Below are 128,341 nucleotides of genomic sequence, written 5' to 3'. Positions count from 1 at the left end.
AAAGTGCATTCAGAAAAGATTACAATAATTCAAGAGGGTTTCAGGATGCTGAGAGTGGTATGAAGATGAGGCTGGAAAGGTCAGCAGAGTCAAACTACAAGGGGTCCATTAATTAGCTTTGAGGAGTCCATTACCCCCTGAAAATGTATACAATCATGGCTGTCTATGAAAGTGAACTTTTCACAGGAGAGGTTTGATAGCTTTAGGCAAATTTTCAAAGGTGCTGACTGACCCTGGGTCAGGAAGTGGGGAAGTAAGTTTTTCTTGCCACGGCCACTGCCCAACCCATGGACCACAGGTAATCCCCAAGGGACTGCAATATCAGTCAGGATGCATTGTACACTTGGATGTGGGTACAAGGCTTGCCCCTGCCAAATCACCTCCAAATGTGCAGCCATGCTGCCACCACGGGGCAAGGATGGCTGGATCCTGACCTTCCCAGCATTTGCACCTAGGTTCCCTCTAAGGGCAGAAGGAAGGGGTAGCTGGACAGCCGGCAGGCCAGGAGTCAGGGAGCTGGCAACTGAGACCATGTCCCAGGGAGGCAGCAGAAAACAGAACCACAGTGAACCAAGACTCTAAGCCCTCAGTGCATGCTCCATTGTCCCGCCAGTCTTCACTTACTGTTGTGGGCTGAGCTGCGTCCCCCAAATTCTTATGTTGAACTTCTAACCCCTAGGACCTCACAATGTGACTCTATTTAGAGACAGGGCCTTTAAAGAGGTAATTAAGTTTAAATGAGGTCATAGGGGTGAGTCCTAATCCAATGACTTATAAGAAGAGATCAGAACGCAGACACCAGGGGCTCTCGTGCACAGAGGGAAAGCCATGTGAGGAGGCAGTAAGAAGATGGTCATCTGCACGCCAAGGAGAGATCCCTGGACCAGATCCTTCTTTTACGGCCCTCAGAGGAAACCAACACTGCTGGGACCTTGATCTTGGAGTACCAGTCTCCAGAACTGTGAGAAAATAAATTTCTGCTGTTTAAGCCACCTACTCCTTGGTATTTTGTTACGGCAGCACTAGTAAACTAATAGATTTACACAACACAAATTCAAAATTCAAAAATAACATTTTAAAGAATTTCAATATGGTGACCACAGAGCATTCAATCTCAAATGAGGGCCCTCCTAAGCATGGAATCTTGTGCCACTGCACTGGTCACATGCCCATGAAGCCAGGTCTTGAGAATATGGGAATGGTGATCTGAAAACAACTTGGAATCCATCAGCGCGGAGATGTGGTTGAAGCTGAGGAAATGGGTAAGAACATGAAGTGAAAAGAGAATAGAACGGAAGGGAAGGGAAGGGAAGGGAAGGGAAAGGAAGGGAAGGGAAGGGAAAGGAAGAGAAGAGAAGGGAAGGGCAGGGAAGGAAAAGAAAGAAAAGGGAAGGGAAGAGGGCTGATATTAGAAGCTTAGAAAATGAACATAGAAGGAAGACACTAGAGAAATAGAAGGCGAACAAGAGAAGGTAGAACGTGATGGCGAAATGGGCAATAATGTCTAAGGGCCAAGGTCATGCTTAAGAACCAAAGCCCCTTGGCCTTTGCATGGAGGTCATGTAGTGGCAACTGATGCCAGATTGCTGCTGGTTAATGAGTAAGGCTCTTATAGGCTATTCGTCGAAGGAGACTGGGGAGGGGGCATGGAGAGGGACTGCTGACATTTGTGCAAGACGATGAAGGCCCAGGGGACCAGGAGACTGAAATCTACCCCATACTCTATTGCCAAGGCCGTATTAGCCTACAGGAAGGGCCAATGGCAGGTCTTCTAACAAAGGCACCGAATGTCCTAGCCTTGAATAATAGAACTGTTGTTGGTATATTTATTATCTGAGTCCCCTCACTAGCTCCATGAGAGCAGCAAGTGTTCTGTCTTATCCATTACCAGCTGTAGTACCTGGCACATAGTAGGCATAGTAACATATGTTGAATAAATGATTGGGCTGCAGAATTAAGGGAAATGTTGTGTTTGTTTTGTTTTGTTTTTATTCATTTGTTTGTTTCAGATGAGAGAGAGTTAAACGTGTTTATAGGTTGAGAGCAAGGACACAGAAGGAAGAGAGAAGTTGAAGACAGAGTTGAGAGAGGAAATAATTGATGAAATAAGATACTAGCAAATACATAGGAAAATAAATCCAGATAAATGCTGGAGGCAAAAATAAATTATCTGAATGATCCTTTGGGAAACTCAGTCATTTATTCATTCTATGGTGAGTACCTTGCTTTATTCTGGACCCCACCCAGGATGGGGAACTTTGGGGAAGGGGAGCATGGTTACATTAAAAAACGTAAGAGAGATGACCTTTCAGTTGTACAAGGTGGCACCATCTAGTTAAGAAATTTCTCATGGAAAAATTTAAGCAACAGTGAAACACAGCAAGGGTGTTACCAAGTGTGTGAGTAATAAAGAAAGATTTGGAAACAGAATCAACTGGGAAAAAACCTAGAAATATTAGAAAAATCTAATGCAGGGATGGAGAGGAGATAGGTTAAGGAAGTAGAGGGTAAATCAGGGACTGCTAGTTCTGGCATGGCTTGCAGGCAGTGGGCTAGTTGGCAGCTTTCAGGATCTGGAAGGCAGGGGCTCAGTGCTGGCCCAAGAACTGGAACAGCTCTATTTATTTTCCAGTTGACTAGGACCCATGCCAATGGGCCCAGCAGAAAACAATAAAATATAGGTCTATCTCAGAGAAGGACATATCCCTAATAGCTAATGTGTCTGGGTGAGGAAAACTTGGCACTGTTTCAGTGAGTCCAAAAATGAGGCAAGGACCAACTGAAGACAATGATGAGAAAGAAAAATTGACATTGTCTTCACATGTTAAAATATATAATATGACACTGTTGCCTCTCTAATGTGATTGTTTTCTTCAAAGAATATGGTAATCTATCATCCATCCAAATGTAAGGCAATCCCTCTCTCTCTCTCTCTCTTTCTCTCTCTCTCTCTCTCTCTCTCACAGCACCATGCAAATTTATCCAAAGGAGCAGCCTAACTTGATACAATGAATCAATTGCTCAGTTAAGTTTCAGAAAACAAATAGGAGGTGAGTGTTCAGAAATCTGCTCTTCTAAGATGTGAGAGGAACAGGCTGCCGGCCATGTTCTAATTGGGAATCTCTCCCAAGTCATCAACGATAGAAGCTCTCCATCTATTTTCTTCAGTGATTTCAGGGTTGTCATCCTTTTCTATCTTACTCTTTGCATAAGTTGGATATCATTGCCTTGTCTTGGCTTTATACCATTGCTCTTTTCAAATTAGCACAGTTACTCCTGAATAAATGGAGACTGCTTTCCCTTGCCAACTGCTCCCGTTTGTTCCATGGAGCAAGCCCACACCAGGGAATGCCATATTTGTCCACACACAGCACGCTCCTCGTGGTATCCATTCCATTCCCTCCCTTCCAATGCTCGAGCGTTTGCTTAGAGCTTCCCTCTTGCAGTTAATTCTATTGTTCCTCTGGCAGAACTGCACAGACTTCCGCCCACAGAATATGGCACCTGGCAGACAAAACATCAAATGTATTTTAGTTCATGTTTGGCATTCAGTCAGGAAGATGGAGATGCCAGTCACTCTAAAATGTCAATGAGATTTCATTTTACACCACGAGAGAGAGAGAGAGAGAGAGAAAGAGAGACGCACAGTGTACCAGGGAGAAACCAGTCTCATGGTGGTAACTTGTAGCCTGGAGTGCTAATACACAAATATTTCTTTTCCTCAAAATCAAATTGTGCATTTGGGAGTGAATTTCTGGTGGCTTCTTATTTACTATCACACAATCATGGGGAAGCTTCAGTGTGTTGGCTCTGGGCTCAATGACTCTGACAGCAAATGGAAAAGAGAGACTGGCTTGTCCTGGCTCCTCACATCCTGTTACTCCTTAAATTGTATCACAGCCACTATAAAGCATGCAGAAATTATGCCAGAATTGAAAAACATATTGACTCCAGCTCTGACGTTGGAGGTTACAGCCACATGGGTGTCCCGTGCATATTCCAGCCTCTCTCCGTCTGCATACCTACCTACCAGTGAGGACAAGATGAGGTCTTGCACCCCTGCGTCATTTTCCCATGGCGTCTACCTTCCTTCTACTTTTTTCTTCTGGTCCCTTTGCCTCAGAGGAGTTTTGTGCTCATCATCTTTACATGAAAGATTTAATTCTCTGGTTTCAGTTTACAACCAAGCTAGTGAACACAAGCTGACCCAGATGCAGTCCCCAAAATGCCACTGTTTACACAGGAGCCCACCACCACCTGCCTTTACTGAATTCCTGCAGCCTCCTCAGCACGGCTCGTCCAAACCTGTCCAGTATATTCCATGTGCTCCTTGTTTCTTCCTCATCTCCCAGGAGCATCAGGCAGTCAGGCCACTGGTGAACTTACCTGGGGAAGGCTGCCTCTACCTACCAGTCATAGCCCTGTCTCCTTTGGCCCCCTTTCCCTCCCGCCTTCCTGGACAACTCACATTTACACACACACACACACACACACACACACACCCCATGCACACTTTCAGTGCATTGCAATCTTACAGTTATCTCAGAGTAGAAGCCAACAATCCTCAGAGCACATGCTCCATGTCATGCCAAGGATTTTGTAGACATCACATTTAACCCTCACAGCAATCCTATGAATAGCTGTTGTAATTATTTCCCCCATTTTACAGATGAGGAAACGAATGCTTAACAAGGGTAGGAATATACCCCTATGTGCCGAAGGCACTTAGAATACTTCTGCCTTTCTTCAAATTCTCACTAATACTATAACTAATATTTCCGACTCCATCCAGAGGCATGTCTTTATTTTGTAGGAACTTGAGTCAATGTGAAGATGAAGAATGAGGAGGAAGAGAAGGAGTAGGAGGAGGAAAAGGAAAACTGTATATGTGTGTGTGTCTGTGTGTGTTTATCTGGGTATGTGTGTTTGTGTATAAAAGCACAGAAAGAAATGTTGAAATAAATTTTTATTATTTAAATTTTTAGTATTTTAAAAGTAGCATCAGCACTTTATAGAAAGCTGAAAAGAAGAAAAGAAAATGATCTATAACTTCACTGCCATAAAACTACCAATGATAGCATTTTGCATTTACTTTTAGACTATTGTAAAACACAGCTGTTTACAACTATATTTACCTACTTATCATATGGTACCTATAAATTTGTATGTTTTTTCCACTTAATCCCATTACATTATAGGCATTTTCTATTTTATTATATAATCTTTATAAGCATCCACTGTTAATATTTGCAATATTTCATTGAGTAGGTGCCACAATTTATTCAACTATCTCATTGTTGATAGACAGGTAGATGCCAGGTTTTTTTCTACTATAAGTTTTGCTGCAATGATATTTGCATTTATTTTATATAATGGTAGATGTGAAAAAATACACAGTGGTTATTCTCTTTGCTCTTGAATATTCATTTTACATTTGCAGACATTTTTCCGATGTTTACCAATAGCTGGTGCAAGCAATGTCCACCTTCGCAAGAGTCTGCAAAAATAATAGCAGTCATACACTAGTAAAAGTTTTTGTTTAAAAATTCTAAATTTCTACTTATCTTACTAACAAAAAATGTAGTTATTAAGTGCCCTAAGTTTATAAATGAGAAATCATTCAATTTAGCCTGGACACAAGAAATCTGAGGGCAGGGAGAGGTGATAACTGTCTTTAAATATTTGAAGGTGGAGAAGCTGGGGGAGAATTGTTCTGTGGCCTCAGGTGGGGGCAGGTTTCAGCTGAACAAGGGGCACTTCTGCCAAGTGGCCTGGAGCGAGCTCCCTCAGTGACTGATGTGGAACAGGCTGGACAATTTCCTAGTAAGGACCAAGTCAGGGAAGTCAAGCCACCCTGCAAGGCTGGACGGGGTGCTCGGAATGAACACTTCCAGCCTGAGAGGTGGCGACTCTGAAAGTTATATATAAAATGAGTATTATTTTCTTTTGTAAAAAAGAAAAGACTCAATTACCAAAGTTTTGAATTGTTTAAAGTGAAAAAGCAAGTCTTTTTTTATGATGGTGTGCATTCCTTTAATAAATATGTATTGCACATACATTATGATTCAGTCATTGTTTTAGATGGAAGGGATGCAAAAGTGAGCAAAACAGACCAAAATCCATGCCTTCAGGGAACTTACAAATACCTGACAGCTTTCAAAATGTTTTTGCATGTCTTTTCTTATTTGACCTCATGGTGATGGCATGAGGTGAACAGGGGAGGAATTCTCTCTGCTATGCATGAGGAAGTCAAGGCTGAGAGAGATCCAATGGCTTACCCAGGAGCACACACTGAGCTGTGGGAGGAGAATGAAACCCCAGCCACACTCACTGCTGCCCCAGTGCTCTGTGTACTGCCATGTTGCCTGACCTGTGCCCCTGCATGCCGGGAGGACCCTGTACACCTACAGTCCCACTTCAGACTTTGCGAGTGAGCAACATGTCCTGAGTTCCCTAAAAGTTACTGTGTTTTTAATATAGCAAAGAGATTAAACCTCCGAAGCAAAGCTCTTTATAAACCTAATATATTTTAATTTTTAAGTTATGAGGTTCTCAAAGGCTGATGTATTTGTTAACTTTTAAAATATGCCTGGCACATAGCACAAGCTTTATCAGTGTGTGTTAATGGAGAACCACAACTCACAAAAATCAAATGCTATTCTTATGCTGTGTTTTTAAAATGTGCTGTTCTTGTGAAATTACAGTACCTAGGAAATGAAAATTTATAAAATTTCCTATGACTTCAAAGAAACTAGAAGAGAAAGATAAGGGTCTATGTATCAGTAACTGAAGTACTTGGTGAAATGTGTATAGGACCAATACTTTGACAAAACAGGGGTCTGACTTAATCTTCATTTTAAACCATTATTTTGAGAGTTACATGATTTTCTTTCAGTGCATCTCAGTATGTTCTGTTTAATTACATTCTGGCCTTTAGCTTTTCAGTACTTTACCTAAGTTCTTTGATATTATCACTGTATCATGTTTACCCAGAAATAGAGTCTTCTTGTGACATCATAGGCATTCTCTGCATTTTGAAATTAACATGTCTTTCCATGGCAGATTTCTAGCAGGTCTGTATTTAGAGGGAGAAATTAATGAAAAGATGGCAGCATGCTCCCTCTCCAAGTTCTCATTAATTGAGGACAAAGTCATATTAGTCCTAAAGTAGAATTATATATATATATTATATATAAGTATATACATAATATATAATTATACACACATATACATATGCATACATACATATACATATAATATAAATGTCATATATATGTTTATAAATATATGTAATACATTTATATATTATATGTAATCCTCATATATGATAGAATATTGGAAGTGGAAGGAAAAGAACAGCAGATGAAAATAATTTAAAACTCACATCTATATAGATAGACATGAAAACTGCAAAAATTCAATCCTGAAGAGAGCTCCAAACTCATGGGTGTCTGTGCCCTGGCAAAACAATTAGCCACCCTTGTTCATTTGTGAAAGAAAAAAAAAATGAAAACCAGTTAATGAAACAAAATTGTTTGGTGGGATCCAAGTGATTAAGGAGAAGCTATGTAATAGGTGATGAGAACACAGGGTCAGAGTTAAAGAGACCTAGGCTCAAATCTTGATTCTGCCACTAACTTCTTCTGTGCCTCAGCCTCCAGGATTTTTGCAATTAGAAGGAGCTCAGTTATGTGAAGAGCTTTGGATGGGGTCTGTCGCATAGTAAATACTCATCATAGGGCAGCAGCTGTCGTTCTTGGTTATGCGTGATGTTAACAGCGACCACATGGCCACAGTGTCGGCCTTATGGAGAAAAGATGAGATTTTGAGTCTGGACTTTTGAATTTGAGCCCCAAAGTTAATAATGTTGTACTCCAGGCATATCAATCAATCTGTTTATGTTCCTTTTGGTGACAAATCATCAGTCATCCAATCCTCATAAGTAACAACTAATTTTGTTTCCATTCCAGAGTCACGTAAAGAGTGTAATCAAGGATGAGCTACTTCAAACGAACATCACTGCAAGATCTGAATGGATTTTACCTCAAAGAGGCTGTCCACGAAACTGGAACATCTCCCAGAGAGACGATGCAGCTGCCTTCTGTGGTTCATGTTGTAGTTTTGCTCTGTGCCTGAGAACATTTTCTAGAGCTGGGTTGCTTCCTTTTTTCAAGAAATGGTGACAGCTTGGGGAAGTCAAGCAAAACATAATGGGGGCAGTGGATCACCCGGCAGAAGTATTCCCCGCTCAAACAGAAAAAAAGTTTTTCACTATCTGCTGTTTTGGGAGGTCTCATAACATGGCTCTTTCTTCTGAGAAGAGCAGACTCTGTGATACTTGCTTTCAACGTAGATTCCCTAGACTGTGCTCTCACAGGCTTTCCAAGTGAGCAGTGATTATTTTATTACTAGAGGACAAGATTACTAGCAATGTAGACACACATATAGAATCCACGCTCTCTATTGTTAGGTGGGCAGGGAGAATGCATTGCAGGAAATAAAGAAGGTGACTTGGTCTAATCTCCTTGTAAAGATACTAATGACAGGTCTCCTGCTAAGTAAAGTAATTGAATTGCTAGTGGGAGAGTCCTTCTCTGAGGGAAGGTTTAGCCATGTGTACAAATTTGCCTAGGATTGCTTCTGATAAACAAAACTGGGATTCATGAATTTATGGGGCTGGGAGCTCTGAAAAGTCATGTAAGTTATGGAACCAGCTGATTATAAAATGGAGCAGTTTTCAAGACTAAAATGACCCTCTTCTATGTAAGTGATTTAACCAGCACTCATCGCTTAGGGACCTCACATATTCACCTGGGCCGGAAATGATTCCCTGCTTTGAGAAAGGGCCTGGGGATCTGAGTTGACAGTCCTACACCAGTCCCTGCTTACTCTATGCCTCTTGATGACTTGTCTCCTTGAAATTATTACCCTGTTTCCCCGAAAATAAGACCTAGCCAGACAATCAGCTCTAATGCATCTTTTGGAGCAAAAATTAATATAAGACCCGGTATATTATATTATATTATATTATATTATATTATATTATATTATAGACCCGGTCTTATATCATAGTAAAATAAGACACAGTGTCATATTAATTTTTGCTCCATAAGATGCATTAGAGCTGATTGTCCAGCTAGGTCTTATTTTCGGGGAAACATGGTAGTAAAGCTTGAGCCTGGGTAAGATCTCTGATTTGGCAGTCCCGTCCTTGTGATCCATCAAGATTCTGGTAAATGAAGAGGAAAGGGTTCGTTCAAGTTTTCAGTAGCAGGCATCAGGCTATGGGCTAAACTTCACGCCTTATTGGGAGGATCATAAACTGAAGACCTGGTACCCATTTTGGAATTGTCTTTGAGATCTGCCATATGTAAGGACCTGGGACTTGGTCCTTGAAGAAGAGATAGTCTAGATGAGTATTCATATGATAAAAGAATGGAATTTAGAAGCCCAAATATAGATGTCATTCCCATCCCACAGATTTCTTTCAAATTCAAAATAAAGGGCTTTCGTTATAAACTGTTCTTTGACTCTGAATTCAGCTAAGCCCATAATGTCAGAGCGGGGCTGGTGATACCAAACATTGCCAGATCTTGCCAGATGGATGGAATGTTTGAATAAAAGTAGTCAATCAAACAAGACAATCGTGTCAAGCAGGAATGCAGATGTTTTCCAGACAGCATGCCAGTCAGTGTTCCTAGGCACAGATCCTGCCTCCAACTCTGCCTCTTACCAACCGCACCACTTGAGTCTATATATTACACCTTTGTCCCCAGACTTCCCAATCATTTTAATTTTCTACCCACTTCCTCTTACTTTTATTTTCATCCCTCTGGACTCAGCTGTGGTAAGATACCTGCCTAATAAGAAAAAAGCCAAAGTTCACAGGCACTTCTTTCTCATGATGGAGGGAGGATTAGTTTCCTTTAGTTCCCTTGAAAGCAATCTGCTGTACAACTCAGATGAATCAGTAAGCAGCATGTCACCTGATTAAATTCAGAATATGAATGTGCATGTGGTTTCTTTATTCACAGGGGACAGTCACCAGTAGAGTAGGGATAAAAAAATGAGCTGTCAGTTTCCTCCAGGACCAGAGGTGAAATAATTTAACTCAAAAATCAGACAAACTAAGCAAGGTATGTATTTAGAGGGCAATTAAATTATTTGAAAACCAGTTCCTCCCTCCAGCTTCTGACAAAAACTTAGGGCTTGCAGTGTCTATTAGAGAGCAGAATTTCTGCCAATTATTTTAATGGATGTTCCCCCAGATTTGGGAAGCAGAATGAAAACCGAGTCATCAAAGAGCAATCAACTGTGACTTCATCTCTCTGGGCAGGAGAGGTTTAACTCTACACCAGATGCAAGGTTTAAATCAATAACTCATTCTCTTTAAGTCTTATACAGACATCATGGGTTTCTGCATCCTCTAAAGAATACATGCAATATAGAATATTTGCAACAGAATCAGAGAACAGAGGCTAACATACATGGCAACATCCTTATCTGCCTTTCTCCAAAGGCAATTGTTTATATTTAACATATGTTTATATATCATTTACTATAGGCCATGCATTGTGATAAGTACTTTATGAAAACTAACTCATTTCATCCCCACAACAACCAAATAAATTTGGTAGGCATTATTATTGTCCTCATTACCATTTTACAGTTGAGGAAACTGAGGCAGCACTGAGAGTTTAAATAACTTGGTCACACAGCCTGCCTAATTCAAATCTAGTCTGCTCCAGAATCTATACTCTTACCCACTCTGCTATGCTGCCTTACTAAATATTATAATTAAAATATTTAAAGCATTTAATTTATACTTTATCTTAAAATCTTCCTTTCCTTTCTACAAAGATATAAGCATGGAAAGCTCAGCATGTGGGTTGGGGAACCTCCAACAGCAAGTGGGCAGAGATCACTCACAAAATGATGGACAAAGTGGGCAACTGCTCTTTTGATTCAACCACCTTGCCAAAGCCTGGAAAACTCCCTCCTGTCCAAGTTCTGCCTCTATCAATTGGGCCTGAGTGGAAGGTCCCACCTGTTTCCTGTTCTCTGCCCAGACTTCCAAATTAGCAAAATTATTGTTGTCTACTGTGGATGCCAAATGATCACTTTCATTCATTCATTCATTCCATAAACTCCTTCCGTGTGTACTTGGCATGAAGAATAATTGACAGCATCTTCCAGGTGAGTGAAAATATGAGACTGCTACTAAAAATATTGTAAAAATAGGACTGGGAAACCCTGAAGTTAATGCAAGTTAAATCAGCATCTATCAGACAGACCAAAGGACATCAATTCATCCCACTTTTATTGCACACTATGATAGTGTGAATCAAAACAAACACTATTAACTGCCTTTACGCTCCTGGCTGTGTACTAGGTTCTGGGGATATATTAACGAACCTGATAAACTCCCAGAGAGACGATGCAGCTGCCTTCTGTGTTCATGTTGTAGTTTTGCTCTGTGCCTGAGAACATTTCCTAGAGCTGGGTTGCTTCCTTCTTTCAAGAAATGGTGACAGCTTGGGGAACTCAAGCAAAACATAATGGGGGCAGTGGATCACCCGGCAGAAGTATTCCCAGCTCAAATAGAAAAAAATTCCCTGCTTCATAAAACATACTGGCTTTGGAGAATTCATCCATTCAAAAAACAATCACAAGTGCAAGTATAAATTATTTAAAAATTCTAAATTATGTTTCTAGGTTTGACTTTGTCAAATGCTGAGATTCCCCGACCTGGCAGTTACATTCTCAGGAGCATTGTATCCAGTCAGACAATTCCTGATTTTAGAACTTTTCGGGTGTACGTGATATTGGGCACTAAGTAATTGAATTGTAATTCCCGAAGCTAGTACAGGCCGTGTGTTATGGTGGTGAGCACGGGATGCTCGCTGGGGAGGGATTCTTCCTGCCAAACGTCCTAGAGAGACAAAACGTCAGCCACCGCCAGAGCATATAGGAGGGGAGCAAACCCTTTCTTAGAAGTCAACTGACAAAGATTCAGCCCACAAATTCTGTAACTGGAGCATATTAGAACAAATTTTAAGACAAAGACTTAGAAATAAAGGCCCTCGAGCAAAAGGCAGAAATTAATCCTGTACAGATGGTAAGGACACACGCATGGATCCAGATTGTTCTGCCACCAAGAACGCTTCCTTTGTTATGTTATCATTCTCTTAAAAATGAGAAGTGGCAATTGGTGGTAGGATCCACTTTGCAGTCTTTGCACATTGTTACTTAAGTATAATGAACCTACATCATCTTCTTAGAAAGAATGGGCTATCGTTTCGTTCTGTAATCTTCATAAATTTCTATATACGTTCCTGGAAAAGGTGGGTCTGTTCTAACCAGAATGAACCAAACTAGGTAGGCAAAAATCCCAAGAGATATTTACAACTTTTTTTTTTTTTTTAAACCAGAGCTGTGTTCTCTGTTCTTAGCTTCATTCAGCTGCAAGAAGCAAGTGTTTTGGAGAGGGACAATCTCATCAAACAAACATCTTTCAGTTTACTCTGAGCAAAATGATCAATGCTATAGCCTTAAGCACTACAGATGGTTAACATTTCATTTTCATACTTTCTAGGCAAAGCCCCAACGCCTTTTGGAAAATTTCATATTTTCCAAATAGATAGCTATTGAAATGTATCTAAGTATGACAGCAAATGATAAAGGTGCCAACCAGTGTAATAGGGCACATCTAACTGAAGGATCTCTCCTGTGGAGGGAAGCTCAATGCCCTAAGTAGTGTGGACAGAAGCCCTTGCCACAGCTACAGGCTGATGACTGCACAAGTCTGTTCAAGGAAATCTTTAGGGGCCTCTGTGCTCAGTGACCCTGGCAGGCTTTCAGAATTTGGTTAAACGCATTCCAGGGCAGTGTGAGCCATTAGATATGCTTCCCTAGGACAATAGTAGGAGTTGGAAAGGGAGATAGGAAGAGAGATCTGAGCAGAGCTCTGCAGACACCACAGAGCACTTGCCAGAGCTGTGTGCCAAGAACAAGGTTCTGAGATGCTGCCTCAGGCAAATAAAGTAAGGCTGGCCAAATCCAGCACTGAAGGGCAATGAAGCATACAAAAAGCAAAAAACCCCAGGCTTCAGACTGATGGAGCTGGCAGATTTACTTTCTAAATAGGCCAACTTTCCCCCACCCCCAGCAAAAATTAGTTGCCCATTACAATATCTGGTTAAATTATTGGTGTTGTACGACTGGCCTGGGAATTCAGACTTACACATAGGCAATGTGTCGGTAAATGTGATGTGTTAAGGGACCACAGGATCTGAAAGAAAAAGCAATTATGGGCTCAGACATTGTTTTTATGTCATGTCCATTTGAGAAGTGAGACCTGAAGAAGAGATATTTAAAACAAACAAACAAACAAACACAAACAAACAAAAAACCTCTCCATTTTAATGGACACATAAGGGCTTCAATTTATAGGGTATAAGCAAGAAATACAGGTAAGAAAAAGATGCTCAATCAATACTTGCTTTCCAACCCCAATGGACATACAGATAAGGATTTGGGAGGCAAAGTCTAAAACCTTGCAGTTGATTACATAGCCTTTGACTAGTTTAAGGTTTGGGATTCAGAAGACCACTTGGTTTATAGACCTCGAACTAAAGAGTGTCCGTAGTTCTCCCAATATCACCCAATATAATGGTTCCATCAAATTTTCCTTCAGCTGTAACACTGGTACTTTTACATCCTATCAGAAAAGTACATGAATGAGCCTACTCTAGTTGTTGCTAGCTTGACTAGTCCTAAGCAGCCAGCACATCACCCTAGGGCCTCACGTGTTTCTTTAGAACTGAATCGGAGTCCCCTAGAACAAAGAAAAAGGGGAAAATTCAATCATGATTTTTGATGCTGTGATTCAAAGTGCTAGTACCTCCTTTGAGAGAGCTACAATGACAGCAGAAAGGAGAGATTCACAAGGTTATGAAGGTTATAGATATCTATTGAAATGTATCTAAGTATGACAGTAAATGATAAAGGTGCCAACAAGGGAAGCCATTTTATAGCAATTACAAAAGCCTGTGAAAACATGTGCCAGGTGGGAACTAGATAGTCAGGGGGCTCACTTCATAAATTTTATAAATGTTTAACCACTGCACTGTACACCTGAAACTAATATAAAATAATATTGACTCTCAACTATAATTGGGGGGATAAAAGCTCTTCATTGGGCAATTTCTGGCTCCTATCATTGCTCAGGATGAACTTGCTTGTCCTAAGCCACATACCTCACAATGCCACACACCTTGCAATGCCCAGGTAACACGAATTATTTCCTTCCAGCCAATTAGTTATTGTGTAGAACCCAATTAACAGCAAGTGACGCTAAAGTTTGGAATATTCAAAGTCCACTGCCTCATTTCCTGGTGCCCAGAAATACAAGTTCCCAGCAATGTGGCTCTGAATAAATAAAGGAAAAGAATAATTGCAATAGAAGTTTTACTTTTTCACTTTCATCCTTTTGCCAAAGTTTAAGGACTTTATCATGAAAATCACAGCAAATGAAGAAAAGTCTGCTCGTAGTTTCAAATGGTTAAAAAATCAATTTCATTTTTTGTTTCAAAAGAGTAAAATGATATCAAAGCTTTTTTGTGTGTGTTTGTGTTCTCTTTCTAAGTCCAAGACCAGGAAAACATCAATTTAGTAAAGAAAATCAGGATAAAAGTAGGAAAAAAGGGTATTTAAAATAACCCAGAAGCTGTCTTTAGTTTTGTTTGGCTTTTTAGAAAATTATCTTCCCAATGACCTCTTTCATTTGGGGAAAGAAAGCCTATTAGTAGGGATAGTATAAATTTTACCAAGGGAGTTAGTTATAAGCTTCCTTCTCTAAGCAAACCCAAAATCTGACCCAGAATGTCTTGCCAGAGTCACCAGCTAAATGTGACTCCCACATTATTAGTTCCTGCCTCTATGGGTGAGTCTTCACTTGCATTTTTATTTTAGTCTTTTCTAGCTGAAGTTGAAAGTATCACTGATGGCATGGCGTGGCTCTAAGAAATGAAGATATGAATGGTGAGACTGTGGGAAACAGGAAGAGATTATTTATGATCATATTTGTCCATATTTATGTCTATCTATGGGACTCCATAATTTTGGTCAGTGTGTTAGTTTCCTAGGACTTCCATAACTAAGTTCCATGAACTTGATGTCTTAAAACAACAGAAATTTATTTCTCACAGTTCTGGAAGCTAGAAGTTCAAAAATCAAGGTACAGGCAAGTTTGGTTCCTTCTGGAGGGCCCTTAGAAAGAGTCTCTTCTGTGCCTTTGTCTTAGCCTCTGGTAGTTGCCAGTATTCTTGGCATTCCTTGGCTTGTATACCCATCATTCTATCTGCCTTTGTCATCACAAGGTATTCCTTCCTGCATATCTGTGTCTGTGTTTTCTTCTAATATTGCCAATCATATTGAATAAGGAGCCCACCCTATTCCAGTGTGACTTCAGCTTAACTTATATCTTAATTACACCTACAAAGATCCTATTTCCAAATAAGGTCACACTCACATGTACCAGGGGTTAGGACTTGGATACATCTTTTTCTGGGACACACTGAAACTCACAAGAGTCAGAATTTTTTTGATTTTAATAAGCGTGCTTAAAGGGCATGAAACCATTTTGTGCAAACCATTTTGTGAATCCATTCACTCTAAAAATGTAAACCTGAGGCTTAACCTATGAAATTTGGATGTCAGCAAGTTATGTGTTATACAGAAGGTCAAAACTAACAAGTGACTTTTAAAAGAGACCCATCAGGTCAATGCCGTTTGGCCTCATTAAAATAATCCATTTTAGTTGCTACATTAGGGAAGTCTGTAGTAATAGCTTATTTGAAGTTGACTTCTAGCATCCAGACTTATATATGACAAGAGACCAAAATTTAAGGTGTTGGAGTTTATGTGACTCACATATTGGATGCCTAAGTAGGGGACACAAAACTGGATACCCACTTTGGAAGTTTCCTACATGACCCACTATACTCGGACTGCTTGCAATGGAATTCCAGGACAAGTTTGCTTGGGAAGTAGGTTTTCTGATTTCAGAATGGTAATAGGAGAATTGCCTTAGTAGTAGCTCCACTGAAATTGGCTCTATTTAATGTTGTTCCCATCCTGGTCACAAAACTTTACCTTTGACATTCAAGTTAAGACAACCCAACCTCTAAACAAACCAGTCAGGCACCTTCGAGAAAAAGGCAGAGTAGTAAAAAAATCATTATGCTGCTGTGACTGACTCCTCAAATGTTACCTGATGGAATTAAATGCATGAAGCCCTTGATTTGGGAGCATTATAAAAGCCATGAAATCAGCAACTACATAATAATTATTTTCACTTCCACAACCTTCCCCAACATTTTACAATGAAAAATTTGAAGCATACAGCAAAGTTGAAAGCATTTTACAGTGAACATCACCTAGAGTCTACCAATATTTCACTACACTTGCTTTCTCATATATCTATTTGTTTAACCCTCTAGCCACTTATCAATCTATCATATTTTCATACATTTCAAAGTAAATTACAGACAACAGTACATATCCTCCTAAATACTTCAGTATGCATATCATTAACTGGAGATTTCTTTTTAAGCTGTGGAATAGGCCACATAAACTATGAGATATTTATAGAGAAATGAATAACACCTACAATGAGGACATTTCACTTCACGGTAAGTGTCCAGGTAGCATGTACCTTTTCATGAGTATTTCAGTGACTATCTAAAATGCAAGACAATCATGGTTATAAAGTTCATATTAAGATACTTTATTAACAAAATATAAAAAAATGTATTCAGTCATCTTATTCACAAATAATTACACTACATCCCTCCCTGGGCATATATATAAGAACTTCAGGTGGTATTGCTTCAAAATTTAGGCCTTACAAGTTCCCAACTATCTTATAACTACATTAATGTCCTGGTAAGTTCTCTCCAAAGACCACAATCAGTACATCTCTACTAGGACATCTCTCACACTGCTTTTCTATATACCAATCCTCTTTCAAATACAAGTTTAAACTCTAGGTCTCAACAATAAAAATTCCATAAAGCATAACCTTATACTTTATTAATGTTTGTCAAACACAATCTTTCCATTAAAATAAAAGCACTCTTGCCTCATCTATTTTCCTGGGCTGCTGTGCATTTCCTGGATAACATAGCCCTATTCTGACAGAAAAAGGTTCAAGTAAAACAGAATTTAATTGTTTAAGTGGAGAAAGATAACAAGGAAAGGAAGCCATTCATAAACTTAAAAATTGAATGAAGCAATTAACTCTCTATAAGAAGACTAGAAAACAGAAACGCACAAACTCAGGGAAGAGATGGTAAAGCACTGGGATGAGACGAAACATGAACTGGAAACCAGGAGAGAATTGGAAAGGAAAAATCAGAAATAAGTCAAAATTGGAGGGAGCATAAAACAAATAAAATATAGACTGTAAAGTAATCAAAACAAAAAAGAAATTTATGTATTTAAAAGTTATAAAGATTTAGGGAGAAAATGACAATGAAACAGTCAAAGGAAACCCAATACATAGTTGGAATTACCAAATAAGGAAAGAAAAAAATACTTCAATAGTATGGGGATTAGAGGGACAGAAACAAACTGGTAAACATTAATACACCCCACTCACAGAGAAATTGTATATGTTATATGTCCGTCAGTATAAAAGTGATTTAACTACCACAGATTGAAATGGGAAAATGGAAAAAACCTGGGAGGAAGAGTAAGTAAAATGACCTATAATATATCTGAGTGAAAGATATCATTTAGGGCTATAAAATGAAGTAATATAAATATAAGCATATATACAAAACAATGCAATAGTTAGACATTTCACCCCTCACAAAGTGATAACCCCCTTCCCCGAATCTATTGCCCCTCTGACATCGTATACAGCTGTTACATTTCCATCGACGCTATTCCCTGAAACTAATTAAAATAAATAAATAAATAAATAAATATGAGCATATATAAACGGCAGACATTTAAATTTAAAAAATATGTTGTTGACCAAAGTTAGGAGATGAGGGGGCGGAAGTTGGGAGAAGAATATGAAAATAGTTTTTTTATAATTTGTACATGTTAGGGAAAAATAAATACTGTTTCTAAAGAAATAAACAGCTAAGGGTATTATACAGCTATTATTACACAAGTAACCACGAAACAAAACACTAAGCTTCCTAAGTACAGTTGAATCATCCACAATGTAATAAAAAAATTAAAAAAAAAACAGATTACAGAGTGAAATACTTTTTTAAAACTATAAAGACTGTTATAGACTGTTATAAAACTATAAAGACTGCAATATAAATAAAAGAATTAAGACCAAATGTCTTTCAGATTAATAAACACTAATAAACTTATCTATTGAAAGAAAATGAATTGCAGACTAGATCAAAAAGTAACACACAATTTCAAGCTGTGTATAAAACTCGCTTTAAACAAAGTGATTCAGAAAAATTGAAAATAAAATTGTGGGGAAAGTTATACTAAGCAACTATAAACTAAAAGAAAGCAGGGGACTGGACTCTGTAATATCAGAATAGATGAAATACCAGAAAAAGGACATTAAATGAGACAGTTATAAAGAATTTTATTATTCCCAAACTTGCAGTTAATGATGACTATATGACAACTATAAATATTTACTTAGGCACAAAATAACAGCATAAATTTAGAAATTGTAGGAAATATCAGAAAGGTTGACAAAACCATGTTTTTAGTAGGAGACTTTAATTCATCTCTCAAATGAAAAATTGGCAAAAAAATAAGTAAATATACAGAAGACCTAAGTAAAATTAGTGAAAGATAAATTAATAAATACACAATACCCAGAAAATAGAGAATACATCTTCTTTTCAAGCATAATAATACAATCACCAAAATTGACCAGACAAGGCCAAAAAGGAAATCCCAATAAACTTTTATGATAATTAGCTTTGCCATTCAAGAAAATGAATGTCTTTCCATTTGTCTAAGTCTTGTTTTTCCTTCAGGAGTGTTTTATCATTTACTTCACATAAGTTTTTGCCTAATTATTGCTACATTTATTTCTCAATATTTTATCTTATTTGTCACTGCTGTTAATAGGCTTTTTCATTCCATTATATTGTTATACTGACTACATACGTATATAGAGAAAATTATATATGTATTTATATATATAACATTCCTGAATATTAGTTTTATACTATGCTCCTTTACTGAACTATAGAAAGTTTTTCAGCTGGTTTTTGTTGTTGTACACCAGGAAATTTCAGTCAACTTCACAGCATCCCAATAGTCCAGAGGAAGGTAGCTAGAAAGGGGACTTGGAGGTCCATGCGAAGATTCATAAGTAGCACTGAAACCCACTTATTTGCCTTCATTCATGGAAGAGAACATGGCTTCTGCCTTCTTTTCACCTTCTAAAATCTTACAGGCATGTATTTTATTCATACAATGTAAATTGCATCCAGAGGGAGAAAGAGAGTCTAGTAAATGTAATTTCCAGCTTCCAACCCCCATGATATAGGAGAGGGTAAAACAGGGAGTAGAAAAAAAATATCCAGCATGAATATAAAATACATAAAATATTCATAATAGATACAGAAAAATGGCCAAATGATATAAACAGTTCACAGAAAAATAGGCAAAGGTATGAATAAATAGTTCATACAAAAGAATGCTTATTTAATGCCTCATAAATATATGGAAGAATGTTCATGCCACTTAAGAGAAATGTAAATTGAAAGTACCCCTAGATATCAGTTTTCATTGTTTTACTGGAAACATCATAAAGTTGGCAACACACTGTATTGGTGAGTGTGTGAGAAAACAGGAACTCTTAACATATTATAGAGGGAGAGTGTAATTTGGCATTATCTATCAAAAATTATAATTGCATATATAATTTCATTTTACATAGAAATTCCACTTCTAAGAATTTATCATCCATATATAATATATATACACATGAAATTCTAATAGCAAGCATATGCACAAAATCTAAGTGTCCATCAATAGGGGGTTGGTTAAACAAATTATGGTATAGTCATACAATGGATTTTTATGCATCTTAAAAAAGAAGGAAGAAAAACTTTGTGAACAGTTTGGAAATATTTTCAAGACATTATAGGTGATTAAAAAAACAAGGTGCAGAATTTTATGAAGAGAACTCTAACATTTGTTTTAAAAAAGAGGGAACATCACACATATCGCATCATATTTTGTACACTAAAAACCATGGAAAGGCAAATAGGAAACTAACAATAGTGGTTATTTTGGAGAGGGGACAGTAAGAAATGGGCAGATGGAGGACAGGCTGGGAGAGATACTAGATATTGCCTAGTCAAAAATAAATAAATGATTTTTTTAAATGAAGAAGATTGGCAGAGGAAAATAACTTGGCAGAAGTTCAGGGGAATACTACAAAGGCAGTATTAAAAGGCTTGAAAATAAGGAGCGAGTCTGTGTTATTCAGCTTACCAAAGAGAAAGCTGAGCAGTGATGGAATAGAACTAAAGAAAAGATGGCTACCAGCCATTTGCTGTCTTCCCTGAAAACAGGAGACAGCGGGGTTAAAACATGAACAGTTTAGATTGAGTATCCAAATTAGACTATGAATACAGGACTAAGTTATCCAAAGACTGTATAAACTTACCTTCTCTGAAGCCAACCACTCCTTGAAATACAGAATTCTCAGTTCACTGGCTTCAATACCCTGCACTGGCTTTTGGTCCAATTGCTTTAGAATAGTGAGAAGCCCTTCATGATCTGCACTAGCCTATCTTCTAACATAGGGCTGTTGTGAGGTGCTTTCTGCTTCCCTCCTCCCACATAATACATTCTCACACTCTCACATCCAGAGTGGTTATAACTTCCTGTTTTTAAAATTTACTGTGCATTTTCATGCCTCCATGCCTTTGCTGACACTGGTCTCACATTTGGGAATATCCTTCTAAGTATCTTCCTAACAAGTTTCTACTCACTCGTGAGCCCTGCAAGTAACACCTTTTGTGAATGATTTTTGGAGCCCTCCTTAATTTTGGAAAAATTTGTTGTCCCTGTTATATCTTCCCATGCCAAATACCCATGTCTCTGTTTTATTGTTCAGTAGGCTATGTGATGATTAGTGGAATAGAGGTTTGGTGTCCCATGAAGACTGGCAGATGTCAGATGTTCTCTTTGAATCCTTTGAAACCAATGTGGTGACCCATAGCTAGCACAGTACCTGGTCTCAGATTATGCTGACTGCATGGAGAGTGAGGTATAAAAAACATAATTTGGAATGATAAAATCCAGGCACTCATTCTGCACTTATATATTTCAAACACTTTGAGAAAGCAGAATTATTACGAGTCTGGTCTACTATCTTTACAAAACCAGGGACAGAATTCAAGGCAATCCTTGGGGCGTGCTAAAAAAACCCTGCATACTAAGGAGTATATTGCATTTCAAAAGATGCATGATGGGCTTGCCATGGATACACTTACACAATGGAGAATATAAACGTGCAAAAGCATGCTCTGAAAGCAAAGCCCCGTCTATTGGATATCCCACTTGAAGACAATAACTGGATGTGTATGTTCTGAAAACTCTTGGATTTAAAACTTCAAAAAGCTACTATTTTATTTTAGCATTTTATTTCCTTAAAGAGAAAAAGATGAAGAAGTCCACAAATGGTTCTGCTTTGAGCTCACCAACACTAACCTCCACATCTCCAATCATAAAATAAACAGAAATAGGACCTCTTTATGGAGACTTGGTTTTGGAAAGGGGTTTCTTACATGTCAGAGAAATAAATTTCATTTATGTTTCACCAAAAGTTTCCAATCATGAAATTCAATCTCAGGTTCATATTTTACATCCAAAGGCTTATTCAAACACGTGAGTCCCTATGCAATCATTTCATTTTTCACAATTGAATAAACTATCCGTAATTTATTCAAATCATCATATCATTTATCAGGAAGTTGAATCCACCATAAATATGTATGCCTTTTTTCAGCCCAATTTCATATTAAATTTACAGAGAAGTAGAATCAAACTCCCTTGAAGTTTGAGCTGGGCTGCACTTCAATTCAATCACTACTGTTGGACTTTGAGCAAGTACCCATCCTTGCTAAACCTTTGTTTCCTAACCTATAAAAGAGGAGTAATAACAACAACATGCCCTAGAGAGTGTTGAATTATAAATAACAAAAAAATTGGTAGCATATAGTGCCTGGAATACACAGGTTCCCAATAAGTTGTGTTTTTGTGTTTTTTTATTTTTCAGCAAGTTTCCATCTGCCAATCAATATTTTCTCTGCCTTATTACAGTTTCCTCAGTGTGGAGCACACTTGCCCATCTCTACTTTACCCTAATCAGGCAAATTCATCCTTATATACCTGTGAACTCCCCTGAGAAAACTTCTTGACTCCCTCCCACTTCTCCAGGCCAGGCTAGTCACCTTGAATGTTCTGCTTACCTCTATCATTGCCCTTATTACACTGGAATATAGTATTTATTTACTCGTCTACTTCCCCTACTTCAGTGTAAGCTTTTTGAGAAGAGAGATTGTGTCTTGACTATGTTGTTTCATCTTTATTTCTAGCACCATGTCTACACCTAGAAGGGAAATAAAAATAAGGGCTCTCAAAATGCTTTAATTCAGGCATCTAAAATTAAAAGAAACTATAGGTGTTAATAGTATTTTGATTAAGAATTCAAGAATTCAGAGGGAAATTTCGTATTATGCCAAAAATTTAAAATAGTCCAAGTCCTGAATTAGTAATTTCCCTTCTCAAAAAATGAAATGATGTTACTTTTCAGTTAATCTAAAGAACCTCAGATTCTGGAGCTATAGTTTTCTTTGGCTGCCATATAAGTAAAATAAATTGGCAGCTCTGCCAGAGGTGAATTCAAGCATAACATGAACAATGTCCAGAATATATGTCCAAAATATCCAAAGTCCATAACAGTGTCTTAACAAATCTATAGATGAATAAAGAGTGAATGAGAAACCTTCTGTTTTTGGTAAAGTTAAAGAAAATTTGGGAGAAAAGTTAAGAAGTTTCAATGATGAGTATTTGCAAGTTGATTGTATGTATTTAATTCTCTGATGAACTATGGTTGAGAGTAGAGTAATCCTGGTTCCAGAATGGGACTGGAAACATGCAAGAACCCTCAATATTTCCCCATTCCAATCCCTATTCACACACAAATGCTTCATCAATTAAGATTGATTTAATTAGGAACATTTTTCAAAATGGAAAACAACACTCACTGCGGGATGGGTAGAGCAGTAAGTGCAGCAATCATTTGATTTCTGTCATCAAGCACTCAGAATTAGAACCACGCCTTGCTAACCAATGTTAGAGGCAACCTTACAGTAGAAGATAAGGAAACAAATCTGCATCTGAAAGGCTCAGGCTCTTCATACTTTTGGTGCAGAGCAGTATATCCGGATCTTGTTATTATAGGAATCTGGACCAGCACTCTTACTTCAATAGCCAAGAAACATGGTTTTCAAACCAAACACATGCAGAAACCTCAAATAACTCATATGGTTTTTAACACAAACAAATAAACAGAGAAATAAAGTTTTGTTTTATTTATAAGTACCCCCCTATTGAAAGAGAATCTGCCAAGTGAAGGATTTTGTTTGTGGAGCATAAAAAAAGCTACCCAGGTGACATCTGGCTTCCTTAAATGATAGTTTTAAGAGATGGGTATGAGAAGGCCCGGATGGAGGAGTTTGCACCAGACCCCGTCGATATGCCTAAGAATGGAGATGTAGAGGAAGGAAGGACTGGAGGAAGGCAGGTGAGAGATGAAAAGAGGGGAGACTATGGCAGGCTACAACAAAAGACAAAAGGAAAAAATGTCCACAATGGGAGCAAATGACAGGCTCTGAGCTCTGTGATATAAACCAGCTTCCCCAGCAAGCCTTCACTGAAATGTCTATTTCTCATCCATGCTTGAGGGAGAGGCTTTTTACTTGGAGAATGAGGAGACTTTCTGAGTTCTGCTTCCAGACAGCCATGGAGTGAGGACCAAAGCTGCCCAGCCACATCTGTTTCACTCAATTGTTTTAATCTTTTGGTTTGGTTTAAACCCCAAAGTGGATCAACTAATTTCATCATGGACAGAGCTGAGAGAAAAGGATAAACTAACCCCAGCCAACAGAGGCTGTACATCCTGTAGGGATTTGCTCCTGGTAACTGGCCAAAAACCGTGATGTTTCTTGGAGTCAGTAATGGATAAACTGGCATTATGCTAAGTGAAACAAGCCAGGCAGTGAAAGACAAATACTGTATAGTTTCACTTATATGTGGAATGTGAAATAAAAAAACAAACAAAACAAAAAGACTCATAGAAACAGAGACCAAAGAGATGGTTACCTGAAGGGATGAGGTAAGAAATGGGTAAAAAGGAGAAGGGGAATACAGTCAAGACCGTGTTTCTCTGAAAATAAGACCTAACCGGAAAATAAGCCCTAGCATGATTTCTCAGGATGACATCCCCTGAACGTAAGCCCTAATGCGTCTTTTGGAGCAAAAATTAATGTAAGACCGGTCTTATTTTCGGGGAAACATGGTAATATTGTGTAAGTTTACATGGTGACAGATGATTACTAGAATTAGAGGGGTGATCACATTGTAAGGTATAAAAATGTCTAATCACTATATTGTACACCTGAAACTAATATAACCAATGTAAGATTGTATACAAACTATATTTAAATTAAAAAAATATTTAAACTCATTGAAATCAAGTTGAATAGGTCATACTGTCACAGTCTTAACTGGAACAGCTATACTGACAGAGCTGTAAATATTTCCCTTTAAAATCACAGCAGTCCAATCAATATAGGGTGTCTCTGCAGTAAATTCCTCCCTCCTGGCTGATAAAATCAGTTGCTATGGTAACAGCTAAAGCAGCAAGTGGCAAAAATCGTTTTTCATCCCCAGCATGATGCTTTTCCCTTTCACAAAATAACACCAACACTCAGACAGGCAAAATAACAGAAAAGACCTAAAATTGTGGACACTCTAGAATTCACAGATACAATCTCACTTGCTCCACTAATCCAGCTCCCTACACCTCTCCATTACTTTATCCTTACCAAAAATATTTTTTTGATTCATCCCACCCCTTACAACAAATCTCCCTTCTCTTTGGGCTGATTTGCTAGTGACAGTGTCATTCAATAGTTCTTCACTGGCAGCCAGGGCAGCCCCAGCAACACCCCAGAACCCCCACCCCCCGTCATCCACACTCCATTTACAAACACATCCAGCTGGATCCTTACCTGTGAAAGTAAATGCATCACCTTCCCTTCCAAAGTGATCCACTTCCCCACATTTTTCATTTCATCTCAAGGTGGGGCCACTTTCCTCAGTCCCAGATTCATAATTCTGGTGTCACTTTTTCCTTCTCTCTCTTTTCTGTTCTCCAGGTTTCACCAGCTAGAAGTTATTCGGATACTTCTTTGTCGTGTTGCTTGACTTCAGCCCTTCCTCTGCCTTCCCTAGCAACTTTGAAAATGCAGAAACTTCAGGACATACACTTCATTAGCAAACCTCTCTCCTGGCATCACAGACATTCTACTCTCATTTTCCTTCTAACCTATTTCCTCACCCTCTTGTTTTAAGGTAGAAGTTCAAAACCATTTTTCTTTTCTCAGCCTTGAAAAACGGAGAACACCTTGTAAGGCAAGACCCGCCCTGCTTGAGGAAATCATCTGAATTAGAATAGGCTGCTTTAGGGTAGAAGCTCATCCTGACGGGCCTGAAAGTGGTGAAACTGTCTTGCAGGAGGTGAGGAAGTTTGTTGCTTCAGCAGAAGAGGAAGGCTGCAGAAGCCATCAAGATAGCAGAAAGCTTTGCACCCCGGGGTCCCCAGAACTTTGGTGAAATAGATGAAGTCACAAATGTCTGGTAAATGCAGATTTTGGTTTTGTTTTGTGGGTTTTCCTGTGTGTAAGTGGCAACTGATAAAAGTGCTGTGCTTATCACCCAGATTGGCATGGTAGGATTTAGGCAGCCAGGGAGCTGGGGGAGAAATTATGACTAAATGAGTAGTCAGAAATTCTCAAAACCTTAGAAGGGCTCTGGATTCTCATTTGCCCGGTGTTTCAGTGTTAGATGTATATTTACATAAATATGTGAAGAACAGGAAGCCCTAGCTGTGTCTATCTTATATTTTACTAAATTTATATAATTTTATAACCTGCCTTTAATTCTTTCTGGCCCAAGGGATAGCATAAGGATAAATAAATAAGTAAATAAATAAATAAAATTTAAAGAATATGAAAAAAGGACACCATACATTGTGATCATAATCTTTTAAAAACTATTTATATGGAAAAAATTAAGGAAAGATACCAAAATCTGAATTGATTATGTTTGATAGTGGACTTATCCCTTTTTGAAAGATTCTGTAACATAGTTATGTTGTTTTAGTTTTACATTTTTGAATAAGTAATTATGAAGGCCGCATAATAATGTGAGGAACTGTTCATGATAGAATGTTGAGTTTAAAAATCAGAATAAAGGTAGAACTTTGGTATGTCTGCAATAATGTAAAATAAAAATATAATACGTGAAAACAAGTGGTGGAAGGGATATTAAAAAGTGTCGCAGTTTGATTTTTCTGGGAAGCAGAGTCTGAGACTGAGTTGGATTCAAGATGTTCCTCAGAGAGCCCTGTGGAAAGGAGGAAGCAGAAACAAGGTGGGCAGAAGTCCAGCTGAATTGGCTCGTTAGAGTTTTCCCCCAGTGGGCCAGAATACCTGCCCTACCTACTCCTACCCAACTCGATTGAGTTGGATGTGGGCCCTTCCAGGGAGAGGTGACCTTGCCGAGGCAGTTCTCTGCCTGCAGGGGCCTCCTTCCGAAGGCTTTCTGCTGACAACACTCCTAGTAGCTGAACCAACAATTCTTTCCTTGAAGGGGAAGCTAAGCCACACATGTCCATATCTGGAACAAAAATAAACACTTGTGTAGGATGGTAGGATACAATGTCATTTGAAAACATTTTTTTTTTTGGGTAAAAACCATTTTTAATTTTATACATCAAATTTTTATTTCTCTAAAGTGGGGGTTTTAATAGTCCCCCTCTCACAGCATTGTTGTGAGAATTAAACAACAATTGTAAAGCACAATGCCTGGCACCAGGTGCTCAATATTAAGGTTCTTTATTTTTTTAACGTTTCCTAATATACACCGTGCTAAGAAGCTAGTCCCCTTCTTTTCATTCGTAACCACCTTTTGTTGCATCTGTCCTCTTATCTTTCTGCTTTCTGGCATTGAAAATGTAAAGCTTGTGATGCTCGATTCACACCAACCATCTCATAAGCATTCGATGACAAGCAAGAGGACAACAGGGCAATACTTTAAGGATGGCGAAGCAATAGAATGAAGAGTCTGGTTCTTAATGTCATTGTTGAAATGCCAAACAATCCTGAGACCATTTCTGGCCTTCTCATTAAGTAAACAATAACTATCCTCATGATTTAAGCTACTCTCAGTTGGACTTTGTTATGTGCAGCTAAAAACATTTCTAACTAATATTTAGAGACATAAATAAATGGAAGATTGGAAGAAAAGAAACACACAAAGCTTATCAGCTGACTTGAGTTCTGAAAGTTGGGAGAGTTGTGCGAATATGGGAACTTCATAAATATAACTTAATGATGAGATCACTTTTGACTGTGGCTATTTCAAATTGATCTATAGTTTAATTTTCTGAATACTTCTCCCTGCTCTTGATACAAAATAAATTAATCCCTCCTTTGCCTCTAAGCTATATGGAGCAGGTATGTGGCAGGGAAGATACTAATGAGATTTTCCATTTATTGGTGTATTCCAGTGTGGCCACTAAAAAAACAAACAAAAACCCATTCAGTATGCTGAGATTCCTAGCATTTTTGTAAGAAGACTTGCATCCTAACTATTTCCAATATTACCTATAATTCTAAATGTAAGCTATTTATAGTATTTATTCTTCAGCAGGTATGAGCCCTGTGGAGCTGTGGACACCTTACTCTTTATTCTTGGGGGAGCCATGTCAACATGACTTGTCCCAGTGACTGGCTGTGGACCACGAGGGAAGAAATTCAGGGATAAAGAGTTAAAAATCACTTGCCAGAATTCTCTCAGCAAATGAAGAATGGAGATAGGAATAGACTCTAATCCTTCCCAAATTTTTACTCTTCATCCTAAGTTCCTAAATGATGCTGCTTATCACAGGTAAATTTCAAGCTTTTATACTGTCATATACAAGAAGAGACAGCTACAGAAATAAAAGCTCCCTGATTACTATTTTAGACGAGTTTCAAGAACTGTAGAGTTTTGAATCGGAACATTATGCAAAATGACACTGAGTGCCTTGGTTGACTCTTAAGAATAGAGAGCACTCAGGTTCTAAAGGATGAAATGATGCAGCCCCAGTGTACTGCCCACACACACTAATACACATTTGAAGATTTGTTATTTAGCAAGATGCTCTCCCAAGTTGGTGACACATTTTTAGTTATACGCTAATTCTGTATTTGTTCTTTTGTTCTTCCTGCTGGAGTTGTGCTTCTCTTCCAGGTCTCAACACTTTCCAGCTCAAACATCTTGGCACATCTCTCCAGACCTGTCTTTTGGCTGCTTACATGACTGTACATGTTGACCCGTCAAATGTCATGCACCGAAGTCCACACATGTCATGTCCATGTAGCCTGACTCTAAGGTTCTGTCTGCTGCTTTATGTTAGTACGTTAGGTAAATGCAGAACCATGAGAAGGGGCTGGTAAATCCAGCACTGCAAAGCCTCATTATGATCTGAGGGCTTCTATGCGTAGGTAGGTCAGCTCTCACCTCTCTTGTTCATGCTTCCCTTGAGCCCTCTGCCCCTTAGAGGTGCCTGAGAGGTGCCCAGCCTCACACCCTTACCTACAGGGTACCTACAGGCACTAAATCAGATGAGGTGATCAGAGTAGATAAAAAGGCCTACTTAAGCACAACCTGAACAGGCACACAGTAGATTGTGAGTTACTTTTTAACCCCAAGCCAAAGAACTTAGCATAGAAGGGGCCACTTTTAATCTGGTCTGAGAAAGAATAATAGTTGGCAGAGAGATAAAGTGATTGCCTCTAATTCATAGATTCCGTGGATTGGTAGCAGAAGCAAGGCTACAGGACACTTCCCCCCCAGACCACAGACTGTTCTTAGAGTTCTCTTTTTAATCTAAATGGGGTATGACAACACTGGGCAGTGTTTTCCAAAGTGTGGGCTGAGAGCCCTTTTCCCCAGAACCAGAGGGTGGGGCGCTTATTTAAAATGTAATTTCATGGACTCTATCCCAGAGCTCAATCTGAATATCTGGGGTGTGGTAGGGCTGCTGCTAGTGTGCACTTTAACCAGATCCCCAAATTTGAGACCCACGGGTGTGGGAGATATGGATTTTATTAACTTTACCTGTGTTTCCCAAATGTGCCTGGAACCCTGAAACTCTTGTTAAACAGGCTCCCAGGTCCCTCCTCTGGAGAAGCAAGTTCAATAAATCTGAGGCATGGCCCTGGAATCGGTGACACCTTCACTGTGTCCCAGGTGATTGTTGTGATGATGCTGCTTATCAGAGGTTTGGGGAAATGTGACAGGAAGTAATTGCTTAATGCACATCCCCGTTAGATTCTCTAATAATAAAGCTTATGGTTATTGAGTCCTTACCACTGAACACTCTGCTGAATGAATCTTATGAGATGGGTGGTATTCTGATCCCTTTATGGAGGAGACAATGAGACTTAGCAAAAGGAACTTGGGGTCTTACAGCTAATGAGTACTGGAGACAGAATTTCAAATCAAGTCTTAGCAGTCCAAGATCCCTGCTCTTTCTCATCGGATTAGCCTGTCTTTCTTTATGGACCAGACAACCATCGGAACTGAGTGAGTTTTCTACTCTATGATACCTGAGAAATTCTCCTCTACGTGGTTTTGCAATTTTTTGAGCCAGGACTTAATACTCAATGGCATACCATCTTTTTCTCCTTATTTTGCAGAGTTTTTCTGAACAAAGCCTTATTTTTAAGTTTTCATTTTAAAACTTGGTTTTCTCATGTTCATGTTATACACAAATTCACTTCTTAATTAGAGCACCTGAAGTTTCTACACTGTTAACTTCTTCTCCAACGACACTGTTGACTTCGCCTCGACGTCACGGCGCAAAATTCAGAATTATTACTGCCAAGAGGCTAGAATGGATGTTCCAAAATTTCCCTCTGAGCAGCTGCAATAAAGATGCTTTGGTCTTAGGAGACCTTGATTTTTATTTTTTTTTAACTCTTGTCTTATTGATCACACATAAATTTTGAGTCACGCTCATCTCTTGCACTCATGAACTAATTTTGAAGTGTGTTGAAGAAAGTTCATAAAAGTAAACTTTAGAAAACTACTTCCTGTGTATGCATATTACCTGGGGCTGTAGTACATCAAAGAAAGCTTCTGCCAGGGTTAGAGAAGGACAGGGGAAGGTCTCTGGGAGGTGGGGTTAAGGGGCGGGAGAAGGAGATGAAGTTGATCTTATCCAAATTATTGGACATTGTATGTCATTTTTTTCTTACTGAAATTCAAAGGTGGGAAAAGGAACTTGATGGTGGACACGCTAAGTCAAAATTGGCAACTCTAAATTGACAATAGAGAGTGACAACTGAATTGGTACTCTCTATATTATTTGAAAAATTTCTGTTGCATAAGACCCAAACGGCAAAGCTTTTTTTTATTAGCAAAGCTTTTGTCATTTATTTCATTTATAGTTTTGCACCGTCTCTTTGGAGAATCAGAGAATTCTCTGTTATTTCAGTTTTTATGTTTTTCAGCATCGTCAGACATGGATGGTACAAATGTGGGTTGAGAAAGAAATCTAATCTTTTCATGCCAATAACTCTTCTTTAAATATAAGATAAATATAATGTTTTTATTTTACAATAAAATTATTGAACTCTAAAATAATGTCTTAAATAAAAATTTAAATATGTTTTCAATAAAATTTTTAAAGTATTACAAAATTGCATCATGTGATCTTGTTTATACAAAATTACATATGTGTATGTATCTAATTACAGAAAATACATGCTAGAATGGTCACTGACATGTAAACGGTGCTCATCTCTGAGTGGTGGGATTTTAGCCATTTTTCTCATTTCTTTATACTTTGGGGTGTTACCTAAACTTTTACCATGCATTATTTATAGCATTTAAAAGCTATTTTCCTTATTTATTGTGGGGAGGGAACCCCATTTCCAGTGGTCATTGAGCAAATGCCTTGGATGCTGTTTTGTGATGTGCTGTAGAAAGGACAAGCGGGACTAGTCAGATGCTTTGATAAGTATTCCTGGAAGTAATTTGGGAGCGAGAACTTGTCCACACTAATCAGAGCGCACAGAGGTGGATTGGAATACCCAAACATGACTATTTTAATTGAATTTACTAAATAACTGTTCAAGTCCACTGGAATATCACCTCATTCTCTTCCAAATCATAGAGCTGATTTGAGAAAACCAATTATAGAGTCATAGAAGGCCAGACATGGAAAGGAATTTAGAGAATATCTGGCCCAACCCTGCATGTTACGGATGAGAACATCAGGCTCCAGGAGGAGGAATCAGGTTTCCCAGGTCTTGGAGAAACCTCAGTGTGTGTGCGGTGAGGACCAGCAGACTTGGGGGGCCTGGCATTAAGTCCTCATGAGAGCTCTGATTTGTCAGCCCCAGAGAGAGAGTGCCCAATCTCTTACTCTCCATCCCGCCCTGATCGACATCCCCAAACTTTCTGTAAGCTTCTTTTCACAGCTTCCAAGACCTCTGCTTATCCTGGTTTAATTGCACTTTACAAACTTCCTGTTTCTTTCAGAGAAGCCCCCTCATTCTTACACACATATGACACGATATCTAAGTCTTAGGGCAGAGTGAGAAGCAGTGTAGGCGTTGATGCTTATTGGCTTATTAGCTAATTAGCAACTGCAGACCAATCTTATTCCCATCTTCCAGGGGTCAGTCTCTGCTGAACCCTTTTAACGCATTTGCTGTAAGAATCATTGGACTGGGGGTGGGGATGGGGCAGAGAGTGACCTGGGACAGTAAGCAATGGATTGGGAGGAAGTAAGGGAGATACTCAAAAACCTATTGAAGGTACATTCATCGCCCTAAAAAAAGTTGCTTAAATCTACAAACATAAAGCCCGTTTTTACTGTGGAATGTGGAGGCTTAGCCATCTCGAAATACTTTTGGAAGCAGTTGAAGTATGTAATAGTGTTCTTCAGAGAAACAGAACCAATCGGAGATACATAGATAGGTGGTGGGTAGATAGATCTATACATAGATGCATAGATGAATATGAATATATATGTAGAATAGTTATTTACTGTCAAAGTGAATACTGTGTATCACTTACCATTCCCAGGAAAGGACTCCAAACACTTCTGCCTGCTGCATCATGGTATTGGAGTAACCAAGGAAAACACAATGCAATCAAGCACTGGATGGAACAAGTCTTTACTCACACAGAGAAGAGACAGAGCAGGTTTCGCTCCAATAATATGTATCGGTCCCTCATGGTGAGAGGATCCTCCCCACCACAACTGATGCAGGGCAACTGGCCTCCACGAACCTGTTTCCTGCCTCAATAGAAGGACCCGGCCCACTCACCTGTGGAATCTGAAATGCTGAAAGCAGGGTGTTTGCCTGAGGGCCACTGACACACAAGCGTAAGCAGAACGAGGCACACTCACTGAGCCTGAAACAGGGAAAATTTCCCACACGAGGTGCTACACCAGGCACGGGCTGTGTGGCCTCTTTATCTCTTGGTGAGGAAGGTTAATGCACAAGACTCCTTCTTAAGTGGCCAAGTTGGGGTAGAAAGATGGTGCGATGAGACTGCCTGTGCCCACATTTGTTTTAAGCAACTGGCTCACACGGCTGTGAGGACGGGCAAGTCCAGAATTTGTGGGGCGGGCGGCAGGCTGGAAATGCAGGAAGGTTTCTGGGTTGCAGTCTTGAGGCAGAAGGCCTTCTTTTTTGGGAAACCTCTTTACTCTTAAGGCCTTCAGCTCACTGAAGGAGGCCCACCACGTTATGGAGGGCAATCTGCTTTACTAAAAGTCTACAGATTGGAAATATTAATCACATCTTAAACACAACTTCCCGGCAACATGTAGACGAATGTTTGACCAAACAACTGGACACCATAGCTTAGCAAAGTTGACACATAAAATTAACCAACCTCAATTATCAACGATCTGAATGCATTGATTACTTGCCTTACGTCTTAAATCATTGGATCTTCTCTGGAACAGAATCACTGAGCATGAATTATCCTCTCCTCATGCTATTTTCCTATTGGAAAACATTCCAAGGCTCTCCACTGCCATTACAGTTATAATACAAACTCCCTATCCTGACACATAAGACCCTCCGTGACCTGGCCACAGACCTCATCTGCCATCATTCCCCTCACACAGGCAGCCAGACTGCACAGCTGGGCCTGCCAGGCTCTTTTGTGTGTTTGCTCTCAGCCTGTCCCCAGCCCTGTCCATCAAAATCTTACTGCCTGACAAAGGTCCGCTGAAATACTAAATCCATCAAAAATCTTCAATGTTCATAATCTAAATTATTTCCCTCTTCTGTGTCCCCCCCCCAAAAAAAAATAAGTATCTTAAAAACATTTTTTAAAACATTCCGCCTTATCCAGACACATTTTCAATTCATTAATTCTTTTCTAAATACAAGTGCTACCTCTGCGTCCTCCCAGGGCAGGTACTCACGTATCTAATCAATTTCAGAGCTAGAGAAATAGCAAAGTAGAACAATTTTCTCAAGGCCCCTGAGAAGCATGAGAATAAACTTTACTTCAAGGTACAAGACGCAAAGTCCTGCTGGAACTAACTCCTCCTCCCTATTTCTGTATTCTGCCGTCAGATGTCACTTCATCCCCACCTGTACATCCCAGCTACCTCGACTCTACCTTGGATAAAGGAATATAAGTACCGCAAGTTCAGTTTCTCAGCTCAGCCTGCGCTCCTCTGACCACTCACTGGTTTTACCCGTTCTCTGGACTCGCACTGTGCTTCCCGCCACTGAGGACTGAGGCGCCACTGGTATGACAGACTTGAAAGGACTGGACTTCCTGTCCTACCGCCAGCCTCTCAGCTGAGGTGAAGAGAGGTTTATGAGTGTTACCCACAGTTTGGGATAAGGAAAGAAGCATAGGCTCAGAAGTCAAAAAATCTGACTCTTAAAAAAAAAAAAAAAAAAAAAAATCTGACTCTTACATTCACCTGTGGAGGAATTTGGCTAGGTATGCAACTTCCTCTACCATCATTTCCTCATCTTCCAGCAAAGTAAGGATTATTAACATAATGTAGCTCATAGGGTTTGGTGAGGAATAAAGGAGGGAGATGCAGCTTTCAAAGTGCTTTGCAACATTTGTCACAGCTCTGGGTTATTCCTGTATTGGGTTGCCACAGGTTGCTCTTGGCAGCCTCTCTGTACCAGAAACACTTTGGATCAGGGACTTAGTCACAATTTATGAACCTTTCATCTAGGGCCAGATTAAAGTCTTTATATAAACTGATTTAAATGTAAGAAATTCTAATACAATGTTCTTATATTTCTTATGGCAATAGCTTTGAAGTTATTTCTAAAATAGAACATTCTCTCAACAGAGTGTTTAGGTCCCCTGCTTTGTTGACCCTAAGCACCTGGTGGGGTCAGCCTGCTGGCAAACCAGTGTGGCTTGCATTCTATTTTTATGTCCTAAGACCTGGCTGTTACAGACCACATCAGCTTAGACCCCAATCCCCAACCACCCTGGTCTGGCTCAGCCTATACTCTCTTCTAGAAATGACAAGGTAGGATACGTCAGCAAATGGAACGGTCCATTCCAGATAAAGAGATCTTATGTCCAAATCAATCATTTGAAAGCACATGCAGGTGACAAACCAGTCAGGTGAGATGGGAGCGGATGGCTCATTCTCGGAGTGACCCTGGTTGAGTCAGTGGCACTGTTCTCCCTTTGGTTGAGAGCTGAAAGTTGGTACACATCCTCTGTGCTAGAGGGCACCGCCAGCCATTGCAGTTAAGAAAGATATGCTTTCACCACTCACCCCTCCTACCCTCTCCTGTCTCCTTTTTCATGACTAGAGTTTTTCAGAGGATGGGTCCACTGGCTCCTTTGTGGGTCTGACCTCACCGCCTTTCTACAGCCCACCAATCCCTTCACCCCCTGGCCGTAACTCCTCTCACCCATCCATGCCCATTTTGAAAGTGATTCCATCAACTTGGTAACCTGAACCTCAATTCTTCCTCCAGGAATCCCATTACGATTCCTGAAGGCTGAGTGAGGGAGTCTGTCTCTACCTCTCATCCCACAGCAACTTTTACATATTTCTAATGTACCATGTATTTTAATGCACCATAATTGTTGGTCTAATTATGTGGACATATGAAACTAGGAGTTTCTTGACTTAAAACTAAATCCCATTATTCTGAGGGATGGAAGAATCAGCCTAAAGTGGGCTCAGAGGACATCACATTTTCTGAGTTACCAAATTGCTGAATGACAACAGACACATATATGAACAAACTCTTCCTAATGCTTCCATAGCACTTGGGTGCTTGCAGATGCTGGAGGCAGGGACAATCCTGCCATTTGTGTGGGCCTTGGCTTCGCGTGGGTAGGGGCTAACAGCTAGGCCAATACGAGATACTAAAAGCTCAGCCCCTGGACAGTGACTTAGAAATAAGTCATACAGATACTCGTTGCTTTCTAATTTTCTTTTCCCTTGCGTGCCATGCTGTAATCTAGTATTTATGAGATCTGCAATGAATCACAGCCCATAAAGAAAATAGAAGATCCTTTCCTTTTTGCCTCTAAGATTGTGTAGCAATTTGTCAACCAAAACATTACTATTCTTGGAAAACGTTCCCCTAGAACATACCTTCTAGGGCTTTCCAAACAGCCCATAAGAAGGATTTCAAAACTTTTCCTTTAAAGAAAAACTTGAGTCTAGCACTTCTTAGAGGAAATGCCTGTCTCAATATTTCTAGGCTTAATTTCATATCAAGAATAGTACATTTTCTTCTTCCTCCTCTCAAGTTCCGCCCCTTAGTCCCAGGAAGAAAAAGAGGCATAGCAAAGCATCCACAGTTAGTAGATAATAAAGGTCAGAGCAAAAGTAACGAGATTGAAAACAAAAATACATTCCAGAGGATGGACAAACCAGAAATTCATTCTTTAAAAACACTAATAAAATAACTAAAGCTTTGATAATATTGATGAGAAAGAACTTGCAAATATAGGAATGAAAAAAAAAGGCCTTAATGTAGTTAATACGGATATAGAAGCAATACTAAAAATAAGAAAATATTTTGAACAAACATTTTCCAGTAAATTAGAAAAGTTAGATGAAACAAACCCTATTTTGGGTAAATATGTTAATAAAACTGACTCAAAGGAAAAAAACTCACAGAATCCTTGCTATGGTTTAGGTATTATGGTTTAGGGATTGTGTCCCCATCCCCTCATCCCAAATTCATACAGTATATTGATATCCTAACTCCCAAACATGATGGCATTAGTAGGTAGGGCCTTTGGGAGTTGCTTGAGCCATGAGAATGGAGTCCACATGAGTGGGGCCAGTGCTTTCATAACAAAAGGCCCCAGAGAGATCTCTAGCCTCTTCTACCACTTGAGGACACTGCAAAAAGGTACTAGTTTGAACCAAGATGAAGACCTCACCAGAATGTCACCGTGCTGGTGCCTTGATCTTGGACTTCCAGCCTCCATAACTGTAGGAAATTAATTTCTGTTGTTCATAAACTATGCAGTCTGTGATATTTTGTTATCGCAGTCCAAATGGGCTAAGACAACCCCAAATAGACTTTAAAATACTAAAGACAATCAATCAGGAACATTAAAAAAAAATCTGTCCATGGAATCAAGGTAAGGGTGATGAAGTAGTTTTACAAATGAGATCTACCAACTGCTGAAAAAACAGATTCCTGCCATGTAGAAATTTTACCTTAAAATAGAAAAAAATGAAGAATTGCCTATTCCAAAACACATGCTACATGACTGGTATAACTTTGATTAAAACTAGGTTAGAATGATTTAAAAAATGAAAATAACACACTAATCTCACTTATGAACATTGACAAAAGCCTCCTAAATAAAATATTAGCAAAAAATTAGCAAAAAAAATTCAATGGTTAAAAAAGAATAATAATTTTGACCCAAGTGGGTTTATCCCAAGAATATGAGTTAGTAATCTATTATATACATATATATATATGTATATGTAATCTATTATATATGTATTTAATATTACATATGTATTATTTTATCTATTATCACATTAGCTGATTAAAAGAGAAAAACAATAAGGTCATCTAATAGATGCAGAAAAAATATTTTTAAAAATTTGATGATTTGAAAAACAAAGCACATTTCTTTGCAAACTTGAATAGAACAAAATTTCTCACCATAATAAAGTTTTAGCAGAACAGTAAAATCATACTTAATGCAGAAAGTAGAATTTAAAAAGGACATTCGATAAAAACAACACTATTAAAATTTAAAAACAAAACGATTTGCAAACTATGGGAAAAAAAGAACTTCCCAAACCTGATAAAATTTGTAAAACAAAAGCAAATATCATCTTTAATGGCGAAACATTAGAAGCATTCCTTTAAAATTAAGAATAAGGTAAAGACTTTTCGCTATTACTCTTTTGGGAGTGGTGTGGGGGTGAGGGTCAACTTCCATTATAGGAAGAAAGAAAAGGGAAATTATAGGTATAAGACTTGTAAAGGAAGAAACAAAACCATCATTGTTCACAGACAGTATTCTTATCTAAATAAAAAATTCAATAGAAAAATAGATTAATTTTTGAAATTAGTAATTGAGGTCAGAATGTATACTAGACATAAGATAATAAATATGCAAAAATCATTTGCATTCCAAAATACCAAATATATACATATATATGTATGTATAATTTTAAACCATATCACATATAATCACAATAAAATATAAAGTACTAGAGATACATGTAATGAAAATGTCCATATTTTTATGAAGGAAATTTTAAAACTTTATTGAAAGACATTAAAGAAGTTCTATGTAAGTGGAGATACAGTATGTCCTCATTTAACATCTTTGACAGTTTCTGTGACTTTAAGCAAAAAGATGTACAGTAAAACACAACTAATTTTACCATAAGCTAATTGATATACAAAGAGTTAAGTTCCTACAGCATCTCATTAACATTATAATGAAATGACATTGAACCAAACAGTATTATTTGAGGACCTGCTGTGTATACTATGTTCAAAGATCAGAAGAATAAATATTGTAAGGATATTAATTCCTCCCAAATAGCTATAAAGTTAATATAATTCAGTCACAAACCTTACAGTATTGTTCATGGAATTTGACAACTTTGTCTTAAAGTTTATATCAAAGAGCCAAGAACAGATATGACAATTTTGAAGAACTTTAGGGTATGTAGCAACTATGCAGACTTTCCTAAAGCTGGAAGAATGAAGCAGTGTGGAACAGGGGCAGGGCCAGACACAGAGACCTATGAAGTGGATGGAGAACTCAAGTGTCAATGCATTCATATAGGAAAATCTGTCACATGGCAGAAGTGGCTTTGCAAACTAGAAAGGACAAAGTAATCCAAAATGTTTTTCACATTTTGTTTTACCAACTACCCACAGTCAGAAATGTATTTTATATTGCAACTCAAACCACACAGTCATGTGTACATGGGTAAATATGTACAAATAACTAAAACCAAAGATTTAAGGACTATAGCTACAATTACTGTGTGAGATGCATTCTGGCATTTTCTACTCAGCTCCATTTTGTAAAAAAGTGAAATCCACAAAATTGTTGCGACCCACAAAATTCATTTCATAACTACTACAGAGTTGTGACCTTAAATCTGAAAAACTACAGTGTACAGTAAGGTTCTTGGTAAACAGTTCTGTGCCGTGGTATGCTAGTATGTTAAACAGCTGGTTCCTTGGGGTCGGAGAGGAAGTTTATTTGCAGCATTTTCCCACTTCTGTGGAATAAATATTCCCCCTGCCCCCCTACGGCTGATAAAAGCTAGCAATATGTATAACTACCAGCTAACAAAATTCCTGATAATTTAACAATGGACTTTCATGAGCTGGTATGAGGCAGATCCATAATACCACTGATTCTAGATTACTGGTACCCACATGAAAGAAAGAAAAGATTGAACCTTTACAACACATCATATGTGAAAATTAATTTCAGGTGAACTAAATACCTGACATGTGAAAAACAAAGTTAGATGTGACTGTGAAAAGCAAAAGTTAAAAGAGTTAAAAAACAAAACAACAGTAGCATATCTTTTAGACTCCCGGGTAGGAAAAGGTTCTTAAGTAACAGGAAAAAACACAAGTCACAAAGGGAAAGCTTGATACATGGGATTACATTTAAAATACACATCACTTAAAAAATGTAAAGGCAAGGCACAGGCTAGGATAAAAACATTAGCAAATCATATGTATTCAGAATTTTTAAAGAATTCCTACAACTCAATAAGGAAAAGATAACCCAATAGAAAAACAAACAAAAATATACGCAGTTAATTTACAGAGAAGATAAAATTACAGAGGAGAGAAGATAAAAAATTGCAAAAGAAGAAAGGAAGAGAGGGAGGAAGAAAAAGAAAATAAGCTAAATCACATTTGTGTTAGATTACCTAGGGTTTGGACTGAAAAGCAATTATTGACACCTATTCAGCACAAGAAATTTAATACAGAGGCTTTGGAAACCCAAAAGGTAAGGCAACCAAGAGATATCCAGGAACCCCTCGGCTGGAAAGGAAAGAGAAAAGATGCTGTTTTCAGAATTCAGGGTGTGGGACCATCCAAAGGGCAATGAATAAAGAAGGGGCCATCCAGCAGAGCTGCAGCCATGACGGGCTGGACAGTGGGAGCTGGGACTGTGGAGGAGATAGAGCACTGCTGAGACCCCTGCCTGTTGTGGGAACTTGGGCAAGTGAATCAGACCAACTGGAGACTCCAACCAGAAACAAAGTGGATTGGGAGAAAGACCCTGGCTTCTCCCCTTCAATTTCCTACCAGGGCTTCCCATTAGCTAAACGTAAATGGACACCAGTGGTCAAGAGACCCGGAAACTATTCTTTCAGAGATGGGCTCACTCCAGGATAGAAGAGGGGAAAGATCCGAGAGCAAACAGGTAAATGCCCAACTTATCAGGAGAACGCAAATTAAAGTTACATTGAGAGCCTTTCCTATCCATTAGAACTGAGCTATTTCTAAAGTTAAACAACAAAAAAGCATTTTAAGGATGTGGATTGATAAGAACTTGAATATACTGGTAGTAAGCAGGTAAATTGACACAATCATTTTTGAAAATAGTTTTTTTGTTTGTTTGTTTTGTTTTTATCTCTAGTAAGATTAAAGGTGCACACATCTGTGACCTATAATTTCTACTCCTAGGTATAAATTCCAGAGAAAATTCTCACACATATGCACAAGGTGACATATACAAGAATATTAACTATTCAGGGATGGTAAAAAATTGGAAACCATTTAAATATCCATCACTAAGAAAACTGATTTTTTAAAAATGTATACATTCATACAACAATGAAATACTATATCACAGTTAAAATAAATGAACTAGTACTACATGTATCAACATGGATTGTAATACCCCCCAGACCGTGCCATGAAGAGCAGAAGGCCATATGCAATATTATACAGTTTAAAAACATTAAAGACAATTCTGTATTTTGCAAGGGGATATTGTTTAGGACTACGTATATAAATAAAGTGTAAAGATAAACATGGGAATGATAAACAGAGAATTCAGGGTAACGGTAAGCCTGGCAGTGGTGCAGAGGAAAATGGAATCATGAAAACATCCCCAGAAGTCTTCAGCAGCATTTAAATGCTTTGTTTCTCAAGGTAGGGAATACCTGCTTGTTCATTACATTATTCTCTCTATCTTTTTGTATGTCTGAAATATTTGACTTTTATTAAAAGGATAAGGAAGCCCTGACATCAAATTAATTTATTACTCAACTAGAAATATTAATTCTAATGTTTCTCAAAACTCTGAAATGTGTTGGTAAGAACCCGTAACACACAGCTGGTACAAGAGAGAGCAATGGTCCATAAATTGTCCATTAATTATTCTGTATGTTTCTGAACTTGCAAAGAACATGTCAGCTTTCCCTGTAAAGCTCAGCTTGTTTCATCAAATATATACAAAGCCAGAACATTTTGAGATAGTATGAGTAGCTAACATTTACTAAGCACCTACTCTGCACCAGGCACCCGTTATCCCCACTGTACATACCAGAAAACCAGGCATTAAGAGAGTAAATCCATTTCCCACAGCCACCCAGCTAATCAGGGACAGAGCAGAGTCCAGAGCCTTCCCTCTTCTCTCTTCTGCCCCTCCCAGAGCAGCCATTATTTTTCTGCCTCACTTCTGAATAATTTTTTTAACAAGTTGTTCAGACTGAGTCCGAGGTGTTTACAGATTTGTGCTTCAGACGCTGCAAGCCCAAAGAACACAGCAGGCAGCTGCGTGGGAGACATAGTGTTATCGAGGCTTACAGACCAGGGAGAGTCTCTGGTGGCGGCCAGCCAGAGGGTAGTGATCCGCCTGCAGGCAGAGAAAAAGCAAGGTTAGATAGGCACAGCAAAACAAAGAGCATTCCACGGGAGAAATCATCTGGCAGGCCCTGCAGGCCACTCTCAGGTACACAGCGTCCCAAGAAGCCAGGAGACCTTCACTGCAGCCAGCTGATCTGCCTGTGGGCCAGGTCCCTACACAAGTGTAAATAAAATAAGGGTGCTTCTGACAGTTTATACACCTGACCATAATGTGGAGCTTTCTAATTTCACAGACTAGAAAACAAAAATCAGTAGGGGCTCCCTTGGGAGAAGAGAAGCCTCCCAACAGAAAGTCTGGTCCTGAGGTCCTGCAACAGCTCCTGCCAGGTGTGTGACCTTGGGCAAGTGAATCAGACCAGCGAATGCTAGTCCCGGCTCCAACACTTTCTGACGCGGTATTTAAGTTTCTTGAAGACTTCATCCCCAAAGAGCATTGAATACCTACCTCATCGAGTTTGTCTGAGGGAATTAAATGAAGACATGCACAGTGGGCGGCCCATGCCCTCTCTGAGACTGCTACCCACTGGGCGCGTGGAAATTGGCCACAGTGGAAGCTGGTTGTAAAACATTTAGCAGTCACCACTTCGGGGTTGTTGGTAGTTGCTTTGTCAGTTGAAAATCACTGTACAAATATTAGCTGTTATCACTTAGGATTTCATGGCCAAGAGAAAAGGAGGAACCGTACAGGTGAAAACATCTCCCGCAAGAATGTTGTTCTCCATCTCACACACTTCGTACAGGACACACATATAAGGCCTTCCTCTGCAGCCCACGCTAGCGGGGTGGGCTCCAGGCAACCAGCAGTTCTCCCAGAGTGGGTCCAGCGCCATGGGGCAGAGCTCCAGTTCTCTGTCACTGAGTGAGCAGGTGGGATCTTCACACATTACGTTTGACTCTGTGTTGTGCTCCTCCTAAAACTCCACGGAGTACGGGGAACCCCACCTTTGGTTTCCTTTGCCACATCCTGACTGGATGAGGGAGTGTGTCCCCCCTCTAATGGTTGATTGTGCAAAATTCCCACCTCACTGAAGGTTTACAATAATACATTCAAGATTTAAAAATGTAAGTGTCTATATTAAAAAGCACCACACTTCACATATGAAAGGTAACAATGAAAATCTACATGTTGGATAACGTTTCTGTGATTTCTTTTTCTAAACAGCACAAGAATGTGCGTATTCTGGGCCTTGCCTTGTAACAATTCCTCTATAAATAAAATATTAACTTGCTCAGAAAGTGAGAAATCCTCAGCATAACAAACACCTGAAATGTATTTCACCAAAAATGTCAGCAGCTTTTTCCCTCAGACATGCTCAAAGAGCAATTACAGAGCACACATAACTGCTTTTCTCAGCGTGTTCTAAATGAGAGGAAATAGAATTGTAATGAGGTCTACGCAGGCTGTCTCAGCAAACACTACAATGAAAACACTCCCCTCGCTATTCTAATCGCCACGGGCGGAAATGGCTAATTAGAAAATCCTAAGTCAGAGCATAAACTCTTTGACTTGGAGAAAGAAAGTTGCCAGCTCATTTTTCAGATTTACCTCCAAGTCTCCAGTTGTTACAAAGCCGCAGACAGTATGTGCTACAGATGTAACTGGTGTGTTCCTCCGATTTGCCTTCATAGCTACAGAGTTACGACTGTCACTATTTATGTGTTTTCCATTGACGCAGAATGGAAGGGGTCTTCTCTTCATGCTCCTGCTTCTCATTAGCTGCCTCCCTCTCAGGCCTGTCCCCGCTAGACTGTCCTCTCCACTCGGCCACCAGAGCGCTATTCCTAGGACTCCAGTCACTTTACAGTCGCCTCCTATCCTATTATTTCACATTTTTATTTTGGTCAAATTTAAATTGATTTTTGTCTCCAAGCTTACCCGTGCTCTACACACTGTTAGCTGTGAAAGCACACATATGATTAGCTGTCACACAATGTAGGAAAATATTCACAAAAACTTACCTAATAAAAGACTTGCAGATGAAATATATAAAGGATGCTTACAACTCAGTAACAAGAAGAAAAACAATCCAATTTAGAAATAGTAGAAGATTTAAATAGACACCCTACAAAAGACAATATACGACTGGACAGTAAGACCATGATATGTTCAACATCACTAGACATCAGATAAATGCACATTAAAACCCCAGATACTACCACACACTAAAATTTAAAAGATTAGTAATTCAAAGTTGTAGAGATATGAAATAACAAAGTCTCATACAATGCTGGCAGGACTGTAACGTGGTACAACCCGTTTTTTTAAAAATAACCCAGCATTTCCTTAAAGGTTTGAAACAGTATATTCGAAAGCATCATTATCTATACGAACTAGTATACATCTCTACATTAGACCTAGAAATACACACAAAATAAAATAGAATTGAAAATAAAGTTAAATATACTTACCATAGGATGCAGCAATTTCACCTCTAGTTATTCATTCAAGGGAAATGAAAAAATATGCTCCTGGAAGGCATGGGCATGAATGTTCCGGGGATGGGGACAGTAGCAAGCTTCTACCAGTGACACCCATTCTAAGAGCTGAGCACTTGGTAGGGGGTGGGTACAGCAGCCAAAGGGCCTCCCTGCTTGCTTCTCCTGGTGTGGAAGCTCTGCCTCCTTCTAGGGCCCAGTACTGGGGTGTTGCACCCAAGGGGGGGCCCTCCATCCGATGAGTGGGGATCAGGCAGCAGGAAGAGTACTTTGACCAGGAAAGAAAATGTTTTTGCATGTAGATAGATCACTCTGGCATTCTGTTTTGAGGTCTAGCAACCCGGCAACCCTGGGTGAGGATAATTCACAATAAAACCAAAGCAGAAAGATACTGAAAGAGTGGGACAGGTTGAGGTTTTTTAACCTCTTGGGAGATTATCCCAGATGGCCTGGATGGGCCCAATCTAATCACGTAAGCCCTTAAAGGGCAGTGAACTTTCTCCAGCTGGCGCAAGAAAGATGTAGTAGAAGGGAAGCTTACAAAATTTGAAGCAGGAGAGGGACTGATTGGATGTACCGATGCTGGAGGGGGCTACGTACGTAGATAGCATGTGAAGGAACACGGGCTGCTTTTACAAGCAAAGACTGATCTCCAGCAGACAGCCAGCAAGGAAATGGGAAACTCAGTCCTACAGCCACAAGGAACTGAATTCTGCCAACACCTGAATGAGCATGGAAGCAGTCTTCCCTGGAGCCTCCAGAGAAACGCCCGGCCCAGCTGACAACCTGATTTCAGCCTTGCAAGGCCTTCAGCAAGGGACCCAGCTGAGCCCAGTTGGGCTCAGTCTTCTAAGCCACATAGATAATAAGGTGCCGTGTTAAGCCACTAAGTTTGTGGTGATTTGTCCTGGCAGCAATAGAAAGCTAATACATTAACACTTTTTTTTTTTTTCAAGCAAGCAAGCAGAATTCTTAAGCAGAAGTGACTTTGAATATAATTCCCTTTCCTCATTGCAATTATGTGATGTAGGAGTTTTTTATTTCGTTGTTCAAGCATAACAGTTACAATCTATACTCCCATCGGTGCCCCCCTATACACGGCTGCATTCAGTGGGAGACTGTGACTCTCTGTAGGGGATTTTCTCTCCAATGCATGCTAGAACACACTGGAACGGAGGGAGAATGGATTTCCGTGAGATCAAGACTGCAATAGGAAGACCAATTATCAGGCAATGCACTAATGCAGTTGAGGGATGCTAAGGCAGGGTTATCTGGATGGAGGAAATCAGATTGGAGAGACACTGATACCTGAGGATTCTAGAAAGGCTGGCTAGGTGGGAGGTGGTACCAACAAATTAAAGAGAGAATTCAAGAGAAGGAGACATGATCCTCCTTGGGGAGAGACGATCACGGTGACAGGTTAGTTTGGAACATGTTGACTTTGAGGGGCTTGTGAAACACCCAGGTGATATCCAGAAGGCAAGTGGATATTAGAAACTGAAATTCAGCTGCTTCTCAATTAGAGACCCAATTTGGGAATTAACAAATATATTGATAAAATCATGTGAGTGGATGAGATAATACAGAAGATGCTTATGGCTTTTGGGTGTTTTTTTTGCTTTAAAATACAATAAGAAGAGGGATGAATAAGAGATACATGTAGAGAGTAGCAGAGAGATTTTGTTTGCTTGAGGTAATTAGAAAAGAACTGGAGAGAGAAGGGTTAGAAAAAATGAGAAAGCTGTTGGCGAACATAGAATTGATATACGAAGTCAGACAATTCAGTTGGCAAACTTGGTGCAACGATGTTGCTAACCTTTTTTGATGTCAGAGGGATTATTTATTATGAATTTGTACCAACTGGACAAACAGTTAATCAAGTTTACTATTTGGAAATGCTGAAAAGGCTGCATGAAAAAGTTAGACTACCTGAACTTGTCGCCAACAATTCATGGCTCTTACATCACGACAATGCACCAGCTCACACGGCACTGTCAGTGAAGGAGTTTTTAGCCAGTAAACAAATAACTATTGGAACATACTTCCTACTCACCAGATCTGGCCTCCAATGACTTCTTTCTTTACCTGAAGATAAAGGCAATATTGAAAGCAAGACATTTTGATGACATTCAGGACATCAAGGGACATACGACGACAGCTCTGATGGCCATTCTAGAAAAAGTTCCAAAATTGCTTTGAAGGGTGGACTAGGCACTGGTGTCAGTGCATAACTTCCCAAGGGGAGTATTTCTAAGGTGACTGTAGTGATATCCAGCAATGAGGTATGTAGCACTTTTTCTAGGATGAGTTCGCGAACTTAATTGTCAGACCTTGTATTACTAATAAACTACAAGAAAAAAAGTGTCCAGAAAGTATACAACCCCTTTTAGAGGAGAAAAAAGAGGTGGTAGGGAGGTGTGAAGGTAGAGAATGTTCCTGTTAGCCACCAAATAGCCCTGCCAGCCCAGGATGGCTGCATCCTGCCTGCTTGAATGATGACGTGGGTAGAACTGGCTACAGAAGAGGGAGGCACAGGAAAAGAGAATGTTCAAGCAGCCACTTATACATAGGGAGCTTCCTAAGCTGGGTGTTTGTAATGTGAGGACTGTTAATACTGTGTTCCTTGTGGGTGCTGTAGGGACCTGGCCCACAGGCAGATGAGCTGGCAGCAGTTAAGGTCTCCTGGCTTCTTGGGAGGGACGCTGTGTACACATGAGCAGGGCCTGCCAGAGGGTTTCTCCCGTGGAATGCTCTTTGTTTTGCTGTGCCTATATAACCTTGCTTCTTTGCCTGCAGGTGAACCACTACCCCTGGGACCAGCCGCCACCAGAGACTCTCCCTGGTCTGTAAGTCTCAATAAACGTACGTCTCCCACTCAGATGCCTGGTACATTCTTTGGGCTGCGGCTGCTCAGGCACAAATCTGGGAACACCTCGGACTCAGTCCGAACGGATGCATCATTCATTCAGCGAAGATTTAGCTATTACAGAATCATTTACAGGGAAACTGGAGAGTCTTCCCACCCCCACTTTTTCTGTGAAAACACTGCTGATGTCTTGAATAAGACCAAAAAAAAGAGAAATCTATTAGCTTATGCAATAGTGATCTATGCATGTAACACAGTTTCCTTATGAAAAGCTCACAGAGACTTTTCTTGATACCCTTTGCTGAATCCCAACCTGGGAAAGCATTTGAAGGTTGCACACAGCAGCGGGGAGAGTAAGTGTCCCCAACACCAGAGCTTAGGAGGGCTCCCTGCTGAACTGCCAGCTGTGGGGAAAGCAGCCAGCCAGTGAAAGTAACCATTTAGGACAGAGTGTTCTTCATTTTCCCAGCTGGTCTAGATGGGTCAAAAATAATTAAAATTTAACCCATTCCAAAGCACCAAATGATTATTTTAGGCCATGGGACCAGATGCTACACTTTCATTATCTTTCCCAATGCCTCTGGTTTTGGCTAAGAATAAAAGCAAACAAACAGACAAAAAAAAATTGTTGTCAAGGTTCTCTTAACACACCTTATCCACACTGCACGTATGAAGCATCTTCAGTATCTTTTATTGTTGCGTTTTTAAATTTTCCTTAGACACAAACCCAATACTGTTACATTCAAACACATTTAGGACATGGATTTAAAAGTACTTAAGTATTCTTTTATGCTACTCTGTATCAATGCCACACACACACACACACACACACACACACACACACACACACATTTGGATCACCTAGTAAGTTGTAACATTCTGTGTTTTAATAGTAATAACAAGGACATACATGATCATTTCCTGAGTTAACAGTGCAATGTAAAATTTAATCTGTATTGCTAAAACATTTTATAGCATAGAAACGTGACCAAAATGATCATTTATTTTATAATGTCATAAAACACAACAGCTCATCGTAGAACAGTGATACAGATTACATGGTAAGGAACTTTGTGATTCTTAACAAACAATCCTGGATGCATCTGTTGCCATGACTAAATTTCCAGGTCAAATATCAGTAGTAAAATAAGTTATGGTATAAAATAAAGTCAACAAGTTATCTATACTGAAGGAACATTTGATTTTATTTAAGAAACTGAAGCCTGGATTCTAGTTTACCTTTTAGTATATACAAAAATGTTGTCTTAAAAAACCCTAAGCAATCACAAATTTAGATAAAACAGTTGAATAAAGGACAATGACAGCTCTTCATTATGCTGTGAAACTATGGATCTCATCTTTGGAAAAGTTAAGATCATGCAGCAACCTGAAAAATAAATACAAAGCACATGTCTCCAAAGGAAAATTTTTTAAAATAAAAAAGTAAGATCAAAGTCTACCATCATAAACATAGTACTTTTTCATTTTTCCCATTTACCATGTACTTAGAAAAACCCCACAATTATTACTTCTAAAAAATTAACAATTCCTTAATATCGTCAAATATCTAGTCAGTGTTCAAATTTTTAATCGTCTCCTGAATGCCATAATTTTTTAAAGTTAGTTTGTATCAAGATCAAATTAAAGTCTACTCATTGTGATTGCCTGCTAAGTCTCTTAGGTATCTTTCAATGTAAGATTTCTCTCCACTTCTTTGTACAGAAATTTATTTGACAAAATCAGAATTTATGTGCTAAGTCTTCCACAGTCCTCATTTTGCTGCATCCCTGTGGTTTACTGTAATAATATGTTTATATCCTCTTATTGCTCATAATTTAATAATTGGACCTACAAGCTGGATCAGATACAGGTTAAATTCTCTTTGACAAGACTATGTCAGAGGTAGTGTTTTTCTATCAGGAGGCACGTAATACCCGGCTGCCTCTCTTTTTGGATCCTAACAACCATGATGATATACCTATAGATCCATTAATTCATTAGGGACTGAAACTGGTGATATTCTACTTCTATCATTCTTTCTTCATTTATCGGCCGAGGAACTCTATAAAGGAAAACTTCTGCTTATTTATTGCGTGGTTACCCTGTAACATAGCTCATGTAGAAAAGGCAGAACAAATACTTGATTTTTTTCCTCCCTTTATACTCCAGTTTTCAAAGTAAGGAGTTGATTCCCATAGCATTCTATCTTTACTCTCTCCACTGAACAGAAAAAAGCAGAAATACTGCTTAAGGGTAATTCAACTTGGAAAACACTATTGATGGAGACTGAAATCTTAGAAATGGCTCTGTTTAAAATGCTCCTGAATATAAACATTTATTTAGCTTTTACTATATGCAGTCACTGTGCTAAGTACTTCACATGGATAAGTTTTATCACTGATTTCCTTTCAGAGGTGAAGAAAGGTTAAGTAACTGGCCCTTGGACACCCGGCTAATGATTGTAAGATGCTTCTAAGTGGTAGAGCTGGGATTCACACTCAGCCTGGCAGCTTTCAGAGCACACACACGTTCAGGGGAAAGGAGAGTGTGGTGCAGCAGTTATGGGGGACCACCGGTAGAGCAGGCAAGCCTCCCCATGTCTGCACACTTCTCACCACACCTCCTGACTCGCCCTGTGGCTTCGTGTTAGCCACACAGTCCAGTTTTTTGAACACCTGCTCGTCCTCCCCCTGCCTGTACTATCCTGCTACACCTCCTCTGACTGGCAGTGCTTTGCTCATCATTCAACGCACAGGTCTTTCTGACCGTGTAGCTCCCCCACTCCAATATACACAACTCTAGGTACAAGTCACTCGTCTGTCCCTGAATTTCCATCACACCTTGTTTTTATTTCTAGTAAGAGTATTTATGATATTCTGAGTGATATTTAGTTATGTCTGTGCATTTGTTTCCATCACCAGACAGTGTGGGCCTTGAAAGCAGTGACTGTTTCATTAATCTCTGTAATAAACAAAGTGGGTATTTAATGAATGAAAGAACCTTTACTGGCCAATTAATTGTAAGCTTTTATCTATATTAAAAAAAAGGTTTGTGAGTTATCGCATCATACAAATTTGACAGATTTTCACCAAATATGGAGAATATGTTTAGAAAGATAATACTTATAACCTATGTAGCAGACGTGAGATTAACTTTGAAGGGCACGAGGCGTGGGTAATCCCAAAGAGTCATCTTTTAGGACAGCACAAACTATGATATAATAAGAGACTCATGTCACTGCCAAGTATGAGAGACATACCACATCCATGAAGAGGGTGAGCACAAGGAAACCAAATAAATAAGAGTCCCACACTGAAATTCACAGGGCTATGAATTGAAGCACTGATCCGAATCAAGCGACATCTCACCAGGCAACTCTATGCAGCATGGTTAAGGGTGAGTAACAGCAGGGGTCTGTGGATGAGGACTGATAATACTCTTGAGCAATTCTGGGCAAGCCAGCCAGTATAGCAGAGAAAGATTAGCTCTGCGGTAATGCTGAGAAAATAAAGCTGAAGAGATTACAGTCAATTTTACCAATGTAAAAAGACTAGATTCTTGGCTACTTTCCATTCAGTTATGCACGTATTAAGGCTCCAGCACGTAAGAAAGTGAGCTAAATGCATGGAACCAAAATGAAGAGCCCTTAAGAAGCCTATAATCCACAGGAGAACACAATCCACTTCTATCAGGAGGCTGTACAAGGGATTCCCCTCCTCAGCCAGCGGAAATTGGACTAAGTGGCCTTAAAGTCAGTCTCTTGATGACGAGTCTATGATTCCCATCATTTAATGATTCCCATTATTTTACTGCAATCTACAAAGCGAGCATTAAGATACCTCCAAGACAGCAGTGTCAATACAGTAGAAGAATATAGCCCTTAGTCTTTTTGTTCTGAAAAATTATTTTACTTCAAACCAATTTGTTAAGTCTTCACTATAATTTTAAAAGTTTTGTTTGAGCTTTAAAAAAGTAAAAGTTAAATAGTAATTAATTTTTTTTTTTTTAAGTTGAGAGAGCTTAAACAGAAGAACATTCCCCTGAAGGTAATAAAATCCAGAAGTACACTTAAATTTAATTAAAATACCTTTTATATATAACACAGAGAGAAACACTTTTTAACTTCTATTTTTGTGGTCAATCTTTTTCATAATTAATATTAAAAATATGCCTAACCACTGCGCTGTCCACCTGAAACTAATACAAAATACTGAATGTCAACTATAATTAAAAAATATAACAAGACAAATGAGAAATAAAAACTCATAGACACAGACAATAGTTTTGTGGTTAACAGAGGGTAAGGGGGTAGGGGGTGGGAGATGAGGGTAAGGGGGATCAAATATATGGTGATGGAAGGAGAACTGACTCTGGGTGGTGAACACACAATGGGATTTATAGATGATGTAATACAGAATTGTACACCTGAAGTCTATGTAATTTTACTAACAACTGTCACCCCAATAAATTAAAAAATATATATATGTGTATTCACATGTATATCCTCACAGGATGTAAAGTACAGCAAAGGGAATATAGTCAATGGTATTGTAATAACTATGTACAGTGTTAGAGGGGTAGTGGACTTGTTGGGTTTATCACTTTGTGAGGGGTGTAAATGTCTAATTATTATGTTGTTTTGTACACCTGAAACTAAAAAAAAAAAAACACAAAAATTAAAGAAAATTAAAAATAAAATAGCAAGAGAGAAAATTATATAGAAAATATTAGGTTTAGTCATATACTAAACAAGGAAACACAGGGCATTTAAGGCAGACTCATTTCAAAATCACCTGGAAACCCAATGGTGACTATATTTAACGAAGTATTTTAAAGTGTCATTTTAGAGTCCAATCATATCAAGGTATATTTCAAATAACATGGCCACTGCTTTGATTTTTCATTTGCTAGAGTTCAACTCTTAGTCTTGGCTTATTATGTTCTAGTCTTTCCTTTTTGTCTTGCTACCTGGCTTTCGACGACTGTATTACTTACTAACTTTCACCCAGTTGTACAGAATGAAGAAAGATGGAAAGCTACAACGAGACAAACACTGCTTATCAATTACTATATATTATAAAGCTCTGGTAGAAGAGGTTGACTCTAGTATGCCAAATAAGATGGCGGCACCAATCTTGGGAACGTCTCCACACTGCCTGTGATTAGCAGAGATACTGAGAGCTGGCTGCAGCTTACTTTTGTGTTCACATCTAACTGCATAATCTTAGCCTTCAATCCTTCACCTGCATGAAGATTAAACACTTTGTCATTTTCTTAGGCTGTAACAGACTACTTAAGTGCAGGTTTGCACGAATAGGAAGAACTGAGAACTAAGTCAGCTGCTTATTACGGAAGGAAGAGCTTCATTTCTCTACCTTGAGGATTCTTTTTCTTACCGCATTGCTCCTCACCTTATTCCTTGCTCTGTAAATGGCGTTGGTCCACAAATGCAGATGAGGACTTTGGATTTGTCTGAACTTCTTTTCAAAAATTCAGAAAGAAGAGCTGGTGAAATGTGTCCCTGTTTGCCATTCCATCCAGACGTAGGTGCTGAGAGAACAAATTCAACCTCACATCTAGAGAAAAGAAACATTTTTTTGAAAATCTATTACCTTAATATATTATTAACATGTTTCAAGTTCACTGAAACTTCTTTTTTCCCCTTTGAAACCAATACATAAAAATGGATACATTTGCTAGAAAAGCACTGGAATAGCTATAGGCAAAGATTCGAAGAAAACATACAAGGTAAATCCATATTTACTAAGGATTAGCTGTTGCTCCAGATGAGAAGAGTAATCTGGCATTTTTTATTGAACTCATTAGGAGAGCTCCAAGAGATCTCAGAGAACTCCACGTCTGTTGATAACCTGCTCACATATAAGTCACAGTAAACAGCAATTACCAGAGACATGCATTTTAATCTGACTCAAACTTCTTGTGAGTTCTAGACCCTTATAGCCAACACCTGTTGGACTTCTTACTGTTGCTGTCTCAAACGCCTCAAGCTCACCTCACAACCGCCCTACCCCACACCTGATGTTCTCTTTGTGAATGGTATCACAGTCCACTTGGTGGCACAAGCCCCACACCTGGGATTTATCCTGGGGACCTCTCTGTCCCTCACTCCTCATACCCACTCCCTCGCCAAGTCCCAGCTCCTAACGATGTGCCTGCTTCTCTCAGTCTTCACTGCCACCGCACTGCGCATTCTCCCTCTCGTTTCGGTATCGCCTGATCACACCCCACTCCTCAGTTCTCCACGAAGCACCATTTCCACAGGGAAGCACTAAGGCCCCACCATTCTGGGGTCCTTTGTTATATGTGATGTAGAAATGGTTTCCTTTTTCTTTTCTTCACAGACCTTACTTCGGGTTGTAAATATGTGGTCACCAAGATGGTTAATCTTATGAATATCGACCTTCCCCACTAGACCATAACCTCCAGGAGAGCAGGGACCATGATTGCTGTGGCTACCACTCTGTCCCTAGTGGCCAACACACAGGAGGCACTCAAACATTATGGAAAGAAACATGAAAGAAAGAGAAAGGGTACAGAATTAAAACGAGAAAGAAAAACATCAAACCAAGTTTCACAATGCAACTACAGAGCATTCCTTCCCACAGTTGTATAATCTGTTAAGTGAATGGCTGGTGAAGAGCCACAGCAAATGTTCAAAATTCTATGTTGTACCTGCTCCCTTTGCTCCATTTTAGCAAAAACACAATTACTTCTTATCATTTTCAATAGCATCAGATCAAATGAATTTCTACATTTTCCAGTGAGTAAATGACATATTTCCTCAAGAGTAGAAGAAATTATACATTAATTTCAATCTTAAGAAAACGTTGAAAGGAACAGTTTCTCTTGGGAGGGGGCCTGGGGAGCCCAATGACAAACAGAAACAGGATGTGGCTGGTGCAGCTGCCCTCACTTCCCTGCCATCCCTGCAGTGCTGTAGTGGGGTCAGGTTTCTAAGAGCCTGGCACGAGCACACAGACCACGTAAGAGAACCAGGCGGGGCTAGAGAAGTAGCCCCAGCTCTCTTTGACACCCCAGCCTCTAGGTCTTATTTGTCCATTTGTGGAACAAGGTGGGAAAACTATGTCATATCTTATAACTCTAATATTCTGATTTTACATTAAAAAACCCTATAGAATTATGTTTTACTTCTGACCTTCAAGTATCCATTTAGTTTTAGCAACAATACTAACCCACCCTATACAAAATAGCCTCCCCAAATACTTTCTTTCACTAACTTATTTTTCCTTTCCTGCACTTAAAATTAAGCTAGTTTTAGGTAAATCCAGAATGTAGTATTTGTTTACTGCTCCATGAGGGTGGGATCCTTGTCTGACTTGTTCAATGTCGTGTCCAGGCCCAGCTTAAGGTAAATGTATATAAAAAAAAACTTGTTGAATAAATAAAGTAATTTATTTACAAAGATGCCATACTGACTAAAAAATACAAATTATAAATAGAAGTAAATAAAAGGAAAAAGCCATATGCCGGCATCTATGAAATTACATATAAAAGTGTATGAATTCCTAAGTGCATTTTTCTAGGAAGAAGGTCCATAGCTTTCATCAGATTATCAAAGGGGGCCCAAAAGGAGCTGCAGAACCACTATCTTAAGAAATTTCTAATTATACATAGACAATTGGATAAAAGATAGCAATTGCCTTGTTAAATTAAAAATAACAGTCTCCTCTGGCTCTGTTTCCAACAAGTCTGTTACTGGAATAAAACTGCTGAGGTATGTAAATCAACATTGGCATCCCTGGCATCTGAAAAAATGTATAATTTTCCTTAACTGAGATGCTTTAAAAAAAAAAAAGCCTCATCAGTGGCATACCTTCTGCAGGTAATCTACAAAAGAGTGATGAGTAACTGAGATCTCTATATAAATGGTGTAAACTTCTCATGCATTTTGTATTTATTCACATAACGGTCCTTTGGCTTTAACTTTTGCATGCTCAACAGAAAAAGTTGAGAGGGGCATGAATGCAATTTTTAAAGATATTTCAAAGAGGCTGCTATCCTGCTTATCTCCGTCTTCACAGGACTAGCAAAGAGCTTAACTGGAGCAGGAGCAATCCCGAGTTAAGACTCAAGAACACCTTAACGACGGATTTCTTATACCACATCAAGACACAGATGGTTACTGTGGAATCAGCCACCTCTTCTGCAGGTTTCTGAATGAAGGCCAACTTCCTGTGTGAAACAATTAGAGCCTTGAAGCAGGAGAGGGCACATGGGTCAATGTCCTGAAATGCCTTTTTGCCCAGTAATTTCAAAAGTGCCAGAAAGGACTTGGACTCTTGAAAAGGTTACCTGAAAATAAATTTACATAATCTATAAAGTGCAAAGCAACATTAAAAAAGAGAGAGAGAGAGAGACAGAGAGAGAGAGAGAGAGAATATACCTGCTTCTGATGAATACCTACGCGGTCTACATGTCAATGGAAGAAAATACGCTTGTCAAAAAATATTTTGAAGTGGATTGATAATGATCTGAGAAGAAAAATCTTGAAATATAAATATATTCATCCAGTCTAAATCGTATGCAGAGCCTGCAGTCATCCAACTATCTGTTCCCTCCTTCTCCAGCCCATCAGCTTCCAAAACCAACCTCCTTCATATTTCCTACACGTGTGCCCCACCCTCCCATTTTCACTGCCACAACTCCAAACGAGGCCCTTGTATCTCCTGTCTACAATACAGCAGTATCTAATAGTCTTAGTCATAATCTATCCGACACACCATTTCCATATTAGTTCTTCTAAAAACCCAGGTCGAAGCTTACAATTTCTTTGCTTAGGCTTCAGTGGTTTGTCACTGCCCACAGAAGAGTATTTGAGTATTTGGGGTCCCAGCTTTTCCTAGTTTCTCTAGTTTCTCAAGAAGAAAAATACTAGAAATAGCAGAAAAACTTGCAACTTGCTCATGGGAAAAATAGCTCACAGAATAAACAGCTAGGTGTTAAAATTAAGTAAAATATGCACATTATGGAAACATTTCTCAAAATGAATCTGATGAATCACTAGTGTTCCTCCAGATGTTAGTGGTATTCCATCAAAAAAGGCTAACTATCTTTAAGTTTGGGACTCCTGGGTTAAAAAAAGGTAAGTAGATTTTTTTACAATTTCTCAAAGCCTTGACTAAGTTAGGTTCAGAGTAAATCTTCAAGAAGGTAATACAGTGCACTACTGGAATTTTGGGTTGGATATTTCTTTGTGTTGGGGGGCTGTCCTGTGCATTATAGGCTGTTAGCAGCACTCCTGACCTCTACCAGTTAGGTATCTCTCGAACCCCCTCCACCAGTTGTTATGATACAAAATGTCTCCAGGCATAAACATCCCCTGGGGTATGGCCGGGGAGAGACAAAAATCACCCTAGGTTGAGAAGCCCTGATTTAAAGTATTCTATACACAGAATACGTACAATACACTAAGTAGAAAATATAGTTATAAAAAGTATAGTCAGTATGACTATTTTATTTAAAAAATGCAAAACAAAAAGGTATGTGTGTATAAGTGTGTCAGTATATGTGCGTGTGTGTGTGTGTGAGAGAGAGAGAGAGAGAGAGACAGAGAGAATGGAAAGATAAAGACTATAAATGTTAATAATTGTTCTCTGGATGTCAGGATTATGGGTGATTTTTTCCTTTTTTCCCTATATAAATAGGTATTAATTTTATAAACAGAGGGAGAAAATCAGCAAATCAACAAATTCTACTATTATACAAAAGTATATGCTAGTAGCTTTACTAATATAAGGTTATTGTCTCCAAAAAATGCTTTAAAAGGGAAGGAAAATACTTGTTACATTTATGTACTACAAATGCTATCTGGTATTCAACCGCATTGTCACCCTGTCCCGTCCCTTGAAACGAGTTCTGCAAAGCCCAAGACCTCAGAGACAGTGCATTCTACCGCGGGGCGGGGGGTGGGGGGGGCAATATGGAAGACTGCATCAACTAGGCCTCATCGCACTGCTCAGCAGTTAGAAAGATGAGTGAAATTTAATTTGGATTCCAGTTTGCACAGTAATGAGCTACATTTGCTACTGCACATATTTGCTTTCTGTTTTCTCTCACTTTTTTTTTTTTTTTTAAGAAAAATTAATGTGTGAGATTTTGCTCTATTTGGAATGTTGTGAATTGAGCTCCAATACTGGAGTTAACAGTCAAGTGTAATAACATATTTGGACAAAGTTCAGGTAAGTTAACTTTTTTCATTTCAAATTTTATACTTAATGACATGAAAACTGATTGAAATAGAAAAATCCTAAATGAATACTTCCAGTATACCTATTTTTTGCAATTCTATTAAGTTGAGCAATATGGGAACATGAAGGCACATATTTTCCCTGGATTGCATGAGAAAATAAGCCAGCACAGTATCTTGTGCACTGCTGTACCCTGTGTACTGGCACACAGTAGATGCTCACACGTATTTCATGAATGAATGAATGTTACAAATATGCTCACTCTGGGTTAGGTACCTCGTATGCCATCTCACTGCCCCCCATACCCAAGTAATTCTATGACGCAGGTATTGATGTCCCTGTTCTACAGATGGAAAGACTGAGGCCCAGTCAGGTCAAGTAACTTGCCCAAGGTCACAAGGTTAGTAAGTTTCCATTATACGATATTTCTAAGAATTACATTCGCTAATGATATTATCTAGATAATCTTTGAGGACAAACACAGCACACTTGCTGAAAAAGAAAATATTAGATCATACACCAGCCTTATTATCCATCTTTCCTATCCCTCCCTCCTTGTTCCACAAAGGATTGATCGGAAGGCTAAGACCTAATCCTGCAGACAGTAGAGTATTTCACTTGTTTTAACTACAAAATGCAAGAAAAATTTTTTTTAATTTAAATCCAATAATAATTTAACCAAGGAGATGTGTTCAGGTGTAATATTATGTCATAAGAAACTTTATTACTAAAACCAGAAATGACATAGGAGAGTCAAGATGTAGGAAAGGGTGATTTAATATATATTAAAAAATCTTTAAATAGTAACTAAAATACAGATGTGACTAATTAAAATTACTTTATATTAAATCCGAACTTTTACTTTCCTTTTATGTACGGGACTCAACAGTTCTGGTTTTGAATGAACACTACTATAAAACCCATCAATAAGCCTTAAAGGCAAGGTTTCTCCTCTATCTGCACAAAGCCTCAGAATATGGTAAAATTCCTGATAAATGTTCCAAAGCCATCTACACAAGTATGGCTTTTTCATTTTCCAGTGACAGCCTGACCACGAGTCTCCAGGGAGCGTAAATGATACAGTGCTAGATCTCAAGCAAGTACCTCAAGCAAGGAGAACTGTATCTCCAGAAAGAGGAAGGAGGTTAGGGAGTAGAGAGACAGCGAGAGCACACAGGAGCACAAAGGTGAGAGAAGGAGAAGGAGTAGAAGGGGAGGAGGATAAAGGCAGGCCGGAAGTTGGAACACTATTACTTCTCTCAGCAAGCTGGAGAGTGTCACTCACCTGGTGAGTGCTGTTAGAGCCAGTCATCCAGAAGTGGGAAAAAAAGGGGCCTTTCCTCATCCTCAATATTGCAGCCTACGCAATTCCACCAACCCAAATTATGTAGGCCAGAACAGAACAGAACAAAACACACAGTGGACTTTGTTAAAAGACACTTTATGTTCAGAGGCTGTCAACACATTCCTTTTTACCAATTACTTCTTAACTCCTATTAATAGACTGAAAGTACAATGTTCAGTAAAATACTGGTAAATGGACTTTTATAAGGGAACTATCTTAAAGAATATTAAAAAATAATTCCAGAAATACTTAAAAAAAAAAAATCCTAGCTAAAAATTAGCCTACCTATGTCTGTTTAAATTCTTTTAAATGTTTGTTTAGGAAAACAGAAACTCTAACACTTAATACTTATAGATACGAAACACACGCATGTAGAGGTGCTCTATAACTACAAGTCAAATATTTGAGGTAGGGCTTCAGTATCCAAATCACTTACACTATTTTCTCTAATCCTCACAATAGCCTCATGATGTAAGTAGGAAAGATGTCACTGTCTTATTTTGAAGATGAAGACACAGGCCCACAGAGTTAAATAATTTTTGGATAAAGTTTCAAGCTAGTAGATAGAATGAAAACTAGAATTTAGGTCTTTAGGCTTTTCAATAAGTGCCACTTCCAATGTTTCAGTTTGAAAATAAGTGTAAAAGGCACTTGAAAACCTAGGGATTTGTACTTATTTAAATCATGCTCTAAGTTGCCATACAACTATCTAAACATGGTAAATATTCTTAGGCTTGCATTTTAAGTATGTAAGAAGGGAAAACACTTCAAGGATACATAAGTTCAGGCCAACCTTAACTTGTGCAAGTCATTTACTAAAAGGGAAGGAAGAAGGGGATGGGAGACAACAGTAAGGAAAAAACTAGAAAATACCACAGAATTACCTTGTTAAGAATATTCAGAAAATATTCAGAAGAACCTGGAGCCCCTAGAGAAATAGCTGAGTTTCTGAGATCTTTAACTTTCGGAAGGCCTAGAACTATCTATACCATACTATCATCAACATAAGTATTTGCTTCAGATACTATGTGTGACTTATGGAGTCCTGAAATTATTTAGAAATAGCTTTCGATGGTTACCAAATGTATGTCAGCTTATCCACCTCACTCTTCTGAAAACTTTGTTTAGAATTTCCTACTGCTTTGAAATCTCTTTAGGGGAGATGAGGCATACGTGCCCAGGCACGCTATCTTATTGTAATCGCCTGTGCTGGGGCTCGTTTTTCAATGAAACAAATTTTCACTTTGCTCTCCTAGCTGCCTCAAGCTACCACTGAGTTCAGTCTGATTCAAACTTTTTCTATTGCCTCTACCAGCATTTCCCAAAGTGTGTACTGAGGACCACTAGTGATACACCTATTAGAAAGTGTTCATGTAAACAAACAGAAACAAAGATAGTCTTGCTAAACAGTGCATGGGAACCCCCCTCCTGGAAAGTCACAAAGGACATTAGCATATTAAATGCGGTAGGAAATCCTGCAGTAAAGAAAAATGTTTAGTTTTGCTTAATCCATGTTACCAAATTTATTTGATCTGTCTCCACTATAACAAGAAAATCCTGAATCACCATATTGGCTACACTGGATCATTTTTAATGAAACTCTACTTAGTACAATTAACATAAATGTAAAACCCAGTATATATTGATACATATATGATGTCACATTGATATTATCAAACAGTATTTCTTTAGAGAAGGGGTACTGACATTATTTACATTTGCATAATGATTTATTAGTTTATTTTTTCTTTGAAGAAGCTTCCTAGTCAATTAAAAACTCCAACCAAAGGAGATAAAGCCAAGAATGACTACACATGTATGAATATTTAAACACAGAGCTAACACCAGTTTAATACCTTTTATCTTTAAATGCTAAGTTCTCCAATTGGCTTCTCCAAATTATATCATCCTCTGTTTTATTGAAGAACATCAGCTTCACTTTCCTTAAAAGAAAAAAACAACAACTCAAAAATAACTATTTCGATTACATTTAAAATATGCATGAATGGAAAGTCTAAAAGAAAACTAGCATGAATGTTTTTTAGTGCCAATTAGGTAACCAAAAGTATCAAAGCAAAAAGAATCAAGTTAATAAAACAGCTAGGACTTGAGGAAGCAGAGTAAGAAATGAATGAGGGAATGAGAACATGTTTATTAAGGTCCACTGAGTAATTAAATTTAGAATACCTTATACTAATCTGCCTCACAAAGAATAGTAATTAAGATAAAATTACATACCTGAGACTGGGTATATTAGTCAAAGCATAATTCAGTATTTTAACCATTGGTGTGAAGCCTGTTCCAGCTGCCAATAAAAAGAGATCTTCTAATTCTTGGAACTGGGATATTTTAAAATTGCCCTCAGGACTGCTTACGGAAACAAAATCTCCTAAACAATGAAATATAAACTAAATCAGAAAAAAAAAAATCAGGGGAACTGAGAAGGCTAAACCTAGCTGAATTTAGAATACTGATGAGTAACAGAATGAATGCTTAACTTTTAGACTACATCTCAGTCTTTAAGGTATGGAAGGAGTTTTAGGCCCCCAAGTATGTCTGGATTATATCACTATAATCCAATTAATAATGAGGTTTTATTACACTCATTTCCCAACATTATTTTCCCAAACCATCTTGAGTCTCTAATTTACCTAGTACTGCCAAGTATTTAAGTTCAAATTACCAGTAAAGGATTGACTGCTAAATTAAAATATAAGCACCTCAAAAGCAGAGTCCATGTCTACCTGTCTTGCACAGTACACAGTAGAGAACAGACATTCACTACTTACAAATTGATTCTTAACCACAGTAATAAGACTAGTAAGAGAAAAAACTGAAATAGAAATGTACTCTAAAATCTTGTTAGTAAATGGGCCAACTTCGCCTCCATCAGATCTGTGAAAAGACTTGTAGATTAAAACAAAAGCTGTTCTGAATTCAATTACTATAGAAACAAAGCAAGATCAGAAACTGTACTTGGAGCATGCTACCTCCCAATATAAAATCAAAACAGTTGAGAAAAACATTTCCTGCTATGAAGTTGATATAACCCCTATGTACCACGCATATACGAGAATTTACCTTTAGGGCATTTCAGAAATTTTCAATGTAAAAAAAAATGAAGCTGTTTATATTTTAAAAACAATTTTAAGTACTTTTTTTTAAATGCTTGGATGTTCATAATTTTTCCTTTCTTATCCATAAAAGGATAGTAAGAATCTTGTAGTAATTGATGAATTAAGTGTTAGACAGGAACAGAAGCCCCTCGTGATAGTTTGAACAGGACCATTAAAATAAGACTATCCTCAGGAAAAAGTCAGATGACTATTTACTAAAGAAGCATCACAGAATGATGTTACCGTGCTAATTTTTGTTCATAGTCTAGCTCTTCCAATGTCATAAAATTGATAAGACTCAGACAAGGTACTTGATGCTAATCAAATTCTCAAGAGATTAAAATATACATGCCAGAATGGTCACTGATTTATAGCCATCTAGTCACCTGACTTTACACAAACCTTCGAAGGCATCTTATTCATTTGACATCTACAACACCAAAGTAATCATATAAAAGTTGCTTGGTGAACATGGGATTGAAACAAAAAAGTCAGTAACTTTATAGGGTAGTCCATTTAGGGCATGATGAGGCTGCCTGAGTTACCATTACCACGCCAGTATACATCTACCTAAGTGAAATAAGTATCTGTGGCATGTCTAGCTCCCCTGGATAAAGCTGAAGAAACGCTGATCTCATTCTTTACGCTTTCCTTTTCCATGTTCTAGGCTATCTTTCCACGTTGTTTTGTTCACACAATCTCTATAAACAGGCTCTAATACCATTGGTTAAGTTTCCACTTGCTATATTACAATCATGTTTCAGTCATTCACAAGATGAGTCACCTTCACTAGGTTTGTGAGTATTCCAAAATTCATTAGGTTCACATTTGTATTCCACATTTTGGTTTATGTAACCAAGACAACTAATCACATCATTACATATAGATTTCTAAGCTTAACTTCTAGAAAGCATCAGTTTTCTTTATTTCTAAATTTTACTGACTTAGTTCACTCTTACTCCAATGCATCACTAATACCACCTTAGAAAGGGGAAGAGCACTTTTACTGTTAGACAAAGACAGTGAGAAGTTGAAGACATGGAAAAAAAGAGTAGAAGCAGAAAGAAGACCCTCTAAACCTTAATAGATTTCACAGTAGTCCTTTTAGTCATTCTTTCACAGCACATTTATTGAGAGCCTATTATGTGCCAAGCGCCATGCTAGGTGCGGGAAATATAAAGATATGTAAGACACTCTTATCTTTAAACTCTAAGTCTTGTATAGAAGAGTATTATTTGTTCTTATCCTAACACTTAACAAAGTGTTAGTTATGGGGGTGGGGTTCAGAGGAAGTGTTAGTTATGGGGGGTGGGGGTTCAGAGGAGGAGGGAAGAGTCATAAAAAAATTAATATTTTGTTTGGTTCTTTAAAAAAAAAGGCACTTGAGAGAAAGGGTTGATGGGCATCCTAGGTGAGGCAAGTGCATTTATCTACGAATGAGGATGACAGGCTTGTGGAACTCCGAGCAGCACAAGGATTTTGTAAAATGACAGATGAAGCTGGAGAGATCATGGAAGTCTGTGCAGGCCATGCAGAGGGCTTCGTCAGTTAGGCAATGGAGACCATCAGAGGTCAAAGCTGCAGAGCAACATGATTAAATGTATCCTCAGGGCAGTTTGGAAAAAGAACTGGAAAATGCAGATAAATAGAAGGACCCCAGTTTGAGGCAACTGAGAGAGACCACTTAGAGGCTAAGAGAGAAATGATGACGGTTGCCCTACGAAGGGATAGAGAAGAAAGATTAGAAAGTCGCTGGAAGGTAGACTCAATACAACGCAGTGGCTGACTGGACTGAGAGAGCCAAAACGAGAAGACTTAAGGATGATGCCAGTTTCGAGACTGGGTTAAAGATGAACAGCGATGCTGCATATCAGAGATAAGTATGGGAGTAATGACAGGTTGGGTGGGACAAAGAGAACATGACTTTGAGTTTAAGATATTGGATAGATTCCCAGATGGAGATAACTAGAGGGCAGTATAACATGTGATCCAATCTAGAACACAAATGAGTTTAAAAAAACAACAACAAATGAACAAAAAACCCCAAAATACTAACCAATCTGAAGATGATCAAGCTCCGGTGTGAACAGTCCAGCAGGATAGATTTTGATGAGAAAGTAGATGTACTTATCGTTAGGAAGAACTGGTTCCATTAACTTGAAGAGCAAGGAATGAGATACAGGTGTATATGGCTTCACTATTTCTGTACCTAGAAAGAATCATGACAAAGAAATTCAATTCTAAAAATCTAAAAAGCTCTGAATGAAGATGAAACGTACAAATTCTATGATGCTATCAGTATATATTTAAAACTGTACACCTAATGTTTACATAATTCTAACTATATATTCTACATGTATATTATATATCTATATATACACACACACACATATATATCCCAAACCTGTATGTGTTGAAATGTTAACAAATCAATACTTTATTTATAATATAAACAATCTGTTTTTATTAAGTGTGGCATTAGATAGGGATCTATGTTAAAAAACTCAGATCACCATCTAGTCCACCAGCATATAAACTTTGTAACGGGTTACAACAAAAATGGCATCAAAAGTTTCCACAGAGATGTAAGAAGATACTTTACATAATAATTTTAATTATACACCAAATTTTTAACAATGATTATCGATCATTTATTTGAGTGTGAGAAAGGGAAGAATTTCACATTTTACTTTACATATTTTAAATTGTTTTAACATACTATATATTACTTTGGTAACTGAATGAAAAGAATATTAATCCAACTACTTCTTAAATATACTATTAAAAAACAGGGCAAAATTAATAAGAATGTATGTTATACTTTAGCTAGCCAAATTCCAAAGAGAGAGAATTCATCACACATATGAAAGACCACAATTTTATACATCGTTTCTTGACATGTACAAAATTAATCTATTATAATACATTGATAGTAACTGCACTGGAGAAGATACCAGCTATTGAATGATAACCATTAGTGGTAATGAAGAGAAAAACTTCACAGTGCCATCGTACACCATATCCACCAGATCCTGCCTGGTAGTCTATCAGACTGATTGCTGGAAACACTATGACTGACATGGGAATGTTACCTTTTGTAGCTTCAAAAGGCCAAGAAAATGTTAGACACCAGTAAGACGGGTATATAAAACAATAAGATAATTTTAGGATGAAATGGAGGAAAATATAATTCACACAGTAAGGAATACGTTATATAGAGTTTCTTATACTGGTGGCACATATAAAGAAATCATTTATAATCATCCTCTCACCTTGAATTTTATAAATTCACTTGCATAAACGACATAACCATAAGTGGCCACAAAGAGATGCTAATATGTGTTTCTTGGAGCTCTTCATGGAGGACCATTTGTGCACTCCTTCACCTCTTTCCTCTAAGGCTTTGTAAGTAATAAATTATAATACAATGCTGGCAGAACCATCTCTATGACTAGTGGCAATTTCTTTGTTCCATGCGATCATATGGCACGGCTGTAGTTCCAACATGTAGGAACACTGCATCCACAAACCTAGAATCTGGCCATCACCAAACTAGCTGCCCCGAGACATTTATCAATAACCTAAAAGGGTTCATCCTAAAGAGATTTGTACTGATTTTGAACTGCTTATAAAAGAAGAAACCATTTCCCCAAAGCCTCTACTTGCCTTACCTGCAATAGTTAATTTGAGGTAAACATGTTGCCCGATTGGCACCTGAAGGTAAGAGCTTGGTGGCAGCATCAAGCAGAAAAGCTTCGTATCATGAGTAACATCTTCCTTGGAAATTAACTGGCACTTTCTGTAGTACAAAGCTAAAAAGTGATTCATTTTCTCTTATTAATGAATAAATTAAGTAAGAATACTAGACCCACAAAGTTACAGCACAGACTCAGGCTTTTGCTCTTTGGGTGAGCTTGAATTTCACTAAAAGGACTAAATATTTTTAAAATCCATCAGTATTTTGAAAATCTTATAGTGTTAATTTTTTTCCGTTTTATTTCCTGAGATACCTATTTTTCTAAAACCTGTGAATACTTCTATAATTTGAAAGTGAACTTTATAAAATGAGTATTATTTCCTTATGTCTGTTATAGCATGTTAAAGTCATTACATTCTAGAAACTAAAACCTAATTTATTTCTTCTTAAATTCACTTTTTTATAATTCTATCTTTTAAAACCTTATATTAACAAGTTGTATAATTAAATTGTAGATGTGAAAAATATTTGATAAGCAACAAATCTATATTCCAAATTCTTTTCTTACAGACAGAAAAGTTCTGAAACTCAGTATTAAAAGTTTAACAATATTAGCACTATTAAATAACTTTAGAAATATTTCTTTGATAAAGACAGGAAAAAAGACACATTCTTGTGTCTCTACTTTTGTATATATGTATTATATATGCATATGTATTACAGAACATTTTAACTGTTGAAAAATGATTAAATATAAACTTTAATGTTTAAGGGTACAAGTTTTGATTATCTAAAAAATCAATTTAAGTGAAAAACTGAAGATGCTAGGTTTGTGGTACTAAAATACAAATAAACAAAAGGAATCAAGTATTTCTATACATATTATAAATATCTGAAATTAATATTCCTAGCTCAGAAAATATTCTTTGTATACAGAGCAAAAGAATACCACTTGATGTATTTACAGAGATGTATCAGAAATCAACCCTGAAAAAATAATTTTTATCTTAATTATTCTCTCTCTTTTTTTAACCTAAAAGTATTTAAGTATGTGCTAAAAGATTTACTCCAGATTATAAGATATGACGGCCCAACATCTAATAATAATCAATGGTTAGTGGAAAACTGAAGTTCACAATCCTAAGAAACTATTTTGGCCAGAATGTCATCCAATTTCTCTTTTTCCCTTTTCCCTTGTGCCCTCCCAGAGATCTTTCCACCTGCTATTTCGTAGCTTGGTATGCACGTTAAGGTTAGAGTGCATCACTGTACACACAAACCTCAGGCATCATTCAAGTCACCTCATTCTAGTGCCAGGATACAGCTGGCATCAGATTACAGCTAAGGGTACCTACCATCCTAAAGTTATCTTGGAGGCCTAATCCAGTACTGGACTGACAAAAGATCAAAGAGCATAGGCTCACCCACAAGCAGAAATAAAGATTCAAATCAGAAAGGAATCTGATCTCCTTATCCCTTCTTCTAGACCCTTCTGCGATCCAGATTAAGAATACAATCAGAGACCCACATACTACATGTCTAAACGTTTAAGTTATAAACTGGATGAATAACTGTTAACTAAAATATGCCCTATGCTGTATCTCAGACTACATCTTCATAAATGTCCTGGAAGGCTAGGTTCAAATTCTAGATTCTTGAGCTCCTCCGAGTTCCATGCAGGAAGATGGCAGAAGGATGACAGCTACACCCCCCCCCCCCCGACTGTGTATGGCCTTCCCCTCTTCTCTTCTCACCCCCAGCTCTCTCTAATACTGAGTGAGGCCTTATGTGGTGTGGACACACCAGCCCGCATGTTCATGCTCATCCACTAGCTCTCCCATAAACAGCGTTGGCCACTCCTTGGATAGAAGTGGATCTGGGGCCATTTGGGCAGGGAATTCTGGGGTTCCGATACCTGGCGTGTGGCATTAGAGTGCGAACTCCGGGTGCACACTCATCCTGTGGGAGGGGCATGGCTGCAGGAGAGCTACTGTGGAGTTCTCCCCGTGTGGAGTCTGGGGCCCCTCTTGCCCAGGTCTACGGGCTCTAATGCTTTCCTCTAATCAAATCTACTGAATGCCCTTCTGATAACTTTACTGCTGGATAAAAAGATTCACCTTCTGACTTGACAACGTCTTGCCAACGCTAGAGTTTGCAGGAAAGGATTTGCTACAGTAAATATGCATCTCTTCAACTATACTTGGGACACAAGGAAACCCTCAGTGTCACAGTGATTTACTGACTTTCCTTGTTAGACAGTTTACACAGTGTGCTTGCTATGTAACACCACTGAGATAACTTCAACATCTTTCCTATAAAAGGCTGCCACAATTTCAGAAGAACATCCTAACAATAGGTTCTAAAAGTTTGAAGAAAAATTTAAGGAAGTTTTCATTTTCAGTTGGACTGAGGAGAGAGACAGCACAGAATACCATCAGAGACCCACATACTACACGTCTAAACATTTAAGTTATAAACTGGATGACTGATCACGCGAGGAAAAAAGGAGCATAAATAAAACAGACGTGCTGGCTACTTCAGCCTAGACAGTACCATTAGGTAAGTTTAGGTGTTCAGTTTTTGGCTTTATAAGCACAAATAATTCTACAAGAAAATGATGAGAACCTGAAATAAATTTAAGATGGTGAAACAAAGCCTCCATAAAATCCCAGTAGTGTGGGGTTCGCGGAGCGGCCAGATGGGTGAACACATCCCCACCAAGAGGGTGATGCCCCCAAACTACTCGAGACCCTCCTAGACCTTGCAGATATATATCTTCATCTGGCTGTTCATCTACAGTCTTTATCATATCCTTTAATAAACTGGTAAATATAAGTAAGTGTTTCCCTGAGTTCTATGAGCTGCTCTAGCAAATAAACCGAAGCCAAAAAGGGGGTCTTTGAAATATCCAATCTACAGCCAGTCAGTTAGAAGCACAGGTGATACCTGAGCTTTGTGACTGGCATTTGAAGTGTGTGTGTGTGTGTGTGTGTGTGTGTGTGTGGAGGGGGTGCGGGGGGTGATGGCAGGGAAGGCAATCTTGGGGGACTGAGCCCTTAACCTATGAGATCTGATGCTATCTCCAGGTAGATAATGTCAGAATTGAGTTAAAATGTAAGACACCTAGATAGTATCGCACAGAATTGCTTGTTATGAAGAAAAAATTCGACACATTTGGTGACCAGAAGTGTCAGAAGTGAAATGTTCTGTGTGAATAGTAAATGAGACACACAAGAGAAAAAGAGTAGAGAAGAACTAGAGTTTTTCCCAACATTGGAAGGAAAAATCTAGGTTTTTCTCCTTCACAGAATCTGTCACAGCTCATAAAGCCTGGGCCAGCTGATGCAGCCTTGCTAGATATCTGTTTCTGCCACAACTGGGGCCTTAATAAGCAATGAACTTGCACAGGGAGGATGTTCAGAACACTTGAGACTAAACTATTTTCAAGCATTGTACGAATGTTTATCATTTTGACTGCTGATAAAATAACTCAGACTCATGAAGTATGAGAATACCTTCCTATACGAAAATACAAAGTTTGAGTTATTACATGCTTTTAAAAGTATTAAGTAATTGCATTTTTTAGAAATTGATTCAGCCTTTTCACTAATCTTGATAAGGCTTCCACTTGATTTCTAGTAGTATAGTTTCATTATTATCATCCAACCCACTCTTGAATATATGAATAAGAAAACATTTACAACATATCTTCAAACACTAGGGATGATAAATATCTATGGGCACCTATGTTTAGTCATATATTGGGATAAAACATAATGAAGTAGAATGCTCAAAGACTGAGAATTTCCATATGATTTTTAAAATTAGTATTATGAAATTGACAGTAAAGCACAGATTCTTTTCTGTTTTAACTATTATTGTTTAAAAATATACCTAAAGTGTATTAAGATATTTTACTATCTCAACTAGACTCATATAAACTGAACCTTTCTTTCAAAGTGAAGATTTTGTAGAGTTAAACATTAGTGTTAAACTAGGAGAAAGCTCTTTCTCCAAGACTAGATTCAATGGGGACTTATTTTGAACATTTGACTAAACAGTGACTAAATTTGGACATTTCTATGCCTATCACCTTTCCTCTCATGTTCCATAACTAATAACTCAGCCAACGTTATATACTGAAGTACCTGAATCACCTGGATTTTAAGTTTTTAAACTTCTATTTATCTTTTAATATAGTAAATAATTTCTTACTCAATTAGAGTCCGCCTATCTATTCTGTGTTTCTTCAGATTTCATATTCAGGCCCTTCTGATAGAAATGAAAATAAGACAAGATATCAATGCATCTATAGTCACTGTGCAAGCAACACCTTTATACTCGCTGGGCAGAGACAATTTAAGAGAACAAACCACAGTGAAGTTTTTATTTGCTGTCCATGATATTTATTCATTTCTAGTAATTCTAAATGTTTATTTTAGGCAGCAAAAAAGCATGAATGCACAGAAAAGGGTTGGGGAGAGATGAGTGTGGTTCTTTCTAAATCTGTAAGAAGAGCTGTTCCATTGTGACAGCAAGCAGCTTGCTTGCAGAATCATGGGCCTTAAAAAAGTCTCAATTAAATGACTGCTAACAGTGTGGTAACAAGCACATTTACAAGTTCAGACAGTACTTCACTGCGCGTGCTCGGTGTGTGTGTGTGTGTGTGTGTGTGTGTGTGTGTGTGTGTGTGTGTGTGTGCGTGTGTGTGTGTGTGTGTGCAGTGTCAGCAGTTAAGAAGCCCCAATGAAAGTACAGGTCAAACCATGTAAAACTGTCATTTTTCTAGGTTAAAAAATAGTTAAATATCAGCAATTTCATATAATGCAACTTGAATTAAAAAGTTACAGATTCGATATCATATATTTAACCTAAAGGTTTATAAATGACTGCTGACATGTCAAAATTATGACACGATTTTTTAAAATCTCGTTTATAATTTTTTATCTCAAGAGTCATTTACTGAGTTGTTTGTTGGTAAATCTTTAAAACTATCTTTGCTTGAAATCTATGTAACTTTACTAACAATTGTCACCCCAATAAACTTTAAAAAAAAACAAAACACTACCTTTGGTGATCAGAGTCCCCATATTAAAGGCAATCACAGTTAAAATAAAATTCTAGGTTGGGTACAGAAAGAGCAACCCAATTATCTATTAGATTTTGACTCTTAATAGACAAACAATTTACTCAGCCAACACACACACACACACACACACACACACACACACACACACACACACACCCCTCACTCATAATCTTCATCTTTGGGGAGAAAAAAATAATTTGAAGCATCTAACTTATAAATAATAGTCAGATTCTATTAATAGCATTTAAAATATTACATTTGGATAAAGGTAAAAATGAAGTAGATTCTCTTCTCTGATTACGTTCTTTGCTATACTTGAATCTTTTGTGTAAGTAAATTCTAGATTTGACATGAGACGGTATGCATTAAAAGTCTTCAGCTTATATGCTTATTTTCAACCCAAAATTCCTTTAGCTAAGAAATTTCAATCAAGGAAGAAGGTATGCTAATCAATTTTAGTAATCCATACTGAAAATCTAAGAATCATGTGATGGACTGTAAACATTTAAAGTTACTGACAGCAAGTTAATCATAATTCTTTGATGATATAAAGTGAATAAAGTAATCTGTAGCTTTTGTCTTGATTTAGGGAGGGAAAAGGACAAAGGAAAAATTATCTTTGCTAATTCAGTCAAATAAATGAAAATATCCCTTAAACTCTGAGTCATTTTCTAAAGTAGAAAATATAATTCACTGAAAAATACATGCATGGCTCCAATTTCAGACAACAAAGCTAAAGTTAACTATGGTGATTCATGACTCAAGGAGAAATTTATGGCTGGGATAAAGAGTTCATGGAAAGCCTCAGGAAATTACAGAGAAGAATAATTGAGCAATGTTCACTTTAATTATTTCCAAATGGAAGCCAGCCTTGGTTTGCAATATCATTTATTTCTTGGACTTGGCTTTTATCTGGTTTGCTAGGAGTTTTTGATCACTACTTAGTCAGATAATTTTAGAGCAAGAGATTTCACTTTAATAGTATCTCTTTCCACTTTTATCTATTCTCTTCTGATTTGTTAGGTCTATTCATCTATGTGCCCTCTTCCTACTAAATACCACAAAATTCAGACCTCCTGTTCTGGTAAAATTAATCTATTTGAACTTTACCATTCATAGGTTACATTTTTCTTTCTCTACAACCTGCAAAATACCTGGCACAATAAGTACCCGTAACAATTTGAGCTCTACCTGGAAAGCCCTTCAGAGTTTTTCGTAATTTTTTTTTTTTTTGAAAGCTACTTTCAAAACATTGTTTGAAATCCACCTCCTACACGGAGTCATTCAAGGTCAAATTCATCTGCATCTGTTCACTTGAGGTTACCTCAAAATATGTTCAGTTTTATTATACATTTTGCCCTTGTTAACCTGTTTCTTTATAAAAATATCCTTCAATCTTATATTTGTGAATGTTCTTTCTTCAATCTGGGAAAACAATCTCTGAGGCGTTTTGTTTCATACCACAGTGCCTAAAATAGTCTTCCACACACAGTATGTCCTCAAAACAAGGCTACCTGATACTTTTCTGCAAATTAAAACATCACCCACAAACATATTTTTATAATTTTAAATATTTAAAGATAGTAAACTGAATACATGCAGTTTGTTCCTTCTAACACCCCACATAGCCCAAATAAAAGCAAAGATGGTTTTTGTATGTGTTTGGTTGTTTTTTAAGGCATAAGCCTACAAGGACAGAAAGAACGGAAATTTTAAAAAGCAACAAAACTTTGGGAGCTGACAAAGCAAAGAGATGACTGGTAACTGACTCAGCAGACTCAATAAAGCTGTATCGTAAGCTAGAAGTATAGAAAGCCAAGAATCAATCCATTTATAATACAAGATCCCTTTAAGGCTCAGAAATTGGCAGGACCAAACACCTCTGGAATCAGAGTGAAGACAGAGCTAAAACCACTCTCTGAATGGAAAGTTCATCTAAGAAGCCAAGACCCAGTCCCCATCCCAACCCCCACCCCCAGTGCCAACTTTCCTGAAGTCCTCCCCTACTTAGCATAGCCACATGACTGACCCTCCCCTATTCTGGCGAAATATTCCAATTTTGTTCTCTAGACACAATAAAACATAGGATTTCTGGATTGGGTATATGTTATAGGCCAAACTGTGTCCTACTCAATTTTCATGTTAAAAAAGTCATAACCCCCAGTACCTCAGAATGTGACTGTATTTAGAGACACACACACACACACACACACACACAAACACACACACACAATAAGGAAATTAAGTTGACAGGCACGGTAGCCTTTTCCCCCCACACGACTTCTGAAATGCTGGGTTCAAGGTAGGAGAATGTTCACTCTAGAGACTCTGACAAGCCACACCCACATGCAGTTTCCAATCAGCTTTCAGGGTTAGACCCTGAAATATGAGCAGATAGTCAATGATCAGCAGACATTCAAATAAAGCATCTAATATGAAAGACAGACCAAAACAAACAATGGGGACACAGGAAGGTTACACAGGGAGAAGAAAACTCTAAACACTTGGTAATTCTTAAAGAGATAAGGAAAGCTAATAAGAATAGCATGCTAAAACAGACAGAAATCAAGAGATCTTAGAAGTTAAAAACATGAACGTAGAATTAGTAACTCAATAGAAGAGCTGGAAGACACAGCTGAAGAAATCTCCCAAAAAGTGGAACAAAAGGACAAAACTGAAAGTAAGAGAGAGAAGATAATCAGAGGACTGGTTAAGAAAGTTTAAATAAGACTACTTCTAGAAAGCAAACACAGACCATCGAGGAAAAAAAGGTCAGTATTTCCCTGAACTGACGGTCATAAGTTTCCATAATGAAAAGATTAGCATAAAGGATGAATACTCAGCACGAAGGAAGAAAATAGACCCACATAAAAGCATGTAAAATTGAGAAACTTCAAAACACTTGGAATAAGGAGCAAATCCTACCAATTTCAAAATATAGAGTGTTCTAACTCTGAAAATTCATCAAGTAGAATACTTATAATATGCACCCTTTTCTATAAATATGTTATACTTAGATAAAAATGCTTAAAACTAAAGGAAGAAAGGAAATGAATGAAAGAACGAAATGAAGAAATGAATTACATCCTTTAGTAGTAAACTGAGAAATGATTTAGGTAAGCAGAAAAACAATAAACATGTCTTTTTTAATAGAAAAAAAAATTAGATGTGTATACACAGCATAAACTTAAACTTGTGTTTGCACCTTTCGTAAAAAGAAACCTGAAGGAGTGAATGATTAGACAACAGTCTAAGCACAAGTGGGCTTCTCCATTCAGGTATCATTATCTACTAACTTTCTTCTGCCTAAACATTAAGACAGTAAAATCTGAAATTTAACCTCTGCTAAAGAAAAAAAAAAAAAAAGAAAGTAGAATAACAAGAAACATGATGTCCTATTTTTAACTTCTTATCAGGAGAAAGGACCCTTTGCTCATCCCAAAGTGGCCTTCCACACTCTGAAACAATACCAACACAACGTCATAAACACAGGACCCAAAATAACAGACAAGCGTACCTGTGTCTTTCCTTGGAGTAAATGAATTATGATTCTCCAGGGCACGACCAAGACATTTCCAAGAAGTATGCTCCTTTTTCTTTAGGACAATCTCTATTTTTCCCACATTCGCCACAACCCGCACTGAAAAGAAGATCAATTCCATTTGTATTCATTGATACTAAATGTAAGATTTTACTATAAAACCAGTCTTTCTCAAACAATCCAAACATCCTAACCTGATATGAATGATACTGATCATTAGTAAAATAAGTAATATTTTGTGCACATATTCATCAAAATTGTTTATGATGTTAAATCCAGTTCAATTTATTTTAGATTCAGATGAAGTTCTTTCAAACTAATTTATCAAGGGCCAAACTGATACTTATTTCTAGTTTTCATGCAAGTTCAAATATAGCCATGGCAACTAATTAACACATAGCTGACATATACATATTAATCATTGAATGAACCCATTTAAAAAAATTTAATTTACACTCTTTTAACATTGCTTCGCCGAGCTCTGAGGAGTTCTTCTGAATGAATTCAGTGAGCCAATACTAAGCCTAATAAACACAGAACCAGCCTTAGGAGAATGACTCTCTATAAAGTGCTTGTGAATCATTGATAATTAAAAACCTTTTACATTATCTTTATTTTTGAATGATTAAAATAGTTTAGAATATATGGGTAAATTAATAAAAATCAGAGACTTCTATACATTGGTTAAATTTTATGAATTGAACGTGTGTTTAAAGATCTCAAGTGTATTTCATTTTGTCTTTAGAAACAATCTGTTCTTCCTCACTGTAAACACAAAATTCCACAGCAATTTAACAACTTCTTAAGATAGACTGGTTAAATCAATTCAATTCAATGAGCACTTGAAGGTTTCAAATATAAAAACATGGTCCTTGACTTTAAAGAGCTTAATTTATACAATTTATAAAGCTCACTACGGTACACAGAAAAGGCGAGATAGAATCATTGTAAGGTATTCTACCAGTACTTTAAAACAAGGGAAAAATATTTATATATATATATATTATTTTAGGCAGCTTATCAGCTTTAAAAAAGAATGAAATCCTGACATGCAAAAACATGGGTGAAACTGGAGGATGTTATGTTAGGTGAAATAAGCCAGACAGAGAAGACATATATTACGTGGTATCTCTTAAATGTGGAATCTTAAAAACAAAACAAAACAAAAAAACGGTGAACTCGTAGACATAGAGAGCGGAATAGTGGTTGCCATGGGCCGGGGGGTGGGGGAAATCAGAAAAGGATTATAAAAGAATACAAGCTTTCCGTTATAAGATGAATAAGGTCTGAGAATCTAAAGTATAGCTTGGTGATTATAGTTGATAATAGTGTGCTATATAATTGAAATTGGCAAAGAAGAGTAGAACTTAAGCGTTCTCACCAAAAAGGAAAAAAAAGATAAATATGTAAGATGATAGATTTGTTAACAGAATTGTGGGAATCCTGTATTAAATCGTCATGTTGTACACATTAAATACCACTTTTATTTGTTAATGATACCTCAATAAGGCAAAAAAACACAAAAGAAATCACCATTACTATAATCAGTCTTCTATTGTTAAACAGTTGTGTAAAATCCACATTGTGTATTTATATGCAGCAATATTCATAATTTAATATACTCTGTCAACATCAAACATTCAAATATATACACCTAAGAAAAAGTCTGATCTAGTATATTTCTACAAGCTGAATGTCAGGACTAGGGCAGAGATGAGGAAGGAAGAATAAAATGGAGACAGAAACTTTTTTCTAAGAAGAAAAGAAAAGCGTAGAGAGATGGAAGGAACAAGGGGAAAGAAAAAAGGGGGAGAAAACCTGAAATCAGAGGGAGAAGAGTATATTTAAAAATTAATGTATTTGTGGCCGGCCCGGTGGCTCAGGGGTTGGAGCTCCATGCTCCTAAATCTGAAGGCTGCCGGTTCGATTCCCACATGGGCCAGTGGGCTCTCAATCACAAGGTTGCCATTTCAATTCCTCGAATCCTGCAAGGGATGGTGGGCTGCGCCCCCTGCAACTAGAAACGGCAACTGGACCTGGAGCTGAGCTGCGCCCTCCACAACTAAGACTGAAAGGGACAACTTGAAGCTGAATGGCACCCTCCACAACTAAGATAGAAAGGACAACAACTTGACTTGGAAAAAACTCCTGGAAGTACACACTGTTCCCCAATAAAGTCCTGTTCCCCTTCCCCAATAAAATCTTTAAAAAAAAAATACTTAATGTATTTGTTTATCTAGAAAACACGTCTTTGTTTTGCAACATGAATACATACAGTGTGTGTGTGTGTGTGTGTATGTGTGTGTGTGTGTGTGTGTGTACACATAATTACATTTCGGTAGCTTACCAGAAAAATCTTCTTGAATCTCACGGAACAGCTCTGGGAAAGAAAAATATATATTTAGTTAAAATCCAACTTCAATTTGCACAGTTTATGAACATCATATAATATCATTTAAATGGTTATTTTATGCACTATTTCAAATCTCTCAAAATAAGTAAAACATATTGAGCGTGACAATCCTATACACCAAGGCTAGGGCAGGGCAGGGCGGGGCAGCACCAGAAGCACACACGCTTGGTGTGTGCACGTGCACAGGGGATGCAGGCCAGACCCAGCTGGGTCTAGCTCAGTTTTTCCTTTCTTATTATTTTCTAAAGTGGAATGTTCATTCAGTTATTGAAAAAAGAAAAGATTGAGCATCGATGTGTGCCATGCACTCTCTAGGTGTGGCAGGTACAGCAGTTAGTTAAAGAGAAATATCCCTGCCCTTATGGAACTTACATTCCAGAAGGAGGAGATGCAAGAAACATTTTTACAATCGTCTGCTCCACATTTCACTGTGTTAATATGTTTATCTGAAACTTACAATGTTTCATTATTTTAGTCCTTCTGATCCAATATTAGCAACCAAGAGTTTCATATTTTTGAATGTGGAATTTTGTTTTTTTATATGTGTGCTAGATATAGTTAGCTACAGTGTGAACAAAATTAGCCATAAAGTATTTGAAACAATAACAGATGCTGCCACAGAGGTTTCACTTAAAGAAAAATTATGACAATGCTAATGAATAATGTATACTTTCCTAGATATCTGAGTCTTTGGTTAAAACTCTCCCACAAGAGGCAATATAAGTTAGATTTTGTGCTAACAAAAAGCAGAATAGAATATATTTCTAGGGGAAAGGTTTAAGATTTGAAGTTGATTAATCTCATAAAGGGTAGGGAATAAGAAAGAAAAAGACATTTATCAACTCCCACAAATTCAGAAGTACAGGTACTTTGTTAATGTAGCAAAGGAGCAGAATCCTGAGTCAGCTGAGATCTAGAGATCTCTTTTAGACTGTGTTTTGCAAAAGCAAATTAAATGCATTACATAAGAATGCGTCCTTAAAACACAGTTACAAAGATTTTCTTATGCTTGTTATTTTTGTTTTTTTCATTTCTGCCTTCTAACGAACATCACCGTCATAAAAGGAGAAAAGGGTGAAATCTTAGAGTCAAGGTCATTATGGGTGAGAAATGGATTTTGAATTTGGTGTCTTTGATTCCAGATTTTAGTCCTGATTTTCTTTCTTCTGATAGATCTGTAATCTCTCAAAACAGACAGAAGTGAATTGTATGGTTAGTCTTTGGCCATGAAGGGAAACAAATACAACACTGCAGTCCATGCTGCTTTGGTGCAGCCCCTGACTTCCCAAGAGAGTCCAATGGGACTAGTACCTACTGATGGGTGCTCAGTAGCAGCTTGTAACACAGATGGGCTTCCAGAAATTTGTTTGTCAGTGCCATGTAAGAGTGTTACAAAGCTGAGCCAACACATATTTCATATTATTATTGATTTTGATTACATCTAATTGTTTGAACTTGGGGAAGGTGAAGTTATATTGCCATTTGCTAGTAATTTCATTAGTATAAAGAAATAACAGAAAAAAACTTATTGTTAGGTCTCTGAATGTTAGGTCTCAGAGACCTTGACTTACAGACAGAGCCATGTCTGCAAGAAAACAAAATGTCTGTTGGCCTGCACCTGCAGACAAAGCCAAACTTGCAATAACAGAAAGACACTACAAAACAGCTACTGGCTTCCGGGCAGTCAGCATTTTCTATTCAAACAATGCTAGCCTGTCAGCACTGCCCCTATATAATCCTCTTCACCCCTTCCCTTGAGGCTGTAGTCTCTTTAGACACAGCCCCGGCTGTAGTCATTGTTGCTCAGCCCAATAAGACTTTCTCTCTCTCACAATAGACTTTCTTAACTTGCCTGACTGTGTGCATTCCTTTATCGGCCAACCTATCATTTCTCAAAAACAACAACCCAAAATGATAGCATATTAAACATTAAACCAAAATAATAGCAGAGAAACTATTTGGTACCTAGACCACAGACCAAGTTATTGCCATACTTAAAGGAAACTGGAGTTGGTTCCATTAATAAAGAATAAGGTACTTACCCATATGAATAAGATATGAATAATCCTGGATTATTGTTTCGGCTCTAAAGGAATCATCCTGATAATCAACTATTACTGAGTCTAAATTCATATCCTTAAACAGAAAGCAGAAAGAAAAAGATTAAAAAACAATTTTTTCCAAACTTCTACAACTACACTTTTAAGATAATCAATCAGTGGAAGTTCACAGGGCACTTCTTTACAGAATCCACCAGATAAATAAACATTACTCCTGTTTTTACTCCCTCCTGCAACCCAGTTCTTCTCCTTCAGAGGACATATTGCACTCTGAATTACATACTTGTCTGTACTTACTATCCATCTTACTGACTCATCTCTAAGTCTATGCACAAGGGACTGTATATAGAATATTGTTTGGCACCTAGTAGGTACTCAGTAAATGTCTGTTGAATAAATAACTTGGCAAAAATAATTAGAATCAGACCAGAAGCCAAGATATTTGTGTTCATTTTAACCTTTCCACTATTGTGTGACACTGGGCAAATTATACAACCTCTCAACCTCAGCTTATCAAAACAATTAACTAACAAATTTTTAGATGTCTTTAATTTCCACATAACCTTGGTGCAAGTTACTTTGGTACCTATCATTTATACCATACACTGAACATGTTATTCCACACAGCAACCTTCCCCCTTCCCTTAGTCACCCACCCACTCTCTGTCCCACTGACATTACTGATGGGAATAGACTCCAACTTCCCGAGGCCCTGCCCTCTTGGTCTTGGACGATGCAACGAGGAGACAGTAACAAGAGGGAGTGGAAGGCGGGACAAGCAGTGCCTCTGGCCCTCTTCACTGCATCAGGCAGAGCACTGCATCCGGCGGAGTGGTCGCCACTGCGTAAGAGTCAGAGGAACTCACTGGCTCCCACGTGGTTCTACTGCTACAGAAGCAACAGGAATTCTCAGAAACTCCTAGCTGCCAGGACTTGCTTTTAAATCCACATGGTTCCTCAAGTATGGGAACCTTGCCAGCTGCTGGAGGATGTGTTTGGAGGTGTTGTAAGTAACCTGCTTATTTATCTGATTTCCCAACTAGACGATAAGCCCAAAGAAAGCCCAATATCTACACATATGGCCCATCATTAGATCCCTGCAAATAAAGTAGGTGTTCAAGAAATAGTGAATGAATTATCTCCTGAATTTTATTAGTTTCAAAAGGGCCTGTGAACCCCAATAGTGGTTTAAGCATCTTAAGCCACAGCAGTGCAGTCTCTCCTGTCTCTTGAACCCCAATTTATGTTTAGGAAACTAGTTCTTATGGTGAAGTTATGTAAATGGTATTCTCACTTTCGTTATCCATGATTTCAAAAACAATCACAGAAAAAGCATATAAACTGCTTCCTAGTCTAGTTTTCCTAAGAGGCTACAGTGTGGCTGGTAAGGTCATACACTGGTGCTAGCCTGCCTGGCTTCAAAATGCTACATCTGCCCCTTCCTGTGTGACTTCGAGGGAATTACTTAATCTCTCTTTGTTTTCTTATCTGTAAAGCAGGGACAACACAAATATTGACCTAACAGAGTTATTGTGAAGAGTAAATAAGCTAATACAAGAAGTTCCTGGCACAGAGCTAACGTTTATTTATTATTTTTCCTGGTTTTAAAGACATGCTTACCTTCTGTTTAGTATATATGATGATGGTGATTAAAGAGTCTGTTTGGAACCAATCATAGCTGTAAAATAGCAAGAAAACAATGAATATATCAATAATCACGTGCACTGACATATATTAAATCATTAAACATTTAAAATCTACAAATATATTTCTACAAATCTATATATATTTCTACAAATCTACAAATATATTTCTCTAGGTAAACTTTTTTCTAAACGATCAGTGGTCTTGCCCTTGTATGACTGGCAATTATTTCCAAATTTAAAATACCTATACTTCAATGTGTTCCAACTTGGATAAAAAAGACGTCATTGACAAGGCATTTTTTTTATAAAACTTGCACATCTCCTTATTGAAATCTTTTATCATAGCAATAACAGAACACAACAAGTTTTCTTAAGCAGCATGATAAAATCTACATGCATATTATGATTTTCACTCTTCCTTGTCACAAATATATTAGTACTCAAGAAATTAATTCATCAAAATTGTTTAACGGCGCAAAGTAAAACTTAAGGTAAAACTAAGTTTTCTGTTTTATAATAGCTATTGATCAAACTAATACTGCTTTTGCACTTATTACCTATATATTGGCAACCAAAGGTAAATCCTAGAGGTTTCCTTAAGCATTTAGCTTAAATTTGTATATGAAGTAATTCAACAGATTTAACAAACATAGCAGGATGCTGCTGTTATAATACTGACTGATGGTGGGGAGAAAGACAGAAAGAGAAAAAAACTACAAAGAACACTGAGAACATTTGAAATGTCATTAACTACAGCAATATATATATATATATGGATTGTTTAATTTACTAACACAGTGTGCAATGAATACATTTTGAAAGATTTCCACTGACAATGACACAAACTAAATACAAAAAAAAAAAAAAAGACAGAATAAATTACAGTATGGTCATATGATGGAATGCAGCCAAAAACACTTTTGCAGAATTTTTAATGACATAGGAAATTGTTCACAGAATATATTGTAATACCAATATTATCAAAAGAGAATAATATGGAAATAGGCATTATGTGAATAAAACTGGGTGAAATAAACCAAATATTAAGAGTACATATCTAGAGTTGATGGGGTTACAACTGATTTTTACCACTTGCTTCTGTATTTCTCTGCATTGTCCAAGTTTTCTACCACGAATGTATATTGTATAATCAGAAAAAATATTTTTGATAGTTTTTTTTAAAGTTTTGGTGTTTAAAATGATCTAACTTCAGTTACATTAAAAATTCACGTTTACAGAGCAGTTAATTCTCCAATGTCTAATAAATGCCACAGTTCTTGTGTCAAAGAAGCATGATTAATATACTAAGCAATAAATCAAACCCAGAGCTGTTTTATTATTATTATTTTTTTTTTTTTAGTGTGTGAATTTTGGTGTAGAACTGATTTGGCTTTAAACAAATAAAAGAAGAATGCATACCTTGGAGAAATAGGACCTTCTCTGGCCCGGGTATCTGTCACTTGGCTCTTGGGAAGCATGCCTTCACAAAGAAAAACAAAACAGCCACAGTTCATCGATGTAGCATTTTTCTTTTTTTCTTTTCAGTAAACTTCTTATCGAAACATTATAAAAGGACACAGATCACAGATGTACTATTCAATGAATCTTCCTAAAGTAAAACATACCCTCATAGCCAGCACCCTCCTTGGCCCCCTTCCAATTACCACCCCTCCTGCACAGGTAACCACTAGTTTGACTTTGAACATCGTGATTAGTTTATGGCCTGTACTGGACCTTTATAAATATGGAATCATAAGATATGTTCTCTATTGTTCTGAATTTTCTTGTCCAGCATTATAGACAGTACAGTCCTTATGTCATGATTTATAGCAAGCAGTAAATCAAACCTGTAGCTTTCTGAGATTTTATCCATGCTGCTGAACACATCAATAGTTTGTTCCTTTTTATTTCCGAGTAGTATTACATTGTATGAATATACTAGAATTTATTCATTCTCCTTTAATGGACACTTGGGCAGTTTTCAGCTATTATGTAGAGTGCTTTTGTAAATATTCTTGTACATATACATGTTCATTCTTAAAGAACACATATCTGCATTTCTGGTAGGTACAGAGCATGTGTATGTGTTTCACTCTAGTAGATACTGTTAAACAGTTTTCCAAAGTGGTTGTACCAATTTACACTTTTCACCAGAAGTGTGTGAAAGTTCCAGTTGCTCCATAACCTCACTGACACGTGGTATTGTCTTTTTCCATTTTAGTTATTCTTCTGGGCAGACATCAACAAAACATTCTAAAGGCCGATTAAAGCTGTGGTTTTCAATTTGTATTAGAAAACTCTAAGAAATGGAAAAACTCGGGAGATTCCATAAACATTAAATATTTTCCTCCCACAAAAGAAGTGCAAGGCTTGTATCTATAAGATTTTGTTTGGGAAACAGAATACCACTGCTAAAAGACTTGAAAATCACTGCATCAATTATATTACTATTTCTCAAACAGTGTAGGAAAAAAAAATTTAATTTTTAGTCTCTCATGAGTCTTGAAATTCTCAATACTATAGTAAGTCACAGTAATTAATTACATAAAGTTAGAGTTGGGAGGCACCTTTAAGACAAGCTAGTTTAGAAGTTTTCAAGATTCTTTTTAGTCTCAGAATTTTATGTTTAAACACAAGCTTAAGTGCAACCATAAGATATCAAACAGCAATATTTTGGAGGGTAGGGTGGGGATAGTGAGCCCTGAGCTCAGGCCTTACTTGGTGTCCATCTCTTACCATGTAACTCTGCCGAATACAATTAATTTTCAGATAAACAAAGGAAATCTCTGAGACATGATATAACAAGGCCAAAGTTATGAAGTAATCAGTAGTAAGCCTAAACAAGAACGATCTATCATAAAACTACAGGTATTATTATAACAAAAGACTATAATTAAAATGTATTTTTTTGTAAAATGACAAAAAAAAAAACAAGAAAAATGTTATTAAATTACCTAAGAAGAACTGAAAGATATTTTATTAAAATTAATGTCATTTGTATTTTGGAGGCCTCTTATATAAATGAAAAAAACCACAACACATCACAATCTAAAATATTCTATAAGAAAAAGCTATCAACAGAATTCATAAGTTGTTAGGCAACTCTGATCTTTTATAACCTGATCAGGACCAGGAAATCTGGATTTGAGCTCAGTGTTAGCACTGTGATTTTATGAAAGCCACTGCTTCCTCTTTCTCAAATTCAAACTAGTAAAGAAATCTGTCCTGTGATCTCATATCTCATGAGAGAGCAAAGAAACAATTTCCAAACATTCTAAAAAAGCTATACAGTACTATACAAATATAACTTATTAGAAGAGAATAATGCCATAACCAAACAAAACATAACAATACCTTTCATATAATATCCTTCAGGATAAGTTGAAGGAATCTGGGATGAATGTAGGGTGGGGAAAATAATTAAGTAAAGTAAGATGGACTGAATGAACATGCTCTCTCCCAAAAATGCTGACTGACAGACTGATATCAATTTGAAGGGATCAGGACTCTAGTGGAATACTATAGTAGTCTATCCCATTCAGCATTTTAAACACCTGTGTGAATAATGACATAGAAGGCAAGCAGATCACATCTGCAAATACACAGACTTACCAAATAGACTTAAACAAGCCAAATATGAGAAGCTAATAAATATAAATGTATATATTACAATCTTAGAAGATCTAAGGTCTTAAGAGATAACTGTAGCCAGACCACTTGTGGAATGCTATATTCCATTCTTAATGCCACTTTTAACTGAGACATTAAATGTAGTACACTCAAAGCAGGGCAACAGGAAAGTAAAGGTTCTAGAACCTACATGTGGTGGGAAAGATGATGCCCAGTCCATCAGTGGTTAGTCTTTAAGTGAAAGTGTTTTGTCTAGTATCAAAGAAGAGCCAGTCATCACATGAAATCGAAGATCAGTCCCTCATTTATGATTTATACAGTGTTATACTATCAGACCAGCAACTTCAGGTGTTACATCACACACTGCATAAACTAGTCTACATACAGACCATTTTCTCTAGCTAAAAAAAGGTATCTCATCTGACAATCTAGCTTGTTAACTGAATTTCTATAACATTCTTTACAGAGAAAAAAAAACCCTATTTCTAAACACACATTAGTATAGTTCAGTCAGAGTAGTCCCATGCATTTCCTAAGAGTCACTACTGAGCACCACACCTTTTTGAGGATAGGGGAGTGTTGGTCGTAATTCCAGGTCACACTGAATGGCTGTAGAAGCCAGAGCTGCTGAGCCCAGAGAAGAGTACATTAATAGGCTACCCAGTAATCTGTATGCGAACACTGGAGGTGAGCTCATATGCTGGAGGGAGGTGACTTTTTCGGTCTTGCTTCCTAATGACTACAGGTCTTCAAGCCGAGGACAGATGAATGAATATATGTTGAGGGATGTCACAGAAGGGACTACTATTAAGAGTAATGGCTGGAATATGGGGTCTATAAAGTTCTGTCCAATCCTTTAAGTTTGGGCAAGTAAAGACATTATCTAAATATCCCATATAATTCTGTGAAGCAATATTTTATATAATCATGTGAGTGTGATTCACTTTTTTTTAACTATACATTTATACAACTTACCGTTTAAGACTTTCTTTTCCTCATGATAGTCTGTACAGTGATTTAGAAAAAAAGTCATGTAAGAGCATTATAATGTCAAAGAGAATATCAGTATATATTATTGATTTAAAGGTATTTCAAGAAAGAAGGGCTTTCTTCCAAGCCCAGAGGAGAGAAATAAGGCTAGTAAGTAGATGGCCCATGTAGATAGTAAGTTTCTCGCTGAAGATTGCCAGACCATCTCTCTGGAGTTTGTCTCCCATTTCACTGGGCTTTTTTCTCCTTTGGTTATTTTTTTCCTAATATCTTGGTTAATTTATTTAAAAAGTATATAAAAACCCAAGTTTTGTCCAGGTTATCATATTCTAAATTAGTCAAAATTAACTAGAATTTATTAGATTACATTTTATCAATGAAACATACATATTAACAACCCAAAGAAAGATACCTTATCTTTCTCTTTTATCTAAGTCAGTACTTAAAATTCATTGTTGTTATTCCAAAAACTAAATGGCCAAAATGCTGAAAATATGTTAAGACTTTCACATGTATTTACAATGCAATTATTAGTGTTACAATCCAGAAAAAAACTTAACAGGCCTTTTCTTTCAGGATGGCAGCCAACTCACAAATCTCTACCATATCTTGATCACAAGCACCATACTATATATATGGTCCAAATAAAACCCTCAGCAAGTTGTCAGAATTAAAAAAAAAATTGAATCACAAGCTAACACAAAACATCCAATTAGTAAACTGAAACACATCACTTATTAATGTGACATCACCTTGTTTTATAGAAAAAGAAACAAATCAAAGCTTTCATATTTTTTGTTTGATTTTCAATCAACCAGAAAGCCCATAATTTCCTCCACTTCACTCACTTGTCATAAAATGATCATGATTAAGGAGGCCAGATGACCATCTTTTGTCTTCCCCATTTTACCTAAATAATTGCATAGCTGAAAGAGATCTTAACAACATACAGCAAATTATCATCTGATCCCCTCATTTACTTCGAAAAATCCGAAGTCAAGGACTTGAATGAAATCCACAGCTCTTGAGCAGGAAGCCAGGATTAGACTTCATCTCCTCCCTCTGAAACTCAGCACCATATTTCTCAGGATGCTATTGCTAGAGTTAATACTTCTTGAAAAGACAAAAGACCTAAAAACCATTTAAGTTACACCTCAAAATGAGCTATGTTTATCAAATGCCAGATAAAAATCTAGTCATTACAATTTGCAAGGGATTACTGATGTTCCTGATTCATCACTTACTCTCATCCACTCAGTTTCATCTCTTTGCTACAGCAGTTATGATTATTTGTTTTAACTTAGAACAAACAGCAAAGTCACAGTAACAAAAGTAAATTAAATCTATTTTCAGTGTACCACATAGCTGGCAGTTTGATGAACCTCATCCATCATGTAAAACAATTTGTTTTTATTTAAAAGGATCACAGATTTTGAAAAACTGCCCAGGTAATTAGTTTCTAGGGAAAAATACATGGACGTATTTATTTCCTGCCTGATGTGAACTGATCTGAACCTGTCAGAACTTTCTAGATCCTGCTAAATTAATTTTTCCCTGAGTCTTTTTTTTTAATACAAGTACCAGTATAGGACAAGAACTATTAAAACTATCTAAATTGCCTTTAAAATCTCTGTTACAAACTCTTTTCAAAACCTGAGTCATAGAAATAGACTATGCTTTTCTATTAAAGATATTTACATCTAAATTCTTTTAGTCACATGAGATACCTTCCTCTCTCACAAGAAATCTAATATTCTATCTTGATAACTAATTCCATCATTTGGTTGGCTCCACAGTCAAGAAAATGTATCTTTTCTCATAATGTTTGAACTGCATTACTCTGATTAGAATCTCTGCTTTCTGGAAAGGTCAGTGTCATTTAGACGGCTAGTGCTGTGATTTATCAGCATTCTACTCTTCTTTGGGAAGAGGGTTGGGTGAAGATTTTTAATTGTAACCCCAATCTAGTTTACCACAAGAAGTGGAGCCACAGGAAGATCCCCGAGGATAAAGAAAATAGGAAAAATCCTGTTTTACCAGTATGCTCATTCTTTTAATAAATATCTGTTGATCATTATCTTAATAGGAATCCTGATATAATAAGAAACCATTTGGATAAAATGTAAGGAAAATACGAATATACATTCAGTTTGCTTATACAAGCATAAAGATAATTTGGAAGGAGTCACAATAAAAGCAGTAAGGTGGTTACCTTCATGCTATACAAGGGAGGGGAAAAGGGTGATGGGAGACAGAGTTATGACAGGGGCACTTCTCATTCTTGAATCATGTGAATGCATTACCTGTTCTAAACTATGTTTACTTCTTACTTTCCTCTATTCATCTTTTTAATCATCGTCTAAACCATCTTTAGATGTTACACATCTCTCAAACTTCAAGGCCCAGAATTACTCCTTATCCTAGAAGCAGTTTACCAGCAGAATTAAAATAAAGATTTAATAGTTCAAATACATACTCTGAAAAAATCCAGGATTAAAAAGTTTTAAAAGTACCAGAGTACATACATACTTACTCCTGGTCAGTTCCCCCCCACCCCATTATTCATTTAATCTTAGCATAAACTGCATTTTCAGAAGTTTACATTTCTCTCTATGTAGGTGATACTTGTCATTTTTGATTCACTTCTCCAACTTATCGGCTAGTTTCCATTCTTGTCCTTCTCCCAGAGGGATTAATCACTTCTTATTTGGAATCACCTGCACACGAATACACACATGTTCAAAAATCATCTTTCTCTGAAAACAAGACACACACTAACCTAAACCAAACATTGGTCAGTCACACCCAAACAGCAGGACACATTTCCTGCTCATGTTTGTATCTGACCCCTGACCAGGGACTTCTCATCCTCCATTTTTAATGACCTTTCCCTTCTATCTATCTGGTAGGCATCACTCAAACAGATCCTATAGCAGCAAAAGCAAATTTAGGCTACCCGACTGAGATAGCTAACTTGCTCATCCAGTCAAGTCCACTTCATCCTGACATCCTGCCCCTTCCTCCCCACTAGTAACTGTCTTGCTTCTGGTAAGGATACCAGTTAGCCTCTGAGCCTGTGTTTTCCCCCCGCACTTGAGTTCTGAATTGTCCCCATTTTATCAATGAGGAAACTGACTCTCCAGAAGCTAAACGTCCAAGCTGGCAGCTAGCTAGTTTTCTTGTCTACATACCTGCTTCACACCCATGTGCCACCAATGCCATTATTTTTAAGAATACAAAACTAATTTATACATGAGGGTTTCTCCACTTCAGGACTATTAACATTCTGGGCTGGAGAATTCTTTGTTGTGGGAACCTACCCAGTGCACTGAGGGGTACTTAGCAGCCTCCCTCACCTCTCCTCTACCCACTAGAAGGCCAGCAGAATTTAGCTTAGTTCTGGCAACGAAAATGTCTCCAGACATTGCCAAATGTCCCCTGGGAAAAATAATCAACCATGGTTAAAAACCACGGCATATGCCAAAGGAAAATAAATTATGCAAAAGTAATGTGGTATCCTAGATGGGATCCTGAAAAGGTATTGTGTAAAAGTAAGAATATTTAAATAATGTATGGACTTCCAGTTAGCCAATAATATTGTATCAATATTATCCCATTATTTATAACAAATGTACCATGGGAAAATGGCATATAGGACTCATGGTAGCCACAAAGCAAAAACCTGCAGCAGATTCACAAAAGATAAATGTACTGAAGTGAGCTATTAAAATAATAGGGGAAAATGAGTGTGGGATTTATGGGACCTCTTTATCTTAATTCTTTGGCACATCTAAAACTGCTCTTAAAAATAAAGTTTATTTTTTTTATTTAAAAAAAAAGTGAGTAACTTTGATGAGGTGATTCTTTCTCTTACAAAAGAAAGCACGCAGGATTAAAGTGGTGGCTTCTCCACTTAAGTAACGATAGCCTTCAGTGAGGTGTGTGAGTCTACAAGCCTCAGGATCCTCACTTTTAAATTGAGGGCGCCAGGACAGCTGTAAATCCCTCTTCCACCTCTAACTATTCTACTGATCTATGGTTCTACGTGATTTATAGTCATTAACTGCTTGAGAGAGTAGGCGTGAAAACTAAAAACGTAAAGTATTAGAAATAGTGATAAAGAAACGAGAAATTAAGACGAAACATTACTGAGAGTGCATTATGCCACTGGAAAATATGACATATAAAAAATATGACCTAGGTTAAATTTTTTAAAGTACATTTATGGTCTAGAATAGCACTGTCCAAAAGAAATACAATGTAAGCCACAAGTACAATTTCTTATTTTCTAATAACTACGTTAGCAAAGTAAAAAGAAACACATTAATTTTAATAAATCTGAATTTAACATAGCATATCCAGATTATGACAATATGTAATCAATATAAAAATTATGCAATATTTTATTCTTTTTTCATACTATGTCTAAAAATGCAATGTATATTTTATACTTGTAGCACATCTCAATTTGGACTAGGCACATTTCCAGTGCTCAATAGCCACGTGTGGCTACTGGCTACCATGACAGAAAAAGACTAGAAAAAGGGCAAAGAATAAGAACACTTCATCTTTGCCATAGAATGAAGTGCTCCATGTAACTAACATTTTAGTTCCATGTAACTAACAGCAACTAACACTTCTCTTTTCAAACCTTCTCCTTTTATTCAATATTCTCTTTTTAAAGCTTCTCCTTTTATTCATTATTGATATCCTTCTAAAGCACGATACAAACCATAATTCTTTTTAAACAAAGGATTATAAAAATCATACTGATTCTTTATTTGATAAAGATTCACTAGTATTGTTTTACATTCAGTACATTCAGTCAGCTTTGCTGATTTCTTCCTAGCTATACAGGCATTTCACCACTGTTACACTGGAAACCACAAGATAAATTGAAAACTGTCCTCCCAAAACTGCTCAACTGTGGGATGCCCACAAAATGCCAACTCTGGATCCCCATGCACTGGTGCCGGGCAGGTCACCCCCACCTACAAGATGGTATCAGGGATCCAGTATTGAAAGAAGCCTACATGTAAGATTCAGTATATCTACTGTCCAGACCCTGCGTATCTTCATGTCAGCAACAATCTCTACCTACTACTCCCACTTCATCTGTTTTCATCCTCTGGTCCCATCTCATATGGAAATTCTAACTGTAGAGTAAACACATGCCCAGGTTTGTCAGAATCACAGTTTACCCCCTATTAGCATAATTACTAATAGAACCCTTTCATTCTCAAAACTGCCCCAGTGTGGACAATTACACGGTTACCCCATCTACCGCATTTCCCCAAAAATAAGACCTAATCGAACTATCAGCTCTAATGCGTCTTTCGGAGCAAAAATTAATTATTATTTTACTATAATATAAGACCAGGTCTTATATGATATGATATAATATAATATAATATAATATAACATAACATAATATAACCAGGTCTTATATTAATTTTTGCTCCAAAAGATGCATTAGAACTGACTGTCCTGTGAGGTCTTGTTTTCGGGGAAATATGGTAATAGTCTCTCTCCATAAGTCTCAGGCCAGCAGAGTTCAATGATCAATCCCTGCTATGGATCAAAGGTATAGCCATACTGTTAAAACAACACTTCACCTTAATTATCAGGGGCATTCCTTATTTCTCACACTTTAAATCCTTTTTATTAGTTTCTTTGTCCCTTTTATATGCTCTATTCATTCTGGCTAGCCTGGAGTTCAGACTGTATCCTGCTAGATTTTAAGTCTCTACACTTACAAAAACCTGATGACCCATTTCCTTGCAATCAAGGCTTTTTTAATTTGTAAAATTCTTGTCTTTGCTTCCTAATGCCTTACAAGTTACCGCGTATCACTACCTGCTACTGGCCTCATCCTAGCAAAACACTTTTAATCCACAAAGGCTTTCTAGTGGAACGCAGATTCACAACTCCACTGTCACGTGTTCTGTCAAAAATAATACTTTATTTTTCACAGAAACAGAACCACCTGTTGTGGTAGAACAAATTATTACATGCTGGTTTATACCTGACAGTTGTGAGGATACAGAAAGGAACAGCAAATGCAAGGAGCCTCAGTCCTGTGGTAGCGGAGGGGTGAAGCGAAGGACCACAGCAGCAACCACTCTCCTCCGCCACCATCTGCTGCTGCTCATACAACAGGTGGTGAGCAAACATTATTTAATCCTCACAATGACATTAGGATGTTTCATTCTTAAACCCCATTTTACTGCTAAGGTAAAAAGACTCAGATCTGTTAACTGATGCAGAACATAACAGCTTTTGAGTGGCAGAGAGGAGGTTTGAAGCCAAGTCAGTCTCTATGAAACTGCTTTTTCTACAGATCATGCTGCCTCACTCATCAGTATCAGGGCTAGAGACAGTGTTCAAAAGGAAGCTTTTAATTTGTGAATACGTAGTATCTCAGAGTCCATATCTCACTCTGGGTTAAAAATGTGCTTGCACTCCCCTGAACCAGATGAAGAGAAGCACTACTCATTACAGTTTAGTTCTTTACAATTAGGATTTAGTTAGAAATCCTCAGTTTCCTCAACCTTTCTGATTTTGGTTTCATGGATTGTTTTTTTTTTGGGGGGGAGGGGGTTGTTTTGTTTTGTTTTTCCGTCCTTGCTACCTTTATTTTATCCTTATTACTGAATGATTTTAGGTTGTCAGTCAGCATTTTCATGATACTGTTCTATTGTTTTCTGGGTTCTATTTTGTTCTAGCAAATTAACTGTAACAGCTAGTAAATTATACTAGCTGTCAATTTACTAATCACTGGTTTGTTAGTAAATTTGTCTCTTTCTCTGGCTGTTTTTCATCTCTTCTCATTGTCTTTGGTGTTCTGAAATTTTACGACAGCATCTGTGTGGATTTTTTCTTTATTTATCTTGCTTGGGATTTGCTGAACTTGCTGGGTTTGAGGATTTGTGACTTGTCAATTCTGGAAAATTCTTAGCCATTATCCCTTCAGATGTTGCTTCTTCTTCATTCTCACTACTTCCTTCTAGAAATGATTACAAGTGTTAGATCTAATTACTCTATCCTCCATGTCTATTGTGTATTTTCTTATCCTTTTGTTTCTTGTACCACATTGTGTGTAATTTCTGCTGCTCCATCTTGCAGTTCACTGAACTCTTCTACTATGTCTAAACTCTTTGACTATTCATGCTATGTACTTTTTAATTTCACCAGCTCTATTTTTCATTTCTAGAAGTTCTGGTTTTTTTTCCAATTCCACGAAATTATTTTTAGCAGTCTCATTTTTCACTCATGTTACAATTCATTCTTATTTTCCTAGACATTCACACATAATTATTTTTATTCTGTATATGAATAATGAAGTCCCAGGGGTAAAATTCTGCTCGTTTCTGCTGACTTGTTTCCTCATGTGTTGTCTAATATTTTATTGTGCACGAATAATTGATGTGCACAGGTTTGAATTTTGAGGGTTTTAGGTTAAAACCATTAAAAATTTGTATATACATCTGCCAAGCAACCTGCGAAACCAGTAAGGAAAGATGATTTTATTTCTGGGTTTGAGGTGTCTGAGACCACATAGGTGGTAGATATTTAAATTCCCAACTCTTATGTAGGATGGGGTATGGTTACGAAATCTCAAGAGGAAATTCACTTTCCTCTCCCCCATCACCTCATAAACAAGGTCAAGGCATACAAGATACCCTGACATTCCCTTTGTTGCTGGACAGATTTTCTTCAAGCCTTCCCATTTCACTGATCACACAGACTGTCAAGAGTCCAAGCCATGGCACTGATCTCAGTTCTAACTCCCTGTCTTTACAGACTCAAGATCTGGTCTTCTATCCTCTGTGTGACTATTAAAACTCTTGTGTGGTTCTAAGCATGTATCTCGATTAAGTGCTAGAAACAGAGGCTTCAGAGCTAGCTTACCATTCTGGACTGCTGCTTCTAACTACCCTTCTTTTGGACATCAGGGGATTTCCTTGTGAACTAATCTGCTCATTTTAGATGGTATTTTGTTGTATTTGGTGAAGCATTCTGAGGATTATCTGTCTTTCATTTCTGAGGAGGAAGGAAAAATCCTTTTATTAATTTCATATTCCTATGCAACAGAAACCTAAGGAGCATAGCATATTTTCTGATTACCCTGAATGTTATTACAGAAGAACACAAAACCTTTAGTAACAGATTGTATAAATAAGATATATTCAAAATGAGGTAAAATTAGTCGTTTAAAATATTTTACTTAAGATCATATCTCCCGGTGGCAGTGAATCAGTGAATTTAGGACCCAATTCAGAGAAGAAAGGGATTGGCTTACAAAAGTAAACAGTATGGAAGAATTTCCAGACACTAAAGTTCAAACTAGTTTCCTTTTGGTTTATACACATATTGCTTATTAGTTTTGTAGCAATAGGAAGAAAAATAAATAATATTCTGACTGTGCAAGGAACTTTATACTCATGTCAATTAATTCTTAGCTCTGTGAATCACTGCACAGGTTTAAAAAATGGTGGCTCAGAGACAGAAACTGGCCCAAAAATCGCAGAGCAAATAGGTCATGGAACTTGGAACTAGGGTTCAAATCCAGGTATGCTTGTTCTACTTCCATCCAGCTGATGGAGGCTTCTGGTAACAAGGCTTGGAGTTACCAAACTCTCTGCACTAAATAAGTAGTAGAAGACTCAGGTTGTACAAGTCAATTTATTCCTAATTTGGGTATCAAAGTCAGGAGTTATTAAAAAAAAAAAAAAGACTACATTCCTTCCACAGTAAAGGATTAATAAGTAAAGTATTTCTATTACTCTTACTGCGTATCTGAAGTTTCCAAAGGGGTACTCTTCTGAAAGGAGCTTAGGAGGTAAAGAGAAGATCTCCAACAGCATGCAGATTGTAGAGCCACAGGGTAGAAGGTTAAGGGGAAACAATAGGTTGCATTTTATAAGTAGTTTAAAAATCAGAAAACGTGTTCTCCATGGTAATGAAGCAAGGAATGGAAAGTTTAAAGCAAATGGTAGATATAGCTGGGAGAAAAATTCTCACTGTATGACTTTTTATATTTTATCATTTTTGAGTCATGTGAATATATTGCATATTCAAAAAATTAAATTCTAAAAAACGAGTCTACATTTCAACTCTAAGTGCTCTAGCTAATCTAAACAGCAGAACAAAAGACTAATGAAAACTAAATAAAGTTCTTTCACTCCCATAATGCTTATTCCTCACAATATGAACTTCCTCTCAAAACATGTCAAAAATTTAAGGTAAAATCATTGTTCCATTCATTCAATAAAGTCATTGTTTTATTCTAAAGAAGAACTAAAGTAAAACCTTTACAGTGGCTAGAGTAGGAGGCCAGTGAAAATGAGAACAATATAGTGATTTACTGAAATCTATGTGTTGAAATCCAAGTTTAAAAAGAGTACTTGTGTGTCACACATCAATGCCAGTTTAGCTCTGGCACCACTTACCTTTAGGAATAGCAGGTTTAACGGCCATTTTGCCAACCAGGCATTCTTTCAGCATGGATTCATAATTGACCCAACGATGAACCTGGTATGGGATATAAATGACAGAAAAGCAACATGACTAACTCCATGAGAGGCTCTAATTTTACTCTGAACAAAACTAATCATTTTTTACAGTGCTCTGAAAAATGAAGAAGCAGATTCAATTAGCCAACAAGGGAGCGACGAAAAGGAAGCTTATATAGGGATTGTTAAGAACAACATTCCCAAAGTGTTGTTTACAGACTCTGGAGGTTCCTGACACCTTTTCAGATATCCACAAGATCTCCATCAGTTCCATAATATACTAAAATTTATTTGCCTTTTTCACTGTGTTGATATTTGCACTGATGTCGAAAAAGCAATGGTGGGTAAAACTGCTTGCATGTTAGCACAAATTAAGGCAGTGGTTTCAATCATTGTATTTTTCATCAGATCCATGAGGGAGTGGGAGTGGGGATTTGGTTTCATTTAAGAATATCCTTATGAAGTAGAAAATATTAATTTTCTTCAATCTCAACCCTTGAGCACAGGTCTTCTTTATATTCTGTGTGACAAATTGGGAAGTTTTTGAAAACACTTCTGCAATTGTTTGATTTGCAAACTGAACTGTGTTTTTTTTTTCCCTTGAAAGTTTGGTTTATGCTTAAAAGAAAAAAGAATGACCTATAAACAAGCTGGTCATTCAGATTTGAGTACCTGATAGATATTTTTTTGAAAAGAACAAAGTGAGATTGTCATTTCAAAAAAACAACTGAGAGTTATTTGTTGCCAGACTTGCTCGTGGGAATTAAATGTAAACAACCTTTCTGAAGGGCACTCTCTCAATATACATTAAAAGCCTTGAAATATACAGCTCTTTCCCTCAGTAATTCAGAAATTTACCTGAGAAAATATTTGTATACCTGCAAATATACAGGTACCAGGATACTCATCACAGCATTATTTATATTAGCAAAATATTAGAAACAACCTAAATGTCTAACTGTAAATTGAATAATATATTATTCAATAAAATATTATATAATCACTAAAATAATCAGGTCAAATAATTCTGATGTGAGAATTTTATGTGTGTTCTTAAGCAAATAACTACACATTAAAATAGAAAATATATTAAAAAGTGTATGTAATTATAGTAAATGGACACTGATTTATTAATACAAATTGAAATTTCATTTGCCAAATATTTACAGAGTATCCATTAATGTGCAAAGCATCTCTGGGGCTGTGGAATTGGGTAAAATGTTAACAGATAGATGAAGAAGAAAAATATTCAAGGAGGAAAAGGTTTGTCAAACATGGAACTGGTGATTTGCTCAAAGCACTTCAGTTTGTCAAAGCAACATGCATGTTGAGAATATTTATCTTGATACAGTCTTTTTAGGGCCTCAAATAATGACTTTCAATTTATCCTACTGTCAATGATGAGCCTGAGAGTTGTAGAGCAAGGTGCTAAGGTGACTGTCTTTAAGAATACAGTAGTCCCCATGAGATGTAAAGTACAGTATAGGGAATACAGCCAATGGTATTATAACAGCTATGCACGGTGTTAGAGGGGTAGTAGACTTGAGGGGGTTATCACTTTGTGAGGGGTGTAAATGCCTAATCACTATGTTGTTTTGTACACCTGAAATTAATAATAAAATTAAATTAAAAAAAATACAGTATTCCCCACTTATCTGCAGGGGATAAGTGCCAGGAACCCTAGTGGATGCCTGAAATCACAGAGACTACAGAACCCTATATAAACTATGTTTTTTCCATACATACATACATACTTCTGATAAAGTTTAATTTATACATTAGGCACAGTGAGAAATTAGGAACAATAACTACACAAAATAGAACAATGATAACAATAAGCTATAATAAAACTTATGTGATTATTGTCTCTTTTTCTCTCAAAATAGCTTATCGTACTGTACTCACCTTTCCACTTAAATGAAGCACTTCGTGGCTTTTTGGCATATTCAAATGGCCAGCATCACTACTCTTGTGCTTTGGGGTCATTGTTGAGTAAAATAAGGGTGACTCTGACACAAGCTCTGTGATACCACAACAGTCAGTCTGATAACCCAGACCCCTACTAAGCGACAGGCAGGAAACATATAAGCATGGTGATACGCTGGATGATTTCACATCCTGGGCTTGATGAAGTGGGACAGCCCAAGATTTCATCACGCTACTCAGAAGAACACACAATTTAAGACATGTTTATTTCTGGAATTGTCCATTTAATAATTTTGGAACATGTTTGATCATGGGAAACAAACCATGGAAAGTGAAAGAACGAAAGAGGGACTATTGTATTAATCTAGCTGTCATGTTATCTTAAGTTGGTACTGAAGGTAAAAACATCAGGACAGTATTCAAACAGAGCTAGGGAAGGTAGTGATGAATTGATCTAAGGCAGTGAGAAGAGAGAAAAAGGTGTAACATTTAAAGACAGCATCATTGGATTTACCCAGTGCTTGGATATGTGGCAATGAGAGAAGCCAAAGGTTACCCAAGTGGCTTCAAGTGCCCATTACTAGAAACAGGAAACGGAGGGGAACAAAAAGGGAAGATGAGTTGATATTATTTGAGGGCACACTGAGTTGGAGTGCCATCAGGTTATCAAACTGTCCATCAGGCATTTGGAAATAAGAGGTCAGGAGTGGGATCAAAACTAGAGCTAGAAATTTGACAATAAAGAGATTACTTAATATTCTTTGTACAACTCAAATACTAGGCATGAACAAATTCTTTAATATGTAAAGATACAAGAACCTTTACCACAGTTTCTAGGATATAAAGTTGTTTACTTCTGTGGTAAGTAAGTCATAAATAAACATCATTGGTCTCACTAAAGCCAAGGGGAATGCAGCAATATGGTAACTAAAGTATTGTTTAAACTTGTAAAAAACAACAATACAGCAGTTCTTGTGACTTCCCTTGTGACAACCTTTTTAAAATAAGGTCCATATAACCTCACAACACTGAAAAATATAAAGTGAACTAGATTTTATGGGAAATTCTTCTTGTGGAAGAGTATATACAGCACCAAGAGGTTATAGGGCAAATACAAAAGTGTGGCAGACCAGTTTTCAGGCAAATATTCCCAAACTTTTCTATTTGGCTTGCTTTTCTAAATAATAACCAATACCAAATTACAATGGGAATTTGCCCTAAATCAGCAATAAGAACCTTCCAAGGATAACGCTTTCATGACAAATGGTCAAACATGACTTTTCTCCAACCCAGGAAGACCATTAATAGTAAATGGAATTCTGTCATTTAAGCAGATGCATCTAAGTACATTTAAGTATAAAACAAATTATATTTCTAGTAACGTAGTGAAAAATATAAATCCTAAAATACATGATAGATAAGGTAGGAGGAACAGAAATCAAAATTACATTTGTTAAGAAGACAACGCTAAAAATAAATAACCCAATCTGATTCAGGTATCTCAACTGGTAAAAACCCAGTACATGTTTAGTTATCAAGTAAAATACAAAATAAAGCATATGTGAGACAAGGGAAAATTTCTATTCTCCTCAAGATTGTTGTTTCAAAATAACAACTCTGCCAATGGATAGTAATTAACATATTCTATGCGACTTTTAAATAGAGTAAGAACTAATGTTTGTTTCTAGTGAGTATAAGGGGAAAAGTGACTTATTTAAATATGTCTACTCATACATACTGAATCTCTGCCAGCACTCCAGGAAAAATAAGTTTTCTATTCATTACTCACCTAACTTTCTACATGATATGCAGACTTAATGTAGCAAGACTCGCTGATTACATAACAATCCCCAAACTGGAAAAGACCAAGAGCAAAGAAGCTTAATGACTTGTTCTTTCCTCTAATCACCACTGCCTCCCATAAGTTAATCATCATCATTATCAAAATTGATCAAAACTGAGTCAACAACTGCTAGCAGAGGAGGCAGCAAGCAATTAAGCGTAGACTCCTAGACACAGATTTGAAACCATCTCTAAAATTTTAGTAAAATAATTCAAAGGCAAATTGAATGAACAGTTGTTACTTATGAGCATCTTCCCACACTTCAAAATTCAAGCCAACACATCTGAAATGCATGCAACTATTTTCCTTTTTTCTACAACCGTCACACTGCTGCATCTAACAGTGTGTAACAGATGACTTTCAGCATCTTACCTGATCAAAGAGGTCAGTACCATCGGATCCTGCTGCTCTCATTAGTTCGTCTTCTCCACCAGGATGATACTCCATATACGGGCTGACGTTATAAACAAACCCTATAGCAAAGCAAGGAGATATAATTTCCTAAATGAACTTCTTAAAAAATGTACAAACTAGAAATACAAGTTCCAGTAAATTTTTCCAAATACATCCTATTTGTTATGTTGAAGTATTAAGAATATAAAGGGTCTGAGATTTCAGCACACACGCAAGCTAACAAGTTAGCCTGCCAGGATCAGGGGTCTCGGAAGAAAACATGAGACTCCTAAGTCAGAGACAAAGGACAGCTTAGTACTCACACCAGTAGCAGCGGCTGGAATATCAGCATGTGCATCAGTTCCCTGCAGCCCAATTCCCACAGAGCTTTTTGAAAAGGGCCGGATAACACCTGTACACTCAATGTGCTGCATGACAGGACAGAAACTCGGCATTTAGGAAACTCAAATCTTTTATAATGGGCAGTGAGGACACCTGCGCTTTGTTCAAGGGAGACATTATCTTTATTATACTGACCAGTAAGCAAACCTGTCCTTTGCTCTAGAAGGAGACGTTAGCTCTATTGTCCAAGGTTGTTCACTGTACAAATATCCCTGAAAAAATTATCCAGAACAAAAACAGTGTGCAGGTAGACGGAAGACTATAGAGAACTGCCTCCCAACACAAGAAAATATTAAAACACTGTATGTCATTTTTAAAAGGTCCCTCTCCCCAATAAATTAAAAAAAAAAAAAAAAGTTCCCTCTCCCTTTCCCTCTCGTAGTATTTCTATTCCGTCATCGTCTACCACACTGCTAGAAGAATCTGATGAAAAAGAACTGAGTTCTCATCCATGGGTCTGATTATCTCAGCAAAAGCTGATCAATCGTACCTGGGCCACTTAGGTATACTCAGTGAAAGCAAGCGCAAGTCTTTTCTTGAAGTTGCCCAAGCAACAAAGATTATTGTTTAGATCTTAATAATCATTTTATCTTCCCAAGAAATATATTCACATATTTAACTATTACTTTTTTAAGAAAAAGGAATAGGGAATGACAAAGAGAGCCTTGGTAAATGAAGAGCCTTCCCAAGGAAGTGAGTTTCGTTTTAATCCTTTACATGAAAACTAGGTAATAGGACAAATCCAGTCCTAAAGACACCTCAAGAGTGCAATGGAAAGAACTGTTTTGCTTATACCCAGGACTATCTCTCTTTATGTGATGACTCCCATGAATTTAAATAACCTAAGATAACTTAAAATGTTCATCCTATATAATAATCTTAGAAGGAAAGAAAAAATTGGATTTCAGACCCAAGAAAGTACTGCAGTTTTTCCACCAACTTAATTTTAGAAAATAACCAACCAGTCAGTATTTCTTTATAAAATTGCTCAAAGGCAATTTAGGCAACAAAAAGAATTCACAAAATCTTTCAGCAGTTCTCTACGTCTGAAAAAAAACACACAAAAAACCAAAACTGGTGGAGTCTCTTTCTTTCTCCTTCCCATACACCTTCCCCACCAAATTTAGAAAGAATTTACTTATTGTTTAATGCTCTAAAATCCACAGACCACAAATATCAGAGGTAATGACTAGGATCAAAATTATTCCCAATCGTCTTTTTAAAAGAAAACCCCCTTCCAAACAAAAGAATTCCAAACTTTCTCTGCAACCAAACCTCGACTAGAGCTCTAGTCTCTCAAGAACATGAAATCTATAACATGCTCATCTAAACTTCTGTGATGGAAATTCATGCAGTTCAGCAACCAGCAGAAAAATAAACAGGTAGCTTTAACAGCTATCAATGATTAGCATATAAAGCCTGAAATGTTCCACACGTATTCTCTGCTTCCTCTCAACCCTTTAGATTAACTGGTATCCTCTCTTAATCTCCCTTTCCTTTCTGATAAGACTAGGATCACTGTGGACCTAAAGAACTTCCATCCTTTTCAGATGGACAAAACAAGGAATACTTACAAAATCCCTCACTAGGAGGAATTAGGACTGTTAGTGTCTCAGCCTAAGAAATGTTAGATCCACCCACCACATTTAGAAGTGTTAATGATTTGCTGATGAGACTTAAACCCAGCCCCCAAACACAACTTGTGCATTTCCTCTGGTCCAGTGGCTCTTTCTTCCCTTCTCTTCCTCCTGCTTATCTCCTCCCTTTTTTCCTTTTCAAAAACATTTCCTAACAACTAAAACTTGAACTTCTGAATGTGGCAGAAGAAAACAAATGCACAGAACCTAACTTTATGCTTTTTCTTCATGCTTTATTGTATTCTATTTATACTACATCTGGCTTTTAGACAGCAATCTCTCATGTACAAGCTTTTCACTTCCTATGAGTTCTTACCACACCACCTGGTTTTTAGAAACTAATTTTGCAACTCTCTAAATATTGCAATGACATAATTAACTTCTTCCTATAGCTAAAATGGCTCAGGTGTGGTAGATCTGCACAACTGATTGTCCATTAAATATAAATAAATAGTATTTATGGATCCACAGATACAATGTCAATTTGATGCTAGGCTATTAATAAATTTTGCAAAACCTAAGTCCTAATAATGACACTAAGAACAAAAACAGGCAAGAATAAATTTATGAAACATCAATCATTTTAGACCATTCATATGGGTGACCTTCAGAGGCTGAGGGGGATTCAGGGAGTCTGTCTGTCTGTCTATCTATCTACCTATGTATCTCTTCCTTTATGCTGATACTTTGTTTTGTTTTGTATTTTAAACTCTAACCAGGAGTAGATACAAGAAAAGGATTGACAGAGTGCTGTTAAGAAGAGCAACTTAGTTTCAGTATACACACACACACACACACACACACACACACAATCATAATGTTGTCAATTATATATATCTCAAGTATATATTGTCAAGTACAAGGGAATAAATACTTTAATGTTTAAATACATCATGTTTAAATGCCCTAGCAATATTCAGGGGCGCATTTTATAGCTGATTCATCCTGGCAGAGCTGCAGTGCAAATGAAAGCACACATTCAGAACAGCTACACTGATATCTCTTTAGGCAATGTACTGGGTCGTGGTTGTTCTAGTATTTCCACTAAATTATCTCTTTTGTGTTGTATGTCTGGAACTCTGAGCTGTCAAATCTGTTCTCAGAATAAAAATTACCCACTTTAAAATGACCACTTAATGCTTTGTATTGTCAGATACTAATACTGCCAATTCAATCACAGAATGATAAGAGTCCGAAGCCTGGGAGAACTCCAAAGGCAATTTCTAGTCAGGTCTCTCGTTCAGTACAGGATGCATCTCTACAGGATCTACAGACAGACTGTCATCCAGCATCGGCTTGAACAGTACCAGTGTCTAGGAGCTCACTGCTTGTTTCAAAGCTTAGTTCAAGGATTAAAATACCTGAAAATGTTGCTGTTTTACACAGAAAAAACTCTTTTCCACCTTAGCAAATGCTGCCTCTAGTTTTTCATGTGTACTTTTTATATTTGTTGTAATTTAAATCCCAACTGCTACTGATAAAAGACCACAGGCATCTTACAATAAAATATTTAAGTTTGTGTGTAAAAATTTTAAAAACCTATACCAAAACGTTTAAAAGAAAAGAAAAATAACACCAATTGCCTAACCCCGCTAACAGTGTTACTGCAATTGAGGATTAAATGTAGTCTGAACTTCCTAGAAGCCAAGGCCAAGAGACACTAGTAACAGTGGTCTCATTATCTGATCTTAAAAAGTATTAAAAAGGAAACAAACAAAAGAAAAAGAGACTCATTAGTTCTTTAAAAGGCAGAAACTCCTTTCGAGTTTTTGTTACTGATAATGGGAAGAATCGTGGGTCCCTATATAGGGGCCACTGACCATAACAGATGTTACAATTTAACAATATGCAGAAACATTCTTTAGGTAGCATTTCTCCCATCCCCCAGCCCTAGGTAACCACTAATGTACTTTCTGCCTCTTTAGACTTACACATTTGGGGTATTTCATATAAATGGAATTAAACAACATGTGGTCTTTTGAGTCTGCCTTCTTTCACTTAGTATAATATTTTCAAGGTTCATCCACGTTGGTGCATGTGTCAGCACTTCATTTCTTTTTATGGCTGCATAATATTCCATGTACGGATATGCCCTATTTTGTTTTTTCACTCATCAGTTCATGGACATTTAGGTTGTGTCCACCTTTTGGCTATTATAAATACTGCTGCTATGAACATTCATGCACATGATTTTGTGTGGACAGACATTTTTATTTCTTTTGAATATATACCTAGGAGTGAATTTGTTGGGTCATATAGCAATTTATGCTTAACTTTTTGAGGAACTGCCAGACTATAGCAGCAATGTGTGAAGGTTCCAGTTTCAGAGCTCATTTTTAGTCCAACTCCCCCTTGAGAGGAAACATCTTTTTCCACCCACAGAACCTGAATCATACCACATATCTCAGATAACTGAACTCACAACTGGATTGCAGCATGCTCCAATTTATTCTGAACCCCCAGCTCTACATGAGACAGTACAATGTAAGACTTAAGTGACGTTGTGTACCTATTCATCTATCTCCCACAATTGTGGAGAGGCTCCCACAAATTTTCAAGTTAGGTAACCATACATTGGAACCCTAACAGCCCACCAATCAGGAATGAACTGCATGTCCATGGTTCAGACCACAAACTCACTAATAATTTTTCATTTTTTCTTTGCCCTATTTTGTAAGTCAAAGTCTCACAGTATGATCCAGGCGTTCCTGAGAGAGCTCAAGTCTTTTTGGGTGGTCCAAGACCAAAACTTTTTCATAGTAATAGTAAGATGCTATCTGCTTTTTAAAAAATCTCATTCTTTCACGAGTGTGTAAGATTAAATGAAGAAGGTGACATGAGAATACGGTTGTCATCTATTAAGCCTTACATTAAAAATATCTGCCAAAATTTAAAACAATGCCATTTTTCTCACTATTTTTTGTTTTGGAAAATGTAGCTATTTTTCATAAAAATATGTATTATATATGATAACATACAGTAAGTGTATGTTTTACTTTTAAATTAATTTAAAAATATTCTTTAAATTTCTTAAAGCTAATTTTTGAAAGGTAAACATCAATAGACCCATCATAAACAAATGCTCTTTGGGGCCTTGAATAATTTTTAAAAGAGTAAAGAGATCTTAAAACCAAAAAAGTTTGAAAACTCCTGCTATAAATAAAAGCAGTACTTTTGTAAGTTGATTTAAAAATAATTTTTGTTTTAAGATTTAACTCCAAAGTCCCACATTATATTCATTCAACAAAGATTTATTTAATGCCTACCATGTATGTGCCAAGCATTACGGCACTATACTGCAGTTTTCCTCTTTATTTCATTAATCACCACTGTTCATTTTGTTGGCTGAAAAATCAATGAAGGAAAAAGGTATGTTCACATAATAATAAAAGAATGGCATATTTCATTGTATTCAAATGCACAGATCCATTTTTGCAAGTACTGTGACTACTTTGCCATCTTGTGTTCAGTGAAGAAATTGCACATTATTTTCATCATTTTATGTCTACTGATGTTTATCTGGTTCTAATAACTGCTGAGACCGGTTGTTAAAATATACAACAATGATTGTACATTTTAATTCTTTCAATTCTATTAATGTTTGCTTCATATATTTTGAAACTTTATCAGGTATAAACAGTCTTCCTAATGAACTGAACCTTTTAACATTATGAAATATCTCTTATTCTCTAGTAAGATTCTTTGTCTGGTAACATTTTTTTTTTTATCTGACATTAATATAGTCCAACCTCTTTACACTTTATTTAGATAGTGAACTTCTTTCTACACATTTACTTTCAACTTATCTGTGTCGTTAAAGTGTATCTCTCATAGACATCACGATCGGTATTGATACACACACAATCTCAGTTAGAATGACTGGTCCATTTACACTTAATACTGATGTGGCTGAATTTAGAGCTACCATTTTATTAGCCTCCCTCCCCAGCCCCAAGTTTTCTTTCCCATCCTCCACCCCACAAATTCTCTATTTGTGTCTCTGTTCCTCTGTTTCCTTAACTTCTTTTGGATTAACCAAATATTTTTTTTAGAATTTTATTTTATCTATTGGCTTTTTAGCTGAACCTCTTTGCATTATCTCCTAAGTGACTGTTCTAGGGATTACAATATATACCCTTAACTTTAACCAGTTTACTTGAGTTAATATTGTACCTTTTCACATGTAGTATAAGAACCATTTACCACTCTCCATTCCCTATACTTTATGTAACCCCACAGTACAATGTTACAATTTTTGCTTTAAACAGTCATTAAAAAAAAAGAAAAAATTTATTAAATGTATTGGGGTGACACTGGTTAATAAAATTATAGACATTTCAAGTGTACAATTCTACAATACATCATCTACTGTGTTTCCCTGAAAATAAGACCTAGCCAGACAATCAGCTCTAATGCGTCTTCTGAAGCAAAAATTAATATGAGACCCGGTCTTATATTATAGTAAAATAAGTAAAATATAGTAAAATATAGTAAAATAAGTAAAATATTATAGTAAAATAAGACCGGGTCTTATATTAATTTTTGCTCCAGAAGACGCATTAGAGCTGATTGTCTGGCTAGGTCTTATTTTTGGGGAAACACGGTATATATCACATTGGGTGTTCACCACCCAGAGTCAGTTCCCCTTCCATCACCACATGTTTGACCCCCCTTTACTCTCTTCTACCACACCCTCCTCCTTTACCCTCTGGTAACCACTAAACTATTATCTGTGTCTGTGAGTTTTTGATTGCATAAAGAAGATGTGGTACATATACACAATGGAATATTACTCGGCCATAGAAGAGATGAAATAGTGCCATTTGCAACAACATGGATGGATCTTGAGATCATCATGCTAAGAGAAATATGTCAGACAGTAAAAGTCAAGAACCATATGATTTCACTCATATGTGGGATACAAAACTGAAAGCAACAAAAGAACAAAACAAACAAAAGTCATGTCTTTTTTAAAAAGATAAAAGGGAAAAAGAGTAATCTTATTTCTGTACTCACATATTTACCATTTCCTAACGGTACCTATCTGGTTAGTATCCACCTGGTTGGTATCATTACCCTTCAATCTGATGAACTTCCTTTAGAACTTGTACAGTAGGTTGCTTGATACTAAATTCTTAGTTTTTGTTAACCTGAAAAAGTCTTTATTCATCTTCATCCTTAAAGAATTCTGTATCATTAAGGATACAGAACTCTAGTTTCTGTCTGCTTTTCATTGCTCACCAGTGTTTTTAGACAGTTTATTTAAAAATACGTTATCCTGAGTTTATATAGTTGGCATTTGCTGGAGTGTCAGTCCAATCAGCTATAACCAAAAGTAGAACCTTGCATATTATTTTAGAAAAACTAGGGAATAATACCTTCATAACTGCAATGGAAACAGATGGAAAAGAAATTAATAAAAGATAAATAGATTCTGTAATGATTTAAAGTAAATGTGGCCTTGGTATGTAAGAATAGTAACTAGACTGTAGGCTTGTGAGGTGTTGAATAGTAGAGTATTTTAGGACTTTGGGATTAAAAGCATTCATTTGTCTCTCACATTCCTGAAAAGTTTCTAAAATGACTGTAAAAAAATAAATAAGACATAAAACCACAGAGACACAGAAATCGTAAGAGAAGATGGCAGCAATAAAGTTTTGGAAGACTGAAAGCCAACAGATAAGCAATTAAATACTTAGCAGAATGAAGAAAGGTGAAATAAAGCCTATGTGCAAGTTGCAGGGTAACCTGTACAAGAGCCAGTATGTGTAACAGAACCCCTCTTCCCTAATATATAGGAATCAGAGATTCCAGGTAGTTCTGAAAGTTAGGGTGCAGGAGGGTCTCAACTCAACACAAGTAGAAGTATGACCCTTAAATCCCTTCCCCCATCCCACACAACCAAATAACAAACCCCTTCCCAACCCTGTAAGAAGTATAGATTTACCTTTAAAGGGTATGAACCAGAGAGATATTACATTTAGGGACACAGACACGTTAGTGGGTAAGGGGTTTAAACTATAAATGAGAAGTAAAAGTCTACATATCAAAACACTAAAATCCACCTCTGACCATTCATCTGATCAGCCTCCTTTCCGGAAATGGCCCCCAGAACATTTACTTGCAGATGACTAGAGATTCCAGCCCAAGAGAAAAGACTTACATATAGTAGGTTGAGGACCCCTGCCAGGGCTATCAGTCAATTCATAAAAACAGTTTGCCCACAAACATGAAATTTACATTCAGCTTTCTGGTCCATCACTCTTACAACGAAAGAACAGACATTTGAGGAAAGCCTTAAAATGTAAAATTAGTATCTAAGTAACTCATTAAATTGTCAAGCTGTGGTGCACAGTTAAAAAAAATAAAAAGAAAATAAATGAGACCGGCACTACTTCACAGAAATTAGAAAGGAGCCAGGCAGCAACTGTCCTGAATACAACTTAGAGTTTCTAATGCACTGAACAACTTCGATGATGCCAGTTCAATTTACAAAAGAGCTAAAAGAATCTGGTCTGAATGCCTCAGTTTGCACAGGAAAATTTAAATAGAATGTGATAAAGCACTTCAGAAGGTTAACTGGGCATAGATATCAAAGATCATCTTATGACATTATTAGTATTAGGAAAAACAGCCCTGACATTTAACTAAAAGGAAATTGACCAGTAAAAGCATTAAAAATTAACGAACATTCTGAGCAATCAGTTACTGCATGTTCCCCTCCAGATTGTAAATTACAGAAGAGCAGGGGCCATTTTTGCGTTGTATTTCCACGTTCCGCCCCAGAACCTGGTACAGTACATGACACATAGTAGACCCTCAAGAAATACTGATTAAATAAATGAGTGAAGATGGAAAAAAAGTTAAAATCTGTGTTTTCTATGAATGACAACTACAAAGTCACCAAAAAAGCAAAACCTGTATTTCATTCAATTACTAAAAATAAAAACTGTCTCAGAAGGATATCCTGTCTGATTGTTAATTAGCAATGTTAATTAGCACAAGAGAAGAGCTACAAGTAACAGGCACCCCATGATAATTTCTTAATGAATGAATTGTAAATGCATATGTAACATGGCACTCAAAGTAATAACACACAAATGCTTAGCCAGGATTAAATCTAGAGTTGAATATAGAGTTGACAGAAGGTCGTACAGATAGTTTAATAGTTGCAGCATAAAAGCTTAGAACCAGGCTGCGTCGGTGAAACAGCAGCTGGGATCGCATTAGCTCTGTGTTCGGTAAATCACTTGCCTGTCTGTGGTAGGAACTGTTTTCCCTCCCAGCATCCACTCCCCTTCCAGCAACAGCATCACCTTCTCTTCAGGGAGCCTCACCCTCCGCAGCTCTCAGACACGTGTGCTTCAGTTGGGCCCTAACCAGGCTACAGGAGGAAGCTTGTGACCTAGGTTTAAGTGATTCAATACACCATTTCCCCCTAAATAGAATTACTGTTACAACAATGTGAACATGATCAAAACTGTGCCAATCAGAGCCAATTCCAAGACTTTTACATTAGCTATTAGGGAACAAAATAGAAACTGAAAATAAGAAGGTGGAGAGTTACTGGGATCATCTTGCTGCTGTATAGAGTTAGTCCTAAAATGAAGCAATCCCAGGAGGGAAACTAAAAGTGGGAAAGGGGACGTGATCTGAACCTCTGCATCAATCCTCCCCCAAAATCAGCTCTACCTGTAACTTTTTAGTCAACTTTTGTTTTCTACTTAAACTAGGTAAGACTAGAGTTTCTGCCAAGTACATCCATGAGTCCCCACTGATACACTTTCTTAATTTCAGTTTCCTCGTTTGGAAAATAAGGATTTTCTAAGCTTCATTATCTTCGTCTGTGAAGTAGAATCCCGACCTCATAGGTTTACTGTGAAAATTAAACACTTGGCACTAAGCACCGATCTGACACTTCATCAACCTGCTAAGATAATTTAAAAACAGAAAACACTCCTTATAAAGAATATTGAGCTATACATGAGGTTTCAATTAAAAAAACTGAAAATTGTATGACTGAGTACTAAGTTCAAGTGAGCAAAATTCTCTGGTGAAAAGATAATGGCAACAGCTAAAACAAAATGAGGGTAAAAAATCACAACATCGAATTTGCCACTACCAAGTAATTCAGACATTCACCAGGAATATAATGAGAATTATTGCAAAATATCCCCATACATATATTGATGCCAGTGCTGGAGGAATAAAAGTTTTAAAATAGCCATCTCCCTAAAAACGGTAAGACTAGAAATCAACGAAACATAAAATAGACAAGCAACAGAAAAAATCAGAAACCAAAGTTAATTAAACTGGTAAACCTCTATTAAGACTGATTAATGAAAAAAAGAGGGAAACCAAAAATTAGCAGTATCAGGAATAAAAAGGGACATATCACTATAGAACCTACAGACATTAAAAAGGTAATAAGAGAATGCTGTAAACAACTTTATACCAATATGGTCAATAACCGAGATGAAATTAACAAACTCACTAAAAAACAACTCAGAAAAACCGACACAAGAACAAATTTGAATAACCCTGTATCCTTCTTAAAAACTGAATTCGTAATCCAAATCTTTCCTACAAAGAAAATTTCAAAATGTTGGCTGAACCAGAAAAAATACCTGAGAGTTAGATGAGGCCCTGAGACCACAGTTTTTTCCTCTATTGGATTTTTAGTGAATGGAAGAGAGAGAGGAAGGATTTAAAAAAATAAAAGAAGAGACTGAACGACAATTAAGCTGATCAAGACAGTAAAAGGGAAAGAAAGCAAAGTCTTGGATGTCAGTAGGACAGAACTAACAAAATCAGAGACTAGACCAGGGGTGTCCAAACTTTTTTCCACGTTTTTCACCAAGGGCCATATGCGGTAAAACACACAAACAGCCGGGCCACTCACTCGAGGTGAAGTACGTATTGCCTCACCTGGTTTATTTAAGTAAACTAAATATATTTTTGGAATTTGCTGCAGGCCAATAAAAAATGGATTGCGGGCCGCAGTTGGCCTGCGGGCCGCAGTTTGGACACCCCTGGACTAAACTATTTGCATCAATGGTGTAGAAGAGGCAACCTGAAAAATCTGTGGATTAGATTAGAAACGGATGAGTAAAGGGAAATATACCCCTAAAAAGAGTTTGGTTTGTATACCTAAACAAGCAAGTGACAGCAGAAGAGAGCTGTTCAAAAATCTTCTGTCAAGAAAAAAGTAATGAGGATAGTACACAAAAAAGAAGATCTACAGAGTAGTTGAACTAACTGAAATAACAATAGACTATCGTTTTGACACATTCTGTATTGCTGTGATAATACATTCTATTATAAAACAGTTCCAAATTTGACAAACTGTATTGAGAAGAAAATTTTCAGACCGAAAAAGTTACTCTGCTGGAAACAATACTGCAGTTTTTCAAAACAGAATTGAAGCAGGGAGCTAAGAAAAACTAGAGAAAAGAACTTACTAGGGGAAAAATCAATTCTCTTCTTGCTGGGTTTGAAACTAACCAAAAAAGTATAAAACTTACTTTATTATTAGTGCAGTATACATAAAAGAGCCTAAAGAAAAACAGTCAGTTCTTGTTCCTTTCAGCAGTTAGGATCTATAAACGCACTGCAAATACCAATCAGTGAGTACTGACAACCTTTGCTCTTAGGGGAAAATACAGTTAGCTTCCTGCAAGCCTCTGGTCATGACATTTTGTGAACCAATCACTACAAAATCTTGTTTAATGTGTGTTTCTGTTTAAAGACACTTTATTCAATATGCATTGTTGATTCATGAACACTGAACTCACAGCACCATAACTCATGCCAACAAAGCTCATCTAACATGGGGTTTTCTCCATAACGCGTATTACAGCCTTCTTAGGACAGCACTGCAACACTATGCTTGGGCGCCATTTTAAACAGCAAAATCACCAACAGACAGTATAAAATGAGAAAAACATGGCACCAAATAGAATGCAAAAAAGACATTTCTTTACAGTATGAACGCTGAATCAAGACGACAGCGCATCACCTTATTCCATCTCAGCTAGGAACAGGCAACACTGCACTGTACATACCTGCAAATGACAATGAAAGTGCTGTGAGTATGGCTTTGGGGATTACGAATAAACTTTAGTGAGTAGACAAATTTGCAAATTCGGAATCCACGAATAATGACGATCAACTGTATTCGCAAAAGCTTAACACTACCATCGAGTACATTTTAAAAAGGTTTACTGTAAATGAACATAGAAATCCAGGAAGTTGTAATACAAATATAATAGGGCTACATGCTACATCTTAGAATCAATTTGCTGTATTTTTTAAAAAGTGTTATGAAACATGAAAGTCAGTTTTTTAGGAGTCACAGCAGACCTCTTTATTAGTATATGACAATCAGCATTAGGAAAAATCAAAGCATGTTTATTTCTAAGCTATAAATGAAATCCATTAAATCCCATTTGGAGAACTCAATCCACTCAATTTTTAACAATAGGGCCACCAATCTATTGACTGTAATCAGCTACTCCTAAATACCATTTATTCAAATGGCCTGTTGGTCAGACCCCACTTCTCTTCACCCTCATTCAGATGAAAGACTGCACCATGCTGCCAAATAATGATTTCAGGACTTAACACATCCTTACCCACACTGACTACATACTACAATAGAATACACAGAAATACGGCAGAAAAAACCAAAGTCTGATCTAGAACTCTCACAGATGAGGGATTTAGATGTTTGCTCAAAGCTTCACGTGTTTGTAAATCACCTTCAGTTCTTGAGAGAGGGAGAAACAGAAATAAGGGAGAAAACCACAAAAGCATGAATTAATGGTAAATTCAACCAAGTTTTTGAAAAAGAAATATCTCCCCACCCATTCCCTTAATGTTACAATTAACTTTGCATTAAAGGAATTATGCATACATAGTTGACAGAAAATGGGGAAAATTAAGTGAACAAATTAGTAACTCCATGTCACCTGCCTTAGAGATTATACCAGGCTGGTGCCCACATTTTACAGTTTATACATTTTATAGTCAGCTGCCAGCCAAGTGCTCTTTTAAAATCATTATTTTTAGGAATATAATCCAACTCAGCACACCTGAACATGAAGTAGAAATATTGCTATATACTTAAAAAAAAGAAAATAGTCCCCAAAATATTAGCTGCAAGAACCCACACCAAAGTGTGTATTTTCTAAGATTTCTTGAAGGGAACTCTTGCATCTCCCTCAATCCAACCAGCTAAATTTTGACCTGATCTACATATGGCGCAATTGTTAGAAAATGAAGAAGTTAATACTTAATATATATATATATATATATATATATATATATATATATATGTGTGTGTGTGCACACACACGATACCATGATACCATGCTTCCCTGTCATATAGCTTTGATGAAAACTTGGGTCCAAACATTATCTGTTACCTTTGAAGCTAAATATGATATACATCCCCCTTTTAAGAAGGTATCATTAATATTTTAAATTAGAACAGCTAAGAAGAAAAAGTCAATTATATTTAGTCATACGATTTCTTTTACTTTCACTCAGGATCGTATTAGAAATTACCAGTAATTTGTTTGTCTCACATTCACCCTACTTTCCACTGCCTTTGTCCATATCCTGGTTCACCTATTGTCACCTGAACTGTAAGGTGCTAAATGCTTTCCTCGTCCCATTTCAATTCACTGTACTCACCACCAGACTGGTTCTTCTAAGACACATTCTGATCACAGTGTCCCCAATTCAAATATCTATGACAGCTCACACTGCTGTCTAAATTAAGGATACATTTCTCAGCCTGGCTTTCAAGGTCCTCCAGTCTGACCTGACATACCTGTCTAGTCCCCTTCCCTATAATTCTCCAACAGTTAACCTCAGTTCCAGAACATAACTCAAACTTTTCTGTGTCTATAGCCTTGTTTAGGCCTTCGCCTCCAATTTGGATGTACTTCCTCATTTCCTGCTGAAATCCTGTCCACTACTTCAAGGCATATCTCTACCCCAAAAGCATCTCTGATTTTCCTAACCCACATGTCTCCCTCCCTTCAATCTCTCGCTTTCTTTACAGCCTTCTTACGGCACTTCATTCATTCACTTAGACATTACCGTATCCTACTAGAGTGGAAACTCCAAGGGCAGAGCCTAAACTGATCAGTGTTTCTGGATAAAATAAAAAGAAAAAGAAAAAGACTCATCCAAAAGTAAACAGAAAAAAAAAAAGATATATCTTACTTTTGCGAAGGGGGGGAAAGCCTTATTATTAATATAGGAGAACAAATCCTTCAAAAGAAACTTTTAAAAAACATATCTTTAAATCAACAATTTTACCAGAAGAGATGCCATGCATTCAAACCGGTACAGGATATATGTAACTGGAGCAGTGTGTATTACTTTTCAAAATAGCAAACCAGTCCCTTATCTCCATTAATACATCAAATGAATAATAAAGTATGACTGTATTCTAATAATACCTCATTTATCTGATATCACTACGACAGGAAGGGTGCACATAAGCAAGTTTTCTGGAGAAGTGGCATCCTACTGCAGAAACACAGCTCAGACACGCCTGTAGCCAGGGTCAGCTGAGAGATGGTCCTGGGAAACCGGCCTCCCCCATCACCCAGTCCAGCAGAAAACACTCAGGCAGAGTGGTGAGGTCATTTTGTACAAGTTACTTACACCTGGTGAACAGGTAGGCAGCAGGGAAGGAGGGCAAGGAGGAGATTAAAAACCCTTTAAACTACAAAAGATGTTTTGCATGGCAGAATCCTCTTTCCAGGTTGTTGGAACTAGCCATGGCTTTACTTCCCTGAGAAACTTTGGGGAGTTAAGCAGCTGTTCTTCTGTCATGAAAAAAGTTATGTCATAACCTGTTGGAAGATTCCATTCCTTTTGCCACTGATAAAAATCTCACACTATAATTATGTCTGGTATGCATTGAATTGTGCACCCCAAAATTCGTATGTTGAAATCCTAACCACCAGTACTTCAGAACGTGACCTTGTTTGGATATAGGGTCACTGCAGAGATAACCAGATGAGGTCCTACTGAAGTAAAGTAAACCCTTACTCCGGTATGACTGGTGTTCTTATAAACACAGGAAATCTGAACACAGACAGGGAGAATGCCACATGAAGATGAAGGCAGAGTTCAGGGTGCTGCTTCTACAAACCACGCAACTCCAAAGATTGGCACAGACCCACAGATGCCAGATGAAAGGAGTGGCACAGACTCTCCCTCACAGCCCTCAGAAGGAACCAACCCTGCCAGCAACGTGATCTCAGACTTTCAGCCTCTAGAAATGAGACAATAAATTTTTGTTGTTTAAGCCACCTAGTTTGTGGAACTTTGTTTGGGCCCCCTTAGGAAACCAATTGGTATTTACTGGTGTCTTTCCATTTATCAAATCACCAATCTACTTTATCAAAAATCTACTTTATCTTCAGCCTACTTCATTACTCTTACTCCCATTCAAAAAGCTAAAACTCAAATCTAACAATTCTACAAATCTTCTTTGTGATCAAATCACAAATCACCAACCACACACCTCTTTAAGAAACCAAACTTCCTACAAATGTGCTCCATTCATTCCACAAACGTATACTGATGACCTCTATGTGCCAAGTACCAAGGACAGAGCAGTAAGACGGACTTGGTCCTGGCCTCACAAAGGTTACAGTATAATCAAGGTAACCGACAAAACCCAAAATTATAAAATGATAAAATTAAAATTGTGATACTAGCAATACATGACAGACATATTTAACCATGTCTAGATGACTCAAGGTCATCGCCATGGAGACCTACTATACAGTTCCATGCCCTTTATTGTTTTGCTCCCCTCCTAGATGCCAGGCTGTTGGATACCATGCAGTCTGCTTTTACTTGCTACCCTTCTATCTCTCTGCTCACTCTCTGAAACCCACCAATTCCTAGTTTGGAGTTTCTACTTTGTTCTGGGCTAGAAATATCAGGTAATTAATATTGCTAAGAAATATACATTAAATAGTAAAAACTGCTGCAAGTAAGAACTGAAGATTTGGCTTTCATACTAACATGCTTCTTTACTTTAGATTCTCAGAGACATTTTTCCTGACAGAATTCTGTTACAAGGCACTAAGGTGGAACATTATTTTATGTAAAGAAGGTGTCATGGAATAATTTTACTGCTTTGGTATTAAGTTGACTGGCAAGCAATTGTTCACTTTCAAAGGGAATATAGTATAGGGATGCTATGTAAACAATTACATAAGGAAGAAATACTGTCCAAACTTGGAATTAAAAAACTTATTGCCCAGTCTAAGGCACATTTTTTTAATCTAATTGTGAATCATATCACCAGATTACGGGACCGTGAAGTTATACAGCACTACAATGGCAAGGCCCAGCCAAAATTGTTTGCAGTACACAATAATTACCACCTACCTCTTATGCATATCCAACAATCATCTTTTTTGTTGTGTTTTACAAGTTCTTCTTCAGTTACTTCAAATAGTCTGCCTTTTAATCCTGTTAGGTCCTTTCCACTTTTGGTCAGTCGAATCCAATCCATAAGACTTCTGCCCTGTTTTAGAGGTACCTAAAAAAGGAAAAAGGGAAGAATGCACTGTGGCTTCTTCAAGTCAGCTGCTCTCCCTTCCCTCCCGCTGTTTGTCTTCAGGCTACTTCATTACTCTTACTCCCATTCAAAAAGCTAAAACTCAAATCTAACAATTCTACAAATCATCTTAAAGCTGTAGGAGGCTGTCAGAATCATTTTTGCTATATTAGAATTATAAATAAAACATCATTTAAAATACCTGGGCTGTGAGGTAGAGCTTAGAAATTCTGTCACACAGATGTTCAGCATAATGGTGCCATAGTATAACAAGAATAGTATTGAATCTGGAGTCAGAAAAGTTTTGGTCTTGGCTCTGTCACTAACATGTTATATAGTCATTTACCAATTGGGACTAACATTTCTTTGCCTTAAAAATCAAGAGATTTGATAGAAGAAAAAATAAACAACTGGCTAAAGTTGATCTCCTGAATTGTCAATATATACAGAACATTAGAAATCACTAGATAGCAATTAATTTCCTAAGAATCCACTGAGAAACAAAGGTTATCAAATAATGGAAAATAATAATGCTGTAAAACTCTAGGAAAGGGTTTGGCACACTGACCCACACCTGTTTCTGTACAGCCCTTCTGCTAAGAATCATTTTCACATGCCGTGGTGCTAGTGGTGGTAAAGAGATGAATACTTAAGTGGCCGTGCGGCCCTCAAAGCCTAACATATTAATTATCTGGCCCTTTGTGGAAAAGTTTGCCTATGCTTGCCTAGAGGATTTAATAACATGATGTTTGGGTTCTTTGTGTCTTATTTTTCCCAAAATACATTTTCAAGGCTTTTAGGTAAGAAGTATTAGTATTTTAGGAAGTTACAACAACCTAGTGGACATTTTCAGCAACTTGTATAACTAGTTTGTAACAAAGTACCAAAAGGATGTTTAATGTAAAAGCAAGCACATTCAAGGAAGTGTATTGCTACAGACTGAATGTCTGTATCCCCCGAGAATCCAGGTTGAAATCCTAACCCCAATGTGATGGTATTAGGAACTTTTGGTAGGTGATTAGGTCACAAGGGTAGAGCCTTCATGAACCAGATTTATGTCCTTATAAAAGACATCCCAGAGAGGTCCCTCACCCCTTCTGCCCTGTGAGGACATGGGAAAAGATGGCTATGAACCAGAAATCAGGCCCTCACCAGACATGGAATTAGCTGGTACATTGATCTTAGACTTCCCAGCCTCTAGGACTATGAAAAATAAATTTCTGTTGTTCATCAGCCACCTAATCTATCATATGCTGTTACACCGGTAGTAGCCTGAATGTACTAAGACATTTATATACTTCACTTTCCTGGATCGTACCTATTTTAGGCATTTACTTACCCCCAAAATAACAAAGTTAACAGGTCTGTGGTGCCTTTCCAATTTTACATCCCTTCCTATCAAGCTGCAACATCCCATTCTTACCATCACTGAAACTCTAGGTCTTTTGGTCCTAATAAATGAAGTCGAGTGTGAGAATACAATCTTTCCCACCCCAAACTAAAATCACTTGTCTCTCTTGTCTGTGTGGATTCCAGAATCCAGAGGGTAGTGAAAAGTAATCTTTCGAAAATGTAAATCTAATCATGGGCTCTTCCTACTTTTGTGGCGGGCCACGTTACCTTATGCTAATGTCTCTCAGTTCCCTAGAGTGGTTTACCAGGCTCCAGAATCTGGTCATAGTTTACCACACTAGCTCCATGTTTTAACTTTTGCTCCTTCTCATTACATAATTTAGCTAAATGGGAACAGAGTCCTTGATTGCTGTGAAACACTTGCTCCCCTGCCTCTTCTCCCTGGCAGACATTTCCTCCAGAGGCCTTCTCTGACCCCCAACTCCTTCATGCTCATAACACACTATTAAACCACTTATAACTGCCGGTTTACTGGTCTGTGCAGCCTGTTAGACTAAACTTCTTGGGAACCACATCTTCAGCATATGGTAGGTTCTCCACAAATATTTATTTGCCAGTGTTAGTAGAAATAATAACAGCCATCAAATAGAGTGCATCCTGTATGCCAGGCACTGTGCCAAGGTGCTTTACACAACAATCCATGAAATTAGAATAAAAGCCTCAGGGCAAATAACATTTAGTGAGTGCTTACCTCATACTAAGACTATGCTAAGAGAAACATTATTTCATTTAATCCTATGAACAACCTTATAAAACGGGTACTGTTATTCCCATTTACACCCGAGGAAACAGACTCAAAGAGGTTAAGTGGTAGAGTTGGGAATAGAATCTGGGGCTTTCTCACTCAGAAGTCTGTGCTCTTAGCAATTATGATATACAACCTCCCCAACTAGATTCTATTTCTCAGTCTCTACCCATTTCATATAATCCTGACTCCGCTTCTAACATGTTCAAGATTAGCTTGTTTCACAAAGGAAAAAAAAAAGTCTTAGTTTCTCTTTGAATCACACAATAATCTTACTTTGTTCTCTTTTTGGACCCAAAGACATACCTTTGTCATCATCACCTGCGAACCTTTTGTCTTTGTCTCTAAGGTTTCTCCTTTAAATGGATGCTGAGAGTATGACTGGTAATTTTAATGGAAAAGGGAATCTACTCATATTTTAATTCATAGATTCTTTCTCTGGAAAGGCTATGCTATTCAGCCAAACATTTAGCTAACGGAGAGAAACAGGGCAAAAATCAAGGAAGGGGACAAATGAGTAGATGGCTAGATGACACATGGAGTGAAAAAATGTCACAGCCAGAGTTACATCATATCAAGCCTATAGAGTCTAGGGCATCATTCCTTAACCATGTCCCTTTTCTGTGAAATGGAGATAACAAACTCATCCACTTCATAGGATCATTGTAAAGATTAGATAAGTTAATATATGTAAAGCGATTGAAACACTTAGAACACACATGGCCTTCAGTAAGCACTGAATAGACCTCAGCTATGTTAGTATTATAGGTGGGCTTACATTACAGACGTCTGAAAAGCGAATGAGAGCTACAGATCCCTGAACCCATAATTCTTGTCTAGAGTCACACTCCAGGTCTAAGTGGTGGGGGAAAAAAGTCGGTGAAGGTCCAAATGATGCTAATAAGATCCAAGAGCCCAGAAATGCAAAAGGTGTGGCCCAAGTAGGTGGAAGTCTCACAAACAAAACATGATGTGGTTACCGAATGAGGAAACAACAGCAGCAAGCAACATGCGTGTTGCAATGAACACAGAAGACACGTTTATTAAATATTGCTAATGTGAAATACATTTGTATTCCACCTGTTGCTAACTGTAACCATGTTCAACAAAAACTAAAACTGTATTAGCTTCGAAGTCATCAAGTGGTATCAGTAGAAAAGGCAGTTACAAAACACCGAGGTACCAGAAGAAGAAAGAAAGGCAGTGTGACTTGGAGAAGTGTCCATACACCTAAAGGGAAGTTTGGAGACGTTCTGGCTTCTGCAATCTCCCCTAGCTCCTGGCGACCCCACCCTGGGAGGGATGGTTACTGGTCACTGTCGCCACTGCCCCACCTTTCCCTTCCGCTAGGGAACCCACACCACGCAGAACTCCTTCGGAAAGTGAAGAACAAAAGACCGGAGAGGAGGATAGGTCGAGGGAAGGAAGCTAATACTCAGTCCCTACAACCCAGCAAGCACAGTGCCTGGCCCTACCGTATACATCTGCATTGAAGTCGCGGGGAAAAGACTTGGAGAAAAGGTAACTGACAGAACGGGATTAAGGGATGGGAAAGAAAAGGGACCCGGGTGTGAGAGGCAGGTTAGGGGAGTTCGAGGTCTGGAGACCACAGGGGATCAGAAAGAAGTTGCCAGATAGGGCAGGCAGGACAGAAGGTTAGAGCCGGACAGGAGGTGGGAGGGGGTCGGAAGGAGAAAATGGACTGTACTGGAATAGGAAACCCCGGCGGGAGGCACGCGCTGAGTGAGACCGTCAGTGTCACTCGCTTACCTTGCTACGCCCCCCGGAGGCGACGCGCTGCTGCGAGCTGGGGGCCGGGAAGGACTGGGACGGGACGTTCAGCATCCTGGACCCCTGGTCCGGGCCCTGACCGGGGTCCACCGCCAGACTGAATCGCTAAGCTACACCCCTCTTCTTTAACACCTCCCGCTCCGGCTCCGGGGCCGGGCAGAGGCCAAGCCCCCAACCCACTTCCGGGGTCGCTAGGGGTAAGGCGCGCCATGACGCAGCACGTCGGGTCCGCGGAGGGCGGGGCCAACGAGGCGGACGGAGCGCCGGCGTGGGAGGAGGGAGGGCGGAACCACGGGAAAGTACGCATGCTCCGTTTGTTAGCCACGCTGAATTTCAGCACCGAAAGGAGGTGATAGCTATTCCGCGGAAAGATTCAAGTGAATGAAGCTGTTCGTTAGCCTTGGTGCTGACCGAATCTGAGAAGAAATTCTTCTACAGTCCTGTTAACCCACAACACAAGTGTTTGTCCATTGTTCAGCACTACCATTACACTAGTACTTAACATATGGAATAAAATAACACTATTAGAGCATTTTGATTTCTCTGAAACTCTCTCCTCTAAAACACCAGGCTATTCAGGAAAGAAAATACTTGAAAAGCCAAGGTGTCAAATGCAAACAGCTACTCCTGTGGGCTGAAAACTTCATCATTAAGAACTCTCGCTAACGACTGACATTATGAGTCAAACACGTTAGTAAAGTCTTCTGTTCATTTACCTGATCGCGAATTCTTCCTCCTCATCTAACTTCCTGTCTTCCCTGAAGTATACAGGGAATTGTACACTGATGCAGCCCACTCCAAATTGCAGTATTGAACAGCAACATTTACCAGTCAGATAGGTTTAGTTTGGATGCCATACGAGTACTTGCACTTGAGTAGCCTTATGCAAGGTGCTTTACTATCTCAAAGCCTCATTTTCCCATCTGCATAGTAGATTTAGGTTTTAGTAAGGATAAAATGAGATGTCATATGTAAACGACATGATACATTGTCTGATTAATAGTAGGCACTCAATAAATGGCAGTAGCTCTTCATACTTCCAACATATTAATGAACGAAGCACAAATACTGTGCAGGTAAACAACAGTCTCTAACACTCAAGGTTCAAACTGAGAACCTGGTGAGTTTTTCCTTGGAGGAACACACACATCCTGAGAATAGAATGCAGTGAAGGGAGAGAGTTTCCAGAAAAAAATATAGTTCTAATAACCCTTCCTATCCTTCTTCCATTACTAATTTTTTCCTGAGTCTGAAACATGGTTTGAACTTGACCTATTTCAATTGTCTTGTCCATAAAGTGCCTGTGTATTAATCTTTGTAGTTGCTTTTCAATTAGAAGGAAAGTGTGTGAATATATGTAACCATTCAAGTAAGAGATATTTCTTAGCTAGGTAACCATCTCTGACCTTCACCTCTGCCCATTATCATTCTGGAATATTATAGAAACATTTTTTTATTTGCAATTGAAATGTTTATTGTGAAAAAATTGCATTTGAGCTAAAAGAAATTCATTACTATAACTTACTATTACCTTTATGTAACTTGCAAAACGCTCCGGTTTTCTCATTAAAAAATAATGTATTCATCTATAGGTCTACTTTTAAAAAATTAATCACTAAGAATTTATTTCACTTCCCACAAGAAAATTTTTACATGAGAATATCAGGAGCAGGGAACAAGAGAAAAGGAAGATGATGTTGTTGGAGAATGTTTCATATCTGCCAAATTTCTTAGCTCTCCCTTGGACAGAAATGGAAAAATACTATCAAATTCTGACCTTTTGGCACCCATTTTTTAGACCCCATGTAAGTCATGCCTATTGAAACATTTTGTTTTAATTCTGGGGATTCTTTAATGTAGTTCCATAAGTATTGAACACCCATGCTATTTTACTACTGGGTTAAGGACGGCAGAAGAGTATTAAAGTGAGAATTACTTGACTCATCATTCATTAAAAATCCCTAAAAATTAATAGCCTTAACACTGATTCCCATTCTCAGTTACAATGATTTATTGTTTTCGCCATCTGCTAACAAATACATAATAATAACGTGTGATTGGTAACATAAGGTGATTTTCTTCATATCTAATAATATTCATCTGTAACTACAATATCCAATGGATAGCAATAAGAAATAGCAGATGTTACAAGATTCAGTTATTGTCATTCTATGCAAAGTTATAACTAAATATTTGCAAAATTATAACTAAAGAAACATGTTTTCATGAAAAGAGATCAAAATTATCTTTTGTTTATCAAATGTTTACAATACAACCAAAACATTTGTAAATGGCATCTATTTTTAAATTCCAGTATTGAATTATAGTATAGGGATAAAAAAAGGCCCAACTTCCATAGTAATTATGAAATATTCCTTTTATTAATAATTTATATACAAATATATTAGCTTAAAATGATTATGATATATTTACACACTAAATTTAAATCCTACAAAGTTTTAATGTCATCAAAAGTAACGAATCAGATTAATTTTCACAGATCAGTTCCTCAATTTCATCTTCACTATCAGAATCTTCATAAAATGAAATTGTGGCTTGAATTGGAAAATTTTTCAGAAGAGCTTCTGCTTCTTGATATAAGTAATCATAACACTTTGATTTTGGCCAAAATAGTCTGAAAGAAGCAGACAACATAATACACTTTACTTTTTCATATTCAGAATCCTTATCTCATGAAATGTTCAAATTTCCAGAGCCCCATACATTTAACAATTGTTTTATGCATTTTGACATAGCCTTAAGATAAAGAGCTTTAAAATGCTATTATCACAGCTTTCATGGAGTCTACTTGCTGAAGAATCAATAACTGGTTGATTACTTTAAAAATCTTTATCCGAGGTGTAAAATGAGTCAAACAAATTCACACTAAACACTGAATGAGTCAAACAAATTCACACTAAACACTGAATGAGCCTAAAATCAATTTTTAGCTTACTTTATTATGCATCATGATATATTTATTCTTTAAAAAATACAGAAGAAGGTTTGTCTTCCAATTTCCAAATTCCTTAGGAATAATAATTGAGTCTTGCCACTACATTAAAAATTCTGATGGTAGGCAACTTTACAAAGACAAAAAATATTATGCACCTTACACGAAGGCAGAAATTACCTAGTATCTTGCATAAAGCTCACAGATTTAACTCTTAGTTACAGATGTAGCCAAAGTAAGTTTAGGGAAGTATGAAAAGCAATATTTTTAAAGTTTGTCTATGGTCTCACAACTTGAAGTACAGAAAGGCTACCTCTGACCTCAAGCTTGATCCCATCTCCCTCCCCTTGCCACATCAAATAAAATTTGGAAACATCATACTGAGATATTGAGAATGACACTGGTTTTATACAAATAATTTTCATGTAAACATGATTACCTCAGAATTTCAAATTTATGAAAAATATTCATCTTGTCATCTGGTCTTCTATTATTTTTCATCCAAGGAAAAGAGGAGGGATAAGGCTGAATCACCAACTATAGTACAGTCATTTCAGTGGAGTAAGTAGCCCCATGTACCCATATAATAGAGTGATTTTAACAAAGAGAAGGTACATTATGTTTAGTATACTCCATTTTAAAAGGCAGAAAGACAGGTAATATAGTTTGTAAATGTTTTTAGCAAAACGGTGAAATTTTTTTTTTATAATTTTGCTGTCAAATTAGTAACCATCAATAATTCAGTCATTCAATACCTATTTCAGTGCTCTTGTGTGCCAGACATCATTTGTAATTCAAAGATGAATAAATCATGGCCCCTACCCTCAAGAGTTGACAATTGAGTAAAAAGAATCAGAAACCACTACCGCTCAGGATAGAAAATAATACAAATAAAATTAAATTAAGAGCAGTACATATATATAGCTACAATAATTCAGAAAAGAAAGGAATTGATTATATAGGATTTCCCTAACATACGTTTACCAAATGTCCCCAAGTCTGTATTTCCACTTAAGATCCTGATGCTGGCTCCCCGGTCTATATATGCAGCTCTCAAATGGACATCACTATTTGGATGCCCCACAGGCACATTAAATACCATAAATGGAAAACTGAACTCATTATCTTGCTCCCCAAATCTGTTTTAGCCCTAATTTCCATTCTGTTAGTATAGCATTCAACCTGGTCATCAGCCACAAACTCGGGAGCCATTCTGTCTTTTTTACCTACGATATCCAATACATTATAAGCTTAATCTAGTCTATCACCTAAGAATTCCCCAAATTCACCCAGTCCTATCCCCACTTCCAATGCCTTAGAATGGCTCTTTATCATTCTTGCCTGAGCAATTTCAGTAAGTTCCAATTTCATCTTTTGGTGTTCTAACGAAGCCTATATACCATTCGCTTAGTGATTTTTCTAAAATATACATCTAATGACACCATTCTTCTGGTTAAAATTCTTTGAGTAACCCCCAAAACCACATACAGAATAAAGTCCATGGGTTCCCAATGCCACATACAGGATTAGGACTAAACTCTGTATCAAGGTGTACAAGATCTAGCCTTTGGCTTCCCTGCTGGAATGGCCACAGCTTCACATACCCCAATTCCAGCTCCTTGATGGATACTCCCAGAAGGAGTCATGCTGTTTTCCTATGCTGCCTCTTTTCCTATCTCTTTTCCTATGCTATTACTTAGGCCCCTACCTCCCCCACCTACTGTCTACCTGGATAACTTCAAGACTCAGTCAGGTAACCATAACCTACAATACACACTTCCTGACCCATCCCCACTCCCTCTGGCAGAGTTAGACACTTCATGCCCTGAATGAATATATTTGTAAAACTGACCAAATTGAACTCTATAACAACACTTGACACTGCGGCTGTGATTATTTTTTCCTGTGCCCTTCCCGTGTAGTGGTAGCACATGGTAGGAAATTAATCAATATGCTATTTATAAACACACATTTTACAAACATCATATAGCTCTTCACCTAACAGCTCTCTGAAGCAGGCAAACTGCAGAATTAACCTTTCACCTGAATAAAAGCTACAAAGAATCCTACAGGAAGGCTGACTTCCTGTGCCTAGAACCCTTATTCTTATGCCCAATAACTTGCGATCCCTTTTATAATCCTTAGTAATCTTTAGAATTTTCATCATATTTCCATTTTCTCTTACATGTCAAGCTCTATTTGCTAGATTTGCTGTAAAGCTGCAACTTTGAACACCATTTTCCTTCCGGTTTGCAAGAGAATAAGAATATACACACGCTGCCAGGTGTGAAGCCAATTTCATTCGGATCCCTTGGCATAAAAACAAAAAAAAAAACTGGTTCTGCACCAGTTGCACCAAAATGTCACAGTTCAAATTTTACTATATCGTCCACTTTCCCTCTAACATAGTCCTTAAGCTTTTACTGAGAATGCACTGATTGACAGTTCTTTTAGGTAAGAGCATGAGCTCCTACAGTTTTCAATTCAATGAATAAAGGATTTCTGGGACTGGGAGGATAAAGAAAGCTTGAATATTGACTTTCCAAGAGAGAAAAACTGCAGGACCAGCTGCTGAGCTGGGTTGTGCGACGACGACTTCCCCGGCTCTTCGCTAGGGCGGGAGGATCAAGAGACCTTTGGTTCTGGCCAGTCACTCACCTGACCGGGTGTCTGTATCGGGAAAGCTTTCCAGAGGCTTCGGTCATTCCGGGGCCATTGGGCATCTGGGAACATAAAGAGATGAATCACAGTTATCACTCACCTTCTTCTAGAAATTGGAAACGAGCTCGACCAAGTGTTCCTCGCGACCGCAGGGAACGTGACCCCGGCTCTCAGCAGCCTCGCTCTCGGTCGGATCTGTGTGTTCCAGTTGCTCAGGAGGACACACTCCCCGCATCAGCTCTGACAGGGCCACCGACTGGCGCGATCTTAAGCGAGGGGAAGGCCGGGCGCGTGTCCTTCTCGGAGGGGGTGTCCCCAGCCTTGGTTGATCATCTGCGCCCCTCGGAGGCGCTGCCCGCCACGCACAGCTCACTCACCGCCTCCACCGCGTGGTGCGGCGCCTCCTCCTCCTGCTCGCCTCGGGTGTCAACCCAAGGTCTCCAGAAGCCTCCGGATCTGCAGGGTGGGGAGCAAAGGCGCGCAGGGGAGACGTGAGCCCAGACCCGGCAGAAGCATTTGCACCCGAGTGCAGGCCCGAGGGATGTTGGGGGGCGCAGAGCGGAGGGGAGGAGCTGGGGAGGTGCGGTAGGGAGTGGTGGGGTGGGGGAGGTGCATGGCAGTGGAGAGGAGCGATACCCCGACTCGGTGCCTCCGCGCCGCGTGGGGCGGTCGAGGACCGACGGCAGCAGGCGGCTGCAGCGCGCGCACTCGCGGGCTCCGCTCTCGCCGCGCTCTGCGGTCTCCATGGCGCGGCGGGGCTCGGTGCACCGCCGCTGTCAGCTCGCGGGCTGGCCTGGCCCCTTCCGCCCACCGGCCCCAACCCTGAGCTTATATAGCCCCGCGGCCTGCTGCTTGTTGAGATATTCCTTGCCTGTCCGCCCCTCTCTGCCCGGCTAGCCGCATAAACAAAAAGGCTGCGCGTGAAGGTGCAATGGGCTCAACCGGGTGTGAACGCGTGTAACTCCCAAATGGCCCGGGAAGGGGTTTGTCGAGGGAGTGTTAATCGCTCTTCACACATAGCTGCGGGGGGAAAAACAACATTCGCCCGAGCAGCCAATTTCCAAGTGAAGAGGTTAGGAGGGGATAAAATTAAGTGATTCTACACGTTTTGTGTATTTCTGCAAAAAGGCCAAGTGGCTGGTAATTGCTTGACTCGCCAGTCTCACGGCTTTTTGGCCTTCGACAAATGAAACTGGTTCTGCACCCCTTATTCTAAAAGCTGGGATGCGGAGTAAAGTAAAAGTAATGGCCTTAACTCCTCTTTCTGGCACGGTACAAGATGGGTGAATGAATGACCTCAAGGAATATCGTTTTGTTGTTGTTGTTTTTTTTCTTTTTATTGTATTAACATTCTAGGTTCATACATCTGCCTATTATTAAGATAATAAAAAGTTCACAAGAGATGAATAGTAAAACCTTGAATGTTCCAGCCAAGAAGGTCAGAGACGGGAGTCACATGATTTATTCTTCTCATGTCTTTGTGATTTCCCCCAATATCTTATCGGTGGCTCCTGAAAATAAGTCTTGAGTTTCATCTGTAATTCTGTCGGTACTTGGCATTTTGTCATTCAATGATAATTAGAAAATTATTTTGTGGGGTTGAGATATGTGAAGAATGATAATGGAATCTTGAAAAGTTATGATACAGTACAAGTTAGTCAACCTCTTTATGCCCTGTTTCTCTCATTTAAGTTACCCCTGGCTCACTACAGAGATCCACTAATTTGGTGTAAAAAAAAAAAAAGTGTTGTGCTTTAAAGAAACAATGATATATAAATATCATAGTTTTTTTTCCCAAAATAATAGAGCTGTTTAAATAATAGAGCTAACTTTCTCTTAAAAGTTATAGACAAAAACCTTGAATGTAAGCTATAGTCGCTGCTATTCATTCAGTGACTGCATAGGAAAATAATCCATTTAATTAATACTTAAGGGCCTATAATGATCTACCCATTAGGAAGGTGAGATATGGTTTGCCTCAGATAATGAAATCCATAACAATAGGTACTTAATGTGTGTCTCAATGTCCTAGAATTATTGTTGAGCTAAATAAAACTGATGGAATGTTACAATGCCTAACACATAGTAGTAAGCTCTCAACAAATTTTCAGATGTTTAAAAAGTATAAGCCCTTAACAGATGTTAAGCTATCCGATCAAATGGTTTATCATTTCATTTCTGTAAACACCTTTTGACACATATGCTAAGTACTGTGCTTTCCAGATATAACGGTGAATAAGATATTTCCCCTATCTACAAGAGGATTATAGTCATCATAATGGCCACATAAGCAAATGTTTTCAAAAAGTGCCATATTCAATAACAAAAGCACATTTGAGGCAGAGAACTGGTATGAGGGAGGGAATAGATATGTCTGTTTGGGACAACCATGAAAGCCTTCTTAGGGTAAATGAAATCTATATCGAGATTTCTTAGAAAGATCAGTTAAGAAATAGTATAGTCTCTGTGTGTGTGGAAGGTGGGCGGTGCTGGAGTGGGAGGAGAAGGTATCGCTGGAGCAGAGATGTGGTTGAGGTGATAGCTTAGACTACTAAAAGCCTACTATACCATGGCAAAGCATTTTAGTGAAAGATTTTAAGCAGGTGAGTGGAATGGTTAAAATTTGTATTTTATAAAAATTATTCTGGAAGCCATCGAAGATGTATACTAAGGATACAAATGAAAGAGTATATTTGAGGACTACTTAGGGAACAGAATCTACAGACCCAGCTGAATCATAAAATGTGAGTGGACATGAAAGTGGAGTCTAAATATGCTCTAGATAATTCAGGTTATGGCTCAAACAAAGACAAAGTAAAAAGGGAATATAAGAGGAAGGGCAGGTGAGATGCTTTTATGTTGTTTTATTCTGTTAATAGTGTAGAGGGAAAAGAGTTAATGAATTTGGTTTTTGATCCTGAGTCAGTTAAGTTGAGCTGAGCTATGTGGCAATAACAAATAACTCCAAAATCTCACAGGCTTAAAATAATAGAGATTTATTTCTCACTTATGCTGTATGGACATTTTTGGTTGGTGGGAGATCTGTGCCACGTTATCTTCACATGAGGATTCAAGCTGATGGAGCCTCTTTCCTCTGAAATGTTGCCAATTGTCAAATCAGGAGGAAGGGAATAAAATTATGAGTGCCAGTTTTTAAAGGTTTCTACTGAGAAGTGACACACATTACCTCCAATATGTTGCCTTGGCCAAGACAAGTCATATGACACACCTAATTTCAAAGGAGCAGGGAAGTACAATTCCATTGTGTATCCAGAAAGAGGAGAAACAGAAATAAACAGCAGATAAGAGTAACCTACCCATAACCATAACTTGCCCTTCTGGCTACCAAATATTCCGTTAACATTCCTTCTTGCATGCAAAATGCAGTCACCCAAAGAAAGGAACCCAGATGAGATCTAATAGATTTTAGAGGGCTTACTTAGTAACACATAGGTGGAGAAAATATCCCGGGGGGACAGCCAGAGAAGGGGGATCTGGAGTTCAGTAGCGAGCTTAGGGCAAGATTTTAATGTGGGAGTCATAATAAAAGAAGTGGCAACGAAAACGATAGGAATTTATGGGTGTCCCCAGAGAAATGTTATAGCTTGAGAACAGGACCAAGGACAGAACTCTGGAGAAGAATGTTTGATTGTAAACTGAGTTTGCAAAAAAT

The 128,341-nt window shown here is 37.7% G+C and overlaps 2 protein-coding genes across 5 annotated transcripts; both read right to left on the bottom strand.

The window, feature by feature from the left end:
- Positions 1-47,716: 47,716 nt before the first annotated feature.
- On the bottom strand, positions 47,717-119,279 carry LOC117020586 (cytochrome b5 reductase 4). Of its 3 annotated transcripts, XM_033103176.1 has the most exons (16): positions 119,034-119,279; positions 114,934-115,087; positions 98,447-98,547; positions 94,243-94,324; positions 84,776-84,805; positions 81,590-81,650; positions 80,145-80,202; positions 78,507-78,600; positions 76,399-76,431; positions 74,028-74,150; positions 65,396-65,536; positions 63,781-63,933; positions 60,847-60,997; positions 60,465-60,551; positions 52,446-52,610; positions 47,718-48,421 (listed from the first exon to the last, which is right to left on the bottom strand). In XM_033103176.1, the coding sequence occupies exons 1-16, from the start codon at positions 119,106-119,108 to the stop codon at positions 48,367-48,369; spliced, it is 1,563 nt and encodes a 520-aa protein (XP_032959067.1). In that variant the 5' UTR covers positions 119,109-119,279; the 3' UTR covers positions 47,718-48,366. The 3 variants fall into 3 exon arrangements, with proteins under 3 accessions (XP_032959069.1, XP_032959067.1, XP_032959068.1); XM_033103178.1 differs by lacking the exon at positions 65,396-65,536 and having other exon boundaries at positions 47,717-48,421; XM_033103177.1 differs by lacking the exon at positions 84,776-84,805.
- Positions 119,280-121,413: 2,134 nt separating this feature from the next.
- On the bottom strand, positions 121,414-126,062 carry RIPPLY2 (ripply transcriptional repressor 2). 2 transcript variants are annotated; one of them, XM_033103180.1, is made up of 4 exons: positions 125,525-126,062; positions 125,046-125,124; positions 124,666-124,730; positions 121,414-121,689 (listed from the first exon to the last, which is right to left on the bottom strand). In XM_033103180.1, the coding sequence occupies exons 1-4, from the start codon at positions 125,569-125,571 to the stop codon at positions 121,542-121,544; spliced, it is 339 nt and encodes a 112-aa protein (XP_032959071.1). In that variant the 5' UTR covers positions 125,572-126,062; the 3' UTR covers positions 121,414-121,541. The 2 variants fall into 2 exon arrangements, with proteins under 2 accessions (XP_032959071.1, XP_032959070.1); XM_033103179.1 differs by lacking the exon at positions 125,525-126,062 and adding an exon at positions 125,305-125,516.
- Positions 126,063-128,341: the final 2,279 nt, after the last annotated feature.

This window comes from Rhinolophus ferrumequinum, chromosome 3, assembly GCF_004115265.2.
Source record: "Rhinolophus ferrumequinum isolate MPI-CBG mRhiFer1 chromosome 3, mRhiFer1_v1.p, whole genome shotgun sequence".
NCBI lineage: Eukaryota > Metazoa > Chordata > Mammalia > Chiroptera > Rhinolophidae > Rhinolophus > Rhinolophus ferrumequinum.
The sequence above is the reverse complement of the archived record's forward strand: the minus strand, read 5'-3'. Positions and strand labels throughout refer to the sequence as shown.

Coding starts and splice junctions, on each gene's coding strand:
- LOC117020586 (XM_033103176.1), bottom strand. CDS start 119,108: ATGCTGAACGTCCCGTCCCAGTCCTTCCCGGCCCCCAGCTCGCAGCAG. Junction 98,548..114,933: donor TTGTTGGATATGCATAAGAG/GTAGGTGGTAAT, acceptor GCTTTGCTATAG/GGTTTGTTTATAACGTCAGC. Junction 84,806..94,242: donor TAAACCTGCTATTCCTAAAG/GTAAGTGGTGCC, acceptor ATCACTGTACAG/ACTATCATGAGGAAAAGAAA.
- RIPPLY2 (XM_033103179.1), bottom strand. CDS start 125,414: ATGGAGACCGCAGAGCGCGGCGAGAGCGGAGCCCGCGAGTGCGCGCGC. Junction 125,125..125,304: donor CGCGGAGGCACCGAGTCGGG/GTATCGCTCCTC, acceptor CCCACCCTGCAG/ATCCGGAGGCTTCTGGAGAC. Junction 121,690..124,665: donor CGATACAGACACCCGGTCAG/GTGAGTGACTGG, acceptor TGCTTCTTTCAG/ACTATTTTGGCCAAAATCAA.